A 135,226-nucleotide genomic window follows, 5' to 3' on the forward strand; every position below is an offset into this window, starting at 1 on the left:
AATATCAGCAAGAGAAGAAAACTTTATGGAGAAAAAGAAAACAACACAGAGAAGACTGTAAGTCCACAAAGATAACTGGCGCGTGAAGAAAGGTCCATGGGAAGCCACCAGAAAGCGTTCAAGAAGTCATTTTATATATTCAATATTTATTTACTTGAATTAGCTCAGTAAGCTATCTCCATCTATTCACATTGGAAAAATCAGCTATCCACACAAATGCCATCGTTAGTCAATTTGTTTGCATGGGCATCAAGGAAAGATGGAGTTGGTACATATCTGGGGCAATATGATGCAGAATTGGGGCAGTGAAATTAAGAAATCAGAAAACATTTGTTGAATGGCTGAAATTATTCAGGAATTTTGTTTGTTAGGAGTTGCAGAAGCAAGCAAAGATGAATAGGACACCGTCCTATCTTAAAATCATATACAATTGTCAAACCATAAAAATTAAATGGGTTATTTATTCAAAAAAAAAAACAAAACAAACTTCTTCCTCTAAAACAAAACAAAGCAAACTCTCTTCTTTTACCAAGAGAAGAAATACTCAGAAATGTTACCTGAAACAGGAAAAAACGTCTGACTTCCACATTCATAGAAACCTTTTGAGTAAATCTTGGAGCTTCAAAAATGTTAGCAAAAAGATCAAGATAATCAATGTGAAGACTGGTAAGCATCGACGAGACTGATTTCTTTTCTACTTTTGACTTGTACGTGACTCCAGCCAGAGATCAGGAAAAGCATCGTGAGCTCTCTGCTTGTCACTCAGTTTCCCCAATGCGAAGCTCTTTGCTAGCTATTGTATAATGCCTGGCACACTGTGACAGGCCATGTTTTACAGGGCTTATCCAGGTCTCATAGTTGTATATGTGCTCGTGTGTGTGTAGAACCATGCAATTTCATCACAAGGGAGGATTCTTGTCACCACCACCACCACCATCAAAATATAGTGCAAAGTTCACCTCTGCTATCCTCTTAGACCATGCACAGTCAGCCCGACCCTCTCTACATATACATCTGGCAGCCAGTAATCGGTTTTCCAGCTCAATAATTTTATCTCAAGAATGTTATTATCATTTCAATCATATTTTAAGATTGGCTTATTTTCACGCTATAGTTAGCTTGATACCCACCCAAATAGTGTGTACACAACGGCTGGAGCCAAAGTGTGTGAACAAGTAAATGTGGTGAAGAAAGCTGATGGTGCCCGGCTATCAAAAGAGATAGTGACTGGGGTCTTAAAGGCTTGAAGATAAACAAGCGGCCATCTAGCTCAGAAGCAACAAAGTCCACATGGAAGAACACACCAGCCTGAGTGAGCGAGTGGTCCCAAAGGGATCAGTTACCAGGCATCAAAGAACAAAAAATCATATCATTGACTGCACACCTCCATGATAGGATCGCTGAAGACAAATGGGTGCATAAGCAAATGTGGTGAAGAAAGCTGATGGTGCCCGGCTATCAAAAGAGATAGTGTCTGGGGTCTTAAAGGCTTGAAGGTGAACAAGCGGCCATCTAGCTCAGAAGCAAATAAGCCCACATGGAAGAAGCACACCGGCCAGTGCGATCACGAGGTGCCCAAGGGACCAGGTATAAGGCATCATGCAAAAAAAAAAAAAGATATAAGTGTGTGTATGTATGTGTATATGCGTGTATATGTATATATGTATGTATATATATGTGTATATATATCATATTAAATGAAGGGGGAAGTGCAGAGTGGAGACCCAAGGCCCAAGTGTCGACCAATGGAGATCCCCTCATAGAGGGGTTTAGGAGAGGAGATGGGTTAATTAGGGTGTGAGGTAGTATCGATGAAGAACACAGCTTTCCCCCGGATCCTGGATGCTTCCTCCCCCCAACTACCATGATCCGAATTCTACCTTGCAGGGCTGGATAGGACAGAGGCTGTACACTGGTGCATATGAGGGTTGGAGGTACAGGGAATCCAGGGTGGATGATACCTTCAGGACCAAGGGTGTGAGGGACGATGCTGGGAGAGTGGAGGGTGAGTGGGTTGGAAAGGGGGAACTGATTACAAGGATCCACATGTGACCTCTTCCCTGGGAGAGGGACAGCAGAGAAGGGGTGAAGGGAGACTTCGGATAGGGCAAGATATGACAAAACAACGATGTATAAATTACCAAGGGCATATGAGGGAGGGGGGAATGGGGAGGGAGGAGGGGGGAAAAAAAGAGGACCTGATGCAAGGGGCTTAAAGTGGAGAGCAAATGCCTTGAGAATGATTGGGGCAGGGAATGTATGGATGTGCTTTATACAATTGATGTATGTATATGTATGGATTGTGGTAAGAGTTGTATGAGTCCCTAATAAAATGTAAAAGAAGAAAAGAGAAAAAATGATTAGGACAAAGACTGTACAGATGTGCTTTATACAATTGATGTATGTATATATATGAACTGTGAAAAGAATTGTATGAGCCCCAATAAATTGTTAAAATTAAAAAAAAACAAATAGTGTGTACAATCATTTGTGTTTATTACTCAAAAGCATTCTACTGCATGGATGCTCAGCAGTTTAGCCATTTTCCTGCTGAAGGATGGGGTTATCTTCAGTTTGAGACGATTAGAAATTAAGGTGCTGTGAAATCCTCGTGGACCAATGATAATATCACGATAAAGGGAGAATTGATTGAAATTGGCAGGCATTTTATCTTGCTTCGATCCACAGGCAATGCTGATGGAAGCAGCAGTCAAAAAGCAAACTGAAATACATGAATTTCAAAGACATCCTTCCTAAACTAGGTCACGTTCATAAGTGTAATGCAGAAGGTTATGACTTGAATGTATCTTTTCAGGTATACATTTCAGCCCATAACAAAACAACCTTCAATAAAATGAATTATTGGAATATGATTTGATCCTTACTGCCACAGAGTCAATGCCGACTCATAATGACCTATAAGACAGGGTAGAACTGCCCCTGTGAGATTCTGAGGCTGTGTCTATTTATGGGAGGAGATAACCAGAAACCAAACTCACTGCCATCTAGTCAGTGCTGACTCATACATAGACTGAGGATCCTTGTGGGTTTGCAAGATAGTTACCAGGGTGGAAAGCCCAGTCTTTCTCCCGCTGATCTGCTGGTGATTTAAAACCACTGACTATGGCAGAGTGCAGCCCAACTCAGAACCACTGTACCATCAGGGCTCCTTTAACATAAAACAGCAGATTCAGTGGCGTCTTTTGAAACAAATTCTTCTGGGGGGAGGGGCAGGTGTCCATGTAGTAGTTGGGATTGGGTCCGGCCCCTCAGGCCACTCCACTGGTTCCCTACTCCACACCAGTATGGTGCATTCACATCTTGGAGCACTGGGTTGAAGTCTCGTGCCTCTTTCCCTGTGGAGATATAAACGATACCCTCCCCTTGGGTGGGTTAGTGCCCTGTCACCATGCTATTCATTTATTTTTATTATTATATATTTTTTCTTTCCCCACCTCCTTTTTAGTTGTCTACCAAGTGTATCCCTGTATTTGGTCTGGTCTCTGCCATATTACCTGGTCCTCACTCCAGGAATGTTTGTATACAGTAGCTTTTTCCCTATGCCCCATTTGCTTTTTTTTTTTTTTAAAGCTTATCTCAGCAGACTCATGTTGTATTTGTCCTTTTGTGCTTGACTTACTTCACTTAGCATGATTTCCTCCAGTTCTTTCCATGCAGCGATGTGCTTCATATATTCACCACTGCTTTTTTAGTGATGCATAGTACTGCATTGTATGTATATACCCCAGCTTTTTAATCCAATCATCGGTTGATGGAAATTTGGGTTGTTTCCAACTCCTTGCAATTGTGAACTTTCCGCAATGAACATTGGAGCACAGATGTCTGGCCTTGGTTTGTTTCTTGCCTCTTCTGGGTATATGCCCAGTAGGGGGATTACTGGGTCGTATGGTAACTCGATTTCTATGTTTTAGATATCGCCAGATCGATTTCCATAGTGGCTGTACATACTCACAGGTCTGTCAGCAGTGGATTAGAGTTCCTGTCTCCCCACAGCCCCTCCTATATTTGTTGCCTTCTGATTTTTTGAATTGGGCTACCTTTGAGGGTGTTGGGTGGTACCTCATTGTTGTTTCAATTTGCATTTCTCTTATGGCTAACGATCGGGAACATTTTCTCATATGTTTGTTAGCCATTCGGATTTCTGAGCTTGAAACTTCTGTTCAGGTCCTTTGCCCACCTGTCAAGTGGGCAATTAGTTAGTTTGTTTTTTTTCTTTTTGGAAGCTAGCAGAGTATTGTAGATTTTAGCAATAATGCCTTTGTCTGATGTGTCATTGCTAAAGATGTTTTCCCAATCCATGGACTCTCATTACTCTCTTGGTGCATTCTTTCGATGTACACAGGTGTTTTATCTTCAGTATATCCCATTTGTCAATTTGTGCCTCCTCTGTGTGTGTGTGTGTCCTTCCCTATCTTTGATAGCTTATGTATTCCCTGCACCAAAATTCTCAAGTTGGTCCCAATTCCCTCATTGATGGCCTTAATAATTTGGGGTTTAACTTCAAGGTCTGTGATCCACCTTGAGTTTATTCTTGTGCATGGAGTGAGATAAGGATCTTGCTTCATTTTTCTGCAGGTAAATATCCATTTTTCCAGCACCACTCGTGAAAGAGTGCATCTGCTCTTCATTGGATATTATTGGGGCCCTTATCAAAGATCAGTTGTCTGTATGCTGATGATTTGTTTCTGGGTTTTCAGTTTCTTTCCATTGGTCTGAGTGTCTGTCATTGTACCAATACCATGCGGTAAAGCAAGCCCTCCCACGGTGTCCTTCTTCTTGAGTTCTCTGCTAATTCTGGGCTTCTTCCCTCTCCATATGAAGTTGGGAATCAGATTTCCCATTTCTTTGAAGAAAGATGAGGGTAATTGTATTGGGATAGCATTAAACTTAGGACGGCACTGAATCTACAGCTCCGGGAGAGGGACATATCTGACCGGAGCACACGGGAGCAGACGAAGGAGGAGGAGGAGAGAGTGGAGCACATCCTGGCCCACCAGGCCTTGAGGACAATGTTCCCAATTAGAGAAGCCAGTCAACAGAGAGGACCACATGGCCGACCCCACTATGAGACACGATGTTTCTCACTGACCCATATCCCTACTGGGGACAACACTGGAGTCACGGTGTGGGAATTGCACCTGATCTGATCCCGCCACACCGAGGCAAAGCACTGGGGGAGTGCAACAGAACAGCAAGGGAATGGAGTGGTGAGGTCCCCAGAGAATGCTGAAGGTGGACTTTGGGGCCAGGGTGTGGTGCCCCAACAGACTGGACTGGAAAACACTCCTAACTACAAGTCCTTAAACTAACTACAAGCTTTTCTTTCTTGTGTTTTGTTTTGTCATTGGTTTATTGTTGCTTTGTTGTATGTTGTTGCTTGGTTTTGCTCTGTCTTGTTTTTGTGCATATTATTATCTCCACAGGTCTGTCTAAATAAGATAGGCTGGATGAACAATCTGGAGGAGAAAACAATGGAACCGACAGTTCCGGGGGGACATAGGAGAGAGGGAGGTGGAGGGGGGGAGGGGAAAGGTAGTGGTGTTAACAAACCCAGGGACAAGAGCACAACAAGTGATCCAAATTGGTGGTGAGGAGGGTGTGCGAGGCCTGGTAGAGCATGATCAAGGGTAATGTAGCCAACAGGAATTGCTGAAATCCTGGTGGGGACTAAGCATGATAGTGGGACAGGAGGAAAGTCAAGGGAAATAGAGCTGGGAGGCAAAGGGCATTTATAGAGGTCTAGATAAAGACATGTACATATGCAAATATATTTATATGGGAGGATGGGAAAATAGATCTATGTGCGTATATTTATAGGTTTAGTATTAAGGTAGCAGAAGGACATTGGGCCTCCACTCAAATACTCCCTAAATCCAAGAATACTTTCTTCTATTAAATTGGCATTCTGTGATGCTCACCTTCTTGACACAACCACTGAAGACAAAGCAGGTGAATAAGCAAATGTGGTCAAGAAAGTTGATGGTGCCCAGCTCTCAAAAGATATAGTATCTGGGGTCTTAAAGGCTTAAAGATAAACAAGCAGCCATCTAGCTGAGAAGCAACAAAGCCCACATGGAAGAAGCACACGAGCCTGTGCGATCATGAGGTGTCAAAGGAATCAGGTTCCAGGCAGCGTCAGATCAAAAAATTCTTATCATAGTGAATGAGGTAGGGAATGCAGGGTAGAGACCCAAAGCCCATTTGTAGACAACTGGACATCCCCTAACAGAAGGGTCTTGGGGAGCAGATGAGCCAGTCAGGGTGCAATGTAGCAACGATGAAAAATACAACTTTCCTCTAGTTCCTAAATGCTTCCTACTGCCCCCCGCCCCAGTAACTATCATGATCCCAAGTCTACTTTGCAAGTCTGGCTAGAACAAAGGATGTACACAGCGGATGATCCCTTCAGGACCAGTGGTGTGAGTGGCGATACTGGGAGCGTAAACGGAGGGTGGGTTGGAAGGGGGGAAATGTCTATAAGGATCTACATATGACCTCCTCCCTGGGGAACAGACAACAGAAGGGTGGGTGAAGGGAGACGTCGGACAGGGCAAGATATGACAAAATAATAATTTATGGATTATCAAGAGTTCATGAGGGAGTGGGGAGCGGGAAGGGAGGGGAAATAATGAGGAGCTGACACCAGGGGCTTAAGTGGAGAGCGGATGTGTTGGGAATGAAGAAGACAATTAACGTATAGGTGTGCCTTACACAATTGATATATGTATGGATTGTGATAAGAGTTGTGTGAACCCCTAATAAAACAATTAAATATTTTTAATTTAAAAATAAAGAAAGAAAAAGAAAAAAAATAAAACAACAGTCCTTTATCCTGCCCTAGTGGGTCACAAGTTTGGACTACTGCAAAGTCAGCAGTTCGAACTCACTAGCTGCTTGGTGAGAGAAAGATGAGGCTTTCTGCTAGTGTAAAGATTTGCAGCCTCAGGATATAGTTCAACTCTGTCCTACAGACCTACTAAGAGTTAGAATCAATTCGAGGTGTGGATTTTTTGTTGTTGAATTCCTTATCTAGTAGATAACCCCAGCCTTCAAAGACAACTATGTTCAAAGTTCTTAGTGATGTATTCTGAGCATTTTACACTATGTTTTCAAATTGGCAGATGCATAAATTCCTACAAATACATATTTCATGGCTATTGAGTCATCAACAATATTCTACTGCAGTTAAAGACACACACCTTCAATCGGACTCACAGAGGTGACACTGTGCTTGTTGGAGGTATATTGTTTCATTTTATTTTGTTTTGACTCTGGGGAATGCTCATTGGAGGCAAGGACAGTGAAACTTCCACCCATGTACTTAAGACACATTATCAGGAAAGCCTGGTCTGTGGAGAAAGACATTGTGCTCCGTGGAGTCATTGAAAACGAGACAGCCCTTAGATGAAATGGATTGACACAGTGACTGCAACAAGGGATGTAGATGTAACAACTGTGGGGAGAGCGCAAGCCTAGGAAGTGTTTTCTTCTGCTGTCCACAGGATCGTATTGCTTCAGAACCAACAAGATGGTACTTAATGGTACCATAATGCAAAGCTTTGTGGATGTGGAAACACTCTCACGTCTTTCTCCCTGGGGCAGCTGGTGGAGCTACACCACTGACCTTTTCGTTAACAGGAGAACACTTTAACCACTGAGCAACTAGGACTCTTCTTATGCCCTGGCGCCAAGGATATGGGTGTCTTGGGGCTTGTTTGATAGTACCAAGTTATCTTCCAAAATGGCATTATGAAATTGGTAGAGTTCAAAACTCCTGTTAATGAACAGTTATTATACTCTTGGTAACTCCAAGTATACTGCCATCAACTCAATTCCAATTCATAATGACCCTATAGAACAATGTAGAAGGCCCTTGTGTGTGTGGGGGGGGGTGGGGGGGTTGTGGGGGTTCTGAGACTAAATCTCTCAGAGGGGTTGTGGGGGTTCTGAGAACAACTCACTGTTGTTGGTCACTAGTAATGACCACTAGAGGTCAGAGTAGAGCTGTCCCTGTGGGATTCCCAGACTTTTTAAAAATTGTGATTTAATACATATATCATTCCATAGTGCAGCACATCAAGTAGAATTGTACAATTGCAACTACAATCAGTTTCCAGACATTTCTTTTCTAAGTGGACTCCTTTTTACCACCACACCACCACCACGTAGACCCCGCCAACCCCACCCCTGCCACCGCAACCAAAACCCTTATTCGACTTGCTGTCCCTTTTGACAGGAGTTGAAAGCCTCATCTTTCCTCCACAGCGCTACAAGTGGTTCAAACTGCTGACCGTGCGGTTTGCAGACCAACTTGTAACACAATTTTCCACCAGAGCGCCTCATACGTTGGTCAGCCGGGGTAATTCTTTAGAAAACAGGGGGACTGAAACACTCCCTAAAGAAAATGTTGCCATGCTACCATGAGTGTTGTGTGTTCAAGACAAAGTAACAGCTGATACTGATTCTGGGAAAGGATTCCTTGACGGCATTTTCTTTCTCGGGAATCGGTTTCACCACATTATTGAAATGAACTTACACTCCAGCAATTCCCCTAAATCAGCTTTTTTTTTTTTTTTTGAGAAATCCCAACCAATAGTTTCAACTCTTGCCCTTTGAATTTTTGTCTTGTTTTTCAACTGTCATCAGAGTGGTCCTTTGAAGATTCTAAATATCTTTGGGTCAGCAGTTCGAACCCAACGGCCACTCCTCAAGGAACAAGACAGAGCCTTGCTCAGTCGTTATCGCCTCAGAAACCCGCAGGGGCAGCTCTACCCGGTCCCACAGGGCCGCTACAGCCGCGCTCCGCCTCCGCCCGGAGGTGCTGCAGACCTCAGCCCCTTCTTGCTCGCTCCGTGCACGTGCCCGCGCCCGCGCCCGCGCTGCTGCAGACCTCAGCCCCGTCTTGCTCGCTCCGTGCACGTGCACGAGCCCGCGCCCGCGCTGCTGCAGACCTCAGCCCCGTCTTGCTCGCTCCGTGCACGTGCACGAGCCCGCGCCCGCGCTGCTGCAGACCTCAGCCCCCTCTTGCTTGCTTCGTGCACGCGCCCGGGCGAGCGCCCCGCCGGCCGGCGCCCAGTGGAACCGTCCGTGACGTCACCCCTCGCGGCCCAATCCGACGCGGCGCCGGGGAAATTTTAAACTAAAGGCGGGGCGGCTCTGCGCCCAGCACCGAGGGGAGGCTGCGGGCGTGGCGGTCTGTCGCGATGGCGGAGGAAGGCGCCGTGGCCGTCTGCGTGCGGGTCCGGCCGCTCAACAGCAGGTAGGTGCACGGCCAGGTCCGTTGCCCCCCTGGGCGTCGGGCGCCTGCGGGACGCGACCGGGGAGTGGGTCCTCGGACTGCCGCTTCCCAGCTCAGCTGCCGGGGCTTCCGGCTCCGTGCCTCCTCCGCGCCTCGGTCTTGTCCCGTGGGGACACCTGGAAGCGCCAGGTTCCTTCTGGACTCGGGCTCGCAGCTGACGTTAAACAGCGCCGCTCGGAGGCGCGCCCATCTTCCTGCGCACGCGCCGGGCGCGCCTCTCCGCTCCCGGGGAGCCCGGGGCGCGCAGGGAGTCGGTGGACGCGCCCGCCTCCTGGTGCCCTGTCGCGGTCAGCCCCTCGGGGCGAGGACCAGAGCGCACTGGGAGCTTGCAAGCGTTTATCCATGTAGCCAGCGTTTGAAGATACACTTACTGTCCTGAACAGAAATGACCGTCGCTGTGGGGCTTACCTTCTGGTGGGGGAGCTGGTCCCCGAATGAAGAAGACAGCCACAACCAAGAGATCACTGCAGTACATTGTGACGGGTGCTGGCCCATCTGGGAGATGGCAGTTTCGGCTGGAATAAAGTGATGCCCCCAAAGGCCTTTGTCAATGAAGGCATTGGTGACTTCGTGGGACGGGAAGCCCCAGTAGTGAATCTGACACTGTTCGGGCGCCTTCAAGTGGATTTGGAGGGACCTTACAGTATCTATAGGGATCTGCGTCTGAGGATGAAGACAGTTGCACATGAACCAGGTCTTAAAATGCCTTGTTAAAGTGTTCAAGAGTTTCCTGAAGATTTTAAGGTGGAGTAGGGAGGCATAATCCAAATCAAGTAGCAACCATGGGAGGAAGTAAAGCGCTTCACAGTGGGAATACATGAGAAGGCAGGGAAGGAGGTCAGGGGAGCCCCAATTAAAGAGAGTTGAACCCTCAAAAATAGATTATCTTATATGTGCTTAAAAATCATAACTTATATGTGCTTATAAATCATAACTTCTTTAAGAGATATATACTTTTCTATTGTGGTTTCCACAGCATGATGTTTTATAACCAGCTATACCAAAGTACAATGTTTCTATTTCAGAGAAGAAGCTCTTGGAGAAGATACCCAAGTTTACTGGAAAACTGAGAAGAATACTATTTATCAAGTCGATGGGAGTAAATCCTTTAATTTTGGTAAGCATTCAAGGTTAACTTGCCTTCACTTTCCTTTGAAGAGCAGAAAAATTTACCAATAAAATTGGCTTTGTCGTTAAGGATCAGATTGAGTCTTCTGTAAACTACTGAAAACTTTTTTTAAATTGTCATATATAAGTTGACATCAGTTTGATGACAGATGTTTGTTTTTTGGTTGGATTTTTGACAGGATGAATAGATATGTTGATATTTGTAACAGTTGAAATTTCCCTTTGCCTGAAATTAGCATTTGCATCTGTTATTCAGTAGTCTGTTTGTAGTCTCCCCTCTATATCCAAAATATATTGCATGACATTAAGTCATTGTTAGGACCTTTTTCTTTCCACAATTTTCAGTAAAGCTCTCTAAAGAATAAGTGGTAAAGATGATGCTTCCACTTCTGTTAACCTTAAAATTCACAGTATCCATTCTTGGAGAGAATGAGTCCTGGTAGCTTAGTGGTTAGACACTGAATTGCTAACCGCAAGGCCAGTGGTTCAAAGCCATCAACCGCTCCGTGGAAGAAAGATAAGACTTTCTACTCCCATAAAGAGTTACAATCTTGAAATTCAGAGATGTAGTTCTACCCTGTCCTTTAGGGTCACTATGAGTTGGGGCCTCTATTCAATGGCAGGGAATTTTGTGTGTGAGAATGAGCCTTACATTCATGGTGAGACCATCCTGGGAAAGGATATCATACTTTGTAAAATGGAGGGTGTAGTATTAGCCCCCCACCCCTACCCAAGGGTCCAGCCGCCATGAGGTCTGCCCTGTATTCCTCTGTCTCTACATCCCTGCATATCCTAAGATAATCTAGCAGGGTGCCCTGTTCCCTGTAGGGACACAAGGCATTTTTACAGTGCTTAATAGAGAAATCATAAGATAGCTTATGCAGTAGCTTATGCAGCTTATCCAGGTCTCTTACTGCCTGGACATTTTTCACACATTTGGAAATAGCATCTTCCCATCGGGACACAAAGTCAGCACAGGATTCATCATTCCGCTGTCTTATAGCCTGTAACTCAGCTTTCTCTTCTAATGGAATTATCTTTTCCCAGGCCCTTAGGCAAACTTCATGTATCTGTCCTATTGTTTGTTCAATAAACTGTAGCTGAGACACAACTGTAATATTATTCTCATGCTCTAGCAATCGATGTATTCCTGTATCTGTGCCATCCTCAGCATTCTTGCATGCTCATGCAAGGGCTGCTTCCTTCCACAGCAATTGATATTGTAGGCATTCTGAAGAGTAAAGACAAATTCTCGCTAAAGCTCTCCAGTAGGTAGGGGTCCAGCTCTCAGAATCTGCTAGCGCCCTAATGCTAATTACAAAATGTGAGTCTGGGCCATAATCATTGACTGCCTGCTTGAGATCTTTTAGCAACTTAAAGGGAAAGGCACTGGGAATTCCTTTTGGTTGTTCTCCGTAAGGCTGTCTGTTAACTCACAGGATAAGACATTCTGAATTCTAAATCTCCTTTTTCTGCAATTCCTTTTTCTACCCTTGAGAGTAAAGGTGCTTTCCCATACTCTGCTTCTTCGCTTCTATTCTCTGAGCTGCTCTCCTCAACCTGTATACCTGAAGCTGCACTTCCCCACCTTCATCTTCGGTGTTAGCTCTCCTACATTGCATTTCTTTTTTTTTTTTTTAAACGTTTTATTAGGGGCTCATACAACTCTTATCACAGTCCACACATATACATACATCAATTGTATAAAGCACATCTGTACATTCTTTGCCCTAATCATTTTCTTTTCTTTTTTTCTTTTTTTTCCCTTTTCTTTTTTTACATTTTATTAGGGACTCATACAACTCTTATCACAATCCATACATATACATACATCAATTGTGTAAAGCACATCCATACATTCCCTGCCCCAATCATTCTCAAAGCATTTGCTCTCCACTTAAGCCCTTTGCATCAGGTTCTCTTTTTTTTGCCCCTCCTTCCCCGCTTCCCCCTCCCTCATGTGCCCTTTGTAATTTATACTTCGTTATTTTGTCATGTCTTGCTCTATCCGTAGTCTCTTCTCCCCCTTCTCTGCAGTCCCTCTCCCAGGGAGGAGGTCACATGTGGATCCCTGTAATCAGTCCCCCCTTTCCAACCCACTCACCCTACACTCTCCCAGAATGGTCTCTCACACCCTTGGTCCTGAAGGTATCATCCACCCTGGATTCCCTGTGCCTCCAGCCCTCTTATGTACCAGTGTACAAACTCTGCCCTATCCAGCCCTGCAAGGTAGAATTCGGATCATGGTAGTTGGGGGGAGGAAGCATCCAGGATCTGGGGGAAAGCTGTGCTCTTTGTCGGTACTACCTTGCACCCTGACTGACCCATCTCCTCTCCTAAACCCCTCTATGAGGGGATCTCCAGTGGCCGACACTTGGGCCTTGGGTCTCCACTCTGCACTTCCCCCTTCATTCAGTGTGATATATATATATATATATATATATATATATATATATATATATATATATATATATATATATACACACACACACATATTCTTTTTTTTTGCATGATGCCTTATACCTAGTCCCTTTGGCACCTCGTGATCGCACTGGCTGGTGTGCTTCTTCCATGTGGGCTTTTTTGCTTCTGAGCTAGATGGCTGCTTGTTCACCTTCAAGCCTTTAGGACCCCAGACACTGTCTCTTTTGATAGCCAGGTACCATCAGCTTTCTTTGCCACATTTGTTTATGCACCCATTTGTCTTCAGCGATCCTATCTTGGAGGTGTGCAGCCAATGATATGATGATTTTTTGTTCTTTGATGCCTGGTAACTGATCCCTTTGGGATCACTCGCTCACTCAGGCTGGTGTGTTCTTCCATGTGGGCTTTGTTGCTTCTGAGCTAGATGGCCGCTTGTTTATTTTCAAGCCTTTAAGACCCCAGTCACTATCTCTTTTGATAGCCGGGCACCATCAGCTTTCTTCACCACATTTACTTGTTCACCCACTTTGGCTTCAGCAGTTGTGTCGGGAGAGTGAGCATCATAGAGTGCCAATTTAATAAAAGAAAGTATTCATGCATTGAGGGAGTGATTGAGTAGAGGCCCAAGGTCCTTCTGCCACCTTAATATTAAACCTATAAATGTAGACAATTAGATCTATTTCCCCATCCTCATATATATGTTACATTGCATTTCTTTGGAGCTAATCTCTCTCACTCCAGCACTGGTTTGCTTGCTTGCTTGTTTGACAATCTCTGGTCTTTCTGACACTAAATTCCAGCAGGGAAGCAGATGCTTTTACTATGTCCCCTTCTGACTCAGGCTTAGTTTTTTCAGCTCTGTCTAAAATCTTCTCATCTGCCTGAAACCCATTCTGACTGCTTCTCACCTGATTTCAGTTTGGTTATCTTAGCGGCTTCCCACTACTCTGCTGGTCTTGTCTCTCATTTTCCCTGCCTTTGAAAGCAAGGGGGCTTCTAGGGATTGTTTAATAGGCTCGCTTTGGATCTTGGAATTCCCTTCCTCTAAGCTTTATACCTTCTGAGGCTGCAGTCCCCGAGGGCTATATGCCTATATGGCTTTGGGCGTGAGGTTTCATTTAGAATCCTAGGCCTTGCTTAACAAATCAATCCCTGCTTTTTCAGTTTTTCCTAACGTTTCATCGCCTAATTCATACTCATTCTCAGACACTTAGCTTCTTTTCTAAATTTGAATACCTCACACAAGACTTCTCACTAGACTAGACTGATAATCCTCATTCTCTTCCCCCTGCAGAAGTTTTGAAACCATCTTAACTTGAACCCACTGAGACCATGTCTCCACCGGGATACTCTCCCCATCTCTGTGCACTTCCTTTAAGTTGACAATGACCTCCTCCAGGTCTCTAGACCAAAAATTCCTTCCTCTGGGGACCATGGATTATAACTTTTTACTTTTAGAAAACATTGTATCTTTTTCTTTGTTACTTTTACACCCTGCCTTTTCAGTAAGTAGATAAGCATAGTACGGTAAGGTTCAGGTTTACTTTTACCTTGCCCCATTGTTCTCTTTGAAGTACTCATTCAATCATTCACTATTTCTACTACTTATCTTCCAGTCCCCACACTGGATCCTCACTTCACACAATTTTCCGATTCACTTTACATTCCGGTGGGGCTGTACAATTGTTACATAGGATATAACTCATATTGCCCGAGATGGACGCCATTTGTGGTATGAGTTGAGGGGGGGGGCAGACCCCCACCACTACCCATGGCTTCAGTAAGCACAATTGTACAGTTGAGTTATATAAATATTATATTAAAGTCATCAAGAGCATGAGAGATAGAAGAGAAATATTGAAATAAATGGAGTCAGACACATTTCATGGTAGCATGCTCACCTCAGCCCCTCTTGGTGGTCCACGTGGAGAGAGCGAGAGAATCTTTCATGCTAACCAAGCCTTTTGTATTCTTTGGGGACATGCAAGCCCCCTAATTACAGGGGAAGACATACGTCATAGGAAGGGGTTGTGCTATTGGTAATACAGTAATGGGAGGGGGTGATCTAGGGGTATCCACACAATAGGAAAAGGAGGGATTGAGGGTATACATGTGGCAAGCTGGGAAGATCCTAGATACAGGATGGCAGCCTGACTTTGGATGTCACAGAGCCCCTTTGGCTCAACTGATAGAGACCATTATCAACTGAGAGAGACCATTATCAGTAGGGTATGAACTTCACCTACAGGAGCCAAGGTAATGGTCGAAAGAGGCAGTCATCCATAGTCCCTAGCAGCAGGGAGCTGGCCCACCTTGTGGCAGCGATGGCCTTCAGGGAGGATGTCTGTAAGCATCTGACCTCCCCCAACAGAGGGTCAGTGAAAAAGATGGAGACCATCAAGGATATGGATTGACACAGTGGCTGCAAAAATGAGTTCACGCTTAATAGTGCAGGACCTGGCACTGTTTCGTTCTGTGGAACATAAGGTCACAGTGAGTTGGAACCAACTTGACGGCACCTAAAAACAAGCTCGGAAGCTGCTTGACAGTCAGAAGTGAGATGTAAGCGCGATGTACTAGTCTGCTTGTGTCAGGCTCACAGACCGGGAAACTCCATAGGACAGTTGTACTGTGGACAGTTCCATAGCAGTGAGTTTGTTTCTGTAAGCAGCTTCCGAGAACACTTTGGTTCCCCACACGGCTCTGTTCACTAGCCAGTGTTTGGTCCTCATGCGTATACTCCATTCTGCGATCACAGAATTTTTCACTGCAAGTCTATTACCTTCCTGAAACAAATGTGCATATTTTGCACGCTATTCTACGTGAAGCCACCACTGAAAGAGTGCGCAATCAATGGCAGAGAACCAGATCCCACCCAGACTGTCATTCATCAGTGCAAGTGCAACCTTAACCTTAGCTTGCCATTTTATTGGAGGCTCTTATAACTCTTCTAACAATCCATACATGAAATGAATCAAGCATATTTGTGTATATATATATATATATATATATGCTGTCATCATTCTTTTCTAGACATTTACTTTGGGTTTTTTTTAACATTTTATTGGGGGCTTGTACAACTCTTATCACAGTCCATACATCCATCCATTGTGTCAAGCACATTTGTATTTTTGTTGCTGTCAATATTCTCAGAACATTTTCTTTCTAATTGAGCCCTTGGTATCATCAGCTCCTCATCCCCCCACTCCTTCCCCCTCATGAACCCTTGATAATTTATAAATTATTATTATTTTTTCATGTCTTACACTGTCCAATGTCTCAGTTCACTTACTTTTCTGTCCGTCTCTCAGGGAGGGACCCACCTTCCCCTTCCCTTCCTGGCATTACTACTCTCATTATTGGTCCTGAGGGGTTTATCTGTCCTGGATTCCCTGCGTTTCCGGCTCTGATCTGTACCGGTGTACATGCTCTGGTCTAGCCTGATTTGTAAGGTAGAATTGGGATCATGATGGTGTGAGGGAGGAAGCATTAGAAAACTAGAAGAAAGTTGTATGTTTCATCGGTACTATGCTGCACCCTGACTGGCTTGTCTACTCCCTGCGACCCTTCCATAAGGGGATGTCCAGTTGCCTACAGCTGGGCTTTGGGTCTCCACTCCCAATTTCCCCTCATTGACAATGATATGATTTTTAGTTCTGGGTCTTTAGTGCCTGATACCTGATCCTATTAACACCTGATGACCACACAGGCTGGTGTGCTTCTTCCATGTGGGCTTTGTTGCTTCTGAGCTAGATGACCGCTAGTTTATCTTCAAGCCTTTAAGACCCCAGATACTATATCTTTTGATAGCCGGGCACCATCAGCTTTCTTCACTACATTTGCTTATGCACCCTTTCAGTTAGCAACCAACACCACCCACTGTGTTACTGGGAGCCCTTTGTTATCATACCATATTCTCACAGTTTTCTTGAAGTAACTACTAGTTGAAAATTAAAATGCAATTTATTGGTTTGGTTTAAGCTCTATTTTATTTTCATTTTGTTTCTTAGATCGGGTATTTCATAGCAAGGAAACTACAAAAAATGTGTATGAAGAAATAGCAGTTCCAATCATAGAATCTGCCATACAAGGCTACAATGGTTTGTATTTACTGCATGCTACAAAAACATTTAGTTTTATGGGCCTGCTCAACAAATAGTGACCATTTTACATGCTGTTCCTGTCTAATCTGTGTGTGTTTGTATTTTTTTGCAGGTACGGTATTTGCCTATGGGCAGACAGCTTCAGGAAAGACATACACTATGATGGGTTCACCAGATTACCTGGGAGTAATACCCAGAGCAATTCATGACATTTTCAAAAAAATTAAGGAGGTAAATCACTAAGTCAGATTTCTACTTCATTATCAGTAAAGATTGAAATTGCATAGTAATCCTAGTATTTTTCTCTTATAATGATAAACGGTTTATCCATGGGAAGAAATGACAGGCGTAGATGGCATGGATTCTTTTTCTCACAAACTTACTGGACAGAGCTTTAAGTAGTTTTGTTCCCTCCTGCCAAAGAAGCATGCACATTAGGGAACAAGAACGTCTTGCCAGAATGACGTGTCTAGCTACCAGAGATTGTGAAGGAGCAGTAACATGACCATGAAGTGGTGCAGATAAAGGGAAGGCAGAAGGGCAGAACCGGCAACTTAATTAGTTAAAGGGTTGATTTCAAATTCGCTTCTTCGGTAAAGGAGCATCTGTTATTTTGAGCTTACGGAGTTAGACTGGATTCTTTCCTAATTCTCTATTTTCGCATACTATAGTATGGTTTTCATTATTTCTGAAACAATGCTCTTATTTTGTTGTGCTTCATGTTTTGAACTTTGTGGTTTTCTCTTTGCCTAACAAAGATAAGATCCTTCTGTACTTTTTAAAACCAGCACCTGAGCCATTTGGTATTATAACGTTTTAATAAATGAATAGAACATTTTATTTTTACATACTTCTTTTTCTTCTAGTTCCCCGATAGAGAATTTCTCTTACGTGTTTCATACATGGAAATATACAATGAAACCATTACAGATTTACTCTGTGACACTCGAAAAATGAAACCTTTAGTAATTCGAGAAGACTTCAATGTGAGTAATAGAGTTAATATAGCTGATTTTTTAAGATTATTAACATGTCTCCTGATTGTGTAGTTTTGCAGTTTGCTTTTTTTTTTAATCATTATTAGGGGCTCATACAACTCTTATCACGATTCATACATACATCCATTGTGTAAAGCACATTTGTACATTCCTTGCCCTCATTCTCAAAACATCCGCTCTCCACTTAAGCCCCTGGCGTCAGCTCCTCATTATTTCCCCTCCCTCCCCGCTCCCCCCTCCCTGATGAAACCTTGATAATCCATAAATTATTATTTTGTCATATCTTGCCCTGTCCAACATCTCCCTTCACCTACCCTTCTGTTGTCTGTTCCCCAGGGAGGAGGTCATATGTAGATCCTTGTAGTCATTTCCCCCCTTCCAACCCACCCTCCGTTTACCCTCTCCAAGTATCGCCACTCACACCACTGGTCCTGAAGGGAGCGTCCGCAGTGTACATGCTCTGGTCTAGTTAGACTTCAAGGTAGAATTGGGATCATGATAGTTACTGGGGCGGGAGGGCAGGAGGAAGCATTTAGGAACTAGAGGAAAGTTGTATTTTTCATCGTTGCTACATTGCACCCTGACTGGCTCATCTGCTCCCCAAGACCCTTCTGTTAGCGGATGTCCAGTCGCCTACAAATGGGCTTTGGGTCTCTACCCTGCATTCCCTACCTCATTCACTATGATAAGATTTTTTGATCTGATGGTGCCTGAACCTGATCCCTTCGACACCTGGTGATCGCACAGGCTGGTTTGCTTCTTCCATGTGGACTTTGTTGCTTCTGAGCTAGATGGCCGCTTGTTTACCTGCAAGACTTTAAGATCCCAGATGCTATATCTTTCAATAACCGGGCACCATCAGCTTTCTTGATCACATTTGCTTATGCACCCACTTTGTCTTCAGTGATTATGTTGGGAAGGTGAGCATCATGGAATGCCAGTTTAATAGAACAAAGTATTCTTGCATTGAGTGGAGGCCCAATGTCCATCTGCTACCTTAACACTAAACCTATAATATATGCACATAGATCCACTCCACATGCTCATATATAAATATATTTACATATGTGCACGCCTCTCTTTAGACCTCTATAAATGCCCTTTGTCTTTCAGATCTTTCCTCTATTTCCTTTTACTTTCCTCTTGTCTCACCATCATGTTCAGCCTTCATTAGGGTTTCAGTAATTCCTCTCAGTTACATTACCCTTGATCATGTTGTATCAGGCCTCCTCACCACCGATTTAGATCACTTGTTGTTCCTTTGTCCCTGGGTTTGTTAGCACCACTTCCTTTTCTCCCACCTCCCCCTCTCCCATGTCCCCCCAGAATTGTCAGTCCCATTATTTTCTCCTCCAGATTATTCATCCAGCCTGTCTTATTTAGACAGACCTGCGGCGATAGTAACATGCACAAAAACAAGACAGAGCAAAATCAAGCATCAAAATAAAACAAAACAACAACAAGCCAATGACCAAAAAAGCACAAAATGAAACACAACAACAAGAAAGAAAAGCTTATAGTTAGTTCAGTGACTGTTTGTTGGCCTTTAGGAGTGTTTTCCAGTCGAGTCTGTTGAGGTGCCAAGCACTTGCCCCAAAGTCTATTTTTGATATTCCCTGGGGACTTGTTGCTCTGTTCCCTGCTGTTCTGTTCCACGCCCAAAGTGTTTTGCCTCAGTGTGGTGGGATCAGATCAGGTGCATTTCCCACATTGTGTCTCCAGTGCTGTCCCCCACAGGGCCATGGGTCAGTGAGGGATGTCGTGTCTCACAGTGGGGCCGACCACGTGGTCTTCTCTGTGGATTGGCTGCTCTGTGCGGGAATATTGTCCTCAAGGCTTGGTGAGCCAGGATGTGCTCCACTCTCTTTCTCCCCTGTCATTTGCTCCTGTGTGTTCTGACCAGCCATGTCCCATTTCCCGGAGCTGCAGATTCAGTGCTGTCCTCTGAAATAAATTCTTTTGGGGGGAGGGGCAGGTGTCCACGTAATTGGGATTGGGGCCAGCCCCTCAGACCTCTTCACTGGTTCCCTACTCCACGCCAGCTTGTTACATTCACATCTTGGAGCCCTGGGTTGAAGTCTGGTCCCTCTTTCCCTGTGGAGATATAAACACTACCCTCCCTTGGGTGGGTTAGTGCTTTGTGCCTTCACTACCCATTTCATTTTTATTTTTTTTCCTTTTCCCCCCTCCTTTTTAGTTGGGTACCATATATGTCCCGGGATTTGGTCTGGCCCCCTTTGCAGGTTTTTTTAAAGGTGTTTGTAGAAATGCACCTTAAAAGCAATATGTATATATTTTTAAATACAGATATAATATTTTGACTTAACTGCTACAAAACAGGAAGATTAAAGTGTCAGGTATGGAGGAACCTGGTATGCTTTAGGATATTTTAAAAAGGAAGTTTGATTGATGGTTGGTTTTCCTACAGATAGATAGTATCCATGTTTTACTCAGGAGTCCTGGTGGTGCTGTGGTGTAAGCATTTGGCTGCTAACCAAAAGGTCAGCAGTTTAAGTCTACCAGCTGAACCTGTCGAGACAGATGAGGCTGTCCGGGCCTGTACAGATGTCCAGTCTTCAAAATCCTGTGTAGTGTTTGAGTCAATGTTGACTCAGCGGCAGTGGGTCTGGGTTTGTTTAGTGCATTTTCCACTGATAACTTCCATAAGTACGTTCTATGTCGGATGTGCCTTTCTTCTGAAAGTCTGTTTCTCATCGTCCTGTAATTCAATCTGTTCAGAGGAATGTCTACGTGTCTGATCTCACAGAAGAAGTCGTTTACACATCAGAAATGGCATTGAAGTGGATCACCAAGGGGGAAAGTAAGTCACCCTGCTGTATTCTTTAACATATGAGCTAAAAAAACCCAGCTCATTCATAGTTTAAGCTTCAAATCTTACCTTTCCTTTTAAGCTAAAATAAGTTGATGTTTTTTTATTGGATTTTAATATGTAAAGCTGATGTGTGACTAATTTTTGCAGAGAACAGACATTATGGAATAACAAAGATGAATCAAAGAAGCAGCCGTTCTCATACTATCTTTAGAATGGTTGGTAATTTTCTCTGTCCCTCTATTCGGTCTCTTCCAATGAAGAATGTGCTAATTTTTCTACAAGTTGTGTTTTCTGTTTAGATTTTAGAGAGTAGAGAGAAGGGTGAGCCTGCTAATTGTGAAGGATCTGTCAAGGTGTCCCATTTGGTGAGTACTGATGTAACATGATAAGGAGCCGTATGGGCCAAAACACAGTTGAATTCCACTGTTAGATAACCAGTTTAATAAAAACTGTGGGCCGAGCTGGGTCGGGGGTGGGTGAGCGTGCGGGGGCCGTTGATAAACCCATAGCTTGAGAAGGCTTGTCGGGGTATCATGTTGAGAGTGTGGGGAGAAGTCAGCAGATCCTTCTCCCTGATTTTGCTATAGCAACTGCCTGTTAAAACTCAGGCATACGGACTTTATAACTGATGCTTTTAAAACTGGTAATGAAGTTGTATGCTTCATTTCGTTTTGTTTTCCTGTACATGCATTGAAGAAGTGAGTTAGGGGATTGTGCAGTCAACAAAAATATAGATGGGGGAGGGAAAATTAAATAAGGTTATTAGAATTCTCATATACAAATAAAATACGCTTTATACCATAAATACAATATTTTAGACTATACATATCCTGTAAGGAAAGAGTAATATTTGTCTTTGTAGCCCAAACACATTGTATATAATTTGTATTTAATAGTTGTAGAATGTAAGCATTATGCAAGCATCTCTATTTTCCGTGTATATAAACCTTCCCCATTTCCTTTATTTTTTCATTCCCCCCTGCCCCCATCACACACTCTTCCCTTCTGCTGCCCTGCTGTCCTTGCTCTAACTCCATGCTTACTTCCTACCCTTTACCATTCCTGCTCTCCAGTTTGGGGGCCTGAGTTCTTCATGAGTATCAATGTGATTTGGAAGCTTTCGAAATTTGAGGTATGGTAATATCCAGGTTCTCTCAGCTCTGCTCCTTCCCTGTCCCTCTCTGTGGCTTCTACTCTCTCACCCGCCAAGGGAAAGCATTGGGTGTCCTCTGTCCCTTCTTACTTCAAGTTCCTGCTGTCACACATTCTACCATCATTTTTATGTTGGTGAATACCAGATATTTATTTTCTCTAGACTCCCTAATTCCTTTCTGCCTAATGGTTATCATACTTACATTCTCCACTGTTAACCCAAAACTGCGTGGCATCTAAAATCAAGCTCATTTGTTTCTACCCTGATGAGTCACTCTGAGATAATACCAGCGTTATTCTGGTCCCCCAGGCTGCTAATCTAAGTCAGTTTTTGCTCATCTGCTTTCTTTGTCTAGTCAGTTTCCATTTCTTATTTATTCTATTATGTCCTTCTCATTTACATTCTCAATTCAATTACTATATCAGTTTTTTGGAAACTGGTTCCTGTGACCCTGGTCTGCCCTCTCCAGCCTAAAACCCTGGCTGCTTATATACCCAAGCACTGTTTCCGTCATCTTAACTTTCCTACACAGCATCTGGCTACTGTTAACCAATCGATTCTTCTTAGGTCGACTGGGTCTCTAGTTTCTTTGAACACAAATTCTTGATCTCATTCATCACCACTTGCCCTTTTATTGTGTGTCTAGGTGGTCCACTGTGGCTACGACACAGAAAGATTAGTATCCATTGCGTGTTTCCAAGAAAGAATATCTGGGATAGGCCTATAAAACAGTAATACCTAGTTTCCTGCCTATATTTGAAATTCTCCATAAAGCTCTGAGTTTATTTCAATGCATTCTGAGTATTTGCTGAGTGTTTACCATCCTTTGGGCACAATGCTGTTCTCTGGGATTAAAGATGACATTTTCGACTACCACTGCAGCCCACGCTACCACCATCTCTTTTACGTGGTTTCTTACACCAGGCCCTGACTGGGCTCCATACTGTCACATTGACCTTGTCACCCCTTTCTCCATTCAGGGCTGACAGTTGGTCCTTAGGAACTGAAGTCAGGTTATGCCTTTGCTTAAAACTTTCCAGTGCATTTCTGTTGCATTTAGAGAAGGAAAAAAAAAATCCAGAATTCTTGCTCTGCATAATTCAACTGCTCCTTATTTCTCTCATTTATCTCACTATCCACTCTACCTCCCCTGCCCCACTGCCTCTTCTCTGATCTGAGCACACCACCCTCATTTTAACTTTGTTACTGACTCTTCTTTATCCAGCACTCACCTTTCCTTGATCTTTATGTCACTGCCCCCCCCATTTCTGTGGCCTTTTCAAATGCATAGACAAAGAATTATTGAAAAAAGTCGCTGCCTGACATGAACCAGACACTGTGTTAGGTGCTTGGGTTACAGTACTGAACCAGATATTGAGGCCTCTGAGAAAAATGTAGAACAATACCCCAAATCTTAACAGCTACAAGACTTACTGGCCAGTTTCAGACTGTGGGACCCCCAGGACTATGACTCTAGGTCACCCATCTGGTTTGGAAGTGAAATCACTCCCACGATAGAATCATAGCCATTTAAAATCAAAGGATGAGCACTTAAGCTGTAAGTTCAGAGGATTGGGGGAGGAGAAATAGAAACAAAACAGGGAAGACATGGCTTCAGTGATAGTACATACATTAAAGGGTTGCGATGAGTTGGGGGGAAATGTGTGTGTGTGTGTGTGTGTGTGTGTGTGTGTGTATTATTGAATACAAAACTGATAATCTACCCTGAAAACCTGTACTTTGTTCACAATAAAAGTTTGAAAAAGAGAGAGATAAATTCAGTGTTCTCACCTCTGTGTGAGGTGAGTTTAGGGAAATTAAGAGATAATTTGAAGAGGGGGGAAAAAGACAAATGAATACATTGTGCTAACTTTAATACAGATTGTTTAACTAGCGAGCTGGAAGGGGGCTGGTGGGGTGTGGGATTGGGTGCTAAGGGGACCCTCAGTAAGCTAAGGCCTGGGCTGCACTGTATGTAGGGAAGCAGAGTGTAATTTGTGGGCTTTGTGTAGGATAGCTACACAGCAAAGAAGAAACTCTCTTTTGAGCCTCAGAATAAAGCAAGAGGCTGAACTGTGAGATGAGCAACAAGGACACAGATCATATATTCAAATATCCCATGTATCAAAATGTTGTAGAAGTTCACATTTTATCATTTAAGGTTCCTTTCATCATCTGTCTTACAGAATTTGGTTGATCTTGCTGGGAGTGAAAGAGCTGCTCAAACTGGAGCTGAAGGTAATGACAACTTGTGAAATGTGTTGGTCTTACTGTCAACATGCTCTTTTACAGGATAAAAAGGGCTGCATTTTACAAACTGAAAATAATAATGATTTTTTTGGTGAAAATTCTTCACGAAAACCAAGGTCTCTGGCTAATTATTTACTTTTAGCTATTATAGAAACAATTTAGGAAACTGAAAGTATGGAATTACTGTGGTCGTACAAGTATGTTTTTGATAAGGGAAATTTTCCCAGGCAAATTACCAGAGAGGTGTGTATAGAATGTTACTATTTGTATCAAAAAGGAAAACCTAAAACTCACTGCCATTGATTGATTCCGACTCAAAGTGGCCAAATATGACAGGAGGGACCTGCCTCGTGGGATTTCCAAGGCTGTCCTCTTCCTGGGAGCAGCTTATTCCAGCAGTGGCTGGAGGGTTCCAATCACCAACCTTTCGGTGAACACCCACACGCCAAATACTGTGCCATCGGAACGCCATAAGAACCGGAAGGGGCAGTGTGCATACCCGTTGCTCTGTGTTGTGGAAATCCATATAAGAATCAGCACACTGGTGATTGGGATTTCCTGGTGGTGGAAGGAGAGCTGGGTAAATGGGGAGAAAAGTCAGGGAGCTTTTCTAGACTTTCTTTTTTTAAATTCTGATTTTGACCCCTGGGAGACCATTGTGATTATAAAATAGATACTAATTTGGTTAATAGGACATGGTTGCCTATATCTTAAAGTTTTGGGGAAATGATTTGAATTTATGGACTAGGCTATTTTAGTAACCAGATTTTCTTCCTCCTTGTCAGTCTTTTTATAGTTATTTTTGCCATTTCTGTTGAGTGATAGTCATCTGATCCACTTAATAAATGAAAGGAGTAGGGAGGGAGTGCCTCCTGCAAGTGGCATTGATGGTAGGCCCAGGCCATAGCCAAAACAGATTTTAGCATCTTTCAGTGTCTGATTTTTCTCATAAATATGATAAACATGTTCATCATCTAGCACAGAAGTCCATTTTAGTTTTATTATTTAATTTAGGTGTGCGACTCAAGGAAGGCTGTAACATAAATCGAAGCTTATTTATTTTGGGACAAGTGATCAAGAAACTTAGTGATGGACAAGTTGGGTAAGTTTATCCCATTCAACACTTATCTGGTAATGCTTAAGTTTTTTTAATTTAATTTTCTCATTATGAACATTTTTTCCAAAATTTTGTTATGTGATTTTCAGTGGCACTCCACCTACTGATTTCTTCCATAACATCGTTACATTGATCCTAAATTGTTTGTGACTCTGTGACCGTGCATAGCTTCTTATACCGCTTACTGTGGCCTACTGAATTTACTCTCTATTTTAAACATTTTTGGTCTGTTGATTTGTTCTGCCTCAGGTAACTTGTAGAGCATTAATTGTCTTAAACTGTGATTAACTTTAATGATGTGAATTAAAAATCAACCACTTTTATGTTCTTTTCTTAACCCCTTCTCAATCCAATTTTTCATAAAGTGGCTTCATAAATTATCGAGATAGCAAATTAACACGAATTCTCCAGAATTCCTTGGGAGGAAATGCGAAAACCCGTATTATCTGCACCATTACTCCAGTGTCCTTTGACGAGACTCTCAGCACTCTGCAGGTGAGGAGATCTGTATCTCGTCTTTATGAGGATGATCAGCTTTAGGAAGGAGAAAATACTTAGTAAAATTAGGCTTAGTTTTGCTATGTTGTTTCTTGAAATTGGCAGCAGGCCTATTATAATAAAATTGATATATTACCGCTGAACAGCATTTTTTCAATCTCCAGTCATTCATATTTCACTGTCACAGTGTACGCTTGTTTGTTTATAACAAGCCGTGGTGGGTTTGTGGTTTTGAGTTGGGCTGCTAACGATCCATCTGCACTTTCAAACCCAGAGGCGCTGCTGCTCGGGAGAAAGACGGGCTCTGCTCCCGGGAAGAGTCGCAGTCTTGGAAACACAGGGAGGGTCTGCCCTCTCCTTGAGGGCCCCTAGGAGGCAGTGTGACTTGATTAATGGCCGTGGGTTTGGCTTGTTTTTTTTTGGTTTTTATCACATGCAGGTGTTGGCTTGCTTGAGTTGAAAAGAATGCACATCATTTTTTTCCCCCCAAAAAATTCCCTTTTTAAACTTAGTTTATTTTAAAAGGTTACTTTATATCACTACCGTAACTTAAATATTAGATTACTTGCCACAAATAAATGACTGAAAATACATGTCTGTGTACAACAAAATAATCCTTATGTTCTTGTTAACTGTTCCCTGCCAGAGGTTCTGAGCCTAAGACTTGCATTTTCTGTTTATTTTTTAATGCCAGTAAAGTGGCCTCTCACCCATGACCTCAGTGGTGTTTAATGATCACCTCTGTGTACCCTGAGTACTCAAGTCACTACTGGTACTCCTACTCTTGGGGACATTCCGCCTCGTCAGCCTTGACTCTGGTCCTGTGCGAGATGCACAGACAGAAAATGAGTCCCTGGCTTCACCGAGTCTTCAAAGGAAGATAAGGCCTGTCCTTCAGTCTGATTGCCTTGGACTAATCAACTGTTTAATGGCTGACTTAAAAGTTGAATACAAAAGTAGAATATAGTTCAGTGGAAGACAAAAGTATTTTGGGCAAGAAGTAACGTTCTGGAATGTATTTGGTTTTGTGTTATTTTGAACACTTAATACTCTTGTTTATTTTCCCAGTTTGCCAGCACAGCTAAGTACATGAAGAATACTCCTTTTGTTAATGAGGTATCAAGCGATGAAGCTCTCTTGAAAAGATACAGAAAAGAAATAATGGATCTTAAAAAGCAATTAGAGGAGGTATGCATGAACTGTGTATTTCAGTGAGATAAGGACAGGTTTAGAAATGAGGTCTGCAAGATGGTCAGACTTTTGATTTATAGATATCTGAATTATTGTTTTCATCAAAGAATAAATTAATTCTGATTAAAGGATGCATTTACATTGGAATTTGGATGTGGTTAATTTACATTGAACCAAATGTGTGTGCTCTTTTTTTTTTTCTTTTGTGTGTGCTCTTAAAGTTATTTTACTCTTTGATTTTCATTTCAAGAGACAAATGCAGATATTTTCAGAAAATATTTCTAATAGAAATAACTTCTAACTAAAATGACTGTGTAATACAGCATAATCGCCTGTCATTGTAATTGCACCAATGTGGACCTATATTTTGTTTAAAAAAAGAAACCTTTTAGAGCTATCTTTAAAAATCACTTATCAAAAGGTAATCTTAAAAGAGCATTTCTACTTGTGTAGGTATTCAATGTCTGCTTTCAAGACTTGTCTGCAACTTGCATGTTCTTAGTCTCAAGAGCATCCACAGGGTGGTGTATTGGGTGCTCTGGCTGCTAACCACAAGGTCAGCAGTTTGAAACCACCATCGACTCCACAGAAGCAAGATGGTGCTTTCTCCGTCTGTGAAGAGTTGCGGTCCCAGAAACCCATCGGGGCACTTCTGCCACATCCTAATGCAGGTTTGCTGTGAGTCGGAGTGGACGCAGTGGCGGCCAGAGAGTCGATCGCCGTTAGAATCGCTTCCGCAATTCTGACAGTCTTCCACGTGGACATAGAATAGTGACATAGAGGAATATCTATTTTACTTTAGTATATGTCTGAGAAATTATTACTGTCGCTGCACCTTGGTACTTTGGAGGCAGGTTTATTTTATTTCAATAAAATTATCATTCTCAACCCCAATATCATTAACATCATTAAAAAATTATAATCCACAGGTTTCTTTAGAGACCAGAGCCCAGGCAATGGAAAAAGACCAACTGGCACAACTTTTGGAAGAAAAAGACTTACTTCAAAAAGTACAGATTGAGAAAATTCAAAATTTGACTCAAATGCTAGTGACCTCTTCCTCCCTCAGCTCCCAACAGGAATTAAAGGTAACATTTTAAAGGTAGCAATTTAAGCTTGGCATTCAGAGAATGGGTATTGCAATAAATATTGCAATTATGTTTCTAATCATTAGAGTCAAAAGTATATTTAGGAAGCCCAGAACATTTTACAAAAGCAACTTACGTTGAGGCCGGGGAGCAGGTTGAGAGCCGCAGGACAGAGGGCTGAGGGGGGGCAGTGGGGGGGGGAACATACTGAGCACATTGAGACAGGAAGAGAAACGCCTCTTTATCGGTAACAAAAACAGCAGAGGAAAGAAGAGGCCTCAGTGCGAGCACTGCCCTTTTACTCTGAGGCTCGTGCTTCTTTGTAATACGGGTGAGTTTTCCTGCTGAAGTAGCAGAGGGTGATAGAGGGAGAACTTTACAGAGCTATGGAGGGTTTAATTAAATCGTGTACTCTTCAGAGAATGCAAAAGAAAGCTGACAAGGGGGAGAAGAGTATTGCCAGGCAGCCTTGGGAACCAGATTAATGCTGGCAGCCAATCTTCATGGTTGTGTGGCTCTGGAAATTTCAGGGGCAGTATATAATGTGTGGGGTAAATGTGAGGGTCAGAATGAGTAGTCAAATAAGTTGATAATATTGACCCAAAAGGGTGAGTCAAGTGGTTATCTGTGCAATAGATGAGAACCAAGAAGGGACTGGAAGTCTCCACTGAGTTAAATATCTCTAGCAGCATTAACTGACTAAAGGTACTGGCAGGGTAGCAAATGAGTCGGAGGTCTGCTCATGACTTTCAGATAACAAGACGTTTCAAGTGTGGCTTTGGGAGTTGATGGCTAAGGTGGAGTTGAGCTAAGTGAAGTTTTCATATTAGACATGAGGATTTATATAACTGGACTCTGAGTCAGAATTGGTTTGATGTCGGTGAGTGGGCTTTTGCTGAACAGACTAAGGGAAGGGCTGGTCATTTCACCATTTCACACAGAACAGCACACAGATGTGGAATCATGAAATGTGTTCTGAGGACAGCTCATTTTGAGAGGAGGAAGAGTGTAGAATGGTCACCAGTTGGTTGTATGGTCTTGCACAGCTTCTCCAAAATTTTTGGACATCCAGCTCAACTCATCTGTGACAATGGCATCATAATACTGCGTGCCTTAGAGGACTGTTAACAAATATTGCACGTGATATTATTACCTGTACACAGTAAAGCAGCGGTTTTCAACCTGTGGAACGCGACCCCTTTGGGAGTCGAACGGCCCTTTCACAGGGATCACCCAATTCATAACAGTAGCCAAATTACAGTTATGAAGTAGCAACAAAAATAATTTTATGGTTGGGGCATTACCACAACTTGAGGAACTGTATTAAAGGGCCATGGCATTAGGAGGTTGAGAATCACTGCAGTAAAGGAACAAGAAAGAATGACGGTTGTAAAATCTGGAAAACCCCTAACTCTTAAGTAGACAGAGGAAAAAGAAATTAGGAAGTCAGAATGCTTAATGGGGCAGCTCGGTTCATAGTATGAGAAGAAAGGAGATGGAGGTGTTCTCTACAAGGTGAGAGAAGAGAGCCAGTGGAGATGACAGAGGAGACGCCAGGGAATCGCAGGAGAAAGCTCCCCAGAGAAAGGACGGAATAACATCCAGAGCACTGATGGAGGCCGGAGCTTTTCCATGAGCATAATTGCCAATGGGAGGGTCCCTGAGAAAGATTTAACTTGCTAAAGTAAATGCAGATGGGCCACCTATGCCGCTGTCTTCTTGATTCTTCTCTGTTAGGGCTGGGTACCCAAAGATCCTATTGTAGGTATGGTGGTAACAGCAGCAGCTTCCCCTTCAGTATAACACATGATAAGTCAATCTTTCACATTAAAAAAATAAAATTTAAATAGTAGTTTCATCAGACTTATCATGGGGTTAAGCATTAATTTTAAAGTTTAAGGATTGTACCCTTAGATTGTTATGGTGGTGATATTAGGTAACTCGGTTACTCTTCATGGCAACCCCATGTATGTAGAGTACAATATCTCCAAAACTGACCTTTTGGAAGTAGATAGTCATACATGTCTTCTGAGGTACTTCTCAGCATGTTTAAACTGCCAACCTATTAGCTAGTAGTTGAACACTTAGCCATTTGTGCTACCCAGGTGATGTAGTGGCTATGTGTTGCACTGCCAACCAGAAGGTCAGCTGTTTGAAACCACTCGGGTGCAAGGGAAAGCTCTCACCTCTTGTAGAAAAGGGGAACTATCGACCCTGTCCTATATGATTGCTATGAATCGGCACCGACTTTATGGCAGGGAGGGACTCCTAAGCTTAACAATATTACCAACTCACTGGTCTTTAATAATAGAGACTAGTTTCTTTGTTTTACTATGCTTAAGACCAAATTCTTTGAGATTTTTTTTTATTAAATACTTTTATTGGGGGCTCTGATAGCCCTTAGCCCAATCCATACACATTCATCCAATGTGTCAAGTACATTTACACATATGTTGCCATCCTCACTTTCAAAGCATTCTCTTCCTACTTGAGCCCCTGATATCAGCTCCCCATTTCTTCCCCTACCCTCCCTCATGAACCCTTGATAAGTTATAGATTATTATTTTCATATCTTCCCTCGTCCTCCGTTGCTCTCACGCACTGTTCTATTGTTTGTCCCCTTGAGGGGGTTATATGTTGATCCTTGTAATCGATTTCCCCTTACTACCCCCCACCCCTCCCCTAATCCTCCTGATATCGCTGCTCTCATTATTGGCCCTGGGGGATTTATCCTGGATTCCTTGTGTTGCGGGCTTTCATCTGTAGCAATGTGCATGTTCTGGTCTAAGCTGATTTGTAAGGTAGAATTGGGGTCATGATAGTGGGGGAAGGAAGCAGCAAAGAACTGGAGGAAAGTTGTGTGTTTCATCGGTGCTATACTACACCCTGACTGACTCATTTCTTCCCCGTGACTCCTCTGTAGGGGGATGGCCAATTGTCTACAGATAGGCATTAGGTCTCAGCTCCATGCCCCCTACCTCCCCGCCCCCATTCACCTTGGGCAGATGATCATTGGGCCATGACTCAAGTCAAATACTCCCTTGACACAAAAACACTTTGTTCTATTAATCCATCATTCTGTGATGCTCACCTTCCCAACATGATCGCCGAAGACAAAGTGGGTTCATAAGCAAATGTGACAAAGAAAGCTGATGGTGCCTGGATATGGAAAGATAAATATCTGGGCTCTTAAAGGCTTGAAGATAAACAAGCAGCCATCTACCTGAGAAGCAACAAAGCCCACACGGAAGAAGCACACCAGCCTGTGTGATCACGAGGTGTCAATGGGATCAGGTACCAAGCATCTTAAGACCCAGAACAAATTATGGGATACTTTTTATTTTTTCTGTAGGCTAAAAAAAGGCGAAGAGTTACGTGGTGCCTTGGCAAAATCAACAAAATGAAGGACTCAAACTACGTAAATGAATTTAATATAACGAATGTAACAACAAAAGCAAACAAAGCTGGGGTGACTCTACTAGGAGAAATAGACGAATGTGAGTGTTTTTTCAAGTGGAACTGCTGGGAACTATAAAGCATCCCAATAAGACCATTTATCACTCAATTAGTGATGGTTTAGAGATGATTACAATGGAGATAATGGTTAAAATATATAATTTTTTAAGTAAATACTCAGAAAATTCCCTATTATTTCTGAATCTTTTAAGAACATGTTGTAGTTGGAACATAATAAAACTTTTTGTTGTTTTAACCATTATCCAATTAAATTAGAATCCAAAAAGCATCCACCTTAAACTTTGCTGTTCTGAAGTGGTGGCATTTACACAGGAATCTTTTTCAAAATTTTGTCTTGTAATATTCTAATCTGTCAGCTAGGGGCAGCTTAGAATTTACTTATAGTGATCAGGTAAGTAAATGCTAAATTTTTTTTGTCCCTTTTACCTAAGCTATATTAAGAATCCTGTATTACTAATTTCAACCAGTGATAGTAGTTATTCACACTATAATATAATGATTATGTCTATTATTAATTTTGACATTCATATTCTGAGCACATATAAGCTAATTTGAACTTGTTATTTCCTCTGATCAGAAAATGTTTAGCAATTTAACTTTAGAAAACTATTTTGATTGCGTTTTTGTAGTTACATGTCTCTTTCTCCTAATTATAGCTCTCTGTTCAGAGGCTGATGTTTTCAGTAGCACCCTTGATACTGTCACTGAAATAGAGTGGAATCCAGCAACAAAGCTTCTAAGTCCGGTAACTTAAGTCTGGTTTATAGAACTTTATCCTTGTACTGTTTCAAATTCACTTGTTATTAGAGTTCACAGTTGTTTCAGAAGCCATTCTGGCTGTAGTTCCAGCGTCTCTAACCTGTACGCACGTAGCTGATCAGTGAGGCATCCAGAGGGAGGCGAGCCTCTCTGAGAGCCGGCGTACGTATGTCAGGAGGAAAAGCTGTGCTTAGCGTCCTTTCACAGCAGCTAGTAGTGTTCTGTTCTAGGATGTTCTTAAAATATGTGCGCACTGGGGCAGTCCCAGAGGACTGAAAAGCTACTTTAAAGCTTCGAAATTCTTGATCATACAGTGGAAGAATGATACATTAGGGAGAAATAACACTGGAAACTAAGGCAAAATATATGTGGTCTTATCCAAACTGTTGAGGAAATAAAGGCTACTTTGAGAAAGACTGCTTTAATATGTTTAGATTTATAATTCATGTATTAACATTTCATTGTCATTTTAGAAAAACATAGTACAATTCGGTTATTCTTCCTAACACTCTTGATAAAGTATTACAGACTAATAGCTTTTTGTCCCTGAGACCAATTCTAGATGCCTGATGTTAAGGCATGCCCTGTACAGTCTTTGTTGTTTTAAATCCCTCGTGTTAGTGTTTTCAGTCTTGTTTTAACCCAGGTTTGCCTTTCTCATAATATGGAAAGTAAAAACAGACTCTTTGACTGTGGCAAAACATAATAGCCATTTTCAGTTTTAGACATCAGTAAGGGGCACTTTTATTCCCGTTCCTTAATTCAGAAACATCTGAGAAATAAAACAAGGCGGGCTGGTGTGAAATTAAATTATTGGCTTTTTTACGGAATCCACTAACCTGCAGGTGGGACCTTGACGATTGGTACTCCATGGGGATATAATATTAGGCTGCCTGTCCAATTGAACTTTCCCAGGCATAGCATTTGTTTACATGATTTTTTTATTCTAATTTTGCTCATTACCAAAATGTTAGCTCTTCATTTACTGTTTTATTAAAATAGATCATTAGAAAGTTAGAGAAGAGACTGGCCTAAACCATCAAACGATTGAACATTAAATCACTTATATGATTATTCCCAGATTAAGGTTATTGGAATAAAAAATATATTATTTGAATTCCTTCTGATTTGAAAACCTGTTTTGTTTATAACAGGAAACCTTGGAAAGTGAGTTGAACTTACTTCGTGCTAACTATGATAGTCTGATATTAGACTATGAACAACTAAAAAGAGAAAATGAAGAAATAGAATTGAGATTAAAAGAAAAGAATGACTTGGATGAATTTGAAGCTCTTGAAAAGAAAACTAAAAACGATCAAGAGGTGAGAGGGGAATGTGAAGCTAGGCTAAAGCCGCACTCGGAGAAGAAAGTCATGTGCGCATTGTCAGCACCACACTCATCCTCTAGATTGTGGTGACCCTTTCTCATGTGTGTAAAATATAGGCTGTATTAAGTATTACATTAATTTTTAAAATAGTCTTATGATATTTGTTTCACATGTTATGCTAAATGAGAAGAAATCAAAAGCATCTTGGAAAACCTTAGTGAATCTGCCTATTAAATGGATTTGTGTTCAGGAAATGGTTTCCTTATATTTATATCTTATCAATATTTAATTGAGCATACCAGAAATGATGCCTACAACATAGTCATTTTCAACTAAGACCAATATGAATTTTAATATCTAGCTGGATATTTTATATAAGCGTGCTACACATTAATTGTGTTTTTTGGGAGTGTAGTCATAAATAAGACATTACTAGAATAGATGGAGAAACTGATTTTGCAGAATTTTTATTGCAGAATATTTTTCTAAAGAGGAGCTGAAAATAAGCACTCAACTAGAAAGATGATGTTTTGAAAATGATGGTAATATATATACAAGTTTGCTTGATTTAATTGATTTTTGGATTGTTGTACTATCTGTAAGAGCCCCCAATAAGATTATTTTTCTTAAAAAAGATTTACTTCTCTAATATATCGCTTTAAGAGACCTGTAAAGTGATCTATGAAATGCCCTACCTCATCCTCAAACGAGAACCAGTGTTTTGGTGTGATCAATTCGCTTAACTAGCAGCTACGTGGCAGATTTCTGTATGGATAACCCAATGGGACATGTTCCTTTTCTCAGTATCATTGTCTGTTGCCTCACCGTCACCCTTGCCTTTTAAAAGGGGTAAAGGACCTGTGCTGGGGCTGTTATTTCCATGCCGACCGATTAAAGTTACTTCATAGCATTGCAGGGCCTCATTTCACTCACTTTAAGATATACATATTAGCAAAATGCCCTGAGAAGAACAGTGCACTTACAATCAGTAAAGCTAAGCATTAATTCTGTATTATTTTTCTTTATATCATCAATTTATTCACTTATAAAAAATTAAGTTTACTGATTTGAGTTTGCAGGCAAAAAGATTGCAAACTACTGCCATGGAATATATTATTTGAATATCACAGCAGGTTTTCTGTTTGAAGACAGTTTGACAGGATCCATTTGGTAGTACTATAAGATCATCATAGAACCCTTATTAAGTGAAATAGCAAAATGGGGAGCCACTGTTTCTCAAAACCGCCTCCATCTGCATTTATATTCTGGAGGTGGTGTTTCCTTCTAACTTCCTGGGAAATTTCTGCCCCCTTTCATTAATTCCACATCAAAACGGCAGTTTTGTTGTCCTCAAGGAATTCAAACTGTATTCCTTTTAAGTGGTCTCTGAGTGTGGGAAACAAAAAGAAATCTGCATGGGCAAGAGCAGGCTGTGGAGTGGGAAAGATTATCCCGCAGAGTTCTTGTAGGGCCAGCTTGCTGTTCACCAAGAGAAAGTCCAAGAAAAGTCCCCTCCCCTGTCTCTCACCGATGCACCTTTTCATGTGCTGAACGCTTAAGTCAGCTCTGTGGTAGTTCTCGTGTCTTTCAAGAAAATCTGTCACGATTTCCTCTTCCGACTCACTGCCGTTGTGTCGATCCTGACTCAGTGGTGCATTTGCCATAGCCTGAGCTGCCCTCTGCCTTAAATATGAACTACATTCCAAATCCAACTCCCTGAAATGTCAGGCTAGAGCCAGGTGGGTGATGGATGAGATGAAAAAGGAAAAAGTTAGAGGAGGAATAAATCTCTACATTACACGTAACTAGAACAATTGTATTAAAACATCTTTAAAATTTTTATAGCCCTTTTAGTATCTCCATACACTGGTTTAAACTAATTTTGCTATTGCTGTTTTCGCAACTTTATTAACAGGTGGCATACTCTATTGGGATTGTGGTGAGATTTATTATTGTTTGCATGTTTTCTTTTTTACTTTGTATTGTAATACATATAGTACGGTGCTCTTTTGGTGATAACTTGGAGCAATTGATCTCTCAGCCCCTTCTAACTGGGTTGGGTGACTCTGAGGCAGTGAATGATTGCATTTTTTTTTTTGCTTTATTAACTATTGGTTTGCTCTGTTGCCTATTCACATGCTCTTACAGATGCAACTAATTCATGAAATTTCCAACTTAAAGAATTTAGTTAAGCATTCAGAAGTATATAATCAAGATCTTGAGGTGAGCATTTATTATTGGTGTCTCTATCAATGAGTAACTCTAGAGCTAAAAAATAACATTGATCCTATGTAATGGAACGTAACCTTAGAAAATTGTTTTTAAAATATTAATAGCTTTATATATCTTAATTAAATGTAAGCGCCTTTTTATTCCTTTAGAGTTCAAATTAGCAACCTAAATTATGTTTCTTTCCTTTGAATCTTTCAGCATGAGCTAAGTTCAAAAGTGGAGCTGCTTAGAGAAAAAGAAGACCAGATTCAAAAGCTACAGAAATATATAGACTCACAGAAGTCACAAAGCATAAAAACGGACTTGTCGTGCTCGGCGGTAAAGATCAGCTTTCTTTTGTTTGCAGTAGACAGCGTGTGGGTGGACCATCTGACCTCCTCTGACTGAGTTCCTTATGGCCACTCCACGAGGCAGGACTCAGGCCTGCCTCCATGGTCCTTCTTTCTTCACCTAGTCACAGCTACCCGAACTGCCCCTCGCACACACTCTACATCTGGGCTGGGTGTGCTGATCCATTGCAGTGACCACATAGGCAATGCCAACAACTAAGGGGGGTTATTCAGGAAGGTGAGGATGCAGTCAGTGGTCCATAGCCACACCTCTGCTCAGCCAACAGCCAAGTCTCTCTTTGAGCAGCTTCTCAGCCACAGGGTGCCATGGCTTCTCCGCCTTACATGGGCCAAGCAGCCAGTCCACCTGTTGCTCTGTCTCAAAGCCCCATAGTCTCGGGCCAGATGAGGAGAAGGTACCCCATACGTAGTCTTTGCGCTGTTCCTCTGAGTGCCCATGCCACAGTTTCTGGTCTTGGCAGCTTCTACCACTGCAGACAGACCTTGGGTGTGCTTTTCCAGTACACCCAGGTCTTGTTATGTCTCTCTGTGTCCCGGGTGGCTTTTATACTCCAAGGAATGGCTTTGATGGAGTTGTGATTTTTGTTGTCATTCTCACCATACCCTCAAGGAAAGGAAGGATGGTGTCTTGAGGCACAATCTGTAGTAATATAGTTTAATAGATGCCCCCCCCCCCCGGGAACAAAAGGTAGGGCTTGTTCACACTCTTCCACTAAAGTCAGAACTTGGCCCCACCTTAATCCTGTAACAAAGAAACGCATTCTGCCACCGAATGCCAGAGACCCTATAGGGCAGGCTAGAACTCCCCTGTAGGTTTCTGAGAGTTTCGTCGCTCCCTGCTAGAGTGGCAAATATGGGACTTAATGGTTTGTAGCCCAGCGCACAACTACTACACAACTGGGGCCCCGGTCCTATAACAAAACACCCTCTAAAATAGGGCCACAGCCGCAGGCATAAAACGTCAAGGATTGTAACAGCACATAAGGAATTATGTTACAAGGGTCATATGAATTGACTACATCTCATTGTTACAGCATGCCACATCATGATACCAAATGCTGATTCTTGGCCCACTGTGTTCCAGGCCACTTTAAAGTACTTTCCTCCAACCTGTCCACAGCCCTCTAAGAAAGGGCCTGTTAGGATCATCGCCATTTTACAGACGAGGCAACTGTCATCGAGCTCGTGTTACTGTTCTCTGAGAGCATATAGTGAAGTTAGGGACCAAGTCATATTAAAAATCAATTATGCAAAGAATTTTTGTCTTTTCAAATATTTTTTCAGTATGGCACAGATTCAAATGCATTCTCATTATGATTTAAATAACTGAATTTGCATTAAATCTAAGAAAGTATCAGTTTGATTATATGTTTACTCCATTGGAAAAGTGATAGTTTTGGGGATGAACAACAGAAAAGTGAGTGAAGGGAGACAGAGGATGATGTAAGATATAAAAATAATATATAATTTATCAAAGGTTCATAAGGGAGGGAGGGGGGAAATGAGCTGATATCAAGGGCTCAAGTAGAAAGAAAATGCTTTGAAAATGATGATGGCAGCATATGTACAGATGTGCCTGACGATGGATGGATGTGTAGATTATGATAAGAGCTGTAAGAGGCCCCAATAAAAGTATTTAATAAATAATAAAAAGAAAAAGCGACAGTTTCTAAATATGTAATATTTTAAATGTTTGTTACCATTCTTGCATTTTCATCTGAGTTTTTCCACTTGTGTATAAAATTATTGCCTTCTATTTATGACAAATGAGTGTCTTAAAACGGAGCCCTACTGCTTTACGTCACGCCATCTTAGCAATCGGGAAGAAAGAAACAAGACTTTCTTGCAAGCCTGCAGAGATGCTGGCAGCATCACTCACTTTTTAAAAATTGTTTCTTCTCCCTTATTCCTTTAACTCATGATTATCATTCACACACGCAAACGTACATACATATATGTACATAATTTTTTTTGACAAGAGCATATGTTTGAATTCATGTACCTAGACTGGTAATGGGAGAAAGACGAGATTTTCGAGTCGCGTGGGCAGTTACCATCTTGGAAACCCCCAGGGACAGTTCTGCCTTGTTCTCTAGAGTGGCTGTGACTCGGAATCTGCTTGACGGCCACGTGTAGTGGAAGTCCCAATATGCCACTTGGGTGTTTTTGTTTGTGTTTCTCTCATACATATATGTGCTGTCTGCATGAGGGGGCTTCAAAAGGTTCGTGGAAACATTCTATTATCTTTTAATTCCATTTTCCAACAAATGTATGAAGAAATATCTAACAACTCCTAAGAGGGAAAATATGAGGGGCCTTTGGAAAATTTGTGGTAAAAGAAAATTAAAATGATTTTTTTCATGAACGTTTAGAAGCCCCTCATAGTTTCTCTTCTGTGAGTTTCCTATTTACGTTTTCTCTACTTTTGATAATTTTCCTTTTTAATTTCCCACTTCTGGTGTAATATCGCTGATGTTGTTGTGTGCCGTCGAGTCGATTTGGGGTCCTAGCAGGCCCGTGTAACGAGTATAGCTGTCTGATAGGGTTTTCCATGCTATGAGCTTACAGCAGGAGACTGCCATGTCTTGCTCCCAAGGAGAGGCTAAGTGGGTTCAAACCACCAACCTTTGACTCGTAGTTGAGCACTCTCCATTGCAGCATTCCCCAAACCAGAACCAGACTCACCTGATACCGTGTCCGTGCTGCCGCACGGCAACCCTGCAGGACGAGGGGAGCACTGCACCTGTGTGTCTGAGACTGTAGCTCTTTATGGAAGTAGAAGGCCCGTCTTGCTCCCATTGCACCATGAGTAATCTTTAATACTTGAAGCATTGTTAAATAGTATATGAAAATTTATATCCATATATTAAAATTATATTGAGATATTGAAATGATTCACCTGCTGTGTTAAAGAGAAAAACTGGAAATAAAAACACATGGGAAGCTTATGCAGCCTAGCTGAACAAATGCATTAACCATTTCTTAAAGGTAACTAATTCCATACATTCTGGCACTTCCATACATTCATAATTTGGGAATTATGATCAGAATTTTTTTAATCTGTGAGAAGTCATTTTATTTCATTTGTTTTCATTCTAAAATAAATATAATGTAATTTTACACTGTTTTGAATTTTTTTAGAAATGTTCTCTAAAGTACTTTCTAACTTTAGGAAAATAAGACTTTATTGTAGCTCTTTGGTTATGCATAATCCTTATTTCTTTAGGAAATTACGGAAGATCTTAAACAAATGAAACAGACTCTGTTTGATGCTGAAACTGTGACCCTCGATGCCAAGAGAGAATCAGCCTTTCTTAGAAGTGAAAATCTGGAACTGAAAGAGAAAATGGTGAATAATTTTTACACTGTTTATAGTAAATCAATTATCATGATGAGTCTTTTTTATGAATATGTGATGTTTCTTTTATTAGAAATACCTGGAAGAGGCATACAAACAAATGGAAAATGATATTCAGGTATCTCAACGCCAAATGGAAACAAAGAAGAAAATGCAAGTCGATCTCGAGAAAGAGTTGCAATTTGCTTTTAATGAAATAGCAAAACTAACCTCTCTCGTAGATGGCAAAGTTCCAAAAGGTATTTTACAATTTCCAATTTATCTCTGCAAATCTGACTTGCTTTAGAAATGTACCTAAATTATTTGACAATTATATTTCAGTAGCCAAAAATCTTTTTATGATCTGACTTTTGTAATAGCGGTATCTTTTGGTATCGTTATTTTTAAAAGTCTACATCAGCTTCAAAAGTTACTTTTCAAATGAAGTAGATCCGACGTAAAAAAATATTACAGTTTGCCAACATTGGCTCTTTTTAAAAAAAATCTGATGCAATTGAATTGAAATCTAACTTTGTGTTTAATGTAGATTATCCCTATTATAATCAGCTGTTTACTATAATTTACAAAAACTCTTCCAGATTTGCTCTGCAACTTAGAATTGGAAAGAAGGACCACTGATCTTCAAAAAGAGCTGAACAAAAAAAATGAGGAAAATGCAGCTTTGTGTAAAGAAGTGAATTTTCTCTCTCAGTTGAAATCTTTGTCTCCTGAAGTAGAAATGCTGAGGAAAGAGGTAAGCACGCGTTTAAGCAAATGACCCTTCTAAAATACATACCTTGCGGTAGTACCATAAATAATTTTTTAACATGGTTCATCTTAAAACAGGCAAGAAATACTGTAAAAAGTTGAGTCTTACGATGTTGGCAATAATTTGCTGCTGGATAAGATAGTAAATACTTTCAAAGTATATTTATCATCACTCTTGGCGATATAATTCACAATAGTGGTCATTTACATGCTCTTCAAATGTTGCATTTATGCAGCGCTCGATTTGTCCGTTATTAGTCTTTATCTTGTTTTGCTTTTTCTTGTTGTTATTGATTCAGTACTAGTGCGTCCTCTCGTATGTTGATATGAGAGGAATAAGGTAAAGGAGGTGACATTGACAAAGTTTGAGAGGCTGGTGTGAATCTTGCAGGCTAGTAAAAATTCCGTGAACCATGACCTGGCATTGGCTCGATGGCAGTGAGTTTGGTTTTGGGTTGATCGGCGCTTTAAAGGAGTGCTGTTTGTTAGCTCCAGCAAATAGTTATAAAACTAATAAGCATCTGAGCCGAGGTTTGTCCATGTTTATAGAAACTCTGCTCTATTACCTTTCTTTCCTTATTTTTTTTTATCATTTTAATGGGGGCTCATACAACTCATCACAATCCATACATACAGTAATTGTGTAAAGCACATTTATACATTCGTTGCCCTCATCATTCTCAACAGGTCCTCATTTTTCCCCTCCCTCCCCGCTCCTTCCCCTCACGAGCCCTTGATAATTTGTAAATTATTATTTTGTCATATCTTACCCTTTCTTTTCTCTTCTTTATCACCCTTCTCTTTCATCCCACCACCTTTTGCCCTCATCTGTCTCAATAATTAAACTGTTTGTAAGAGAATATGTATTAAAGCCTTCATTTAACTGTTTAAATATTATTTCATTGTTGGACATATTTGTGGGTTGCTTTTTTTTCTGCAATCTGAGCTGTATTCAAACCTTGTAAGGGGAAAAAACAAAAATTCCTTAATATGTCATGTTGTGAGAAAAAACATACAAATGCTTGCCATACCATAAAGTTTGAAACTAGAGTATTGGATGAACACAGAGCGGAACTTCCTGATAAAGTGTTTCCACTGAGAATCCTCCGTTTGATCCTTGTTAGAGCCCAAAGAGTTTCGCAAACTGATTTGTTAAGGTAAACCACCGGGTAATATATTAAATATCTTCACTGCCATTGAGTCCGATCCAACCCATACCAACCCTGTAAGACTGGGTAGAAATGCCCCTATGGATTTTCTGAGATTCAAACTCTTTACAGGAGTAGAAAGGAGAATAGCTAGCTGGTGGTTTCAAACTGCTGGCCTTCTGATTAGCAGCCCAACTCATAACCACGATGCCCACAGGTCTCCAGGACTACATATGAGAAATGACCGTTCTGCAGTTAGATCTATGCCTCATATAAATGTCTTTATGTTTTTACAGATCAGCGTTTTCCCCCTACTGTGCTTCCTTGAATCATACATTGTTAATATCCCTAAACCATTTTCCCCACAGATACATGACAAATCTGAAGAGCTCGATCTAATAACAGCAGAAAAAGACAAACTCTCTTCTGAAGTCGCCAATAAAGAGAGTAGAATTCAAGGTTTACTTGAAGAAATTGGGAACGCTAAGGATGACCTAACTGCTGCCCAGCTGAATTACAAAAGCATGGATCAAGAATTTCAAGTTTTAAAAGACAGTCATAAGGACATTGAGGAAAAGTATAAGATGGCCCTTGAGGAGAATGAGAGAATGAATCAGAAGTTAGAAACTCTGTCTCATGAAACTCAGAAACTTGGTGTAAGTCTAGATGGTGTGAAGACTAAAGATTGGTATAAATAGTGTTTAAGGAAATGATCTTTAATTTCTGGGGTTTCACCATAGAATGCTCTGCTTCTGTTATATTGCTTTTCTTTTTCTTCCTGTTTTATAGCTTTCTCCCCAAACCCAAGAACTTCAGCAGAAAACAAATGAGAGTCAAGAAACATTAACTGAAATGGATGAGCTCAAGGGAGAACTAGAAAATAGAGAGTCCAGGCTGCAGACGATAGAAAAAGAGAAAGCATTGCTTGCTGAGAAATTTCAACAGACCTTAGAAGAAGTAAGAATATTAACCCAAGAAAAAGCTGACTTAAAACAACTCCAAGAGAGCCTACAAATAGAGAGAGACCAACTGAAGAGTGATATTCAGGACACAGTAAACATGGTACGACAATTGGGATTGACAAAACTTGAAAATGTGGAGAGTGTCTTAAAAATTAAATGATGCCCAAGTATTAGCTATAAAATTATTTTTCTTGTTCTACACTCTGATAATTTTAAAAAAATATTTCTTTGTCCAAGAACATCGATACTCAAGAACAGTTACGAAATGCTCTTGAATCTTTGAAACAAAACCAAGAAACAATTAACACCCTAAAAACCAAAATTTCTGAAGGAACGTCTAAGAATTTGAATATAGAGGAAAACGGAGGAGAAACTGTGAATGAAATTCCAGAGCAGGTAAAAGATGTCTCTTTTTTTGGAGTTTTCTTTAGGTTGTATATAAGCATTCTTTTTCTTTAACCCTCAAACACTTTAGTACATATATAATGATTATGTCAGTCTTTAAATAGTCACAGTGTTATAACTAGAAATGATTCGATATTGTTGAAATAATTGAATGATAGTTTATAATCAATTTTAAAAATAAAAAAAGTATTAGTTTAAACTTTGAAGAGCTAATGTTTTCTGAGGCTTCGTATCTTTAAAAGCCACACAAAATTTTAAGACAGTAAGAAAGACTGAGTATTATTAATTATGGCTAACATTTGTTTTATGTATGATTTTCATATAGTATAATTATTTAGTGTTGTAAAATCAAGTGTATAACATGTCAGTTTTTAGGACATTTTACTAGTAGGTAATGCGATATTACTTGAATAGCAGAATCTAGGTAGTACAGTTAATTTCTTTATGAGACCTTAGGTGAATAGTTTCTGGTTATTTATTGTCTACAGAAACACTAGGGTGACAGCGATGATTTTTTTTAAGTGAGAGAAAGATCCCATGCCATTTTTACGATGAATTTTTGTATTATACCTTTCATTTCTAAAATACCTTTAAAACACGTACCTCTAAAATGTTGAACTTTTGATTTGCAAGCTTATTCTCATATGAAGAGCACATTTTTCCTTGTACAATTAGATATTTCCATTTTCACTCACCGTTCATAATCAAGGTAGCTGAAATACTTCCTCGTCCTAGTTCTGATCTGAATGGACCGTCAGTGTGAGTAGAGAGGACATTGCCTTAGTCTGCCTGGTCTGAGTGTAATATTTAAAAGACTGGTCCCAAGACGCTGTTTCCCCCGACTTTCTCAGACTAATTAGCACTGTGCTCGCTGCTGTGCAACACGCATGCCTGCCTGTTACCAACACGTGGGTGCCTCAGGAGGGTGTGTTCACTGTTCGTCGCCAGTGTAGGGAGTTGTAGCTACTCAGAATTTTGATTTAAAAGTCACAGAAGAACTGGGGAAACTAGCTGTAAAATCATTTAAATTTAATTGTATTAATGTTGCATTTTTTGATGAAAACTCTGAAATTTTAAAAGTGTTTGGTGGTGTTGCTGACATCAGATGATTTTTGTCCCTATTTTCCAAAGTATTTTCTAATGTAATCATTCTTGTTGTATGTCATTGATTGTAGCTCATATTGACTCTATGTGACAAAGTAGAACTGCCTCATAGGGTTTTCTCACTGTGAACAGATGGCAATTCTCTCTCCTCTAGAGGGACTAGATGGATGCAAACCAACCTTCCCGTTTTTCTAGCACAGCCCTCAGGCGTGACTGATGTGAAGCTAAATGTGTTTATTGGGTTCATGTACAGTTTATAGTGACACCTTATGGTACTAACTTGGTGCTATCAGTACAAAGGATTAACTTTGTCTCCCTTTACCACCACTAACTTCTTATATTAGGTTACTTCTGGGTAAGATATTTATGGATAAATGAAATCGTAGTAATATGCTTTTCCTCAGTTATTCATTATGAAAATGAATATTTCTTAAAATATTAATTATTATAGCATATGAGAGGCTTTTCCAAAATTATCCTACCTTCTGCATAAATAAAAACTTACAGCCTCTTATGATTGTGCATACCTCTGAAAATACAGATTCACTGAGAATGGGGACTCGCTGCCAGTTTTCCAAGGACAGAAACCAAGTAGGAGAGTTCAAAGTTGTTGCCGCCATTGTAACAATAATTAACATGAAGTCTAGAGAATATTGACAGATGTTATGTGGAAAGAGAAGTTCAGTCCATTTTTTGCTTATTATGTATTTGGATTATAATAAGTGAACGTACAGTCAAGGTAACCCAGAGGACATTAAGACAAGTGTTAGTTATCCGCAGCTCTCCAAGGGTTCTGATTGGTGAAGAGGCACTAAGCACCAACAGTGGAGTCAGACAGTTTGGGGTTCAAAATCTGGCTGTCCGTCTATCCGTGTTCCCGTGACAAAGGGACTTAACTTGCTGGGACTGTTTCCTCCTCCATCAAATGACAATAACAGCAGGAACTACCACATAAAGTCCTGATCTGGTATATTTTCCCCTGGGTACGAGGTAAACATTAAATATATGTGAATAGTACATAATAAGCAATATAATCATTGGTGATTTGTATTTATTATTGAAATTATTAATTTCCATTCTTTAATATATTTCCATTATAGATGATTAACATAGACAAATCTCAGACATTGATTGGAGATAATAAGCTAATTGAACAAGAGAAGATCATTTCTCTAATACAGGAGAAAAATGAACTCCAACAAAGGTTAGAGAGCATTACAGCAGAAAATGAACAATTGAAGACTGACCTGAAGGAAAATATTGAAATGGTAGGATTTAATTAGCATTGTATACTTGGCATTGTGTTTTTGTCCATGTGTTTTACCGATTTTTACATTCCCCCAACCAACACCCCTCCAAAAATAACCCACTGTCATCAAGTTTACTTCTACTCATTTACCGGGGTATCGTTAGCGTGCATTAAGTGTATCTGTTGTAAAGCCCGCATGGAAGAAGCACACCAGCCTGTGTGAGCCTGAGGTGTCGGTGGGATCAGGTATCGGGCATCTAAGACCCAGAACAAAATCATACCCAATGGGCGGGGGGGATGGAGTGGAGACCCAAAGCCCATCTTAGACAATTGGACATCCCTCACAGAAGGATCACAAGGAAGAGATGAGGCAGTCAGGGTGCAGTATAGCACCGATGAAACACACAACTTTCCTCTAGTTCTTTATGCCTCCTCCCCACCCCCACTATCATGACCTTTACTACTTTACTAATCTGACTAGACCAGAACACACACACTGCTACAGATAAGAGGGAATCCAGGATAGATAAACCCGTCAGGGCCAACAATGAGAATAAAGATACCAAGAGGATAGGGGGAAGGTGCGGGGGAGAAAGGGGGAATCGATCACAAGGATCAATATATAACCCCTCCCAGGGGGATGAACAACAGAAAAGTAGGTAAAGGGCGATCGAGGATGATGTAAGATATGAAAATAATCTATAACTTATCAAGGGTTCATGAGGGAGGATGGGCAGGGGAGGGAGAGAGATTAAAATGAGCTGATACCAAGGGCTCAAGTAGAAGGAAAATGCTTTGAAAATGATGATGGCGACGTATGTACAAATGTGCTACACAATAGATTGTGATAAGAGCTGTAAGAGCCCCCAACAAAACTATTTAATAATTTTTCAAATGTGCCTGTTGTAGGCTAGTTATGCAGTATAACGACTTTTGACAAATGTCTCTACTTGTTTATCCTCCACTTCAGCCAAGTTGGAAAAAGCCCCCTCAGACCTTTCCCGGTCAGGCCTTCATCACCACACACCCCACATATTCACTGCCCTGGTGGTTTTCAACCTTGAATTACTTTTTTCTTCTAGAACTTCATGCAAGTAGAATTACTCTTGTAGGTCTGACTTTCCTACATCCCTATTCACTATTGGGCAGTGTTTTGTTGCATTCCCAGCACTTGGCTATTTGTTCACAGCTGCTGTAAACCTTCTGTATAAATCTGCGTGCGCTGGGGTTTGCTTGCTTTAATATTTCTTGGGTGAACACTTAAACTGAGTAACTGGGCCGTTAGGTATGTCTAATTTGATAAGAAATGTATCGACTGATTTCCAAAGTGGTTGTACTGTTTTATATTCCCACCAACAAATTAAGAAATTTCTACACCTTCTCACCATTACTTTATAAGCTGGGTTTTTGTTAGCCATTCTATTGGGTGTAAACCACATTATTGTTGTAATCTGCCTTCTCCAGATATAGCTGTTGCTAAGCTTAATGGGGTTATTAGCCGTTGCATGGGTGATAAAGGCCACTCACAGCTAGTAGACTAACTCATAGCAACCCTGTAGAACAGAGCAGACCTCCTGGCGAGCTGATGCTGTAACTCTTTAGGGAAACCGATGGTCTCGTCTTTCGCCCTCAGAGTAGCTGGTAAGTTTGCTTAGCCCACTGTGCACAAGGACTCCATTGTATGTACATCCTATCTTCATTCTACCCGTGATGTGTTGTGGTTTCCATGATACTGGTCTTGTACACATTTTGATAAATTTGTACCTAAGTGTTTCTTTTATTTTTATGATGTTTTAATTTTATTCCCCTATATTTAAATTGCTTGGTCTTAGTGTTTATTAATGTTTTCAAATCTACTTTAGGTTTTTTTGTTGTTTGTTTCTCAGTTTAGGAGCCAAATAGTGTGTTTAGGTTAAAATGAATGTCTTTGAAAAGTTTACTGTGGGCTACATTGGGGCTCCACAATTTTTGTTGTTTTAAAATCCATGTTTCTAGAACTTGTCTGGTCAAAAGATCTGTATGTAAATAAGCAGGCAAATGAAGGTCATGTGCTCACTCTTCTTAATCTGCTATATTTTCTTGTGATCTTGGTCATTGAAAAATGTCCTGTGTACACATATTGACTGGGGTAAATCCAAGTCATGCTGACAAACAGTAGGCTGCTATTTTTATTTTTCCTGGTGATCAGTGCCAAAAACCAAGACAATGCCAGTTTATGAATAGCCTGTTACTGTCGTCTCATTACTAGGCAAAAGCTTAGAAAAAATCACTTTTGACTTAGGGACAGAAGTGAGCTAAACTCTGATTTCTGTTACTAAATCCAATTCTAATTCTCTTGATAATAAGAGACAAATAAGGCAATAGTAATGTGAGCTTCTATGTGATTGAGTGATCTTACTTTTTTTTAGTTAATCTTTTCTTACACTTCTCTGGTTTCTACATTTGCAGTATAAGGTAAAGCTGATTTTTACATCACTTTGTATAGGGAGCTAGAATTAAGTATTGTTATCTCAACTTTTTAATTCTCAATTCTAGACTATTGAAAACCAAGAAGAATTAAGAATTCTTGGTCATGAACTCAAAAAGCAACAGGAGACAGTGGCTCAAGAAAAGAGCCAAGTTAGTATGAAAGAAGATGAGCTCTTAAGGACCTGTGAGAGGTTGGCAGACGTTGAAGAAACTCTACAGGAAAAAGTAAATTAAAATTTTTTTTCTTCTCGGCTACTTTTTTTCTTACGAAATATTGTTCTAAGTAAGTTTTATTGCTCATAGACCTGACTTCCCTAAATAGGTTTGCTTTCCAAATGATTAGAACTTAGTTTTGAACACTTTCAACTCTTAAGAAATCTTAATTTACATCCCTTGTGAGAATAAGATTACATAGAGTTCAAGGAAACCTTGAATCACCTAAACTAATCTCTTTTGTAAATCATGTGAAATATTCATGCCTTGAGTATTTCTTGGGCTTCACCACAAGCAGCATGCTTGAGGTACATAGTCAGCAGAACAAACGTCCTGCCCTTATGGGAATGGGAAGGCAAATTTCAGAAATACAGACTATATCACTAAGGCTTTTTCTGAGATATATTATGCAGGAAGTAAAGTTCCAAAAGTTGATTGAGTTGGTGTTTGCACAACTAGCTCAATAAAATTTTTTTAATACTGTTTCATATAATAATGCTTCATCTGGCCAACAGGTAATTAATTGGTCATCTGGTCATCTACATAAATAATTGATGCATTCTACTTTTTGAAAGGAATGTTTCTAAAATATATCTCAACATGCCTGGGACATAGTATAATTAAATAAACGTATCTTGTTGATGAATGTAATTCATTTGGATAACTAGTCTCATCTTATGCTGCTATTGAAAAAATGGAAATGATCACTCCAAGTCAGTTCTGACTCAGCAACCCTCTAACGGGTTTCTGGCCTGGTTTAAAGGCCCAGCCTTGCAGTTAGGAGGCCAGTGCTTACGAGCAGTGCCCCAGGACGCCTGGAGGTCTAGTGGACGGGGAGTCCAGCCTGCCAGCAGCTCCTTCTTCATTGTGATGTCTTGTTGAGCAAATAGGCCACGGAAGGACGGGAAGCTCTTCCCATTCTGTGAAGTGAGTGTTTAGTCTGTACATTAGCCCTTCGTGATTTCGAGTTTTTTTTCCCATATATCCAGATTTGTTCTCTTAGATGGCTGCAACGTTCTGAAACATTTCTTTCATAGACATAAGACCCTATAATATCCGTATGAAAACGGAAGCTTTCCTAAGTTGTCTTGCCCAAGTAAATAAAAACTGACTCCATCGGGAGCTCTTTGTACTCTGGGGTCGGGGTGGGAGCACTACGGTCAGTAGAGGTTTTCATTTTCTCTTCCTTCTATGGAGTGTTTTTTCCTAATATTTTTCCTCTTTTAATTCTCATCCATTTTACTGTCACCTAATTGAGTTTACTGCACACTTATTTCTAGTTCTTATTCTTTTTAAAGAAGTGTCCTCCACGGCCTGTCGAAGTCAGTCCCACGGGGTTTATTTAGGTACTCCTAATGAACCTTTTTTGAAGTGAAATAAATCATTCCAAAAAAATTTAATGAGAAATTAGAGTTATTTGATAGCTCTACTTAAATATTTAGCTAGTTTATTTACTCCTTACCTCCTTAAAAATTATATAATAACTAATGATGCGCTGTTTGAAATATTTTTTAATGTTACTTGTATGCTAACATTGGGGAAGTGGACAAGGCTGGCAAAATGATTATTTCAATCTTACTAAGGAATTCTAAAGCAAAAAATTAATTCTTATAACCACATTTTAAGAGCCAACAACTTGAAGAAATGCAGCAACAACTTCTTAGTGCAAGAGAAAAGATGAGTGAGATGCAGACAGAAATAAATGAACTGGAGAATTTAAAGACTGAACTAAAGAGCAAAGGAATCGCATTGGAGCATGTAGACTTGGAGAGACTTGAGCTCACTAAGAAACTTACTGAAAGCAACGAAGAAGTGAAATCGCTAAGGAAAGAAAGGAACGACATAAAGGAATTGCAGGAGTCCCTCGAAGAAGAGAGAGACCAGCTAAAAGGATGCCTGAGAGCAATGGAAGTCACAGTGAGTTCCCGATCCTCCTTCTCCAAGTTTCTCTGAAAACGTAGCCAATTGGCAGCCAGTCCGCGTGATTGCTGACAATAAGTCGTGCACGTTGAAGAATTAAGTTGGAACAAAAATGTATGGTATATTTACAACCACAAAGAATGGTTGTTGAGTCTGTAACTGTACAACCAGATACCTCAGGGGGAGGTTGGTTCCTTGATTTGGAGGTGTAGGTTCATGGTTTGATCGTTAATTGGCCAAATGATGTGTTTGTGTTTGATCTCTATAAGGCCTAGAGTTTTGAACCCTAGTACCTAGGGTCTTGCCGGTAGCCATCCAAACCACGGTTGGTCTCTATTCTGCTGCCTAGCAACAGAAGGCAAGCAGAGTCAAGAACGGGAGGCTTCGGAATGTGTGGCTAAAAGGCTCTGTGAGCAGCTGCATACTTCCTATAAGACCATAAGGATCAGCTACCCCCGTAGAGCAGCGGCTCTCGACCTGTGGGTCGCAACCCCTTTGTTGGTCGAGCGACCCTTTCACAGGGTCGCACTACGAACTGCATTACTTTACACTTAATCTTGATCAGGTGTTCTTATGAGCTCAGTATTTAGAGTGTTAAACTAAAGGGTCTTTTAAAGAATTATATGAAATTGCAAAGGACCGGAGGTACTTTGGGCAGCAAAATTGAGCCTCAGATTAAAACAGCAGTGTTCAACCTTTTGGGTTGTGATCCCTTTGGGGGTCAAACGACCCTGCCACGGGGGTTGCCCGATTCATAACAGTAGGAAAATTACAGTTATGAAGTGGAAACAAAAATAATTTTATAGTTGGGGGTCACCACAGCATGAGGAACTGTATTAAAGGGTCGCAACATTAGGAAGGTGGAGAACCACTGCCACAGAAGAATCTTGATCAAAAGGAGGGAAATACAGAAATTATCTTAAATTATAATTCTTGGGCCATAGACGGTGGATGAACCTCTAAAACTATTGCCCTGTGACACCCTTTAAACCTTAAACCAAAAATATCCCCTAAAGTTTTCCTCAAGTCAAATGAAAGCATAACTCGCAAAGCATGTCTGAAGCATTGTACTCTTTTAAGATCGTTCTAAATGAAATCCAACTGGCATTAATTCGGAAATTAGACAGGAACCTGACTGGGGCAGTGAGCTTGTGCTAATGAGGGAGGAGCCACGTAATCAGTTTAATGAATTCTTAATGAAGGACCTGTTGAATTATATGCCTTGCTGTGTATTTTTTCAATACCAAGGACAAACATTAATATCTGAGCCAATTGGAAGGGATAAGTAGGACAGTATTGGGATGATGCTGTGATAAACTCTAAATTTTATTTGTTAATAAAGGCCCTGGAAACAAAAGAAGAATTGAAATCTGCTCACATGAATCTGAAAGGATATCAAGGAACTATTGATGAACTAAGAAGAAATGTTGCTGAAAAGACATCTCAAATAATAAATCTTCAGAAGGACTTGGGGGAAAAATATACTGAATTACAAGGAAAGGTATATTGATTCATTTGTTTATTTTTTTTCCCTCCTTGACCCCTTCTTCCTTTCTCCCTGTTGGAAAGGCAAGTAGCTACAGTTTGTTAATTTATTGGACCTGTATTTGTTGAAGGCTTACTGTACTAGGCACAGCCCTAGCTGATGGAAATTTGGTGGGACTAAATCCCTGCGTTCTTAGAGCTTACTTTGTAAATGGAAGAAGGTGACTGCTAAGCAAGCAAGTGTGAAAGAGTAACTTCAGGTAAAGGGAAATCCTGTGGCGTTCATGAAACATTGTGATGACGAGACCCCTCTATTTTAAAAGCCTCATGTGTGGTGGACATTGAGACCATGAATATTAATGAAATATTATCATGTACCTCCAGCATTAGCATGTAAAAACTCCCTAAATTTGCCAATATGGTACATGTAGAATATGGTGTACCAAATTGCATGCTATCACTGATGATTTTGGAAAAGGTGAATCCATCTACATAGGAAGAAAAATTGAAAATTGTCATGGAGGCCCATCTGAGAGTGTTTTACTATGCTTCTCCAGCAGTCGTGAGTGATAGCTCGTGTAGAAATGAAAAACTGTGTGTGCCCTTGATTAAATTATCAGCTGGGTAAAGGTAGGGACAGGGAGTGCTGGTAGAGAATGGTTCCCTTTTGAATGTAAGCTAGAAAGAAAGTCATGACAGACTATGGTTGGCACAAACATATTGCGTTTTAGGGGAAATAAGGGAGAAAGACTACATTAGGAAATGGTGACTTGAAGTGAGCCTGTAGGTTTGTTTACAGTTAATTCAGTGGTTGTATGATGTATCCTGAACTTCTCCATTTTAAAAAGTTGTAACCTATGGATTCTAACTGTGCTGATGTATGATATCCCAAGAGCCCAGTACTTCATGTGGAACGGGAGCCACTTCCTAATGTGAACGGCGTCAGTGAGATTCAGGAACCAGGTCAACTAGAGCTACCGGAAGGGCAACTCAAAGGCAAAGATTCGGCACCTGCAATCATAGACCTGGACAGGCTCGGGTTGATTACAAAACTTCAAGAAAGTCACGAAGAAATAAAATCTAAAACTAAAGAGAGAGATGATCTTAAAGTGGTAAGAGAAACCCCTCAGGTTGAATGTGACCAGTTGAAAGAGGACATAAGAGTTACTTTGGCTAAAGTAAGCTTTTTCTTCCCTCCATTTAGTACATGTTTTCTAAGAATGAAGTCATAGGAAAAAGGCATTTGTACTATGGTTATAATGCCACTATCTTTTTTTTAATGACTGTGTAGAAGTACTTAGCAGCAATGAAAAATTGCTCATGTGCAACTATATGAATACAAAGAAACTTAAAACCAAGGGAAGCTATTTCATGGAAGTTAGCCAGCTTCTCATATTCAAAATGGTATAGGGAAAAACAATGCTAAGTTAAATGAAAGGGTAAAGCAAAAAGACCCTCCCTATTTTCTTTTCTCTGAGCTCACTCCTCTAGCTCACATCTCAGAAGGGACCGCCATGGTCTTCGTTGTTTCAGCTAGAAATCTTCTTTGTCGCCCACTCCAGAATCCAGTCACTAGACCTTGATTCTACTGTGTGTGTCTACATAACTGTGCTCCTGCTGTACTGTACCACGCTTGGCTATACCAGGCCACCATCATTTCTTCCCCGGGGTCTTTGCACTAGCCTCATCATCGCCACCGCCCCCCCCCCCCTTCGTGTCCTTCTGTAATCCGGTTCCCATCTCAGCCATAGTGACCTTTTCTATAACACATAACTGATTGTGCCAGTGTTCTTCAAACCAATTCATAGCATATTTTCCCCTTTGGAATCGAGATCTGACTCCTTCACATGGCTGTGATGCCCTGAGTCCTTTGGTCTTTGTTTGTTCAACTAGACTTCTGTCAACTTATTTTTCCTTGTGCTTATCAGGCTCCCGCAGCATTAGTCTTTTATGATGCTGATGATGAATTTCAGATGTTCTGCTTTTTCCTACTGAGAGTACTTCCATACCTCTACTGGTTGCAGCTCACTCCTCTTCCATCTCTCAGCTTCTCTCCCCCAGGAAGCCCTTCCAAACTACCCACAATAGGCTTAGTTTGCCACTGATAGTCTTGGAGAGCCCAGCACATCTGTTAACACTGGCAGAATGTCTCTTTTCCCACTGACCTATAAGTCTTAAAGAGACAAGCCGCGGATTTCCTACATACCATTTTGTGTGAGCAACAGTAAACAGGTGTTTACTGTCTAAGTAATGCACGAGTGGGATGATGGCGAGACTACTGTGTGAATGATCCATTGAAAGCCGCCTTGCTTGTTATGGAAGCATCCTGACTCTAACCCCTAAAGTAAAAATATCTCCGGCTTACTGACCATAGTTTTCTTAACGATTCCTCTAAGATCCAAGAGGCGCAAGACAAGCAGGGGCAATCCTTCTATGTGAGTGACAAAGACAATGAAACTAACAGTATGTTGAGTGAGATGGAACAATTGAAGGAGCAATTCAAAGCCAAAGATTCCACCGTGCAAAGAATAGAAATGGAAAAACTCAAGTTAGCTGAGCAACTTCAAGCAAGTGAAGATGAAATGAAGTCTGTCACTAAAGAGAGAGATGACCTGAAAAGGCTCCAAGAAGTTCTTCAGTCTGAAAGCGACCAACTGAAAGAAAACATAGGTGAACTCATCTGTAAAGTAGGTTTCAATTCTTTTCCCTGTATATTTTAAAAAGTAATTCGTAAGCAAATATTTTAGTAAGAAACTCGTGGAAAAGGAGCTAATTATAGTGTAATGGCTACTATGTTTCTATAATATTTTTTAAATTTTTCTCTTATTATTGCTGAAGCACTTGGAAACTGAAAAGGAGCTTAAACTTGCTCATTTGCACCTGAGAGAGCGTAAGGAGACCATTGATGAGCTGAGAGTGAACGTTTCAGAAAGAGAAACGGAAATAGCAAGCGTTCAGCAGGAATTGGAAGCAGCCAACGCCGCCTTACAGGAAAAGGTGAATTGACAGGGAGGAAGTAGTGGAGGTAGATCTGGTGGGATCACTGGAAAGAATGTCGGTCTCTGTACACTTCTTTCCTTTTAAAAGGTGTGTATGTTTAATATGTTTCTGGCTATTGTTATTTGAAGATTCGAGAGCTTCAGGACAAACAGGAGCAACTTCTTAGTGTAAAAGGAGCCTGTGAGACGCAGGAAGCAGTAAGGGAACGAGAGCAACTGGTAGAGCAACTCAGCATCAAAGATTCACGGCTGCACAGAGTCGAAAACGAGAAGCTCAGGTTGGCCGAGCAACTTCAGGAAAGCCAAGCGGCAATCAAGAGTGTGACGCTGGAAAGACATGAACTGGAAGGGGTGCAAGAGGCCCTGCAAAGGGAGAGAGACCAACTCAAAGAAAACGTCAGTGAAATCGCAGCTAAAGTAAGTTCACTTAGGTTTCTGGATAAACAACAACAAAAGATAGTGATGGTGATTTTTTTTAAGTTTAATTATGATTAATTTCCCTCTAATCCTAAAGGGACGGGAAACGAGAGGGGAAGTAGACACTGTTTATAAGCTCCTCAATGAGCACAAGGAAACAATTGCCATGCCAACGAGAGGCATTTCCGAGAAGACAGATCAAGTGACAAATGTGCAGCGGGACCTCGGAAAGTCCAAGGCTGAATTACAGGCAAAGGTGGGTTGCCTTCCCTGGGAAGATGATCTCTGATCATTGTGTTCCTCATATCCTTTATGAAAGAAGACACTGTATACATTTTCAATTAAAATGTGGAGATGATCACGAATGGGCAGTGGAGTTGATGGGGATGTCAATTGAGCTAACCCTTAGAGAAGACAGGAGAAAGGATATTTAGTAAGTCTTTCAAATCTTCCATTATGCTTCTTCATTGACCCTATGGCAGCCCCATTGTAGCGATCCTGTACACATTCATTTACACAATTGTGCAAGGATATTTGTTGAACGATGGTCATTACAGTGATAAAGTATAAAATGAAATTGAGGGACTTCTGTCCCTTAATGAGGGTTTGGCTAAAGAAGGTCTTCTGCTGCTACACTGGCTAAAGCACCTGCCTGCTAACTAAAGAGATCAGCAGGTCTATTCCGTAGCTACTTCACATGAGAAAGATGTGGCAGTCTGAGTACCTAAAGTTTTACAGTCTTGGGAATCCCGTGGGGGCAGTTATACTCTGCTGTACAAGGTTGCTATGAGTCAGTAGTAGTGAGTTTTTTAGTTTTAAAAAAAAATGTTGCTAATTCACACTATGGGCTGCTATATTGCACCTTAAAAAAATAGAATTTTAAATGAGGTTTTGTTAGAGAACTTGTTTAAAAGTGATTTAGAAAGCAGGGAGTGCAAGGCCTGCTAATGGAGGAACTATTTTATTTTTAACCCTATATCTTTGTATACAGCTAGAATTATATTACTCTGAATATATTTTTAGTTTGTTATTCTTTATAATACCAACATAACATTAAGATACTCAAGGATATCCTTTCATGATTTGATTTGCCAAATTTTTCTAACCCTAAAGGAACTAGAAAGACAAGAGGAACTAAAAATTGCTCATCTGCATCTGAAAGAGCACCAAGAAACTATTGATAAACTCAGAGAGATTGTTTCAGAGAAGACAGAGAAAATATCAAACATGCAGATGGATTTGAAGAATTCAAACGCTTCCTTAAAAGCACAGGTAACTTATATTTAGTGACTAAGAGTTTGAACTAAGTTTTATGTAATGAAGTGGGATATGAATTAACTCAAAATTGAGGCCCAGAGGAGATTTGCTCATGCAATTTAGAAACCATTATTTAAGGGTTTGTCTACATCTGCCTATATCTGAAATTGTTGTCTGATTATCTCAAGTTCCAAGAACTTCAGGAGAAAGAACATCAACTTCTTAAGGTGAAAAAAGATCTCAAGGAAAATATATACCAAATGGAGCAATTGAAGAAGCAGTCAGAGACCCAGAACTTGATTCTGGAAAGTATAGAAATGGAGAAGGCAAAGCTATCCCAGAGACTTCATGAAACGCTGGAAGAATTGAGCTCGACCACGAAGGAGAAAGACGGCCTGCGGCGAGGGCAGGAGGCCCTCCGGAAGGAGCGGGACCAGCTCAGAGAAAGCCTGCAGGACACGGAGACCAAAGTGAGTAGCGTCTGCCCCTCTTCCTAGCTCGAGAAGGTGGCTTTTCGTACAAGAATGAACACTTCTCTGAAAATGTGTAATGCTCTTGGCAAGACTGGAATCACTTAGGACAAGAAATCAGTATTCTTGAAAAATTTTGAAATTGAAGCTAACATTTTCTCCGTGGAGTTTAGGTGACATATATAATGACTCAGTTGTTAAAATATAGAAGGGAAAAAACAAAACACAGCGCACAAGGTCGTTTATTGCGGTGGCTCTCAATATGAAACTGGAAACAGCCTTCATGTCCATCCCAAGAACACTGGGTAAACACGCATTGTAGATCACCTACTGTGCAACATGTAAAAACAATGAATAGATTTGAATGACCCCAAAGCCCAAGATTACTCTGGGAGAAAAAAGCAAGCTGCAGAATAGTCTGTGTGTAGTGTGTGTAACACTGGACAGTAGGGTTTAGGGCACAGGGAGGGGAGGGCAGGGAATGGAAAACCCTAGAACTTTCCAGCAGCAAAAAAGCTGTAGAGTAGAAATTAAGTTTATCTTCACAAAGAGAATGTATCTCTTTTATTAAAATTTCTTGTTAATTAGCATTAAGATTAAAAAAGAGATGGCTAATAGTCTTATATGTTTCTATTCATAAGATTTCTCTGACAATAAAAGATCTAGAAAAGCAAGAGGCGCTAAAAATTGCTCACATGCGTCTGAAAGAGAACCAGAGAAATATCGATAGACTCAGATGGATTGTTTCTGAGAAGGCAGGTGAAATGCTAACTATGCAAAAGGACCTCGAAATGTCAAATGCTAGATTACAGGAAAAGGTATGCTGGATCACAGGAAAAGGTATGCTGGATCACAGGAAAAGGTGTGCTGGATCACAGGAAAAGGTATGCTGGATCACAGGAAAAGGTATGCTGGATTACAGGAAAAGGTATGCTGGATTACTGGAAAAGGTATGCTAGATCACAGGAAAAGGTATGCTGGATCACAGGAAAAGGTATGCTAGATCACAGGAAATGGTATGCTAGATCACAGGAAAAGTATGCTGGATTACAGGAAAAGGTGTGCTAGATTACAGGAAAAGGTATGCTGGATTACTGGAAAAGGTATGCTGGATCACAGGAAAAGGTATGCTTGATTTCGGGAAAAAGTATGCTAGATCACAGGAAAAGGTATGCTTGATTTCAGGAAAAGGTATGCTGGATCACAGGAAAAGGTATGCTAGATCACAGGAAAAGGTATGCTGGATTACAGGAAAAGGTATGCTAGATCACAGGAAAAGGTATGCTAGATCACAGGAAAAGGTATGCTGGATCACAGGAAAAGGTATGCTAGATCACAGGAAATGGTATGCTGGATCACAGGAAAGGTATGCTAGATCACAGGAAATGGTATGCTGGATCACAGGAAAAGGTATGCTGGATTACAGGAAAGGTATGCTGGGAGGAGTAAGCTTTCATTGGAGTGTACTGTGACTGACTTGAACCTCACAGCCCTTGAGGATCTCACACGGTTTCACTGTCTTGAAAAACTACCTCTCAAAGTTCAGTAGTTCCTCTGGTTGAGTGTGTACTTCAGAAAAAGGAATGTATATTTCCACAAAAGAAATGTACAAAACTGTTCACAATAGGTTTATTCATAATAGCAAAAACTTAAAAAGCCAACTACCTGTCTACTGAATATTGAAATGCTTTCTGACGAATTTCTACCAACAAATACTACCTAGTGATTTTTATGTGTATGTGTTTTTAAGAACAAACTACTGGGATTTATAACAGCGTAGGTGAATCATAGAGGTATTATTTTGGGTCAAGGCCAGACCCAGCACTGCACACGCTAGCATTCCACTTAAGTTCAGTAGCCGTGACAGTGATCTAGGATGAGAAAGGCCAGAACCTCTTGCAGAGCGTGCTAGAAATGTTCTATTTAATAATGTGGATTACAGTTGCCTAGAGATATTCATTCGAGATGAGTTGAGCTATAAATACATAAGTTTAGGAAAAAAATCCTCTGGAATTATGTAAGCTATTAAGAACGACATAGAAAGGTTACTGTCAGTCATTTAGGAACTGTTTTTTTAACCTTTGCTTAAAAACGCTCTCTTCCCTGATATTTCCTTGTGGTTGTCTTAAGCTCCAAGAACAGAAGGCAAACGAGCACCAGCTTCAGAAGTTAAAAGCAGATGTCAGTGAGGCCCAGAAAAAGGTATCTGAAGTAGAACGATTGAAGAAACAACTAAAGGCCCAAAGCTTGACTCTGGATAAAATAGAAATGGAGAATTTAAATTTGGCTCAGAAACTCCACGAAAATCTGGAAGAAAAGAAGAGTGTGATGAAGGAAAGAGACGATCTAAAGAGAGCGGAGGAAGTGCTCACACTGGAGCTCCAGTGCCTCCAGGCGAGCCTGCGAGGAGGCGCAGCCAGGGTGAGTGGGCGCTCCTCCTCCCCGGTGACCAGGCTGCTTTTCACACTCTCCGTGAGGCTGTGCATTTTATAACCTTTGAAGGAGTTTCACAATCTCTTATTGCAATCTTTCAGCACATGCAATTGCTACAGCATACAGCTGCTAGTAATTTATTCTAGCAAGATATGTTCACACCTTTGGATAAAATTAAATGGTCACGGCAGCATTTTTTGTGGTGCCCAAAAAGCTAAAGGGAATTCCCATTAAGACATTGGCTAAGTTGGATTTCCCTGTCTATTTGAATACTGAGCATAAGAATGGGGTGCTCTTGCTGTGAGGTTGACTCAGAAAGACGTCCAAACCAGATGAAGGGAGCAGAGCGAGGGGCAGATTCAAGCGGGAGCAGAACTGAGGGGCAACCACTCGGGATAGAAGCTGTCGCTGTACATCCCACTCAGCTGTTTGAATTGAAGTTGGTTTTTGCTTTGGCTTTTTGTGGTGATGATTTTTAACTGATGTTTTTAAATTGGTGTTTATATTATTCCATTTCTCCTAATAATAAAGGATCTGGAAACACAGCAGGAACTGAAAACGGCTCGCAAGTATTTAAAAGAACAGCAGGACACTCTCGATAAGTACAAAGGAAAAGTTTCAGAAAAGACTGCCCAGGTTTCAACTGTTCAAAAGGAATTAGAAAAATCAAAAGATGAATTACAGAAAAGGGTATGTACTGATCTGGCTTTCTTCAGTGTCACTGTCCAGAATGATTTGCAGAATGAGAAGTACAGATATCACAAAACCAGTATTTTCCTCCTTTGAAGGAACTCTGTGTGACTTCTAACTTGTCTATAATTATCTCAAGATCCAAGAACTTCAGAAAAAAGAACTTCAACTTCTTAAACTGAAAGAAGATATCAGTAAAATTAAGAAAAAAGTGAATGAAATGGAACAGTTGAAGAATCAATTTGAGTCCCAGTATTTATCTATGCAAAATTTGGAAATGGAAAACTTGTATTTGACTAAGAAACTTCATGAAAACTGTGAAGAAATCAAAATTATAGCTAAGGAAAGAGATGAGCTAAAGAGAGTAAAAGCATCTCTCAAAATGGAGAGAAACCAATTCAGAGAAGCCTTAAAAGAAATTATAGCTAGAGTGAGTTCAGAATTTTCCCCTGACTAGTAGCTATTCATAAGAATTACTCTTTTTTTAAAGATTCACAGCGTTTTTTCCCCTCTAAAAATACTTACAAACAGTAAATGATAATAAAAGAAAATAGTGGGAAATCTGTTGCTATAATGCTCATACAAGTAAGAAATAGTTTTAAAAGAAGCCATAGTGTTTTTCAAAGATGGCCTCGTAAGTTCAAAAGACTTGTTAAGTAAATCTGTTTTTTAAAGCTTAATTAAACCAAGAGAGAGCATGATTTTCTTTTTAACTCCTAAAAACTTTATTTCATTAATATATCTCTTTGTCTTAGTACATATTAGAAAAAGGGGAATGAGTAAATTAATACTCTAGTCCTTTGATTCACCTTGAGATATTTTTGAACTGTTTTATTACCTTATAACTCACATATGATATCAAGAATCATTATTCCAATCAGTTTGAGAACATGTCTTCTTTTTTTTACCTTTTCATTTCTTCTTTCTTGTCCTCAATGAGGTAGCATTATTTTCCCTGGGTAAATATTTGAAGAGTTAAGGTCTTAAAGAGCATAGCCCTAAGTAGTCCCCTTTCCCTGCTGCATGATAGAGCCCAAGAGGTCTAGTGCTTATTATGAAGTTAGAATGACAAGAGGCAAAATGAGTTTGCAAAGAAGTTCCAGTATCGTTGTTTATTAATATCTAGATTCATAGAGCTTTAAAATTTTAATTATCTAAAGAAAATTCAGAAAGTTATATGAGATCTGTATATAAAACAGCTTTCCATTCTCATAGTTCATTTGCCATCCCACAAAAACTTCAGGCATTTGAGACTCATCTTTATGTTGGTTCTAAGTAAAATTTGTAAGTGATTTAATTTATTCAACAAATACTTATTGGCCAATCAAGCATTCCTTTAGCAACTAGTGAGCAAGATAAGAGGGGGAAAAATACTTTTATTAAACATGCAGAGTACAGAGTGAACTCTGTATACCGGGGTGCTCACAGTGGTTTAGAGCATCCTACACGGTGTTGATGGTTTTGCAAGGGCGTTTGTTGTTGTCATTGCTGTCTACTGTCGAGCCAGTTGGGTATGTAAGACAGAATGAAATGCTGCTTGGTCCTGTGCCCCCCTTCCATTCCTCCCTATGTTTGAGCTCATTGTTGCAGCCACTGTGTCTGTTCGGCTGGCCGTGATCTTGACAGTGCAGAGACTTGGAAGATTAGGAGCTAGAAATAAATCTGAAACCTAATTAACAATTAAGATGGTTAGGCAAATCCTCTCTCTGAAAAATATGTGGTTCTCCCACTACTTTTCCCAGTGAGTTTCAGGTGACTCGCTGATAGGCTAAGTGGTTCTGTCTATCAATTTGCTTGCTGTTTTTAACATGAGCTTTAGTAACAAGAATAGAACTTAATTCTATTATAGAAACAGTGTCAAAATACAGTAAAGGTCTATGACCAAACATTTGTGAATGTAATTGTAGCTGAAACCTTATTTATTTCTTTACACTGAAGCAGGACCCACAGACCCACAGAGAAGTAACAAGATATGAACAGAGTTTACCATGTGATGGAAAAGAGCACCTTATGGAAAGCCTCAGAGAAAAGTGCTTTAGGATCAAAGTGAGTATTTAAATGAATCCTAGTTCGTTTAAAAGAATATAAGTACCCTTCCAATTGCTTTCTAAAGCTTAAAAGAATCAATGCAACTCCCGTGGATTAATAGATAATTCTTAATGTTTTTTAAACATTAATAGTCTGTGTGTATGCATTTACAAACAGCAGGCAGGGTATTGCAGTTTGAGGCCTGGTGGAAGACCGTTCTAGGTGGCGAGAACAGCAAGTCCAAATCCCTGGAGGCAGGAGCTTGACTAGGGTGGGACAGGGAGCGGGGTAGTGCTACTTGGGGTCGGAGTTGACAGGCAGGGGCAGGCTGTGGCACTGGCTTTGACACTGAGGTAGAGAGATGCTGGAGGGTTCTCACTGCAGGAGACACGACAGCATGTTAAAGGGATACTTTGGTTGTTGGGTTGAGTAGACACAGTGGAAGCAGGAAGAACGTAATTGCAATAATACAAGCAGAGGTGCTGGTGCTTGCTTCGGAAAGGCAGCAGTGGGAATAGTGAATAGTGCTTGAATTCCTAATACTTATTGGGGGTAAAGCCAACAGGGCTTGCTGTCGCCCCGCTGCTAGAATATAAGATGCTCAAAGAGTGGGATATGTTTCCGCTGTGTGTGGCTGTATTACTGAGCGCATTTCTGACGGCAGTCAAGCATCCAGTGCGCATGTTCTAAGAGTACAAAGGACTGCTTCTGCAGGACTGCTCCAAACGGAAACGGGATGCCTCCTAAGATGCGAGGCAGGGAGCAGCAACTAGCTTTGCTTTAAATGATCTAAAGTCACAAAAGTCATCGGTGTCAGAAGCCCCTTGTTCAATTGCTTAGGACCCTGAACAAAGAATGCTGCTATTACATCATTGTAGCACCTTGCAGGATCCCTGGGGGGCGTAGTAGGTTAGGTGGTGGGCTGCTGACCAGAAGGTATGTGGTTCTAAGTCACCAGCTAAGTCACCAGCAGAGAAGCCGGTCTGCTACCTTACAGATGTACAGCCTCAGAAACCCCGTGGAACAGTTTGATTCTCTCCTATAGGATTACAAGCAGTCAGAATAGACCCACCAGCAAGGAAGGGGGAGTGTGTGCGTTACAACTTGAACTTCACGCGTTTGTCCCTTGTGTTATCATAAACCTGCCACCTTCCTGCCCATTTGAGCTTTGAGCTAAGGGTCAATAAGTGCCTGCCACATCCCAGGAAGTTCCTGGGGGTGAAAAGAGCACATCTGGCAACTCATTAAAAAGTCCAAGTCCACAGAAAAGTGGGTGACGGAGACATCAGACAGTGTAAGACATGACAAAATAATAATTTATAAATTATCAAGGGCTTGTGAGGGAGGGGATTTGGGGAGGGAGTGGAAAAAATGAGCTGATACCAAGGGTTCTGCTCTGGAACACGTGGGGTCACGAAGAGTCTGAATGAGTTATCGTGGGATAACCGGGTGCTGTGTCTCATGAGAGCTCCTATTCCTCCATTTAGAAAGAAGGAAACTAGACCTTGGAGAGGAATTTAACCCAACGTCACACAGGTAGTAGGTGGGAAAATCAGGATTTGGGCCCATATCAGACTTGCTTTAAAACTTGGCTATAGACACATTTTATAAGTATAATTTTGTTTCCTTCAAATAATAGCAAATGATCAAGTTTATATTAGAAACTATTATGTGACATGTCTGTCTATGTAGGAATCAACTTTATAAATTTCCTATTAACTTTTTGGACCCCCTTATCTATGTAATGTGTATGATGGTCAGATATAAGTAAGACCCTATAAACGGAGAAGCTAATGATGTGCTAACTATTATGCTCTGTACTTGAGCAGTTGCCTTCAATGACTTGCAGTCAGTAAGTGGCAGAGGCAGAAGCTGGACTCTGGCTTGTGGTTAGAAAACTCGATTCTAAGAGGATAATGGAAATGTGTGAAGTGGCTGTACACACTGACCAATAGGCAGTTTGGTTTGTAGACACTTGTTATATCCATTAACTCACATTACCTACTTTAGACATAAGCTAATACTCTGCTGTAAGCCACAGTATATGCTAGATTGAGTTTACTCATTTCTCTTCAGACTTTTCAGTGTCCACTCAAGTCACAGATGTTCTTGGTTGACGAGGTTAGAGAGTTTTATAGAGCCGCTGGGGCATCAGGAGCTGCTGATCTCCAGGTCCTGGGGAGAAAGACAAGGCTGCCCACTCCCGTAAAGAGTGAAAGCCTCAAAAACTCAAAGAGGCAGTGTGTTGTGCCCTGTAGGGTGGCTGCTGTGAGTTGAAATCACCTCAGTGATGGTGAGTTTGGACTTTAAGTCTAGCTATAGTAATTAAAATTGTGTGGTCCTTGTACTAGAGTAAGTGCACATTAGTTGAATCAAACACAACTTCTTAGTGCGATTGAGTCAGTTCCGACTTGTAGCAACCCTATAGGACAGAGTAGAACTGCCCCTGTGGGTTTCCTAAGCTAAATCTTTACAGGAGCAGGATGCCTCATCTTTCTCCCACAGAACAGCTGGTGGCTTTGAACCACTGACCTTGCCCACTATGCCACAAGAGCTCTCTTTGGTTAAATCAGATAAGGTAATTCAAAGTAGGTGTGTGTGTGTGTTTGTGTGTACAGAGAATGTAAGAAGGAAAGCATCACAAAGCTATTGGAAGGATTAAATTAGACTAATCAGGTAACAGTGTTGGGAAAAACTAGTTCTTAGGGGTTCAATAAGAACAGTGTAATGTCATGGAGGCACCGAGCTTCAGAGTTTGATACAGGAGGAATGAAGTAATGATAGAGAGTACGAAGATACAAGTTAAAATAGCCGTGAGGTGCTTGGTTTCAAGCCAGGTGTTCTTAAGTTGTTATTGGTGGAGGTGGTGGTGTACATATGTTTGGGGATGTATTTAATATTTCATTTTGTCAAGTTACTCCCTTGTAAGAATAATTTAGCCTATTTTTCCTTAGTCAAATTGCTAGTGTCTTTGATCTAATAAATTTATTTTAAAGAATATTTCCTTTAAAAGTTATTGGAAATAAAAGATTTGTGACTAAACATCCCTGTGTGATAATATTTAGTAGCAAAATCTAGATGTATGTACCAATGATGTAGAAAACAAGTAGAAGTATTTATCCATTTTGCATATTATTAAGCAAAAACCGATTTCAAACGTAGATTTTGTAGTCCTTTAAAATATCATAAAAAGTAATCAATAAAAGTTGTTTATAAAATGATATAAGCTATAATCTCAATTATATTTGTATGTCTGCATATATGCCTAAGCAAAAGATTAAAAAAGGAAATACATGAAAACAATGGTGGTTTCTTGTTATTGTTATATTTATTAAATTTTAAAGTATAAATTTCACTATAATTCTAAGACTGAGATAATTTATTGAACATTTAATTCTTATTTTCCTTAGGGACTTCTGAAGAAATACTCAGAGATAGATACTCGATATGAGTGCTTGAATATGTTGTCTCTTGATTTGGAAAAGGAAATTGAAATCCAAAAAGAGCTTTCGGTTAAAGTAAAAGCAAAGCTTTCACTTCCGTATTCACAAACCAAACAGATTCAAAAACTTCTCACTGTAAACCAGCGATGTTCCACAGAATTCCATAGAATCATGGAGAAACTTAAGGTACCACCATTTTGAGTAATAGCCTTATAAATGTCTAAGTGTAAGTAATAAATTCAAATATATTTCGGTTCTGCTTTGGGAATTGCATATTGATAGTAATGTATTTACCTCTGAGTTATGCCCTGTGCAGGGATTCCGTGCACCTAGTACCTGTTCATTTATCGTGCAAACCTGAGCTCCGTACATGAGCCTAGCCATTGCTCGGGACATAGAAATAAGTGCTGTCTCTTAGTTCAGTGGGTGAGGCTGACATGCCCATGTAATAAGTGCAGTGATAGAAATACACTCCTGTGAAATATCACATAAAAAGTTACACAAGCTGTGACTGTAGTGAAAGCCAGAAGCTGCCCCTGAAGTTCACTGGTAGATGATGGGGGGGGGGGGGATTGGATAGATAAGAGTAGTGGGAGGAATACAACCAATTGCTACTGGAGGTGACTTGGTGCTCTGGGGTGGGCGCTGACCTAACCACAATGCCGGAGACTCAAATTCACCAGCTACTCCCAAGGAGAAAAACGAAGCTGTCTGCCCCTATACAGATTATCAGTCTCAGAACCCCTTTGTAGGCTGGCGGTGAGTCTGCATCATCTTGATCCCAGTGGACTTGGGTTAGTACTATAAAAGGAACAAACGAGTAGATGCTAAGATACCAAAAGGCTGGGGGTTTCAGCCCACGCAGAGGGCCTCAGAAGAAAGACCAGGTGATCTGTTCCATAAAGCCACAGCTATCCAGAAGCCTGTGGAGCACAGTTCAACTCGACACACAGGGCTGCCGTGAGTCAGAATCAACTCAACAACTGGTTTGATTGACTGACTGACTGTTTCATCTTTGAGTTATTCTGTCAGAAATACTGGGGAAGTGCAGTAGAAAAGGGAGGAAGAAATGGATTAAAGAGACATTTAACGACCTAAACTGGTAGTTAAGGTCCACATCACTGGTAGTAGATGTCAGGGCCAGTCCCAGATTGGAAACGGTATAGAGTTTCCATTAACATAGATAAAGAAAAAACCAAGAGGAGCAAAACTGATGAGGCAGGGGAGATCAGGTGTTTAGTTTGGTATGTTTTGAAATTGACTTGCCTATGTTAAAATATTCAAGAAGAGAACCTGGCAGGCATGTCATTGTGGATCTGATGTCTGGGACTCAGCAGCATATCCAAGAATCGCAAAGTCACTGCCATGGAGTTGGTTCTGACTCATGACGACCCTGCAGGACAGTAGAGCTGCCATTGTGTGTGTCTGAGACGGTAGCTCCCACAGGGAACAGAAAGCCTGCTCTCTCCAGAGGCGGAGCTGGTTGGTTGGGAGTGGTGACCCTGCGTTGGGCTGCCCCACACACAGCCCACTACAGTGCTAGTGCTCCCTCAGCAGCGGGCGCTGGATACTGTAGCATGGGGAGAGGCTCGCCCAGAAAATATAATAGAGACACAAAAGAAAACTCTGGAGAAAATAAATGTTCGAGAGTCACTAGATACCAGAAAGGAGTGGGGGAGGGGAGGGGAGGCAATGCATTGTTTTGAGATTGGAAAACTTAAGAAGAAAGCACTGAAAGTGGCATCGCTCATCAGTGGAAGGAAATACATACCATATATACCCGTATGTAAACCAAGTTTTGCAGCACATTTTTAATGCAGTTTTTGTGGTAAAATTAGGTGCCTCAGCTGATATTCGGGTCGGCTTATACTTGAGTATATACGGTATGTCAGAAAGGAATCTTCCGTGGCAACAAATGTTGCAGACATTCAGGATATGGACCGAAAATGTGTCCTCAAAATGTTAATTATAAAAGTCATTGGTGACCTCTGTCAGAACAGTTTAATAGTGAGCAAGAGACCAGATTTATTTTTTTTTAATTGAGGAAGGATGGAAACAAGTAGGGATAGTATGTACTCTCTAGATAAAGTGCCCCTCTGGCCTGAGGTCCTTCCACAGATCCTGCCTCTCTGAGATCTAGGACTTGTTCCTTAGATCCATGGGCTTAGGGCAGGGAGTTCAAAAGATTGTCACCTTGAAGCCACGCAAGACTTGAAGCATGTTATACCCTCTAGTTTGCCTGTGAAAGTGGAAAGGAGGAGGGTGTATTGAGAATAAATCTCAAGTATCTAGCTGAGAAATCCTGGTGGTGATAGATGTTGGCATTAACTAAAAAAAGGAGCAAAAGAAATCAGTAGTGGGAAAATGGATCGTGTTGCATTTTAACTATAATGAAGTTGAAGGACGTGTAGAGCATCTAGGAGATGCAGATCGGGGTTGTGAAAGTAGAGGTAGGGGGTTGTTTTCCCCAGACGCCAAGAGAAGGAAGTTGGGCATAGATTAGAAGTCATTTCTTTCTCTATTAAGGGTACATGGGTAGTCAAAAGAACCATCCCACCTCACATCCTGAGAGTTCAAAACATCCTCTAAAGTTGATAAAAATTTCCTTTCCCAATTTGTTGGTTGCTTTTTTTTTCTGTAAGTATGTGTTAAGCCTTATTGTGAAGATAAAGGAGGAACACCATGAAGCCATCAATAAGCTTGAAGTAGATTTCATTGATGAAGTGGAAAAGCAAAATGAACTGCTAATTAAAATGCAGCACCTTCAACAAGATTGTGACTTGCCATCCAGCGAATACATGGATCTCAAATTAAGCCAGAAAATGGATCTACATATTGAGGTATAATTTATTTAAAATACAAACTCACATAGATTTTAAGCTTTTTTTCCAAGTAGGAAAGTACCTTTCATGTAGCTCAAGCCACTTCCATTTATTAGAAACTGAAAGTAGGTTGCAGCATAAGGTATCCGCCAGACAGAAAGAGTGTCAAGTACTGGATTTCCTCCCTTCACACCTCCACAGATGCAGAGAAACTGGTCAACATTATCAGCGGGAATTTATGGAACTTGAGAGTCATTTCCAAACGTCACAGACTTTCTTGTTGTAACATCTCCTCATGGAGTGTTTCACTGTTTTCAGCCGTGAGGTTGACTGCCAAGTTCCATCCTGCCTGTAAGCTCTCCTCTGTGCACCGAACCAGAACCAACCTCACTGCCCTTGACTCAGTGCTGACCCCTTGCAACCCCTTGTGGGTTTCCGAGACTGTAACTGTTTATGTGCAGCTCCCTGCGAGAAAGACTAACTATTTAAGGGAGTAGAAAGCCCAGTCTTTCTCCCACGGAGCTGCTGGTAGTTTTGAACTGCTGTCCATGTGGATCACAACCCAACACATAACCACTACACTACCAGGACTTCTGTTTTAATGTACCTACCAGAAAATCCAAATCTAGAAACACTTCAATATTGTAATTTTTGTTTTATCATTCTGATAAATCTTAATTCTAACTGAAAATTTAGAAAAACCTCTTCCACTTAGTCTATATTGCCAATTTTTTATACAAGTAACTAGAATACAGTTTCAAATTAGAATTATTTCTAGTTTTAGTTTATTTCAAAATGTTAAGGAAGAATTTTCAGCGAAGAATTTTCTCCTTTTTAATGACATGTGTAGGTAGTATTTCAATAAAAACTGTCTTAATGCTCAGGGGATTTGATGTTCATTTTCACACAGGAAATTCTCAAAGACGTTTCAGAAGATGGTTTCCTCAGCATAAAGACTGAATTTCAACAAGTACTAGAAAAGAGGAAAGAAATGACCCGGTTTTTGGAAGAATGGTTAACTGCTGGTTTTGATATAGAAATACTACAAAATGACCTCCAAAAAGAAAACGATAGGATTTGTCAAGTGAATAACTTCTATAATAACAGAATAATTGTAAGTAGCCATTTTTATAGTGCGGCTTCTTCTGTTTGTTTGCTATAACTTCTCTGATTCTTAAATGGACTTAGAGCAACTTAAACTTAAACGTTTCTTTAACATATTCCTATATGCTCTATGTAGAAGATTCGCGTGTTCTTCCTCTCAGACATCATACTTCAAGATGATTAGATGCTCCTCAGTTTGTATTTTTAAAGAAGGTAACACAGTGATTGCTAATCAGTTTGTTTGTTACGCTTGTGCTCGTTTGGGCAACGTGCCCTTCTCTCCTCACTGATTGGGTAGGAATCCAGCCTGTTCCCCTGGCTGCCTCAGGCGTTTCTGGAGTGGATGGTGCTGCCCCCCCGGAATGGTCCCGGGGCTGCAAACGCAGACCCTGCACTTACCTTAGATTAAGGACTGTGTACAAAAGGCTTTCATTGCCAAGGGACGCTGAGGAATTTTTGTTCTTAATGAAAAAGAAGCAGTAGGCACCAAATGAGTTTGGAAACGGGAATGGTAGTAGATGGGATGTCACCTTAGACAAAAGGAGAAGGGCCTATTTCAGGAATACAGGTATTAGCAGCTGTTTGTGAAGAACTGACAACTGACTAGTTACTATTGTTTCTGGGCTTCTTGCTAATAATATGAGGGGGCGTCTAAAAATTTTTAGGGAAATTCCATGACTTTTTCATTCCTTTTTCTAAGTGAATTTTCTGAAGCCCCTTATAATGTCTTTCTTCTTTGGGGTACAAAACTGATTTTTAATCATTGTTCCTGAGGACAGTTGGTTGAGATAAATTTGTTCATATGTTTTACTTTTCAGTTGTCAGAATGTTCGTTTCTGCTTTCTGAAGCAGCCTTTTCTATATACCTTGTTGTATATGAAATTAGCCAATAGGATGCTAGATTGACATTCCTCCTTCCGAGGTTTATTTTTGCATTTTGTTTTCAAATTAAACTTTCTGACACTTTACTTTCCTCTGGGGACATTAATTAAATCACATTGATATACGATGCAGTGCTTTAAACAAGTGTCCTCATGGATAGTTCATTTCATTTTATGAATAGCCAGAGATAGCAAATATTAAATGGGTGATTAGTTTTTTTTTTTACTGTCAACAGAGGAAGACATAAGAAAAGCAGTATTAGAATACAATAATTTCGAGTTCTTTAAAAATAATATTGAAGGCCCAGCTATGATCAAGAAGTATAGGAGCTATCACTGTTGTGGATCAGGAAAGGTAGATAACTTTTTCCAGCACCTGGAGAAAGGGGTAATTCAGTCTTGTGTGAAGTGAGTAGCCAAGGAGAATCCAGGGTGCCGGCAAGAACACACTACTTCAGGATCCAAACCAAGCAGACCTGCCATTAAAAAAACAGTAAGGCATTCAGGATATTGTCAGGTGTAAACGAGAATGAACTGATTGATGCTCCCTCTACAGAAAAAAACAAGATTTTTAGATTAATCACAAAAAGCCAATGAGTTCTTTTTCCCATAAACTTTAAGGCTTGGCAGGACACGGGAAAATAGGTCACTGTTAAGTCTACTAGCTGTACACTGCTATTAGATGTCAGCTGATATTTGGTCATTAGCCATCACTTATTATGGCTTAACTGCACAGATCTTCAGCCCCCACTTCACATGTAAGTACTAATCGAATAAAGTGCGATTTCATCTTCAAGATAAATATGAATCCTCTCCAGTTCTTATCTTTTATTCCCTTCTTTAACATCCAATATCCTGAAATTTCAGGAACTGATACAAGCCACACAAAAAGTTGTTTACATTAATTTCGTGTCCTTTTGTAGAATTTTCAAAATCATGAATTTCTGGTTGATCTTGTTCAAGAGTTTGAATATACTGAACAGTGTTTCTGAATGTCACTCACTTCAGAGTGTCAGTAATGTGTTGCCGTTCACTAGGCCATCATGAGTGAATCCACGGAGTCAGAGGAAAGTAGTGCTGCCAGAGCCAAGGAATGGGAGCGTGACTTGCGAGCGATGCGAGAGAGGAGTGAAAGGATGCTCAAGAGCTACCAAAGCAGGAAGGCCTCTCTGACGTCCCGTGCTGCTGTTAATTCCACTACCAAAAACGATGGGGGCTCGCACGTGACTTCAAGACCGACACAACTAACCACAGAGGTATATGACTGGTGTCAGATGTTCGTACACGAAGGTGTGCACAGATTTCAAGGTGCATCCTTACAATGCAGTATTGAACATGGGCATAATTTTTGGTTCCAAGATGGGCTTATTTTTAAAATATAGTTCTATTGTGACTGTCACCTTTGAATTATGAGTCTGAATTCCCTCATAGATAATTCCGTTACGTACCATAATTTATATAACATAATTTAATGTTGATTAGTTATTGTAAAAGTATAAGAGACTGAAAGTGAAACCGGATTCTTACCTAGATTAACCTGCTCTGGAACCACAAGTGTCCAGGAATCGGTACACTAATCGACTCTTACAGGTACTTTATTAGTCGCCCTAACTTTAGAGTCTAAACATGAGCAAACATATCGCTTTCTTTGATTATAACATAATCACTCGGTGGAGAACCTCAGAGTAAATTACAATTGATCATTTTTACCAAACTAAATTTTCTTATTAAAAGCATTATCTTATCAAATTATAGCTCACTCAAATCATTATCTTACTCAAACACTGGTTTAATAATTAATGACTGATAAATGGAATATAGAAGAGCACTAGCATGCGTTTCTCTGATGTAATCATGACTACAGACTTAAGTTAGCTGGTGGGAATAAAAAGGAGGCAAATTGTAAGATAAACAGTAAGACAGAGGAAATTCTTCTGAAGCCCTAGGACATATCCTATACCATAATAAAATATACACTAATATAATTAATTCATACAAACAGTAACTGTGATAATTCACCGTATGGTGATGGAAACGCTCAACCCGAGAAAAAACATGGTTTGTTTGTAGCATGACTTGCTATCTTTAAAAACTGGCTAGCCAGATTCTTATTATTTAGCAAAAATAAATACCAAGTGGGTTGGAGGGGGAAAAAAGACTTTTCAAAGGACAAAGTAAAAAGTACCTTAAAGATATGAACAAATTTAAGCTCTTCCATTTGTCCTACATTCATCTGTACTTTCAGCAATCTTTAAGGAAACTTCATGTGTATTAGTAGGTAACTGTTAGTCCAGGTTGACTATAGAAACAAATTAATTAACACGCATAAATGTGTAAGACCTTTATAGCAAAGAGTAATTGTATATTGAGAAAACATCCCCACTCGGTCCAGATCCAGTCCCTAAGTCTGATATTACCCCCTATGTCCAATGCTAACACCGTACATAAATTCCTCTTTAGACTCGCACAGACTTGCAATGGTGCCGAATGCAGGAAGATCAGTTGGGTGGAAGCTCTTGTGGAGCTAGAGGCACTGGAAGCATCTCAACACTGGCAGGGATCTCTACGTGGCTTCTCCTGCGCGCTCAGTGTTTCCGCGGCAGGAAAGGGAAGGCAGAGAGAGTGGGGCTGGCCTCCTGTGAGCTATTTATCTTCATTTCTCCTCCAAATGAGATCATCAAGCTGCAACTTGATGGCAGGCTAGACTACACCTTTGCCTAAGTCAGTGGTTCTCCACCTTCCTGATGCCACGCCCTGTCATACAGTCAGTGCCTCATGTTGTGGTGACCCCAACCATAAAATTATTTTTGTTGGTACTTCATACCTGTAATTTTGCTACTGTTGTGAATCATAATGTAAATATCTGATATGCAGCATGTATTTTCATTGTTAAAAATTCAACATAATAAAACATAATTAAATCATAGTGATTAGTCACAAAATAATATGTAATTATATATTATAAAAAATATTTATGTGCTTTCCAATGGCCTAGCGACCCCCCAAAAGGGGTTGTGACCCCCAGGTTGAGAATCGCTGGCTTAAGTTGACAGATTATGTAACTGCCACAGTAACTAAGTAAACAATTGTACCTCTGTGAAGTGGGATGCTATGTAGCCATGAAAACAGGAAAGAGAGATCTGAATATTATTATCGAAAGAGCTGGGAAATATATTGTCAAGTTAAAAAGGTAAATAAACAGAGCTGTATGTAAGGAGCTTTGAAACATACATTGAAAATTTTCACTATAATTCCATTTTCCCACGGACTTCTTGAAACCTCAGATGCAGTGTGTGCATTTTCTGTGTATAAGTGAGTGTAAACCTCACACAAACTTGGATGCACATAGAAAAATTTTCAGACTCTTTCACTCACTCACTCTCTCACTCATTCACTCTCACTCACTTTCTTACTCACTCACTCTCTCATTCTCTCTCACTCATTCACTCTCATTCACTGATTCACTGACTTACTCTCACTGACTCACTCACTCTCTCACTCATTCTCATTCACTGACTCATTCTCTCACTAAAAAAGAAAACTAAATAAAGAAAGAAAAATTTTCGAAGGATAAGCAAAGGAGCTATGATATATAATGCACACATAAGCAGAGTGATTATAGGAAATAGACATGATGCTCGACAAAGTTGTATACTTGGCAAAAATATGCAGCAATTATGTTTAAAAAAATACTGTAGTATGGCCTCTGGGTCACTTGGGTGTCAGAGGTGAGGAGACTTATTTTTCACTTTATGCCTTTGGATTTTCTTACCTATACATGAACTGAACTGCTCAATATTAAAACTGATAAAAATAAAGGGAAAGATAATGTATAGCTGTTACTTTGGACAGTAGGTTAACAAGATGTCTTTTAAGTGGTGGTAGTTTCTAATGTGAACACCTATTTAATATGCTCATATTCGAAGTAAACACTAATTAAACAAATAGTAAACCTTACCTTGTAAATTAACAACAGCCCGTTATAATACTTCAACTTAGACATATCTGCTATGACTCTGTATTCATGCCAGTCTTTATGTACATGTACTTTTTTCATAGAAAATTCAAGAGCTAGAAGCTTCACTACATGAAGCTAAGGAAAGTGCTAAGTATAAGGAAAGCAAGATTATCAAGATGCAGAAAGAACTTGAGATGACTAATGACATGATAGCAAAACTCCAAGAGAAAGTTAATGAATCAAATAAAAGCCTTCAAAAAACAAAAGAAATTATCGAAGACCTCCAGGTAACATAACAAGTTCATTTTATAAGTGAATAAAGAGTTATTCTTTACCTTTTATTTTACTACTGAGTATATATTCACTGCATTTGTCTCTTACCACACTTCCTATTATCTGCATATGCCTGAATTCACTACTCAAGTAAACAAGTTAATTTTGAAATGGAAGGAATCGGTTTTCATTGCAAATTAATGCTTAATTTTTCTCCTTTAGATTTTTTTCCCTTTTTCAAGGTATGTTTAGATATCTGAATAAGTAGTACTCTTTCTTAGATAGATTTAAAATTCTTTTTCTGGTAATGCCCCTGTTACTAATTCCAATATGATAAACAGTGAACTGAGTATGACCAATTTCCTTTGGAAAGTATAGTAGTTTGAATGTTTGGGGTTTGTGTTTGTTAGTTTTACTTGAATGCTGTTAAACAAGCCACAGCCTTACATGTCACGTCCCCAACATTCTCTTTTGTTTTAACCTCACACATTTCTCGCATTTTTCCTACCGAGGCGTCTGGCCTGAATTGACACTTAAGTTTGTCATCCCTGCTCGTGTTGCTTCATTCCACTTAAAAGTAGTTTAAAAAGTCAAGAATACTTGCTCTTTTTATTATTTAACATTGTTCTAAAATTTTGAACAGTTTATTGAGACACAAAACAGAGAGACCTCGAGAAAAATTAGTTTTATTTTTAGGCAATTGTTGGTAAAGATAAGAACTAAAAAACAAGCAGCTGAAAAGCTATAGCGTTTTTTAATGTAATTTTTTTATGTTGCATGTAGTTTAACGAGCATTGAATTACTTGCAACATTGTTCATCCAACAAATGTTTGTTGAGCAGCTGCTATGTGCTGTAGGTGCCCGGTATCAGCGATGAGCTGGTAAACGCGCAAAGCCATTCCTTGCTTCGTGGAGCTTGCATTTGATATAGGGAGACAGGAAATAAGGAAATGCATATGTCACGTGACAGCACATTGGGAAAAATTAAACAAGAAAGGGGATATTCAAGATAAGTGAAGGTGGGATGTGGGGAAAGAGATGCACTTTTATATAGGGGGGATAAAGGAATGATCGAGGGATCTATGTGGTGGGATAGAAAGAGCAGATGTGAAGGCCCCAGCGCAGAAATGTTTTAGAAATATTTTTGGAGAAACAATAAGAAATCCAGCGTATTCTCTGCAGAGCAAAGGATGCCCACTAAGATCGTAATCGTAAAATGAACACACTCCCTGCCATTCACTAGATGCCGACTCACAGCTCCCTGCAGGACAGGGGAGAACTGCCCCGGTGGGTTTCCATGACTGCGACTCTTTACGGGAGTAGAGCGGCTAGTGATTTCCAATTGCCCGGCGCTTAACCACTGGACGCCGACATAGAGGTTCGAAATGATAGAGGAGAGGTTACAGAGGGCCGGGTCATGAAGGTTCTCCTTGGCTGTTTCGAGGACTTTAGTATTTATTCTGAATGAGATTTTGCAAATGGGTATTATGGTATGACAGTTGTTTAAATACTGCTCTTTGAAAATGGATTCTAGGAGAGGATATATTTTAGAATGACGCGCCCGTTGCTATAGTTGTTAGGAGCCGGGGAACCCGTTCCCACCCATAGCAACCCTCTCTACAACAGAACAAAGCACTGCCCCGTCGCATGCCATCCTCCTAATTGTTCTTCAAGTTTGAGCGCATAGTTAACAGCCACTGTGTCAGTACATCTTGTTTAGGACCATCCTCTACTTCACCAAACATGATGTCACTCTCCAGGGGTTAGTCCCTGCCGTACCAGAGAGATCAAAAGTGCAAGGACTCCAAGAGGGCGGAAGCATATTTCTCTGCCTCCCAGAAACCCAGGGTTACAAGCTAGTGGGGGGCTATGCTTCCCATGACCATCCACTGGTCAGCGTTGCTTCTCTCTTGTTCTGGCTCCGTCCTCTGAAGAGCTGCCTTTGTTTCTGAGTGCAACGTCAAGTGATGAGTTGCCCAGGCTCAGGCTCACGGGACACGGGCAGGATGAAAATGGTGCACTCGCCACTCTTAGAAGCTCTCGCCCAAGAATGGGACACATCTCGTCCCATGTTTCTGCCCAAGATCTTATTCCCAGGACCAACATGCATGAAGTCCAGTTATAAATATTATTGTGGAAGAAAGGGGGAAAGGGCTTTGGCAAGCCGTGGGCTGGCTTTTCCACAGGAGGATTAGAGCAAAAGCAAGACGACTATTTAGAAATATAGGAATCCAGCTAGAAATGCATGGTGTCTTTTGGACATATGATCCCTTTGAGACTGAATGGACTTACTGGCAATGAGTTTGGGTTTGGGGTTGCCCACAGGAGCCTTGGGAGCGTGGTAAGTTACACTTTGAACCCACCAGCTGCTCCTCAGGAGAGAGATGAGGCTTTCTGCTCCCGTAGGAGTGACAGGAAACCCACGGGGCACTTCCACTTCGCCTTACAGGGTTGCCCTAGGTCCGAATCCGTGCCCTGGCGCTGAGTTGGGTTTTGACTCTGGTTGTAGAGACCCAAAGTGAGATGTCAGTTAGGGGGAAGAGTATGTGTGAGAGGTCCAAACTGGAGAGATGATTTGGGGCAAATCGTCAGCATATAGAAATCATGAGACAAGATGAAGTTACCTTAGAAAAACAAAAAAACTGCCGTCTGGTCCGCTCCTGCTCCTGGTAAACCTGTTAGGAGCAGACAGCCTCATCCTTCTCCCAGGCAGCAGCGGAGCACTGTGAGCCTCGGACCTTGCTGCTGGAAGCCAGACCCCAAGCCCACAGTATAGCCAGGGCGCCAGCAAAATAAAGCACGACAGGAGTCACCCTTAGCCTGACTTCTACGGAGTGAGAGCAGTGGGTGACGTAAGAGGAGAACCAAAAGAGAGATAGCGTCCTTGACCTTAGGGTGTTGAAGAAGGAGAGTAAACCGCATATTTCTTCAACGTTTAGTGTGGTTAGCCATAGATCTCTGCAGAGAGAAATGTCTTTCCTACGTGCCAGAAGCCACTATTTAGAGCAGTGTGATTGGTATGCCTTTGGGCGGCACCAGGGGGAAGTAGGCGCGAGGATTATTACCTTTCAACTTATTCACCACCATTTGAGTACGTCTGGCTGTAACTACGAAAATGTAGGGTTTATTAAGAAATTGGACAAAAGAATCATAAGTAATTTTGTTCTGAATAGCCTGTTGTATCTTTATATATTGTTTATATCAAACAGCAGTGAATATGTTAAAATTTTCCATTGCTTTAGAACTTCATGGGATTGTATTCTCAGAAACCCCCAGGGCCCGTTCTCCCTATCCACAGGGCTGCTGTGAGTGGGACTCAACTTGGTGGCGGTGAGCTTGGCGTGGTTTATGTGTAGCTAGATTCTTTCTTAAATAGTAGTCCAAAACAATGCCTCCAGATTGAACTGTCAGTACAAAATATTCCGAGTAATGCTCTGTCCCTTGGAGTCATTTTTCGTTTGATAATTACGTTCTTGTTCTGGCATTTCCATGTCTCATCTCCTAGCTTATCTTGACCACGCGTTTCTTACTTTCAACCTCTCTGCATCATTTTATCTTTTAAATGGAGAAAGTATTACGGATTGTAAGACATAAAAACAATGTTTCTTTTCTCTAAAAAATTAGAACAAAGTTGCTTTAGGAGCTGAGCCCTACAAAGAAGAAATTGAAGATCTGAAAACAAAGCTGGTGAAAATAGACCTAGAGAAGATGAAAAATACCAAGGAGTTTGAAAAAGAGTATGTCTTTTTAACTTTACAGCTTAAAATTTCCTTTCTACATTTCTTCCCTTTAGTTAACTTTATAAAAACATCTCGCAGAGATATTATAGCTGCTTTTAAAAATATACACAGTGGTAGTACATATAAACTGTCACATGTAAGCAAGGTTTCAATATAAAATTTCTGATCTGTTAACAATAGAAATCATGATTAATTAATGTATTTGATTGTTAATCACCTATCATATATAAGTAAAAGTACCCTTAAATATGCTTGCAAGTAAATCTTAAAAACTGTGTGTGTGTGTGTGTGTGTGTGTGTCAAAGACTTTGTGGGAAAATTACATTATCTTTTAATTCTATGTTTCCGTTAACTTTTGAAGCCCCCTTTTATTTTATACTGTTTTTCCCAATTTCATTTATCTTTTCTCATGTTTTTGTGTCAAGGTTTTATTTTCTTTTAGCTTATAGGTAACAATGCCTAAAACTATTTTCCCCCTTTTTTATTTATTTACACTCCTATACATATTACCAAAAGCCAAGCTCACTGCCATCTAGTCCAATCCAACTTAATAGGGGCTCTGTAGGGTATCTAAGACTGTAAGTCTTCACAGGAGCAGGCAGCCTCATCTTTCTCCTATGGAGCAGTGAGTGGGTTTGAACTTCCAGCCTCCCAGTTAGGAGTTCAGTGCTCAGCCACAGAGCCAGTAGGGCTCCTTATTGTACATAATAGCTGCCTGATATTTTGTGTGCTGTACATTATTGCGTTATAATGAAAAGGATGCTAAATGAGAGTCAGAAAACAAATTAGCAATATAAGGTTGCCACTTACTAGTGTAAAGTTAATCACTTCAGCAAGCTCTGGTGCTCATTAAAAAGGCAGGTTTGTATTGGACTTCTTAAGATCCCTTCTCACTGCCATCAAGTCGAGGTCACAGCCTCTCTGTGGGAGAAAGACAGGGCAGTCTGCTTCCATACAGATTACCGACTCGGCAGGCCTGTGAGACAGCTCTGCTCTTTCCCAGAGCATCTGCATGAGTCAGGATTGACTAGTGCGTTTGCTTTAAGATTCCTTTGACTCCTATGTCCTCCTTACTAATCTTTAAGGAATATTTGACCCTGAGAACTAATCTGCCAGAATTGGGAGTCATTTGTCATATATGTAGTACTTTATGAATCATATATATATATAAAATCCCCCTGAAACCCAAATTTTAGCTAATGCCACAGAGTTGTAAGGAGTAGCATTCCGTGAATCTTTGAAAGGAGTCCCGTTGGTGTAGTGTGCTATGAATTGCACTCCTAACCACAAGCTCAATGGTTTGAAACTCCACAGAAAAAAGGTGAGGCCGTCTACTCTGGTAAAGAGCTAAAGTCTCCAATCTAGATAGGCGGTTCTGCCCGTCTCTACATGGCTGCTGTCAGTTTATAGAAGCAGTGAGTTTGCGTGGTGATGAACATTCACGTTGTCTGGCCATTCTTTGGATACCACTGAACGGCCCTGGTGGCATGTTAGGTTGCTAACTTCAAGGTGAGCAGTTCGAAACCGGGAGACACTGAGAGAGAAAGATGAGGCTTCCTTCTCCTGTAAATATTTACAGCCCTAGAAATGCACTGTCTTCTAGGGTCTCTATGAATCAGAAGCAACTAGACAGCAGTGAGTTTGGTTTTATACCTATAAAACACTTAATCATAAAAAGCCATTTTATTTGTAGAATAAACTTGGCAGATATTTTTATAGTCTCTGAGAAAGACAGAAAGTCTTATAAAGTATCGGTGCTGACCAAGGTCTAACCTTGACCAGAAGTTGACCTCTGCTTCCCTATCACTTGGAACCAGAGCTGCCGTCGGGCTTACTTCCCTGACAGTCTGGAACGAGGCGGCTTTCCTCTTTGGGGCTCTGCTCAATGCCCCGAGCACCCCGTGGCAGCAGCTCTGCTTTCCACATTCTGCCACCAAATGGAATGTTGCTCAGTTTCCAATTCTGAGCTGTTGTGCCTTCAGAAATGCCTAACAAACTGGTTTCTCACTGATAGGACAAGTGAGCTGTTGCTTAGACCATACAGAATCCTTCTGATTTGATACTGTTAGTACCCAAAGGGGCTCATAGATTACTTACTTTGCCCTGAGGCCTCTCCATCACTGCTCATGGCCATTACAGTGCCAGTCTGATGTCTCATTAGAGAAGTCTTGACAGCGGGTCTGCTTAGCCTTCCTAAAAAATGAGTTGCTGGGCTCTTATGTATTTCTTGTTGTTGTTCTTATTAGAATTACTGTTACAAAAGCCACTGTTGAATACCAGAAAGATGTTATAAGGCTGCTAAAAGAAAACCTGAGAAGAAGCCAACAGATCCAAGATACCTCAAGTAAGTGTTAAATAAAAACATTTTTAGATCCTTACCTCTTTATATCTCAATATACTATACATTGTGAAAATTAGTACTATTATCAAGGGACTTCAAAGAGCTGGTGTAAAAATTCCATCATTTTTCAATTCTGTCTTTCCATGACCTTTTTGAAGCCCCTCAGTATATGTGACAGTCTAGGGCAGTGGTTCTCAACCTTCCTAATGCCGCGACCCTTTAATACACGTCCTCGTGTTGTGGTGACCCCCCCCCCAACCTTGGAATTATTTTCATTGCTACTTCATAACTATAATTTTGCTACTGTTATGAACTGGGCGACCCCTGTGAAAGGTTGAGAACAGCTGGTCTAGGGTGAACTAATTGTAGGTAAAATTGCATAACAGTGTAAGGTGCTGCTAGAAGGCTATGGCTGAAATGAAAGCCCAAAAGCCATTTGCAGAATCCCCATGTGGACTAAGCCTCCATTGAATTTCCTCTGACTATTGACCAGGAATGCAAATAGTCTTGCCCTCAAACCAGTGCATTGAGAAGTGAATTACTTCTACAGCCTCACTATCGCCAGCAACCCAGGGGGTGCAATGTCACCTAGGGCCTTACTTGAGTATGTCCCTTACTTGATGGAGATCAGAGTTACAGGGGGTCAAATAGGCATGAGTTGTGTCTTGGCTACTTCAAGAAAGCCCCACCAACCAGCAATGTAAGCTCATCTGTCAAACCAAATATATGTGTCCCAATCATGGCCCCCAGCCCGGCTTCAAGTGCTCCACCACTAACTAGGATGTATTTATCTGCACCAACTGTGTTTTTGTGACAGTTTTCTTTAACCTTCCATGTCCTTTATAAAACTCCCTCAGCAAACCCTTGGACACCATTTTGACCTTGGGCCAATAGTCTCTCTCATCCGTATGACCTGTCTCTGTAGTTTATCATGCCCTTGTCCCATTTAACACTTAATGTTAATTTAAAATTTTTTTTAAAAAGCATTATCTCCATCTAAATACTAGATTGTAGGAATTCAGAAAGTATAGATGGTTCAGGGGTACAAGAAGCCAACAAATAAAGCCAACTATGAAAAGAAAGGGGGTGGGGGATGAAGCTTTTGTAAAGTAAAATAATTCACTAATTTGGAAAGAACAGTTTACAGGTTTAGTCTAAGCAAAATATGTTTAGATAAATCTCTGCAATCATTGGATGACTGCAAACGGGTACCATATATACTCGAGTTTAAGCTGACCCAAATATCAGCCGAGGCACCTAATTGTCCCACAAAAGCTGCATTAAAATGCTGAAAAAGTCGGCTTGTTCACGAGTATATACAGTAAGTTCTCTTGGTAAAACCATTGTCATAGTCTCCAAAGTTAGAATACTTTCAAACAAAAGAGCCGATCAAAGCTGTGTCTTTTAAGATCTCCTAAGCCAGTCAAATTCAAGGCCGAGGGGTCAGCTCGAACGGTTTTGGTGACTGATTTGGGCATTCCAAAGGGGTGATCTTAATAGATTTCCTCAACCTAGGGTAATCACAAAGGTTTATCAGTCATAAAGAAGTTTTAAGAAAATTGAAACTGCATCATTAAGAAAACAACCAGGAAAGTTGCACCGAGCAGTTTTTTCCCATCACAACCTTGTGCCCACTCGTTTTCGGGGTCGCAAGGACTGTCCTGTGAGAATCCTTTTGGAAACCTGGCCCCACCTAACGCCCGCATCTTGCCTCTCGTGACATCATTTATGTTCCAAGCACTCAAAGAACATTTCAAAGGAACACAACTTGATTCCAAGGACGCCAGAACTGTAGTTTGATGTGACCTACATTGAGAAGTACAAGAGTGTTTGGAGATGAGTTGAGGTACGGAGACACTGCTTTCGGCAGTGTACAGACCTAGATGGAAGTCTATTGAAAACAGTAGCTTCACATTGTGATATTCTTTAGTAAACGCTTCTGTGATTTTATAGCAATGCATTGTTACCTGCCCTCATCTTATGCAGAATGCTTTTTTGTTTTTAATCATTTTATTGGGGGCTCTTACAGCTCTTCTCACACCCCATGCGTCCATGGTGTCAAGCACATTTGTACATCTGCTGCCATCCCCATGTCCAAAACATTTTCTATTTGAGCCCGTGGTATAAGCTCCTCTTTTTCCCCACCTTCCCACCCTCGTGAATCCTCCATCAATGATATATTGTTATTATTTCATATCTTACACTGTCCATTGGCTCCCTTCACCCACATTTCTGTTATCCATCCTCTTCGTGGGGAGGGGGGACTATATATCCAACTTTGTGATGGGTTCCCCCTTTCTCGCCTTTCCCCTCCCCCTCCCCAACCAGGATGCTTTTTTAAAGATGGGTCTTCATGAAAAAGACCAATAATTATTTTTAAGAGAAACAGTGCTACTTTGTTAAAATAGTGAGTTTTATTTCACATGTATATGTTTGTCTCCCCTCCATTTCCATTGGTCTGACCACTGCTCCTATCCTGTCGTGTCAGAACATTCCACACATACTTAGGACCAAGCAAAGGGTGAAGTTACATCTTTACAAACTACACCGCCATTTCAACAACACATTCCTGGCGAAGGGACTGGACAACATGTATCAGACAGGGCAGGGAAAGTTCTCGCTCTGCATTGTGGAAAAGGAGGGCCAGATAGCAACTGTTACAGAAATTAAATAAGATGGAAAATTTTAACAACTGTAGACTACGTTCTTAAAGAGACACCTTCCACTGCCAGCGATCTTGAACAGCCTCCTGGTCAGCCATCCGGAAAGAGTTCTTCACATAATCGATGAATCTGGCTTCCACCTCAGGAGGAGACCCATTCTTCTGTACTTGCTTGCATTTCTGCTTTAATGTCTTCTACAGAACTAGGTCCTTTCATGTTTGGGGAATTCTTTCCTGTTTTATGAAACATCTTGACCTTTGGGGTCTTGGTGTTGGTGGTTTTGAGTCTTCCATTCTGGTTTGATTTGTGTGTTTGGGGCTAAACTGTCACGTATAGATTTCTTCAGTACAGCTTTTCCTTCAGTTTCATCATTGTCGTCATCATTTTCTTCGGCAGCAGCAAGCTTTGCTTTTTTCTGTGGACACTGGTTACTGCTGCTGCGGGCAGACCGCTTGCCCAATAGACTTAAAATTTCACCTCCTCCTCTTATCATCTGACTCTACATCTTCCTCCACCGCCCCTACTAGATGCTGTCCGCTGATAAGGACAGGCCCCGAGCCACCCTTCACCTGGGAGACCACTGGTGGCCATGCAGGTGGCCATGCAGACCTTGTCAAAGTGCCAGTGTTCCTCTAATTGGGCTGCCTTCGTAATCCATTGCCTCAGTTTCACCCGCTGCACCGGCACCTACGCTCTTTGGAAAGACACCTGGGGCTCGTTTTCATCAGTGTCCACGTTACAGTGATCCTCTTTGTTGACCTTAGTTCAAAGCGAAATGATCGTTTGGCAGGCTCAGGGCCCGTGTCCACAGCCCTCAAACCTCCCATGGGTGGTGCCATGCACTTCAGTGACAGAAACGGAGCCAGAGGGAAATCACTGCCGTCGCTGTGTACAGCAGCATAGAATGGAATCACCAGGGAGCCCAATAATTCTCAAATGCATTACGGAGGTACACTAATATAGTAGGTGTTGCCATTGGTGAAAATCATATATAATAAACAATTGCCAATTACATAAATGTGTGTTGCATGCTGGAGCCCTGGTGGCTTATTGGTTGCGTGTTGGGCTGTGGCCCTCAAGGCCCGCAGTTCAAAACCACCAGCAGCTCCTCAGGAAGAAGGTGAACAGTTAAGAGTCTCCTATGTAGTTGCTGTTAGTCCACACTGACTCTGTGGCAGCGGGTTGGGTTTTGGTTTGGTTTGTGTTGCGTACTTCTTTCTGAGAAACCAACCAACTTGCCGAGAGAATCCTCCTACCCTCACTCCAGGGTGTAGAAGTGTTTCCTGGGGGAATGATTCAGGGAGGCTGAATAAGCAGATACTTATATTTTTCCTGGATGAAGAACTATAATGCAAACATTTTTAAGTATCAGGGGGATGCTGAAAAAAAATTTTTTTCCTTAAAAAGGGGGCAGTATGCCAAATAAATTTGGAAACCTATGGTAGAGGTAGAGGGTCAGTTCTGGAAGGACTGCCCGGCTTCAAGGGCTGCTTCTCCCACGGTCCCGGTGAGAGTCCTCAGGCCTGGAATCGCATTACTGCAGGTCGTACGAGGAGCGTGAGTGGTGGAGGGAGCCAGGGGGGTTCTCGAGATTCCAAACTGAGCATTAGGCCTAGAAGGTGGCGGAAAGGCAGGTGGTGAGTGCGATGGTTCGGATTCTACAGTAACAACTGCATTTAAAAACACTTTACTCTGAAACTTGAGAGTCACTTATGTGCGCATTTGCCTCTCACAGTGCTGTCAGAAAACGTGGAGCCTCGGCCTTTAAATAAAGCCATCACCTGCGGGGGCGGCAGTGGCATTGTACAGAGCACGCAAGTTCTCATCTGGAAAAGCGAACACGCGAAACTGGAAACTGAGGTCTCCGAGTTAAAGCAGCGAAACGAGCAGCTGCTGAAGCAGCAGCAGGAGCTGCTGAGGTGAGCCCTTCCCTGCGCCGCGAGCTGGTGGCTGTTCCCTGGGGTCGGCTGACCAGCAGATGTCTGTTCACCAGCAAGCAGATGGCCTATTTTGACGTAGTTTAAACTCGACTATGAGTCAGAACCTACACAAAGACGTTGGAGGGCCAGCTTAAATAAGCCCAAGTCAGTGAGACTTTCCGACACAAAAGAGAGTCCCTAAGTCCTTTGACAGAGCCTAATTACCTAATAATCAGATCTAACCAACTTCATTATTTGGCTTCTACAGCCTGGGGAAGATTAGAATCGGTTCAGAGATCTCTACTTGTGATAGAATGGAAGAAAAGTTGACATTAAACAGCTTCCTCCCCCCAACTACCATGATCCGAATTCTACCTTGCAGGCCTGGATAGGACAGAGGCTGTACACTGGTACATATGAGGGCTGGAGGTACAGGGAATCCAGGGTGGATGATACCTTCAGGACCACGGGTGTGAGGGACGATGCTGAGAGAGTGGAGGGTGAGTGGGTTGGAAAGGGGGAACTGATTATAAGGATCCACATGTGACCTCTTCCCTGGGAGAGGGACAGCAGAGAAGGGGGGAAGGGAGACTCCGGATAGAGCAAGATATGACAAAATAACGAGGTATAAATTACCAAGGGCACATGAGGGAGGGGGAAAGGGGAGGGAGGGGAAAAAAAAAAGAGGACCTGATGCAAGGGGCTTAAGTGGAGAGCAAATGCCTTGAGAATGATTGGGGCAGGGAATGTATGGATGTGCTTTATACAACTGGTGTATGTATATGTATGGATGGTGATAAGAGTTGTATGAGTCCCTAATAAAATGTAAAAAAAGAAAAGAGGAGAAAAAAGTGATTGGGGCAAAGACTGTACAGATGTGCTTTATACAATTGATGTATGTATATGTATGAACTGTGATAAGAATTGTATGAGCCCCTAATAAATTGTTAAAATTTAAAAAAAAAGAAAGATTTGGCAAAAAAAGAAAAGTACAGATCCATGGATAAAAAAAATAACTACTACAATAAACCCTATTTTAAAGACAAATAGGATCTGATGAGAGCATTTAAGAGCTGAAACCTTATGGAGATTTGTGTGTTGGAGAATAAGAGGTGACTAAGGAACTAATGGAGCAAATCTGAAAAGTCAGGAGAAATCAGGCTCATTGAAAGGAGAGAAGGCTAAGCTTTCTAAGCTAAGGTCTAGGCGCTTAATCAGGAAGAATCACCAGTTGGTGGAACTAAAAGATGCCGTGGACGTGGCCCGGGGTAGAATTTGAGGTGGAGATGCCGAGGGAACTGGGTCCAGAGTGCACCAGGCCTTCTAGATCATCACTAAGCTTTATGGCGCCCTAAATGCACTGGGAGCCAGTGGGGGGGTGGGGGGGGTTGGAGGAGGCCAGATAGCCTTGACCCCATGCGTGTGATGAGGCAGCCCAACCCAGAGGCTCTTTGTAATGTTCCGGAGGAAAGTTTGGCATGGACCAGAGTAGTGCTGATGCAGGTCGCAATACGGAGGTGAATGTGGTGCACATCTCTGATGCTCTATCAACAACGTGGTTACTTGTTGAAAGTAAGAAGAGAGGAAACCTGGGGTTGCTTCCCAGGTTCCTGTCAGGAGGCACTGAAGGAACGGTGGTAGCCTTTCCTGTCTGAAACAAGAGTCTAGTCTAGAAAAATGCATCAAAGATTCTTCTACTGAGGAGGTTGATGTAGTCAAATACCATAGCAAAGTTCCATGAGTAAACCACTCTGGACATCAGTCCTTTGTACTCGACTGTTCAGGTGGCGGAGTCGGGGGATTTATTGCGGCACCCTCATTGGTGCAGAACTGTTCCATTTTCGGGACTCTGGAAATCGTGCCAACGGGAAGCAGTAGCTTGCCGTTTTAACTGTGATGTGTGTCCACTGCAGAACTAGGCAATCTGACGGTTTACTTTTCTCCCCTAAATTCAAGCAACAATCGTCGTCTTTCTAAAGAGATCAAAACGTGGAAAGAAAGAACCATTGTAAGAGAAGCTCATAAAGAAGTTACTTACGAAAACTCCCCAAAGTCTCCAAAGGTGCCCAGAACGCCTACTAAAAACAGACCGAATCCGCCTTCACAATGTAAGGAGCGGAATTTACCGGAATCGCCGAAATCTTGGTTTTTTGATAGCCGATCAAAGTCTTTTCCAACAGCTCATCCCGTCCGCTATTTTGATAACTCAAGTCTCGGCCTTTGCCCAGGTAGGTAGCGCATCGGCTCCCTGGCTGAAGATGTTGCCTCGTGTAGAGTACATGGCCAAGGGCAAGTTTAAGGGAGGGCGGTGCTTGAGCAAGTGCCAGCCTCATATGCTGTCGCCCAGTGAGGTCAGCTTCACCAGAGAGCTAAGTGAAACCTTTTCTTTGTGCTGAAACAACAGTTTTCCCCCATAAAGAGACAACCCTCTTTCATAGACAAGGTATTGCCCTGCACACTATTTTACTAAACATGCCTGTCTTACCCACGCTGTCACCAGCTTGTGGTATTTACGCAATAGTTTATTCAGTCAATACATGTGTTTGAGCTCCTGCTCTGGGTCCCATCCAGACAGCGAGAGCATTGCTATGCCCTCACAGGACTGGCAGGCTAGGGAGAGAGCAAACTCTAGTCAGGCGGTCAGGAAAGAAGAATTGTGGCAGTGTACTGGGCTGTGAGGGCGCACAGTGGGTGTGTGAGCAGACGGAGTGCGTCTCCTTGGGGTAGGACCTGAAAACCTCTCACTGCCCTCAAGTCGATTCCAACTCACCGTGACTCAGGAGGGCAGAGCAGAACTGCCTCCTAGGTTTTCCAAGGCTCTACGTCTTCATGGTCTTTCTCCCCTAGAGCGGGTGGTGCAATCGAGCCACCAGCTTCTCAGGTGCCCAGTGTTTACCCTACAGTGTCACCAGGGCTCCAGCTCACCAAAGAAGGCAGGGGCAGCATTGTAAGCAGCTGAAACAGCCGTGTTCCTGGGAAGGAGGGAGAGTGATGGGGATGGAGGATGTCAGCAAGACCAGAGAGGGAGATAGGATCCAGACCAGCTTGCCTGAGACTAGACCGTCCACTGTGTCTTGGGAGCAAAGACAGATTTTAAACAGCTGGTGAGCAGGGGAGTCTGATGAGTTAGAAATTCGGAAAATCACCTCAATCAATACATGGTGGGCGAAAGTTGGTAGCAGTTGTTTAAGCAAGATGTGATAGTAGCTTGGACTCGGCAGTGCGGTAGAGAAATCAAGACAGCAGTGCTGAGCGCCTGGCCTGTGGGGAGGAAGGAGTGGGAGGTGCCAGGATCACCCTGCGCTCTGCAGGGTGCTGTCTGTCCAGAGATGCCAGGAGGACTACAGGGAAAGAAAGCCACTCTTTCTCTCCATAAAGCATTTATTGTGTGCCCTGGTGTGCACTGTCCCAGGCTGAGGCTGTTAAAAAGAATTATTTATGCACCTTGAACTCTTTGTGGCCGTGTTTGTACCTGTCAGAATCACCGTACGGTGCACCCGCAGGGTTCTGGAGCAGCAAAGGCTGCCAAGCTTTGTGAGCACCGCACCTTGTGACGAAAATGAAGTCAATCCGCTCTCCACAGAAACCAGATCCCTGTGGCAAGCTGCCCGTGCTCTTAGGGACGTTGGAGGGCGCCAAGCCATTTAGAAAAATTGGTTTGCCCTACTGTTTTCCTTAGTGCTCTGCACTGTGCAGGTCCTGACGCAGAACTTTTGATGCAAAACAATTGTTTTAGAAGAGTTTTGAAAAAGTGAGAAACGTACAGTCCCCTCTGATTTGGTCTGACGGTGGCAGAGGCCTGCGCTCATCTGAACTGCAAACAAGCATGCCTCCTGCTTTTTGCTACTGCGTAGCTCTGTCTGCCACTGTTTGGGGCAAAATAAATGAAAGGGGGTAGGCTAGAGCAGTGGTCTCAGCTTACCTAACGCCGCGACCCTTTAAGACAGGTCTTCCTCATGTTCTGGTGACCCCCTTCATAACTGTAATTTTGCTACTGTTAGGAATCGTAAACTAATCGTAAACTAGTTTCAGATAAATTTTAATACTACATCTACACTTAAATGTTTTAACAGAAACAGTTGTTTATTTTTGCAACCATATTATAATGGATTTTTGTCCTAATTTTTTCATCTTCTGAGACAATAGAAAATGAACCTTTCAAACTCTGATGAACTGAAATACACAATCCCAGTGCTCTGGTTCAATCCCACCTCTCTCCTGTCCTGACATCTTTTTCCCCTCCAGTTGTACTTGGGGAGGGGTGGTGGTGTGTGTACTGTTAGCAAAAATACTTCCGGCTTTTTCCCCTGGGTGTGTGTGTGTGTGTGTGTGTGTAAATAATACAGGCTCTGTTTTCTCTCCTTCGCAGAGGAACACACCATCGGCGCAGAGAACGTGGCCCCTCGGCCAGAGCCCTGGCGCACCTCTTCCGGAAAAGAAAAACCCGAGTGCACAACGCAGTAACCCCGCTGCTGCCCCGCGGGCTGGTGGGCGTCCTTAGAAACAGCCGTGTCTGCCTGCCCGGCCGCCGTGCGACAGACAGTCCGACTTCACTCACCCTGATTTCCCGCACCACCAGAACAGGAAGATCAAGGATTTGAAAATTAGCTTCCCAGAAATTAAGAGCAGTGATGGTAGTGCCCTCGTACGTGTAGTAATATTTTAGAAGTGGAAAGAGTTTATTATTTATATATTTTATAAAGAATAAAGGTCTTGAAGGAATCCTCCAGCCTTTCCATGGATGCATGCATGTGGACATTTTGTATTCAGGTAACGTTATGCACTTACGACTCGGGCAAGTCCAAAGCATAAGGCATTAATAGAAAATATCACTTTACTAATGAGCTTATAAATGCCTTTAGTGCCATGTACGTTCAAGTGTGAATCACAACCCTGTGTGATATTAATGATGACTCAGTAGAGGGGTCAGGGGTGTTTTGCTCTCGTTGAGTTTGGGGATTTTTCTCTGAAACTACGTGGACTTGACAGGTCACAGCCAGTTCTCGATTGGTGTGCGTTCTGTCTCACCCGGCTCGCTCTGCTTTACAGCTGGGTTCTGTGATTCCTGACAGGGCCGCCCTAGTCCGCGCTCTGGCGCATGGGCTCTCATGGAAGTTAACAGCTTCCACGTGAAACGAGAAGTGCTTGGATACAGGTGTTCAGTCAGGACACGCTGCTTCCTCCACAGTGGGGAGCCGAGTCCTTAGTTGCCTGTTGGTAGCCTGGAAGCTCTGCTGAAACATGTTCACCTGTGAGACCCTCCTGGCATTTGAAATCCTGGCGACACGGCTGCCAGCATCACAGCACCACCACTCCGCCACAGGACCACAAACTGACCGACGAGTGGTGGGCTTGTTTCCTGAGAGTCATTAGCTGTGCCAGACCGCGTAACCAGGGTGGCTATGGAGGTGTCCGCTGCAGCAGTAGCTAGGGCAGTGGCTGAAGTCTGATGACCAGAAAACAAATCGTTGGTCTGCTGCCACTGCCCTAGCCACTGCTGTCCAAACCTCCATCGCCACCCTGGTTATGTGGACTGGCAAAGTATGGACCTCCACCACCATTAGGGCCAGAGCTGCTGCCCCCAAAGTTCCCACCCTTCACTGGTCAGAAATGTGAAGGTTGTGGCTACTGCTAAAATTCATTGTAGCTCCCACTACCTCCAACTTGCTTCCGTCATTCCCAAATCCATTATAGCCATCTCCACAACCTTCCTATCTACCACCACCCAGGCTTTCACCAAAGTTCACCTGAGATTTCCTCCAGGACCAAAGTTTACATTCCCACCAAAACCACCTCCCCAGCCACCATCAAAGTTTCCAGGACCTCGGTGGCTAGAAGAGGCCCTGTCTTGCTTTGGCAGGGCTTTCCCACTGCAGTTGTGGCCATTCACAGAATAATATGTCAGAATGGCAATCTCATCCATGGAGTTGTGGTCATCCGGATTCTTCTCTCAATACCAAAGCATAGAACCAGGCATCAAATCCACCCAAAACCTGTTATCAAGACAAATTCTGACTCATCGACCCAACGAAGCTTTGCCGTTCCACTCAGGAAGAAAATGTCCCTCAGAAATTACAATGTACAATCCACTGGCCAGAACTGCATTGCACAGCCAGTGCTTGGCAACCAGGGAAGGACCCTGGTGGAGCTGGCGGGAACTTTTGGACGGCGATCTACAAGGTTGGCAGTTCAAACCCACCAGTCTCTCCAAGGGAGAAAAATGAGACGATCTGCTCCTACAATGATTGGCAGCCTCAGAAACCCAAAGGGGCAAGCCTATTCCATCCTACAGGGTCACTGTGCCTTAGAAGCAACCCAGTGGCAGTGGGTGGTGCAGGATTTGGGCACTTTTGCTTTCCAGCTGTCTGATAAACAGCCAGAGGCCAGTGAATTGAAGAGGGTGAGAGTATGCACACAACCCACGCAGTCTGCTCAATCACCTGTCCGTCAAAGTACAGGTTACTAGCCGAACACAGAAAACTCAAAAGCTATTTTTCATCCCATATCTTCTTTTAAGCAAAACTTAGGGGTTTTCTTTCTTCTCTAGCTTATTTCTATTCTCATCAACCAAAGGATCCAAAAAGAGTACCTTCTCCCAAGCCACTCTTTCCTTCTGAAACTTCACACCGGGGCAGGTTGCACTGTCCACAGCCCACTCCCCAGGAGAGTTGGGACGCCTACATTCTGCCATGAAAGGTGTATTAGGGTTCAATTGGGCCGTTGGTGACAAAATGCAAGAGGGCTTCCAAAAGTTCATGGAAAATGGAAACAAAGGAGGTTTGTTCCACAAACTTTTGAAGCCCCTTTGCAACAACAATAATTGTACTTTTTTTTAAATAATTGTACTTTAAACGAAATTTTCTTCGCAACAAAATCCAAGCCTAGGGCCAGGAAGGTTCAGAACCTTCAGTGACCTGGGATCCTTCCCACCTACCATGTCTCCAAACCTAAAAGTCAACTCACTCCCTTCGAGTTGACTCCCACTGAGAGCCTTGGCTAGGACTATGCCCATGGGTGGCCGAGCCTGTCCTTCAAAGGAGTAGACAGCCTTGTCTTTGTCCCACTGAACTGGTCTGGTGGCTGAGCTGCTGGCCTTGAGCTTAGCTGCTCAACTGGTAACCACCATACCACCAGTGTAACCCTTGGGCCTTACGGGGCCAACAGGGAGGTAAGTGCCTGGCTGCCAGCCAAAAAGGGTGGTTGAAACCCACCCACAGGCTCCAGGGGAGAAAGGCCTGGTAAATTGTTTCCTTACAGATCAATCCATAAAGCCCATATAGGACTGAGTAGAACTGCCCCATAGGGTTTTGAGGCCGTCAATCTTTAGGTTGCCTCATCTCTCTCCGGTGGAGTGGGGCTACTGGTTCAAACCACTTGACCCTCAGTTAACAGCCCAGCAGTTCACCAACCGCGCCATCAGGGATCCTTCCATGAAGGTTCCCAAGACAACCAACCCACTGCCATCGAATGAGTCCCAGTTCATAGTGTCTGATAAGAGGAGATAGCCCCACCTTTCTCTTATGGAGAGGCTGGTAGGTTCGAACCCCAGTCCTTGTAGTTGGCAGTCCAACACTTACTTGAGAGTGCCGCCAGGCCTTTCTACAAAGGTTGCACCTTTGGAAGCCCCATAGTGCAATTCTCTTTTCCACAAGGTGTCGAAATCCATAGCACCCGACAACCCTGAAACAGGATATGGTAGCATTTTAGGGGGGAACAAGATCCCAAATTCAAATATAATCTATAGACACCCATTTATTAACCCTTAAGCATGAGTCTTGGTGGCATAGTGGTTTCACATTGGACAGCAAACCACAAGATCAAGCAACAGTTCGAAACCAACAGATGCTCTGCCGGAGAAAGATGAGGCTTTCTACTCCTGGCAAGAGGGACAATCTCAGAAACCCACAGAGGCAGTTCTTTAATATGGGGTCTCCCATGAATCAGAGTCGACTTGAGGTGGGGAGAAGTAGGAAGTAAACAGGACAAAGACAAAAACAAATCATCTGGGTGAGGGATGGTCCGCATGAGGTCATGATGGTGAAGGAAAGATTCCGGGCTGCGTGCTGCTTAAACCAGGACAGATAAACAGAGAAACTGCCACAAAACCGTGGGCGGTGGAAGAGCAAGTCATCACAGTAGCAGACGGGACCCTGTGGCCGCGATACACACGCTATTGCTGATACACATGCTATTGCACGCGAGAAACGTTTACAGGGTTGGTTCTGAGGCCCTCTTGGTGCCTGGATTTCCATCAAAGACGCGCGCAGGCGGGAAACAGCCCCTCCCTGGCTGGTCTAGGGAGCTGAAGCAAACGTTCTGCCTCAGAGCAAACGTTTCCACAGTGGTGGCTGAATCTATGCAGAGACTCAAAAACATCTAGGGCGCCAACTGTAGAGTCGTCTTCTGATAGGGAGGCGCAGACTAGAGAGGGAGGGGAGCGAAATGAAGGAAATCTGTCCACCTCCCAAGTACTCTGAATTTCCCCGACGGTGCGAACAGGCTTGGGTGCCCACAGAGGGGCCTCCGAAATCAAAGCTCGGCAGCCCACGGACACCGCAGCCCCGGACAACCCGGGGGAGCACAATTCTACTCTCGGGGTCGCTGGGAGGATAGAAGCCCACCTGCCCTCAAGACCAGAGGGCCAAACCCACCGGCCACTCCGCAGGGGGAAGATGAGCTGTCCGCTTCTGTAGGCTCAGACACCCTACGCAGGGGTCGCTTGGGGGTTTGGGGAGCCTGTGGCCATAAAGCGGTTGGGATTTTGAAGCGTCCGAGTCAACTCGGTGGCAGTGGGTTTAGTTTGGTCCGGTTCCGCGTCTGCGCTACTTTGCGCGAGCAGTTCTGCCTCAATCCGCTAGATGGCAGTGCGCACACGCGCAACCCGGCGCGTCCTCCGCTCGGCGAACGTCCGCGGGAAACGAGCGCCCTGAGAGGCACCGGGAACTGCACGTCCCGCGTGCCTCGGGAAGCACCTGACTCCCTGTCGGGCAAAGGTCTCCCACCGCGCCACTGCTCACCGGCTCTGCGCGAAAGTAAGAGCTTATGCTACTTTGTAACTGAAGTTTTAAGTGGGGAGAGAGAAGGTTTCGAATTTTAGAAGTAGATCTGCGGATGTCAGCATTAATCTGACCAGCTGGAGCGGGACGAACTTGGATTTTGAACGAGTTTGAAGCGCTGGCGTCTGCACGGGTTTTTCAAAGTAGCCCAAGGAAAGAGGGATTTGGTGTTGTCGGTGAGTGCTTTTTCTTCTTGGTGCGTGAAACTTTAGATTTTCTGAACATGCTCCGGTGTGTGTGCTGATCAAATGTTTGCATGTTGGTGACAGAACATGCAGTAAGAAAGCCAACGTGGGCCGTGTTCGCATTGGCGTTGGCACTCACTTTCCCAAAGAGATCTCTCTCTCTCTTTTTTTTGAATTTGCACGAGAAATTACGTAACGTGAAGCCTTTGCCCCCAAACCCGACCGCGGGGGTGCAGTCCGGCCGCGGGGAGGTCTTCCGAGGGAGCGGCGGGCTGCGCGGCGGTTCGAGGGGGCTGCTCGGAAAGCCACTAGCAGAATAGGTCACGAAGGGCCTTTGAGTTAAAGTCAATAAAAAGAAAACAAAACCCATTGCCGCCTGGTCCCCGAGTCCGTTCTGGCTCGCAGCCGCGTTACATAGGGTTCCCAGGCTTTGTGGGTCTTTACGAGTCTTTTTTCCGCAGAGCGGCTGGGGAGTTTGAGCTGCAGACTTTGCGCTTAGCTTCCACTATCCAGTACTTACTGACAGCGCCACTGGGGTGCCAAAGAATGGCTTTTTATAAATTACCCTCAACAGGGCTCCCAGATGGTAGACGTTATGCGAGTCTGACTGGTGGTAAGAATCAACTCGATGCCAGTGCGGGTTTTTGTTTTGTTTTGATGGACTCTCCTGTATATAGTGCATCTCTTAGCTGTTTCCGTATTAACGTGAAAGAAAACATTTAAAAAGTGGTACAGGTCCATTGAATGCGAGCAGGCTTGACCGCTGCCCGCAACGCAGACCACACTGTAGAATGTCTGGGAGTCGAAGACTGATCCTGAAACAGTTCTTCTGTAGTGGGTGTCTTACACAGATCCTCCGAGGCAGAACTAAGCATGCCTATTATTTTTACTAGGTGAGTGTGGGAGAGAAAATGGTAGGGGATGGCTGGGAGAGTCCCAGGGAGGGAGCCAGGGAAGCCAGCAGGTGGATAATGTGTCCTCTGAGGAAGGTTCCGCAAGAAGAGTCTAGCCATCAGAGACGCTCCTGGGAAAGGCGTTGCGGTGGGTAGTAGCCCGCAGTAGGCATTCACGGGACCGCCCAGGGCTGGACCCTGGGCTCCTTGTTGTTGTGAGGTGTCATTGGGTCATTTCCGACCAATAGGGACCCTCTGCACAACAGAACGGAATGCTGCCTGCCCCTGCTCCAGCCTCGCTCTGGGCCCTTGGCTTGAGCCCATCCTTGCAGCCATTGGGCCCATCCATCACGTTGAGGGCCTTCCTCTTCTTCATGGCCCCTCCACTCTACCAAGCTGGATGTCCTTCTGCTGAGACTGAACCCCCTCCTAACAACATGCCCAAAGTATGTAAGATGAAATGTTGCCATCCTTGCCCCTAAGGAGCACTCTGGCCATGCTTCTTCCGAGAACAGTTTGCTGTTGGGCACTGTGAGGCCATTCGAACTTACCGCCCCCTGTGTAATGACAGAGCATTGCCCGGTGGTCTCTCCCATGGCCCTGGGTAGGCCCACGGGCTCATTCGCCCTCCCGGAGTGGAAGTCCTTGAGGCACGGGCTCTTGGTGGTTTTGGAGAGGTGGGCTGCGACTGTCCCACCAGAGCAAGAAAGTTAAGAGCACTTGGCCTTCTCCCAGGCCTGGACTCAGGAGGCCAAGTTTTGAATTCACATCTATTGTCTCAAAATCTCTTGGCACTGGGCGGCACTCGTATCCCAGGCCCTGTCTCTTCGCTCATCCATACCCCTCTCCTTCCCTCTTTCTGTCCAGCCCCTGTCGGGACCTCCCAACTGTGCTCCAGCACCTGCCTGTGACTCTGCACAGAGCTGTTCAGACATCCTGACATGGGCACGTCGCTGTGCCTCCTTGAACCCTTCAATGCCCACGGCTCACAGGAGGAAGGCTACAGCCCCTTAGCATGTACCATTTGAACCATACTGTGAAGGTTAGATCAGAAAGAGCATGTTGGGAAGCAGCACCAACGGGGAAAAAGCTATAACAGACACACAAATTAAGTTTTGCTGAAAGCAACAAAGATAAGGCTCATGGGTTATATGAGTCTAGGCTCTGGAGACCTGGTGGTGTAGTGCAGTGGTTAAGCACTGGGCTGTGATCCCCACAGTTGGCAGTTGGCAATCAGTGGCAGCTCTGCAGGAGAGACTGGGCGCTCGACTCCGGACACAGTCTCAGAAGCCCCCAGGGCTGACTGAGTTCTGCATGGACCCAGGGCAGTGAGAGCTTGAGGCTGGCCCCTCCTCCGGGGAGTCCTCCAGCAGAGCGATTGTATGGGTCGTTTCGGGGCATACTCGGAGGGTTGCATCCTGCATCCTTCCCACTCCCTCTCCCCTGGTGTTTCCCTTCAGAAAGGCTGGAAACAGGAAACGCTTACCTTCCCAGCTTCCGTGATTGCAAGGGATGGCCAAGTGACACAGATCTGGCCGATGGAATGTAGGTTGGATGTTCTGAGAGGGATACCCTTCTAGAGCTGACTTTTCTAACAGGTTTTTCCTCCTCCCCTTCTTTTAGCCTGGGGTGTAGATATGCTGCCCGGTGACTTAGTGGCCATTTTGTGCCTTGGCATGAGGTCAGAGGGCATGCCACATTTAAGGCAGAGAAGGACAGTAGAAAGAGCCAGATTCCATGAAAACACAAGTCATCCATCACGTGACCTGTGACCACCGCAGCCACGCTGCCAGGAGTTCCTACAACCAAACAAGGCATTGGCCAAACATCAGAACCTCCCCTGGGTCACAGCGCCTCAATCCCCCCTACAAATTACTGACTGTGGTGTTAGGACGTGACTACTGACTGGCTTCCCTTAAAAGGGGGACCAGCAACATTGCAAGGTGGAATGCTTACCTAACAGTCACGAAGGTTGTTTCTTTCTGGCTCTGTTATGAGGTTTCCAAGGAGCCCCGGTGGTGTAGCGGGTTGCATGTTGGGCTCCTAACCACAAGGTCAGCAGTTCTAAACCACCAAGCCTTCCCCGGGAGAAAGATGAGGCTTTCTGCTCCCATAAAGAGTTGGTGTCTGAGAAACCCACAGAGCAGTTCTACCCTATCATGCAGTCCCAGTCTTTAGGAGTTAGACTCGGCTTGATGGCTGCAGGGGAGTGAGCAGTGAGATAGCCCAGGAGATCCATTTCCCCGTCTGTACAGTGGGAATCCTGAGCACAACTGGATTTGTGCATTGACGCTTTGAGGCCACCCTGCAATCATTTTTAAAGGCCAAAGGGGGACCTTAGACTTTTGATAGTGCCAACCTTACCAAAGGCGTGCAGAGAGACAGAGGCAGGCCTGAGTTTCAAGGACACAATCAATGCTGGTGGCAGTGAGGGACAAGATGTCACCTCTACCCCCCTCTGCATCAGAGGCTGTGGTCAATCGAGATTGAAGGAACCAAAGAGTGTGGTAAACATCTGTTTAAGAGGAAAGGAGACCCCAAATTCAAATACAATGTGTAGCGGCCCATTTATTAAATCTTAAGCAGGAGAAAGACAAATCACCCTGTTGAGAAAGACCATCAGCAGGAGCCCAGAATGGTGTCCAAGGACTCAGAGACTCAGCTGCTTAAATAGGACATGGAGGAAAAAAAAGACTATCACAAAATTCAGAATCATCGTGGGGTTTTGAACACGGCTGCAGATTCGAAGGCTTAGAAGGTGGCCCAGGGACCCCTTGCCCAAGGGATGCCTCCTGACCATGTGGTCCAACCGAGTCCCACCACGGACCTGCCCAGGCCAGTGGCTGAGGACCAGACTCCCACTCCCTGGGGGCAGACAATCGGTGGAGATTCAGAATTGATGGGGTACTCCCACCCCAGCCTCCTAGAGACCCTGTGTTGAGCATTGACGTTCTGATTCAAGTCCAGAGTCTGTCTGCTGCCAGTTACTGCCGCAGATCGTGCTGGCCGTGTCTGCAGTGTGAGCCTAGGTGTCCAGAGGGAGCTTTCTTGACGCAGTCCGATGGCGGGACTGTTTGTACGAAGGTGCTGGGTGGTGCACAACTACTCGCGTTCACCTGTTCTTTCTAGATGTGAGGGCCTGCGCAGGGCCACGTGCTGGCATGCCCGCCCTTGGGCGGCAGGATTTGGGAAGAGATAGGAAGCACAGTCGCCCGGCTTGAAGAACATCATCCAGGCCACTCAATTGTCCGTGCGAAACTGTTGGGTTGGCGTGCTGTGCGATGCACGTATTCACCAGAGTTGTTCTGTTCTGTTGTGTTTTTAAAGCACCCGTGCCTTTAGATTAAGCTCCAGGCGTCAGTATGGGTCGACTCAATGGCAAGGTCATCGTCCTGACGGCTGCTGCTCAGGGCATCGGCCGCGCAGCCGCCTTGGTAAGTGATCTTGTTGTTTTGCTTGCTACCTTTTGAGGTATTGAATGCTGCGGAGTGACTCCACTGTCATTTCATCCCTCTCCACTCTCTCTACTGATATTGTGCTACTGTTGTTTTAAATGATCACCACTAAATAATAAATAAATGCCGTGGGCCCCCAGGCTGATGAAGGGGTGACTACCGCACACATTCCATATTTCCTCTGTGATGTCACTGAAGACCTTTGGTTCCGAAAAAATGTACTCTGCCTTGGTTTCCCTGCACCATCATAAACCCACTGGGAGGATCCCACAGGACTGCTGTTGCCGTGGACGCTGGAGTCCATTCCGCTCCCAGGGACCCGCAGCGAAATGCCTCCTTGGGCCTTCTGGTCACTATGGCAGAGGCAGGCAGCCAGAGCCTTTCTTCCCCAGAGCCACTGGGTGGGTTCACACTGCCACGTGTGCAACCACGGTACCACCGGGCAGCCGGACGTACTGGAATGACCTCCCTTCATACACAGGACTAGAGCCCGGGTGGCCTAGTGGCTACTTGTTGGGCTGCGAACCATAAGGTCAGCAGTTTGAAAGCACCAGCCACATTGTGGGAGACAGATGGGGCTTTCTACTCCCATAATGAGGGAATAGTCTCAGAAACTCACAGAGGCAGTTCTACTCTGCCCCATAGGGTGACCATGAGTTGGCTTTGACTTGCTAGTGTCGAGTTTTCAGTTATATATGACTATAGGGGTAGAAGTTTATCATTTCCATTGCCTTCGAATTTGCATCATCTTCTCCCGTTTTCTACTCCCAAACTCACCCGCAGCTCATTAAGCACCCTGTATGCTGTGAAGGGGGGAGAGGGGTGATGTTTATGAAAACACTAGGCTACTCTTGGGAGGGACAGTGTGGAATAACCCACTGTTCTCAGAAGTAGAAAACAGGCTATCAAATCACAGAACAGCACTGTCTGGGGAGGTGTCAGTAACAGTAACAGCAGAGCCCTACCTTTTAGAACCCGATCTTATTTGAGACGACTTAGCTGGGCGCATTCAGGAGTCAAGCACAGCATATGTCACGGTGTTCCAATTAATGATAAAAGTCAATAACATTGATCACAATGAGGGTGTTGGGTGAGACTGGAGAGTGCGAGATCCAATCTGTTTTATAGGGAAAATAAATGGAAACATAATCAAGAGGAAGAGGGCCAACTGACTTTCCGTTGGCGATGGCCGCTTAACCACGAGCCAGAGGCTTGATTTGTGCTTTGTGTCCATCAGGTCTTTGCAAGAGAAGGTGCCAAAGTCATAGCCACAGATATCAACGCGGCCAAACTTCAGGAACTGGAGGGTCACCCAGGTAAGCAGCTCAGCAGTTTGGATTGGGGATTCGGAATCTGCCATTCACAGGTTGAGAAAGATTTCCTGTTGTTCACCTCCGCTGGTCTTTTTCCAGTCGGACTCTGCTATCAGATCTCTGTGAGGGATTCAGCATTTAGTTGCAAAGGTCTGTGTGAATACTTAGCAGCCGCTGCAGGTGCTTTGTCCACCCATCTGTGTTATCGCGGGAGGTCGGTCCAGCGGGTGGTGTCCTTCCCATGCAAGGATTGCACACAAGTGGTTCACTAATGTCCATTGCATTCTTCACGTTTGTTCTCCCCCCATTCCTAGTGCTTCCCCGCCCCTCGACAGTCTCAACTGCGTTTCCAAGGAAGGGTTCATTCTTGCATTCCCCCTCCATTCATTCGGTTCTCCTGCCCCTTGTTTCAAAGTAATTGTTAACTTTGTGTGTGTGTGTCAGATAGGCTCACAGTACTTACTGGTGATGTTATGTTTTTTCAGCCAATCTGTTATTTATCTACAAGGTCACCTTGGGCCAGTTTCTGCTAAAGATTTGAAGAGTATCTCGGGGCAAGAGTCCCAGAGAGTCTGCCGGTGTCACTCAAGCTAGTGGCTGTTTTGTTGTTGTTTTAATTTTATTTATTTTGTTATTTTAAAGAAATTTGGAGTTATGATCCACATTTTCACCCATTCTATTATTATGACCCTGATTTGATTACCTCGAGAGGGATTAAAAGGTTCATAATACCATTACCATTAGAATAGTAAAATAGTTCATAGTAGATGAACCCTGGAAGAATGGAGAAGACATGGGCCAAAACTTCAAATTGCTATAAAATCAAAACAAAAAGTTGTCAAGGCACTCATCGCACCTGGATTCACAGTCAGTGTTGATAGAAGCAGTCCAGAGATCAAGTGACGCCTGGAATGAGGTGCACCTGCAGCAAAGATCTCTTTGAATTGTTGAAAAACTAAGATGTTCCTTTGCAGACTAAAGTGCACCTGACCCACAGTATTTTCAGTCACCTCCTATGCAGGTGAAAGTTGGACATTGAATCAGGAAGACCGAAGAAGAATCGATGTGTTTGAATGGTGGCGCTGGTGAAGAACATGGAAATGATTGTGCTGTGTTCACATTTGCAATATTTAGCGTGGTTCTAGACTGAGGGAAGGAATCTTTGGACAGTATATTTTATATTTTTGTTCAGTTTGTTCAGTCAATAGTTGTTGAGTGTCTACCATGTTTATGTTTGAGAGACAAAATCTAACAGAATCACCGCCGTGTTCCGCTGTTATGAAGAAATAGATTTCTGGTGGAGGCGGGAAGTTGGGAATCACCCATCACCTCGGCAGGTGTGGATTGGAACGCTCCGCCATGGTCAGTGGTGGTTTGGTTAAAAATAAGGCAGTGGCCTTGAAATCAAAAGAGTGGATTTAAGATGGCAGCCACATAAAGAAGTCCACCACAGGGATGAGGGCCCCAGGGCAAAGATGACTTGCACGTAAATAAAAATCCATTCTGAACCAGTGAGCCTGTGGAACAGCAGAATGCCCACCCCTCCATGCCCCAATGTTTCCAAAGCTTGACAGAAACCAGCCATCTCATCTTTCTCCAGCAGAATGGCTGATGGGTACAAACTGCTGCTGATTGGATGGCGCCAAAGCCCCTTGGCTTGCATATACCTCTCACTGCTGAGTTGGTTTCCACGCAAAGCAACCTCATAGGACAGAGAAGACCTCCTATGGGGTTTCCGAGGCTTTGCTCTCTAAGAAGCATCTTTCTCTTGCAGAGCTGCTGGGGAGTCCAAATTGCTAACTATCCTGTTAGTGGCCAAACGCACCCCCACGGGATCACCAGGTCTCTTTGGCTCGCACAAGACCACTCCCACTGAGTAGATTCCATCTCACAGCTACCAATAGAATAGAGTCAAACTACCTTTTAGGGTTTCCTTACAAGAGCAGACAGCCTCATCTGTCCCCCGAGAAGCTGTTGAGTTTCACCTGCTGACCTTGTGCTTAGCAGCCCAATTCATAACTCACTACCCCACTGGGACTTCTTTGGGTTGCACCTGAATTTTAACTAAATCTCTGTGGATTAGAAAAAAGTAAGTAGGAAAGTAAATAAATAAATAAGTGGATGGGATCTGCAAGTGAGAGGTCTTTAAAGGCTTGAAATATTTTTTGATTAGTTGAGATTTAATACATATAATATATCACTTGATACATATAATATTTCAATCATGTTGAGGAGGTTGTACAATTGCCGCCACAATCAGTTTCCAATCATTCTTTTTCTACATGGACTCCTTGACTTTTTAAATGTCTGTTTGCATCTTTGGATTTCTTCTGCTTTGCATAATCTGGAATTTGCTCTTGGGAAAGCAAGTCATAGAAAGTCTTAAACAGCCATCGAGAAGAGAGGGGTTCCTAGGTAACCTTTCAAGTGACAATCCTCGTGCACACACCCCATACACACCCTTTCCTATACAACCTACCCACTCCAACATCAAAGAGCTTCACCGTGCATGGCCAGGGAAGGAGGCAGAACAAGAAAGCGCACGTGAAAGGAGACAATCCCATAAAAATAGAACAGGCTATGATCAAAATCAAACAGGTTCATTGAGCTCGTTCAGGGACTTAGACCATGTTGAATTATAATCCCAGGTCAGAAGGAAGCGATTCCATAGGAGCAGCACAAAGGGAAAGGAGCCTTTCGGAAAAGCTCAACCCCGCCTTCCCTTTCTGTGCTTAGTCGTCGTCTTTCCTTACATTAGAAGAGGAAGCAAGGGCGTGCTTTTTTAAATACACAAATAACAATTTTAGTAATAGGACACAGGTGGAACTTGAATAGAAAGTCGGTGTGAAAAATAGTAAATTACTTCATAAAGGAAACAGAAGAGACAGAAGAAAGTATCGGCGGCACCCTCTTGGATCTACTTGGGGCTATACTTGCCCTCCTCCACCTTTATTCTCTCTTTGACCAACGTGTCCTAGCAGGTGACCCAACCTACGTCAAGAACCATTGATTCCTAAATGTAGATAGAAGAGTAGGGACTCAGGAGCAATAACAGGGTCATAAGCTCTGGAGGTCACTATGAGTCAGAATAGACTCAATAGCAATAAATTCAAGTCGGAGTTTGGGTAAATAAAATCGTTTCCCCCATGAGCCCGTACAAAATGCAATTTAATTGTTTAAAGGATTTAAACTGTAAACTGTACTTTTCTTTCTCTTTCATCTCTCTTGTACTCTCTCTCTCCCTCCATCTTTTCTTCTTTAGATCTTTTATATCCCTTTTGCCACCTTTATTTTTATTTTATTTTTAAATCATTTTATTAGGGGCTTATACAACTCTTATCACCATCCATACATACATCAATTGTGTAAAGCAAATCTGTACATTCATTGGCCTCATCATTCTCAAAACATTTGCTATCCGCCTAAGCCCCTGGCATCAGGTCCTCATTTTTCCCCTCCCTCCCCAAACCCCACTCCCTCATGGACCCTTGATAATTTATAAAATATTATTCATGCACTTTTCTGTTGTCTGTCCCCCAGGGAGGAGGTCACATGTAGATTCTTGTAATCGGTTCCTTCTTTCCAACCCACTCTCCCTCTACCTTCCCAGTATCACCACTCATACCGCTGGTCCTGAAGGTATCATCCGCCCTGGATTCCCTGTGTTTCCAGTTCCTATCTGTACCAGTGTATATCCTCTGGTCTAGCCAGATTTACAAGGTAGAATACGGATCTTGATAGTGGGCGTGGGGGGTGGGGGCAGGGCAGGAAAGAAGCATATAGGAACTAGAGGAAAATAGTATTTTTCATCAGTGCTACATCGCACCCTGATTGGCTTGTCTCCTCCCCTAGACCTCTCTGCAAGGGGATCTCCAGTGGCCTATAAATGGGCTTTGGGTCTCCACTCTGCACTCCCCTCCCCCCATTTATTAGGGAAAGATTTTTTTGTTCTGATGATGCCTTATACCTGCTCCCTTCAACACCTCATGATCACACAGGCTGGTGTGCTTTTTCCATGTGGGCTTTGTTGCTTCTGAGCTAGATGGCTGCTTGTTTACCTTCAAGCCTTTAAGACCCCAGATGCTATGCCTTTTGATAGCCGGGCACCATCAGCTTCCTTCGCCACATTTGCTTATGTACTCATTTGTCCTCAGCGATCGTATCATGGAAGTTTGCACCCAATGATATGATTTTTTGTTCTTTGATGCCTGATAACTGATCCCTTCGGTACCGCGTGATCGCACAGGCTGGTGTGTTCTTCCATGTGGACTTTGTTGCTTCTGAGCTAGATGGCTGCTTGCTTACCCTCAAGCTTTTAAGACCCCAGACGCTATATCTTTTGATAGCCGGGCACCATCAGCGTTCTTCACCACATTTGCTTATTCACCCACTTTGTCTTCAGCAGTTGTGTCGGGAAGGTGAGCATCATAGAATGCCAATTTAATAGAAGAAAATATTCTTGCATTGAGGGAATACTTGAGTGGAGGCCCAATGTGCTACTGCTACCTTAATACTAAACCTGTAAATATGGGCACATAGATCTATTTCCCCATCCTCATATATAAATATATCTGCATATGTACATGTATTTATCTAGACCTCTAGAAATGCCCTTTGCCTCCCAGCTCTTTCCTCTATTTCCCTTGATGTTCTCATGTCCTACTATAATGCTCAGTCCCCACCTGGGTTTCAGCAATTCCTCTTGGTTACATTACCCTTGATCATGTCCTACCAGGCCTCCCACACCTACCTCACCACCAATTTGGATCACTTGTTGCTCCCTTGTCCCTGGGTTTGTTTCCCCCCACCTCTCCCTATCCCATATCTCCCTGGAACTGTCAGTCCTGTTGTTTTCTCATCCAGATTGTTCATCCAGCCTATCTTATTTAGACAGACTTGCGGAGATAATAACATGCACAAAAACAAGACAGAACAAAACCAAGCAACAATATACAACAAACAACAACAAACCACTGACAGAGAACAAAACAAAACACAACAAGAAATAAAAGCTTGTAGTTAGTTCAAGGACTGTTTGTTGGCCTTTAGGAGTGTTTTCCAGTCTAGTCTGTTGGGGTACCACGCCCTGGCCCCAAAGTCCACCTTCAGCATTCCCTGGGGACCTTGCCACTCCATTCCCTTGCTGTTCCGCTGTACTCCCCCAGTGCTTTGCCTCCGTGTGGTGGGATCAGGTCGGGCGTAGTTCCCACACTGTGTCTCCGGTGCTGTCCCCTGCAGGGCCTTTTGCCAACTTTAATAAACATTTTCTCTTGTGGGGCGGGGGGGAGAACAATTACTGCTCTCCTTACAGAATATTGGGTTTCCTTTAGTAGTTTGTATAAGATGTATGTGTGGGTTTTTTTCCCCTGGAATAATACTTTTATTGACATTACTTACCCATTTCAATATATTCATTCCCTCCCCATGTAGTTCTATTGTTCAATCCCAGCGGGAAAGGGGTGCATACAACCATCAATGCTTTCAGTTCCCCTCTCCCCCCTTCCTCCCCACCCCTCTCCTCACTTCCCCTTCAGTAACCATTGCTCCTGTCAGTGTCTCTGAGGGGTCATCTCTCTGGACTACCATGTGCCAAGCGATCTTAAATGAACGCACACAAGTCTAACATGACCGATGAAGTAGATCACGCCTGGGGCAAGGTAGTAAGGGGAGGAGATGGTGCAGAAGTAGAGGACAGTTAGTGGTCCATCAGTGCCATACTGCACCCTGGATTTACCTGCCGTGCAGCGAGGCCCGACCGAGAGGGCTGACACCGTGTCACCGTGTATCTTTTAGAGGAGACCTTCCAGACCCCATCTTTCGGCCTTAAAATGGTTTCATCCCTTCTTTGGGGATTCCCTTATTTTGGTTCTCCTAGCAATTTAGTCCAGCAAAAAGTGAGGACACCCTTTCCCGACAGAGCCATCTCTCATCGTCGCGCATCGTGAAAACGACGTCCCCACCTGGACCTCGCACACAGAATTCATGCCTCTCTCCGCCCCGTGCTCTGAGGGAAGCATGTGCTCAGGGAGGGAGCGCACGCCCTACAAATCCTGCGCGATACTGAGAACCAGCTACTCAGCCTCCTTTCTTCGCTGTAAACTCATTCCTCCTCGGAGTAGAGAGGGGATTAAACGGAGAGGTGCTGAGTGTTAAATTGGGGAGGACTTTAAGATTTTTACCCCTTTCACTTGTATTCTTTAAAGATTCTTATGACAGCCACATTAAAAAAAGAGAGCGCAAAGCTGCCACGCAGTCAGTTCCACCCCATGGTGCCCCCATATGTCTCAGAGCAGAACTGCACTCCGTGGGGTTGTCTTCTCAGCCCGCAGTCCATCTCCTGGATTCTCCTCCAGGCCTCTGGGTAGATTGGAACCTCCAAGCTTGCGATTGTGTCTGAGTTCTAGCTGTTTGCGCCACCCAGTGACTCCCAAGGTGCATGGAAGCAGCCTAGTAAGGGCCAGTGATCCTGCATGGATAGAAAACAGCTGGCCATTCTGGGTCTGGGTAAGTCATGTGTTTGGTTTTTATTTTTCAGGTATTCAGACCCGGGTACTTGATGTTACAAAGAAGAATCAAATCAATCAGTTCGCCAATGAAGTTGAGAGACTCGACGTTCTCTTTAACGTTGCTGGGTAATGCATAGCCGTTATTGTCACTCTCTTGCAAAGGTGTTTTTTTCCCCCTACATCATTTATTAAAGGAATCTTGAGAATGGGACAAAGTTAGCCATTTGTGAACCCTCATCAATTTCTTTGGGAAATATGACTAGATTTCTGGAAGCATTTTCGTTACACCTAAGATTCTGCCAGTAAGCGAGCCACAGAAACAGACACGGCCTTAGAGCATTCGTGCAGAGCTACCGGTCTTCTTAAGGCAGGTGATGCGACAGCAGGCAGCAGACTTACTGCCGGCAATGTCAGTCTGACTTACAGCAGCCTCGTGGGGCAGACGGAGACTGCTCGCTCCACGGGGCTTGTAATGTGTGACCTTTGCAGGAGCAGACATTGGTTCCTTTCCTCCCACGGGGCTGATGAGGGCTCTGAACCACCAACCATTTCGTTAGCAGCTGAAAACTTAACCATTGGGCCAAGGATCCCCTGGCAGTGCCCTGGGCTTTATAAAATGAAATGAAATGAAATGAAATGAAACACTGTTTCTGGTGTTTTGCAAGAAGCCAAGTACTTGGTATACTCAGTAAGCCAATGAGACTGTCCCCAAGGTGGGGCACAGACCTGTTCCCTGCCATCAAGCCATTTCCAACCCATGGCAACAAAACTGGACAGGGTAGCATATGCCGCCAATGGTTTCCTGAGCCTGTGACTCTTTACTGGACCAGAAAGCCTCATCTTCCTCCCTCAGTGCAGCTGGTGATTTCGAACTGCTAACCTTGATAACCCAACATGTAACCCACTACACCACAGCAATACTAGCAAGTCCTTTATATGTCCCTAGTGTTCCTTACTAGGGCAGTAAATGCCAGTAAGTGAAGGTTCCGCATTTCACCTTTCTTTACGCCCAAAGAGAACCATTTAACTGAACTTATTAGGGTGACGTCAAACTAGGCTGAATCCTACAGGAATGAGCAGTGATGGTGAGATTAGTGTAGTTACGGACAGACACTGACTGCTAGTAGTACTCTCTCTCCCTCTCAGCTGTGACAATAGCACTGAGCAGAGCTGAGGCTGATAAGACAGCAAACTCACCGCCATCAAGTTGATGTCGCTCTATAGGACAGGGTCTAACTGTCCCTGTGGGTTTCCAAGTCTTGCTCCTGAAGAGCAGCTGGTAGTTCCAAACTGCTGACATTTCTGGTCGCAGCCCACCTATTAACTCCTTCACCACCACCAAGGCTCTTAGGAGGCTTACAACGGAACTAACAATGCACGGTCCCTGTCCCACTTTGCCGTGCGGGGTAACATCTGTACTGCTACGGAGGTTTAAGCAGTCACACGCACAAAATCCAGAGCCTTCTCATATATTTTGGTGGTTCTTCCTAACCATGTTAAAGTCAGAAAAACAGCTCAGTCTATCCCTAGTTTATCGTATGCTACAATGTACAGGAATTGTAATGGAAGCTGTCATGTGATGATATAATATTTTATAAACAGCCTGCTGAGTCTTCATAGGAGGGAAAAAGTCCTCGGCCGGCACAGCAGGAGAAAGATGAGGCTTTCTACTCTATGTATAGATTCTACTCTATCTCGTGGATCAGAGTCCTAGTCTTGGAAACCCAAAGGGGACAGTTCTACCTTGTCCCGTGGAGTTCCTGAGTCACAATTGACGTTGTGCCTATGAGTTTGGATTTCAGTCTTGGGTGGTCCCAATAGTTAACATGCTCCACACCTAAGTGAGAGGCTGGAGGTTTCTCAGCAGAAACGCATCGCTCTCTCCTTCCCACGAGGCAGGCGCTGAAAACTCTTCAGAGGATAGCTTCACTCTTGAGTCCGGATCGACTTCCTAGCAACGACGTGCGTTTACCCCCTCATGTGAGAATACACCCAGAGCCAGGGGAAATCTGTTTGAGCATTTGTTTAATTGTAAGCATTGGAGGGGGTAAAAAACGACTGTAGGTCACTCTTCTTGTAGGGAAATTGGCCTTCTCATCCCCTTGGAAGCACAGCTGAATATAGGAATCACAACTCACAATAATTGACAATTCATTACATAAGTGTGGTCCAGAAGACCACAATAGGACTCAAGTATTTCGAAATCTTTCTTGTGGGGTACGGTGTGAAAAAGAGCCAAGATGATTATTTTAAATACTTTTATTGGGGGCTCTTATATCTCTTATCACAATCCATACATTCCTCCAGTGTGTCAAGCACATTTGCACATATGCCACTATCACCATTTTCAAACTATTCTCTTCCCACTTGAACCCCTGATATCAGCTACCCATTTCCTACCACGCCCTCCCTCCCTCAGGAACCCTTGATAAGTTATAGATTATTATTTCCATATTACATCATCCTCTGTCTTCCCTCACCCACTTTCCCATTATTTGTCCCTCTGGGAGAGGGTTCTAAATTGATCCTTGTGATTGATTTCCCCTTTCTCCCCCCACCTTCCCCTAATTTTCCTGGTATCTCTACTCTCATTGTTGGTTCTGAGGGGTTTAACTATCCTGGATTCCCTGTGTTGTGGGCTCTTATCTGTAGCAGTGCGCATGCTCAGGGCTAATCCAATTTGTAAGGTAGAATTGAGGTCATGATAGTGGGGTGAAGGAAGCACCAAAGAGCTAGAGAAAAGTTATGTGTTTCATCAGTGCTATACTGCACCCTGACTGGCTCATCACTTCCCTGTGATGACGTCCAATTTTCTACAGATGGGCATTGAGTCTCCACTCTATGACCTACCCCCCCATTCACCTTGAGTATGGTTTTGTTCTGGGTCTTAGATGCCTGATATCTGATCCCATCGACACCTCGTGATCGCACAGGTTGGTGTGCTTCTTCCATGTGGGCTTTGTTGCTTCTCAGCTAGATGCCCGCTTGTTTATCTTTAAGCCTTTAAGACCCCAGATGCTATATCTTTTGATAGCCAGAGCCAAGATGATTTTAAGGGCGTTTTGTTCTGTTTAGTTCTATTTTACTTACTCATACTGTAAAGCAGCAGAATGTGTGTAGTATATCTCGTGAGATACGGGGGCTGCTGGCGTAGTGGGTTAGGTCTCAGGCTCCTACCCAGTCGGCAGCTCCCTCTACCAGGTGTTCTATGGGAGAGAGATGAGGCTTCCTGCTTCTGTGAAGATTCACAGCATTGGAAACCCCAAGGGACAGTTCCACTGCCTCCCACAGGGCCACTGTGGGTTGGACACCCTGAGATACTGAGACACTTGGTCTCCTTCCCTTGAGAGTTTCCCATCTTTGCCTCCCGAGGGCACTGTTGCTCGTGAAATGGGAGCCACGTGGGCTGTGCTGCCTTCCCTTGGTTCCTAGTTTGTTCCTAAGGACGCTAACATTTCTGTGAGTCCCAATCGACCGATAGCAGTGGGTATGGAGTTTCTTATGTACGGTTGCCCCAAATCCCTGCCTCCTTCTTTTAAAAGAGAGCCGTTGTTTTCAAATCAATATTTCTAGTTCAAGTGTTTACCTTTTAAAACCCTAGGCGGTAACAACATTTGGACTGCTAACAGTCTTGGTAAGACAAAGGAATGGTTGTCAAAGGGAAATGTCATGGGGAATTTTTAAGTGAGCCTTTTCCTAATCCCTTCCAGCTTTGTCCACCATGGGACCATCCTAGACTGCGAGGACCAAGACTGGGACTTCTCCATGAATCTGAATGTCCGCAGCATGTACCTGATGATCAAGGCGTTCCTTCCGAAAGTAAGACAGCCTTAAGACTGGGAGAAGTACCGCAGTAGGTCCCATCTTGGGTACCTGGAAAGGTCCCCACATGTGCTGTCACTGGACTGAACATTTATGTCCATTGACAATAGCGCCCATAACTACTAATGTGGGTTGAACATTCGTGCCTTGGCATTTTACAAAAATGAACGCTATGGGTCAGTGTTCAGCTGTTAACAGAAGGGTGCGCGATCCGACTACTCACGGGTGCTTTGTGGGAGAAAAGCCCTACTCACCTGTCCCCGTAAAGGTCATTGCCTATAAACCCCTGTAGGGCGCTTCTGCTCGTCCTCTGGGGTCACACCGCGTCAGACCGAGCGCTGCAGCACAATGCCATTCTTCAGCTGAGGAAAGCTCAGCATGTACTTTCTGTGTGCCAGGCTCTGTTCTCGGCGCAGGAAGCAGCAGCAAGGTCAAGAAAGTCATGCTACGAGGGAGATTGCATTGTTGGGGGGTGAGACAAGATACAGACTACTCAAAACTATGATGTGTGGCCTGGTTATGAGTTCTATGAAGAGAAATAAGCTCAGCTCTCAGTGAGGTTCTGCCAACAGAGTGGAAGAAGTACAGCCAGAGTGTTCCTTAGTGAAATCAAATGATTGGATTAACGTGAGTACTACATGTTCATTTTCTGGACTGTACCTGACAAAAATCCCCTTCTGCAACTCATACTCCACTGGAAAGAATGAACAAGGTTGGGTTGGGGGAAGTTATGTTTCTGTACAGAGGCCCCGAGTTAAAAAGGAATGATACCTTGGCTAAATTTATAAATTCTCAACAGAATAACCTCATGCCTCAGGGAGATGATTAATAATGTTCTCTAACACAAAATGATAATTATTTCTCTAAGGTGAACCACAGACATATATGAAGCACAGAGATGTGAATAGATTTGAGGCTCAGACTCAATTGTGTTCCAATCTGAGAACAACTCGTTCTTATGTATGGCCCTGTTTGGTACTCACCTTCGAGACGAGATCACAGAAGATGGTTCGATTTCATCTCCTGTACTTTGGACATGCTGTCCAGAGAGACCAGTCCCTAGAAAAGAACATCGTGCTTGGTAAAGTGAGTCTGTGTGTGTGTGTGTGTGTGTGTGTGTGTGTGTGTGTGTGTGTGTGTGTATTGTGGCGGGATTGTAAGAGAGAAAAGCCCTCGACAAGATGGGTTGACCCAATTGCTGGAACAATGGGCTCAAACACAGGAACGATTGTGAGCATGATAGGGGACCAGACAGGGTTTCCCTCTGTTGTGCTGAGGGTCGCGATGAATCAGAATGGATTTGTTGACACCTGACAATTGCAGCAGCAGCAGTGAGGTTCAGAGGAACCTTTGTGAGATTTTCAGACATCTGTGAACTAGCCATTAATGTATCTGAGGAGAAACCTCCAGGCATAGGGACCAGCTCAGTAAGGCCAGTGCTATTTTGTTGGTTCCACCCTACCTCTACACCTCACCCCTGCCTACCTCCCCCAACCCCCACCCCTCACACGCACCATAGAGGATGAAACTGAAAGGTTAGATCTCTTTCGAGGTCCCAAGTGCAGCACCTGCTCCAGTGTCCGTATGGAGTCACAGACCCAGAGGAGTGGACTGAATCCACTGCTGCTCTCTCCCAACCATTCTCTTCTCCATCCTGTGTTGCGCTGAACCATGGTGGCTCTGGAAACGTCTGTGTTAGAGAGGGCATTCTTTCCCAGCCTGCTGATCTTGTTCTGGCTAGCTACTTACTAGCTGAGCCACCACTCAAAGCAGCCCCATGTGCCACAGAAGAAAGAAACACTGCCCTGCCTGGTGCCGTTGAGGAGAGGCTGCTGAACAGACCAGGTGTTTCCCGGGGCTTCCATCGACTGATTTTTCTGGAGAAAATCACTGGACTTTTCTTCCTATTTCTTCTTCTTGTGGAGGGTCCACTGACACCTGTACAAGCTTCCGCTGACAGGTTGGATGCACAGGAGCAGAACTGAGGATCCAACACAGAAGGAGAGAATTCCATCACTGTCCCCCTTGGATTTTCACACTTCACCCAGCAACTCATTGGTTATTTTATTTTACAGACAAGCATTAAGCATCCTTAGGTTTATAAGTAATCACTATAGGTAGACCCCCTGGCTTTGTGGATTATATGTTGGGCTGTTAACCACAAGGTCAGCAGTTCAAAACCACCAGCTTCTCAGAGGGAGAAAAATGAAGCGTTATGGTGTTGGAAACCCATAGGGCTGATTCTACTTTGTCCTGTAGGGTGGCTGAGTCAGAATCGACTTGATGGCAGCAAGTTTGAGGTGGTGGGTGCTGTAAGTAAGGCAACCCTGGCCGTGCAGTGGTTAAGCACTCAACTGATAACCAGAAGGCCCATGGTTCAAATTCCCACCAGCTACTCTGAGAGAGAAAATGGGGGAGTAAATTTTCATAATTGTTTCCAGCTTGGAAACCCCATGGGGCAGTTCTTTGCCCTAGAGGGTCACTATGCCTTGGACTTGACTCAACACTTGGTTTGGATTTTTTGGTGATGTTCTGTTTTTAGGTACTCTGGAAGATGTAAGTCTGAGTAACCCACAGCCCTGATTTCAAATGCATTTCAATGAGTTTATAACACATGGAAGGGAACCGACTAAAGCCAGCTCTAAGCCTGTACATGGGAATCCTCATGAAATACACTCTTACTTCTTGCCAAGTGTCCCGTTCTCGTTCATTGTGCCCCCATAGGACAGGGCAGAACCGTCTCCGGGGTGTTCGGGGACTATCTCTATATGGAATAGAAAGCCCTGTCATTCTCCCATGGAGCAGCTGGTGGTTTCAAACAGCTGACCTGACAGTTAGCAGCCCAACGTGTAACCACTGTGCAGGCGAGCCACTTCCCTTTCCGCCAGGCTGGATTAGAAGACTGGTCCGTTGAATGCCGCCCACCCAGGGCAGGAGGACAGCTTCGTGTACGGTGTGACCAGACTTGACATTTTCCCAAAGTCTCCACATGGTGTTTATAACATTAGGAAGAAAACTAGAGATATTGGCTTTGTTAGCTATTAGATTTTTAAAAATACCCTTTTCAACCTTTTTAGTGCCTAAAAGGAATCTCTTTGTGCACCGCTAGGTGTCATCTGCTAAGAGTCAGAACTGACTCAGTGGCTGTGGCTGCAGTGATGAGATTTGTCTGTTTGAGTTGGTGAGAATCTCTACTACCTGGAACTTGAATATGTGCACATTTTGGTTTTGCCATTTTTCAGCTGCATAGATACTTTTGAAAACATTTTATTAGGGGCTCATAAAACTCTTATCACAATCCATACATATACCTACATCAATTGTATAAAGCACATCTGTACATTCTTTGCCCTAATCATTTTCAAAGCATTTGCTCTCCACTTAAGCCCTTTGCATCAGGTCCTCTTTTTTCCCCTCCCTCCCCGCTCCCCGTCCCTCATGATCCCTTGATAATTTATAAATTATTATTTTGTCATATCTTGCCCTATCTGGCATCTCCCTTCACCCCCTTTTCTGTTGTCCACCCCCAAGGGAGGAGGTCACATGTAGATCCTTATAATCAGTTCCCCCTTTCCAACCCACTCTCCCTCTACCCTCCTAGTATTACCCGTCACACCCCTGGTCCTAAAGGTATCATCCACCCTGGATTCCTTTAAAAAGCATATTGGTACATAATTGACATACCATACAATTCAATGATTTAATTATATTAAAAATAATTGTATACTTTTGATCATGTTTTTGTGGGAGAAGTGGAAGGCAGCTCTGGTCACCCCAGGTATGATTACTGCTTATCTGTGAAGCTCCTTTCCAAAAACCACCCTGTTTCATTTCAGCAGTGTTTTGAGCAGCCCTGGTGGCACTGTGGGTTAAGCGCTGCCTGCTAACCACCAAGTCAATAGTCTAAACCCACCAGCCACTTTCAGGGAAGTAAGAGGAGGCAGTCTCAGAACTCCCAGGTAAGGTCACTCTGAGCCAGACTCATCTCAATGGCAGTGAATTGGCTTTGGGTTTTGTTTTTTTTACCCAGAGATCAGGTAAGCAGGTATGGGGGGCAGGAGAGCTGATGTTTATTTAGACTTGTAAGTAAGTGTTAATTTGTAAAAATCAGACCCTGATTTACAAACTAATGGATTTGGCTGTGATTTTTCAAGCATGTAAACAATAATCTGTGTGAGCCAGTAGCATTTATTGATAAACTATACCCATCAGTGTTAATGGCAGGGATGGGGGAATCACAAGAGCCAGTGTCACTTGTGTAACGTGACTGACCAGCCTGACTGCAGATCCTGGTCTCTGGCGCCCTAGGAGATGCCCCTTCTGCTCTCTGACCATCTCTTCCTCTCAAACTGGTGACAAGTTATACAACCCTGTGAGCAGCAATTGTCTAGGACCCTCTGAGTCATCAGTCATGATGCACATAGGCCAGGTTAGAACTTTCCAGGGGAAGTCAGGATTTGGTATCTGGGCGGCTCTGACAGGTCAGGTGGTTAAAAACATAGGACCACTTCTAGGAAACTTTTGTTCATAGAGAGAAAGACAGAAACCAGCCCCAAACTGCAAGACCAGGCGAAAAAGCAGAGAACAAGTCGAAAACACACTAAGTTAAAGATGTCAATGCAGACTCTCAGGTCCGCTGAAAAGAAGATCCATTCTGACCAGGATCCGGGATTCTCTTTGTTTATTATTCTTTCCTTTTCTTTTTCCTTTTCCTTCTGGCTGTATCCCCAGGACTTAGAAGCGTCCTTAGCACATAAATATTGGTTGAGTAAATAAGCCAGTGTGGAGTGTTGGTCAAGACAGAGAGCAGGCATGGACCCCGGGAGATCCAAGTCAGTGGGAGCAGAAGAGCAGCTCGTACCAGGAAGAACTGGATACAGCTAGGGGGACTCCACGGAGCGCTCTGTACACTGCTGCCCACTTAATGTCAGAATGGAGCCCTGGGGTTCTGAGGAATCAGTCTCATAGACTGTGAGAAAGAATACATTTAAAGCCTAATTTTAACATTGTTCTGTTTCCCTCATCTGTAATATGTACCACGACACAGTTGAGGTCAATATTGGCTTCTCCCTTGCTGGACGTGGTTTTTACCTCAGCCTCTCTTTGTATCCTGTTAATTCAGCTACCATAATGCCTTACACGTATTTTAGACTCTCTGCTTCTCGGTGCAATTAGTAGGTTTGTATCGAGATGGAAAACAAGACACCCAGCCCTGGACTCATAACTCGTTGACTCTCTCCCTTGATCAGCTTCTGTTTCTGAAAGCTGACAAAGAGTCTCAGCCCCAGAGTGGGGTTTTCTCATTTGGACACTTTCCTGTAAAAGTCATCATGGAGGCCGCATCTAACCTGCTCGGGGTGAAGGCGAGGGAGAACCCAGCTCCACGCCAGGCAAAGCCACAAGGCAGAGTTCAGACATGTCTCCGCCCTCCATCCTTTATTCTGACACCAACTGTTACCTCCCAGGACTCTGCTTCTCTGCTGGGTTCAGTAATGTGTTACACTGGCCACACAGAATTCACAGGTAATATTCAAGGTCATGGGGGTTTATGAGGGAAGCCAACAGGTTCCAAAGCAGGAAGGATACAGTTCTATTGTCCTCAGTGCCTCTTCTCAACTGTGCTGGCAGTCACGTCTCTCGGGTCCTCTGCATTTCAGCACACAGTCCCTTGGTCTCTGCCCACCCGCCTCAGGGTTGTGGAATTGCCCCTCTGCTCTCTGTCATCGTCTCAGTGTTTGGGCCCGGAGTGCCTCTGCTGCCTCTACCCCTTTGGGTAGGGATCTCGTGTGGCTCTTCTTTCTTCATGGCTGAGAGGGACTCTCCCCCTTCTTGCTTGTTGAATGACTCATTTCACACCTGGTGCAGTGGCAGAACTGGCCAATCCCTCTACGAGGTTTCCATACACTCTTTGCATGGTTTCACCCAATCATTTGACTATGGATACAAGAGCCATACCCCGTCATCTCACTTCACCCCAACTACCCATAAAGATGTCTTTCTTTTACAAATACTTTCTTTACTCCATTTTTGTGAGCTAACCGTCATTGGCTTTCCTGTTTTGGCACTTTGTTTCATCATCTTCTATTTTCGACAGCAGTAATTTGAACACTTCTTCCCCCTCTTCTACTCTACTGCCTTCTCTCTTTGCTTTGGGGACATATCCATGCTAGCACCTTAAAAAAAGTCTTACTGGCATATAATCCACATATCATACAAGTCAGTAGTTTAATCGTACCACAATCCACATATCATACAAGTCAGTAGTTTAATCGTACTAAAAATGGTTGTACAATCATTACCACAATTTTAGAACATTTTCCTCTTTCTTGAACTCATTGCTATTAGCTCCCCTTTTCTCCCTAACCTTTCCTTGCCATACCCCCAAGAAATGAGTAATCCAGTTACGGTTTCAATAGATTTACCTATCCTGAATCTGGATTTCCTATACAGTAAAACACACACACACACACACACACAAGCAAAACAAACAAACAGTAAAACAGAGAACAACCTCAATCGAAAAGAAAGTACAAAATATTAAGCACTAGAACAATTTTACCAGCTGGCATATTAAGTGGGAATTAAGAGCCATTAGGCAAGAATTCTCTCAGCTTCCTGCCCCTGCCCCCAAATAGTCATGTGTGTACACACCTTTGCATATACATATATTCTTATATAAACAGAGGAATCTATTCTACTTAAGAAAGGGAAGGTTAATTTTTAAACATCCTTAAGCCACAGTGCCTTTTTCCATTTATGTTTTTGAGTGGGACGAGGCCAATTATCTGCTTTTTAAACCACAATCTTAGGAGAGTCTCATTCATCAGTGTTCATACCACATACCCTGTCTTGGTGCTAGGGATCCAATGGTGGAAAACCAGCAAAAGGCCCCGATTTGAAGACGTTCACCTGCTAGTGAAAGGATTCGGGAGCAGATCTGCCTTAGGTCCGCCCTGGTCTCATGGAGCCTTTACCAAGTCCTGCTCGTCCTACCTGGGCTCTGCCTCCCACGGTCACGCACAGACAGTGCTGCTGCCTCAGCCCCTCGCCAGCCCGTCCTTAAGTCACTGCCCCGAGGCCGCTCTCCTCCTCGGCGTGCAAGGACCTCGGTCATCCTCAATCTCAGCACACCACTCCGCTGCTCTCAGCCCTTGGGGGTCATGCCCTTGTAGGGGGTACAGGTCACGGGAGGTAATGCGTCCAAGGAGGGACACCAAAATGATTTTGATAACATGTAGGTGCAGGGTTTCAGCATAAACTTGTGATGGATTGTGAAAAGGACAACAAAAACCCTTTCTGCAAGTCCGGCTTACAGGCGTCACCACACCAGCAAGGCTGAAGCTGTCCGATGATGCCATTGTGCCCCTTCTGATGCCTCCACTCAGAGCGTCCACAGCCCGATTCCAGGGCCGCGCCATCACAAGCTGTCAGCGTCGCCTCTCCAAGCAAGCCCTGTGGTTTCTGTGGCTACCAGTGGTTGTTTGTTTTTAAAGTCACTGATTTTGCCAAATTCCCGATGTTCTAGATACAATATTGTGGTAGTTAATATGTCTGAATCTATATCGATGGCCTTTACGAATGCTGTAGTAATGAAAGGTGGCGCAAACTCACAAAAGGCTCCCGCTCAGGTACTAATCATGTTGGAACAAAAAATGTTACTAATCAGGTTGGAACGAAAAATGTTACTAATCAGGTTGGAACGAAAAATGCCGTCATTGGCGTGGAACGATTTGACAAAGCAGTTTTGTTGTTGATATCCATGTAATTGAAGGCAGTATACACGTAAGCAACTTCCAACTACAAATCACAGTATTTTGTGAGTAAGAGTTAAAATAAACATGACTAAGGCGTTTGGACAATCTGATGGGGGAAGAGGGCCACGGAGAGAGGTGATGCCATAAGATATCACACCAGGTGACACCAACCTAATGATGCTCTCGTGAAACCCAACACTTCAGTTTAACCCTTGTTGGCCTGGAGCCCTTATGGTGTAATGTGTCAGCACGGGGCTGCTAATCCAAAGGTTACTGGTTCAAACCCGGTCAGTGGCTCCACAAGAGAAAGCCCTGGTTACATGGGTCCATAAGGGTCAAAGTTGAGAAAGCCTGGTGAGGCAGTTCTTCTCCAGCACACAATGTTACTGTGTGTCAGAATCACCTGACTCTACCCGGCAGCAGCAACTTTTTTTGTCCCGCTGAGTGAAATGGTTTCTTCCGTGTATTTGTTTTGGCAGATGCTTGCTCAGAAATCGGGCAACATCATCAACATGTCCTCTGTGGCTTCCAGCATTAAAGGTAGGTCTGGCTTCTTGATGGATGGGGATGCTGGTACTCGGACATCTTCATGTAAGCTGGGTTTTTAAACATGTGTGTAGAGTTCTGTATTTTGAACTACAATCTCAGGAAATTCTCATTCCTCAGATAGCCATACCATATGCCCTGTCAAGGTGCTGGGGATCCGATGGTGGGAATAAGCGGCCAAAGCTCCCAAACTGAAGACATTCACATCCTAGTTAAGGAATTCTGTAGATAGATCTTCCTAGGAAGCAATGCCCTAGGTACATGAGGTCCTTCGTTATTAGACCTCAGATGTGAGCCTTTCATAGGCATGTTATTCATAAAATTAAAATTTTCCCTGGATTCCTTTAGTGGATGTGAAAATGAAAACTGAATTCAGAGAAGTAAACATTTTCCTTGTTAATTCATCAGAAAAGTTCTCTTAAACGTCTAGTGTGTGTAACTGCCCCCAAAGAGTTTACAGGCCAAACGTTGAGAAAGCAGTAAACAAGCATGGGTGTTGTGAGAGAGAGTATGACGACAGCCCTTCCACAGGCGCTGCCAGCTGTCTGGCAAACCTAACACTGCCTGTGGGCTGGAAGAGCGCTTCCTTAAGACAACTGATTCCGAGGCCCTAGATGAGAAGTCGCAGGGCGAGGAGGAACGTGCCAAGGGGAGACAATGCATAGATCCCCCCGTGCCTGCCTTCCCAAAGTAGCTACCCCTGTGATTAGCATTCCTCCTCTGTGCCAGGACAGACTCCCAAACTGCACATCAGGAGCACAAAAACAAGAGCCTCGCTCTCTTGCCTTTTTGTGTTTCCTGCTTTTATTTCCCCTTGGTTTCTTTTGGAATCTGCCTAAAGGTGACACCTACTGAAGATGACAACCCATGACTCCCACTTTGCCTAAAGGGCAGCACCTCAGATGACGTAATTGTTAAGCACTTGGCTGCCTACACAAAGGTTGGCAGTTTGAATCCACACTGAGGCTCCAGGGGAGACAATCGGCTCTCGTAAACATCAGAGCCATGAGAAGCCTATGGGCCCGTTCACTCTAGGGGGTAGTTCCGCATTCAAAAGATCATCTTGTGCCCTCCTCCTAATGACCTTGTCCCCCACTCAGGCGTCGTGAACAGATGTGTGTACAGCTCATCCAAGGCTGCCGTGATCGGCCTCACAAAGTCCGTGGCTGCAGACTTCATCCAGCAGGGTATCAGGTGCAACTGTGTGTGTCCAGGTGAATGACGCTTTAAATTAGGGGCTGTGTACCATGTAGCATCCAAGTTTGTCACAGCAAAAGATAGTACGGAAGCTTCTGTGCCACCTCTTGTATTGTCTTCTGTGATTGTGAAAAGTTCAAAAGAAAAAAAATGTCTGGCTATATTGCAGTCACAGCCGAGTGCTAAGTGGGGGAAGAGAGCCTGAGTCCTGAGAAGGAGCTGGCGCTTCCCAGGGTTTCAATGCCACTGCAGTGAGTAGGCCAATTTAGAGTCACGTGACCATCGTCACCAGGGCTTGGTATTTCAGGCGCAAACCTGGAATCACTGTGGGGAGGTGAAAAGTAGATATTCCTTACAGCGTAGCAGGGAGAGAGTAATAAATTAAGGGAAGGATCCCGGGACACGTGGGTCATGTGACGCACCCAGAGTTGTTCAGGGAATTTGCCTGTGTATAGGCTATCAAGTGGGGGTCAGCCAACAGTGGCCTCTAGCAGGTCAAATCTGGCCCACTGCCTGTTTCGTCAGTGCAATTTAAGTGGAACACATCCACACCCCTTGGCTTGTGTTCTAGCCTGTGGCTGTTTTCATGCTACAGCGAAGGTGAGTAGTTGTAACAGAAACTGAATGGCACAGAGAGCTAAAAATGTTAACTCTCTGACTCTTTCCTGGAAACATCTGCCAAGCTCTGAGATGAAAGAAAGGAAAAGGGCAGGGTTTATTACTAAGAACAGACATTTCTATGTCTAAACCGAAGCATTCAGTGCTGAATTTTCTAAGGGACAACTTCTCATTGCCTTAGTAACTGTAGGTGTGTCTAGTAAATAGTTACACTTTTGTGCTGCCTTCTTCTCTAAATAAATAAATACACACATAGATATATAAACAAATAAATAGATAGTTAAAAATAAATCGTTTACACCCTTTTTCCTGGTTCCAAGTACCTAAGGTGAATACAGGCCACTTGAGAAGAATTTTTAACTTCCTTTCTGAAAAGAAATTAAAATAAAATCTATCCAGAACCATCAAAAAAACAACTCCTGTTAAGATTTATAGGTAAGCCAAGGAGCCCTGGTGGTATAGGGAGTTACGTGTCGGTTTGCTAACCACAAGGTCAGCAGTTCATGCCCACAAGCTGTTTTTCAGGAGAGGCACTTTCTATTCCTGGGAAATCTTACAGTCTCAGAAACCCACAGGGGCAGTTCTACCCAGTCCTATGAATTGGAATCAATTCAATGACAGTGAATTTTTTTAGATCCAGGACCAAAGTGTCTCTCATTAGCTCTCCTTTGTTTGGGGGGGGTGGCGCGGAGGAAGTAGCTGGTGGCCAGTGTGGTTTGTGTTGGATCGGTAACTTAACACCCATGCAGTGGCTGCACAGAAGAAACACCTGGCAAGTTGCTTCTGAAATGTCCTGGCGAAGAAACCCTCCGTCATACTGGGTACACGTGAGGGCAGCGTGAACCAGAACCATCTTGACAGCAGTAGGTCTGGGGCTTGTGGGGAGGGGGAGAGCTGGAAAGAGGAAGCATTTTGAAATCACCTGAGATATTTCAAAACGTGAAGGACATACCAGAGTCTGGAAAGAGAGTGGAAGGAGAGAATCATAGTTGGGAAGGTCTCAGAGGAGAGAGAAAGACAAACATATATAATGGTTATTTTGTAAAAGGACAAGATGGGAGTGACAGCTCACTGGGTCTGACCCTGTGCTGTTGGGGATACCTTAGTGTAGCTATGTTTGGTGTCACTTGCCCAGGGAAAACTGGCAAAACGTTTAGGGAAATGTGGCTATCTTAACAGCTGGACTCTTCAGAAGATTGGAAAATATGTTTGCAAATTCTCTGGAACAAGGAACTTGTGGGAGTGGTACTCTAGCTGTGAGTCACTGAGCCAGTCACAGAAGGCGGCCTGGAGAGGAGAGAGTGGCTACGATACTGCCCTTGGCTGTTGGAGTCACAATCCTCCAACACCAGCCCTGCACATGGCGAATTGGGGCAGTCTAGGCCATTGACACAGCAGCGTCCAATGACAGTGGAGTCATTTGAAGGTGTCAGCCTGCTCTATGGTTGTACTTAATAGTTGTTAAATACCATCCGCATGTATAAGATAATATGCATTTTCAGCATGATCTTGTAAATCATTGGTTATGGATAAAATTCATTTCCCACTATACGCTCTTACTCTGAAATTAAAAGTGCAGATTTTTCACAAATATATTAGCTCATTTAATCTGTACATTTATGTCATAGGTCTAATAAGATGATTAAGACAAGTAACATATAACGAATTCCGTTATCCAGTACATAATAAATATCATTTCTTTCCCCTTAAATCAAGTACAGAATTATGAGATGGGATGTCCTTCGTGCTTGTTTTTCTCTGCGGATACAACATTATAATGTAATCCCAGGTTTGCGTCACTGTATCTATCAGTCAGTTGTCAGGAACTGTGAACAGTTTGAGATCTTACGCTACTTTAGAACTAACAAGTCCTCCCAGTACTTGATAGAAACCATCAGCCAAGACAGAGTCTTTGTGGTGTGGGTAGTGGGTTACAAATTGGGCTGCTAACCACAAGGCCACCAGTTCAAACCCACCAGCTGTTCTTTGATTGTTCTCATTTAAGTGTTAATGGAATCATAAACCACCTTTCAGCATATATTTTTAATATTTACAATGGTTATAAGGGCAACAAACCAGTTGTTAAATTATTTTAATCCCATCATTGGTCAGGACCCGTTACAAAGTTCTTTCCAGTCTGCTAATAAATTGCCCAAGTGGCATGCTACTTGGCTGTAAACCTAAACCCAAAGGCCTTCGGCTCTGTGAGCCAGTGAACTTAGCTCCCCAAATTAAGTGCCCAGAGGCACCCCACTCCACAAGCACAGGGAGAAGCGGGAACTGCCTTCCCAAGCTGTGGAGGAAGGTGGCACTGGTTGTTACATGGAAAGGAAGTTTGAAGTTCAATGATCAATTTCTCGTTTCAGTATGTAACTACATTGCACGCCCTCTTTTGATATAGGAACGGTTGATACCCCATCTCTGCAAGAGAGAATACAAGCCCGACCAAACCCTGAAGAGGTAGCTCTTGATCTGCAATGTTCACTATGTTTCAACCTTTTGGTTAACGTGGGCCCCGCTGTATAACACGGACCTGTTCTGTCGCTCTGTGTGTGTGTGCATTTCAGTACAACACAGAGCCTTGGGGGGGGGGGCATAGCCTAGTTGATTCATCATTGATGGCATTCTTGTGTGCCACACATGAGGAATGGAGGTAGAAAGCCCGTGGCTCCTGGCAGATTCCTCTTGCCTTGGATCCCCTGACGGTGGTGTCTCAGCTGAGTCCGCACTTGAGCTCACCGCCTCATCTCTGGCCGCAGGCGCTGAGCGATTTCCTGAAGAGACAGAAGACGGGCAGATTCGCGACAGCGGAAGAAGTGGCCCAGCTCTGCGTGTATTTGGCTTCGGACGAAGTAAGCACTAGTCTTCTCAGGGAGTTCATTAGCCTAAATCACATTTGGCCACAATTTTCCAATGTAAACAGTGAGGTTTTTTAGAAAGTTGATGGTAGATTTATGCCCAAACACTGTATTTACAAATAGGGATTATTTTTTAATTTTATGTCCTCAGAGCAAAAGGCCACTTTGATCTGAGCCGCTGGTTCTTCGCTCATTCAAATGCATTGTCCTTGGGTGCTGTCAAGTCCGTTCTGACTCACGGTAACACGTGTGACAAAGGACGGTTGTCTGGGCTGTCCCCTTTACGGAAGCAGACTGCCAGCTCTTTCTCCCGTGGAGCGACTGAGCGACTGCAAAACCACCTGCTCTGTATTAACCATTTATGACCAAAGGGCCCCTTTGATTCAGATTTGCACCCGACTAAATCCTGCAGCAAGTGAAATAGACAATTGCTCACATTTCTAGTAATTGCTTTCAAACAGTACAGCCAGGAGAACCCTAATTACATGCAAGTCAAATGAACCCACAAAATTAGGAAAGCTCCCAGTGGAATGTAAGGGGAACACAATTGGCACATGGTGGATTGCGTTTTACTGGTGACTTGTTTAGGAAGATTCTACTGGCATTTCCATCTCTCAGCTCCTATTGGCCGCCATGTGTAGAAATGCTCAGTGCTATCCCTTCCCACTTTGCGTCTCTTTAGTAACCTGTTTAAAAGCAACCCTGGTGGCACAGTGGGTTATATGTTGGGCAGCTAGCCAGCAGTTCAAATCCACCAGCTGCTCAGTGGAGGAGAGATGAGACTTTCTGAGTCCATAAAGATTTACAGCCTCAAAAACCCAAGGAGGTGGTTCTACCCTGTCCTGTGGGGTTGAGTAGTGACCCCTTTACCCTGTGGCGCCACTAGGTGGATTCAAAACCACCAACCTGGTGTTTAGCAGCTTACCACTTAACCACGCATGCCCAAAGGGCCCCTTTCAGTTACTGTGTGTGTGGACGATAGCAAACAATTCAGAAAGCAGGAGCTAGACTTATAAAGCAGAGAGCAGATCATTTTCCTTGGTCTTATATGGTCTGAGCACTCTATGGCCAGCGTACTGTAACATACAAGGCAGCTTCAAAAATTGGTAGAGAAATGGAAGTGAGAAAGGGATGATAATCCTCTCCCCCCACCCCCAACTTTTTGGAAGCTCCCTGAGTGGAAAGAAAGGAGCACGGAGAGAGGCCTTGTGACAGTAACTTGGTACGCACCAGGTGGCTGGAGAGCATGACAAATAAAGGGGTTGAAATTCTTTGTAGCAAAGCAGTTGCCATTTCTCAGAGGCACCATTAACAATTGATCACAATTGGGGACATTTGAGACAAGCAAGGTGGTGGTAGCCTGTGTGATTTCTCGAATTCCTTTATCTTCAGAAGATCCCATTTAATCCTTGTGTGTGTTTTTTTCTTTAGCTAATCTGATCTTGGGTCTACTTATGATAAGTTCAATTCCCCTTATTAAGCCCCAGAAATTAAGTTGCCAGACACTGGAAGTGTTCAGCTCGAACTATACAAGAGGAAGACCTTTGGTCTTTTCAAAAGGACTAGGCAGATCTACCGTATATACTTGAATATAAGCCGACCCAAGTATAAGCCGAGGTGCCTAATTATTACCTGGGAAACCAGAAAATCTGATTGACTCGAGTATAAGCCTAGGGTGGAAAATGCAGAAGCTATTGGTGAGTTTCAATAATCAAAACAAATGAAAATAAAATTACTAAAAATGGAGACATCAGTGAGGTAATGTATTTAAATATTTATTTTAAATAAAAAACATAAATAAAAGGACAACAAGTCATTAACCATTAGTAAGTGGAAAATAGGTTCAACAAAAACAATAAGGTATCAACAATAATACCTTAAGAAGACTATTCCCTGAGTTCAATCAGCAACCAAGCTAAAATGTAAAGAGTTAAAATCCTTCAAAACTGGATTCCTCATCATCATCCATATCCCAATGCAGAGCTTCAGCTGGTGTGAGGTCATCATAGACGCTGTCCTCACTGAGATCGCCGTCATCACCATCACTGCCATCATTTTCATACAAAGTGCAGTCTTCACTGCCATCCATAGCATTACTAATACTACATTTCTGGAAGGCACGTCGCACCATGTCTTCCCATGCATCTCGAACCCACTTTGCTATGAACTCTCTGTCAGGCTTCATGAGATGTCCTCCTTTTGTTAGTCGGGCCTGACCAGATGGCATCCATTCATGCCAACTTCTTCGCACACGGTCTTTAAAAGGCTTATTCAAAGATACATCCAGAGGCTGCAGTACAGATGTAAGCCCACCTGCAATAAATTTCTTCCAGCCATTTTTTGTTCCATCTTCATCCATCCAGCCTTTACCATGTACACGCACAGTAATTCTTGGTGGGAAATTGATCTTTTTAGGCAAGGTCTTTCTTTTAAAAATAATGACAGGACACAGCTTAGTTCCATTAGCCAAACATGATAGAACAACTGTAAAGTGGTTGTTGTTTTTTTCATTTCCTGTGGTTTTGAGAAAAATGTTTTTTTCTCCTAAACTTGCCACAGTTCTGTTGCTTGGAAGATCAAAAGTCATGGCAGTTTCATCATTATTTCCAATATCTGCCTAGTCATAATTATAAATCCTTCTTTTATAATAAATGAGTGGAATGACATAATTTTTTTCTTCAAGGTCTTGTGGCAATTTCTGGGAAATCTTTGTTCTTTGTCTCAAACATAGTAGGCCAAACCTATTCATGAAGCAGGTACACCATCCTGCTGACAAAGCAAATTTTTCAATGCCTGGTGCTTTATATTTGTCATCCTTGGCCATTTTGTAGAGCACATATGTGGATTCCCATGCATGTTACGCAGTAACCATTTTGACAACACTCCATAACCCATTTATGCAATTCGCTCTCTAGAGCCCCATAAAAACACGTTAAACCACAACGAGCTTTTTCAGCTTTTGGAATCTGTTCCAAGTCAGCCTTCATTTTCTGCCACTCCCTCACTTGCTTTTCGTCAACACAGAATTCCCTACTTGCACTTCTGTTATTGCTCTCTTCTGCTCTTGACACAACCTTCATTTTGAAACCAGCCTCATATGACAGGCGTTTTTGTTTTGGTTGAAGAGTATCCATTTCTAATAGGATAAAAAACCAAGACTTTGAAAAAGAACTTTCATGGTAATTGCCCCCCCTCCCCCACGACATGTTAGCCAGGAGGGGGAGGGAGTCCATGCAGGCCCGGGGATGCAGGATGTGAATTAACACAGAGACCAGAGGGGAGAGAAAGGAGCACAGCCACAGACACATCCTTACCAGTTCAGCTGCCGGAGTAAGTGATTCTACAGGTGCTTCTGCGAATTGGAGCCATCCACGTCATAGGATGGCTCTGATTGGTTAGATGTGTGTAAACAAACACTCAAAGCCCTACAGTGTCAGTGGGGCTTTGAATGAACAGTGGAGAAACAGCAATCACCCATGAGATAACGGGTGCTCGGCGGGGGGTGGGGGTGGGGCAGCGAGATGTTACACCTCCCTGGGGTACCACTGACCCATGTATAAGCCAAACCCCAGCTTTTCAGCACTTTTTTTTTTTTGCTGAAAAACTCGGCTTATACACGAGTATATACGGTATGTTTATCACAGAGAACCTGCCATTTAAAAGAACTTGGAGAGATTGGGGACTTGTTTCTTCTTTCAGGGAAGTGACTGATAACTCCTTCATTTTTCTTCTACTTATGATCAGTTTTCCTATACTAAATTTGTAGATTTTTTTTTTCAGTTTCCAATGCCTTTCCTTACTGCCTCTCCAGTTGTTTCTGCTTTTTGGTTTAAAACTAAGAAGACAATTTTAGTCTTCAAATACCCTTGTTTAAGTTAGAAGATTTTTAAACCTCTGCCACTCAAAAATCATTACAGCTTTAATTCTTTGGAAATAAAAATTTCATGGGAAAATTATATTAATCATTCTTTGCAGTCATCTAGATTTATACAGTTCATATGTCTGGAACAAATATAGAATATTTTCTTAATAGTTAATAGATATAATTATTGTTACTCATGTAAAATTTAAAAAGCGTACCATATATACTCAATAGAAGCCAATCCAAATATCAGTCGAGGCACCTCATTTTACCACCAAAACTGCATAATAAAATGTGCTGAAAAATTCAGCTTTTACACAAGTATATACAGTATTTCAGCTCTTAGTATTCCCTATGTAGATTGACCAATTGAAATGATATAGTTTAAAATTCTATTTGATGCTGAGATGGCCACTTTATGACTGACATATTGGAATTTATTAGTTGGTAAAACACATCTAGTTCTGGTTTGTGCTGACTTTCAAATGAAAATGTGCTATTCTCTGCCTATGTTTTTCTGCCATTCTGAAAATGGCTATCTATCGTTACCTCTTAGTTTTCTGATTTGGAGATCAAATGCCAAGCAGATCCTGCACAGAATGTGATAATGTGCTGAGTCCATAGCCAGACATCTGGCTAGCTCCACATCACAAGGACATTGAGGAGCTCTAAGTCACCAGAATTTGATTCAGGTTTTCCTGCATTCTTTTTGTGAAGCGATGTTGCTTGTTAACAGAGAAGCAAATTGGTTAGCTATGCCCATCACAGAAACAAGAAACACAACCTGTATTAAGCCTGTTAATGGTTCCATCTTCTTGTGTGTATCACTGCAGTCTGCTTACGTCACCGGAAACCCTGTCATCATTGATGGAGGTTGGAGCTTGTGATTCCAGGATCTTCTTGCAGGGAAAGAAGGCAGGCCCTTCCTGTCCACAGCGAGTCTGGACACAAAGACAACAAGACAGTGATCACTTTTCTATTAATAGCATATTAATGAAAACAGCCCTTTGAATGCTATCATTGTTTACCAGACTTCAATAGTTTAAATATATTTTGTCTAATTGCTTGTAAAATCATTATAGGAATTTGAAATCAAAGATAACAAACTCGCTAAAACAGATTCATTTAAAAAATAAATCTCAATTTGTAAACATATAAAATTAACGGGTGAATTTATAGGACACTTTAAAAGGTATTAGTTTCTATTTTATTTGCTTTCTAATATTCAAGTTCTTTGTATAATTCTGTAGTCTGTCTATATATGGATCCTAATGTAAGGTTTCACATCAACATAAATAAATACCAAAGGGAGTGATTTGACTTCAATAGCTTACAGTAAGTAAAGTTTTCCTTTAGAAACACATTGCTGATCTGCTATGTAAAATAAAGGTAATCCATGAATCCTAATGTAAAACTTCACATTATGGCCTCAGGTCCCTCGTCGCCCTCATCTGGATGGTTTGTCTTTGTCTTGGATTTGTCCTGTTGAAGACTCAATAAAATAGTCCTTATGAAAAATTAGAAAGTATACTTACTGAGAAATGTCATCACTTATGGTTTAGTACTATTTCTTAATCTAATTAAGCAATCCTTGTGAAATAGCCAATGATATCTGACATGTATCTAAAAAGCAGGTAGTTAGCGAACTATGATCATGAAGGTCAGCAGTTCCAAACCACCAGCTGCCCCTCAAGAGGAAGAATAGGCTTTCTATTCTTTCTATTTCTAATGGGCAGTTCTGCCACCTGTGGGGTCCCTATGAGTCAGCATCGACTAGATGACAGCCAGTCTGGTTTCGGTAGCCAGCTGCGATGTTCTCAGTTTTAAAGATCTTTCATAGATTAAATTGAGATTTCTTAATCAAATCCAGGATAACAGACTAAAGGATGTGAAATTTGGAAATAGTTTCTGGATAAAAAAAAACAGAAGTCAGTCATATAACAGGAAGGAAGTACATGGAACCCATTCTTAGAATTATACAATCAATAAAAGTTTCAAGAAATTGTTTAAGGAAATTCATAAATGTTCAGAGGGAAAATTGTTTTTAGTTTTAGTCTGTGATGCTTGTGTTTGGTTTATTTGTCTCTGCCTGAAAAGGTCAGATAGTAAGGTACACATGAAGTATACATACTTAAGGAATGGACAGTTATTTTTAGCCTTTTCTTTTAGAACAGTAGTTAACATTAACAAAGAAATATTTGAAATGGAAAATGAAGCAACATTGGAGGTGAAAGACTATTATGCAATTGGTGAAATTGATTTATAATTCACAACAAAAGATGGTTTAACTGGAATTCCTGGAGACATCACTGATTACAATCCTTGCTTTGTGGTTCTGGACCCAGTATCCCACTACAAAATTATAGTAGCTTGTTTTGTGAAGTAGTTCTAGTTTGTGAAATTAGAGAGTTGAATTGCTTCCAATATATCATAATAAAAATGACAACTTCTGATCAAGTGAATGCATGGAGTCTGAAGCTTACCAAGTATGTGATGATGTAGTTTATGCTGGAAGCGGTTAACAATAGACGTGTATTTAGAGGCAAGAGCAAATTTTAAACCAAAATGCATCCTACAAAATGGATTCAAACATTATCCAATGATACCTCACAAATAATTATCTTAGATAAAATATAAAACATGAAAAATTATAAACCAAAGTAACATTCATCCAAAAAAAATCAATTTTCCCAATCATGTTCATCAAACTGTGAAACGTCTCCAAGAAGATCATATGACTGAAAGAAAAGGAAAAATCTTTTCCATTCCTGTGTTAAGAGGAAGCTGGTGTCACTAGGGATTTTTGCAAGTTTTAGGGCAGGAAGACTTCCGTTTAGGAAAATCCTGATTTCTTAGATGCTGTGAAGAAGGGTATGGAGGAAGGAGCCTACATACTATTGTTCTCCAAATGAGAGGAACTGTTACAGGAATGTGTGGCTTATACCTATCAAAGAATTTACTTGACGACAGATCCTCTACCTGGAAAATCGGTCATTAATGTGAGCCAGGACCAATTGCTCAAAAGAGTGAGAAACAGGTAAGAACATTTGTATTTTAGACCGTTTGCTCCAAGGATCGCGAACACACACTGAGCTGGAGGGAGGACAGACAGACACAAAAGAGAGGACAATAACAAATGAATGGGGGGATTGCTGATGGAAGGGTTAAACTCAAAAACCAGAGAGCAAAGGGTTCAAGTTAAAGAAAGGTTGAAGGGTGGCCAGAAGAAAGACTGCGGAGGCTCGCGGGCTCCAGAGAAGACACCGCTAAAGAAAGGCGTCAGAGACAAGATTCAGAATTTGGGTGGCGGCTGTTAGGGGGTGTGTGCTGGGTTCGGACTTGTGGTGAACCCTGTGATGGAGCAGACCTGCCCATAGTAGTGTCTGATGTAGTCCTCATGTGACCAGTCGCAGGCCTTCTGCCAGCAGCAAGTGTGTAGCCCGGGCCCCATCTGGGTCCTGAAAGTGGGTTGAGCGCGGAGCCGGGTGGTGGAGGCGGCGAGGATCCTCACGGAGCTCCCAACTGCAAGGTCAACATTTGGAGAGCGACGGGCGCTCTGCGGGGGGAAGATGAGGCTTTCTAGTCCCGTGCATAGAGTTCCAGTCTCCAAATCTCCGGAGGGCGTGCTAACCCCGCTCTAAGAGGGTCCCTGTGAGTCGGAATCCGCTCGATGGCGGTGAGAGAAACGGAGCAACTGGCCGCCCGCTAACTTCTGGCTCCCCGGGGCCAGCGCCGCGCGGTTCTCCCAGAGCTGCTTCACCCCTCGGCGCCGGGGCCCAATCCCTTCCTGGGAGCTGACCCCGGGGACGAATGCGCGGGGGCCAGGGGCCCACGGAGCCACCCAGCGAAAACACCCAGAGGACCATGGGCCCCGGGCGGTGGGCGCCGTGCTCGGGCCGCGAGGTGAGCGACAGGTCGGCCCGGCGCCCCGGGTTTGCTCGAGCCCCGGGGCCACCGACGCTCATCCGAGCCCGATCCTCTGGGGCAGCGCGGGGCAGCGGCTCCTGGCCCGTGGTTCCGGCTCGCTCCCGGTCCGCCCGGACGCCGCGGGGCTGTTCTCCCTGAATCTGGGCGTGGACGCCGCGGCTCGAGGCCCGTTATCTGCGAGCGCTGCCGCCACGGGCTCCGCCTGGGGCCATGCGCCGCCCGGGAACGCCGCGCGCAGGGGCTGGACCAGGCGCTGCAGGGGCTCCTTTCCTCTGTTTCCAAGTTGGCTGGCCCAATTGCGTCTCCAGGCAAGAGAGCTTGAGGTGAGTGGTCGCAGATGGTCCCTAAGGCTCGGGAAAGCCCGCAGCCGCAACCTCTTGGGTCTGGAGGGACCTGAGAGCAAGAGTTTGAGGGTCCATCTCCTCACTTTACACTTGGTGTCGTGTGTGTGTGTGTGTGTGTGTGTGTGTGTGTGTGTGTGTGTGAGAGAGAGAGAGAGAGAGAGAGAGAGAGAGAGAGAGAGAGAAGGACTTAGAACGCTGCTCCATAGTGAGTTTTGTTTTTGTTTTAAAATCAGCCACACCCATCAGGTCCTATGACTGGAGATGAAGAGTGGGAATTCATTAAGCTTGGCGGGGTGGTGGAGTGCAAAGATAATGGGGAAAGTTGAACCTGGTTTCAAAGGAAGACTTCAGGCATGCTGCCTTTACTTACCAGAATGGAGTGAATGAGAATGGTGACTCATTTGGGAATTGTTTTTTGAATTGGGGGTTCATACATGTATCTTATCATTCCGTAGTTCAATCACATCAAGCAGTATTATACATTTGCTACCACAGTCAGTTTCCAAACTTTCTTTTTCTTCCTGGACTCTTTGGCATGCCTCCTTTTTGACCTCTACCCACTATCCCCACCCCAAACCCTAATTCTACTTGCTGTCTCTATAGGTTCATCAATCCTGGGTTTCGTATACAGAACACATGTTACACAAATTCAGGAGGGAGACCCCCAATGACATAACACTTCTAAGAGAAACCCTAATATGAATAAACAGAAAATGTTGAAAACCAGATCAGGTCCAGCATGCATCAGAGTGGGGATCAACTGACAAGGTTTTAACCATTGAAGTCAGGTTTATCCCCTTGTTATATAGTCATCTCTCCAGTGCACTCTGTTTAGTTACCCCATTGTGGAGTTTTAACCAATATACTGAATAGCGGGTAGAAATCATTAAATAGGAATCTCATTTTCTATATAAACCTTCACTGTAAAAACAACTACAAACATATTTTTTTAAAAGAAAAGAAGACAGGGAAGTACATGTAAGCCTGATTCCTCACCGGAGCTTCTCCAGGTTGCCCTACATCCCATCTACTCTTCTAGTGGCGGGAGATTTAGAAGCATTTACTAGGTCCAATCTCTGGATATTGTGGTAGGTCTAGAAATAATGTTTTAAACTTATTTGAAGACATTGGAGCTCGGTTGCGAGGAAGACCAAGAGAGAACCATGTATCGAGTCCCTTTGTACTTATGGTCAATTTCCTTTTATTCATATCAAACATTATATAATGTTTTCCTTCATAGTGATTCAAGAGTATCACTATATCAAGGAACCAAGTAAAGTAGCAGTTGTTTTCCTTTGGGAACTTGGCCCCACAGGGTGGCACACCTATCACTTTCAGATAAGGTAGTTCTCGGGAAGGGAAATGTTCTTAGTCACCTGTAATTGATTGTCAAGGAACATTTGAAGGCCTGCCCTATACAGTCTGATCTACATCCTCACTGCTAGGGAAGGTACCTTTTGGAAATGTGCATTAGATCACAGTTAATAAGCAGAACTCCCAAACCAGGCTATTTCTATATATTCTGTATAGAAATGCCACAGAAGAGCGAGGGCCTACACTTTCAGCACACGAATGAATGACAAGTCAATTCCAACGCACAGCCCCTGGTTAGAACAGCCCCTATGGATTTCCGAGACTGTAACTCTTGATTTTCTCTCTGGTATCCATCCAATGAGAGGAAGCAATTCAGTTCATAAGCAGTAACACATATTTTTTTGGCTTGTAAACCTTTGTAGACTGATTGTTCATTTGTTTCCTCACCCATTTATAGAAATCACCATGAAACATTTAGTAAGGTTTTTGGGGAAAACGCATTGATTTGACAGATACTGCTCTGATTATGAGATCATTTGCAAAAGTGCGTTTCAAAGGGTGCTTCATTTGTCAGTGGAAGCGGGTGAGTGGACCAGGATCACAAAGCTCTGTGTATTTCTGTTTTATTTGTTGGAATTGGAGATTAGCTTCACTTGAAGGACTTGGGGTTCAAGAAAATATATGAAAATTAATGTTGTAGGATAGTCTGGCCAGTTCTTTTTTTAAATTATTATTATTTTTTATATTTTATTAGGGACTCACACAACTCTTATCACAATCCATACATATACATACATCAATTTTGTAAAGCACATCCGTACATTCTTTTCCCCAATCATTCTCAAAGCATTCACTCTCCACTTAAGCCCTTTGCATCAGGTCCTCTCTTTTTTTTTCCCCTCCCTCTCCTTTTCCCCCTCCCAATGTGCCCTTGGTAATTTATACATCGTTATTTTGTCATATCTTGCCCTATCCGGAGTCTCCCTCCCCCCCTTCTCTGCCGTACCTCTCACAGTGAGGAGGTCACACGTGGAGCCCTGTAATCAGTTACCCCTTTCCAACCCACTTGCCCTCCGCTCTCCCACCATCGCCCCTCACACCCCTTGTCTTGAAGGTGTCATCCACCCTGGATTCCCTGTGCCTCCAACCCCCATATGCACCAGTGTACACCCTCTGCCCTATCCAGCCCTGCAAGGTAGAATTTGGATCATGGTAGTTGAGGGGAGGAAGCATCCAGGACCCGGGGGAAAGCTGTGTTCTTCATCGGTACTACCTCGCACCCTCATTGACTCATCTCCTCTCCTGAACCCCTCTGTGAGGGGATCTCCATTGGCCGACACTTGGGCCTTGGGTCTCCACTCTGCACGTCCCCCTTCATTCAATATGGTATATATATATGTATACATATATAGACACACACATATATTATATACATACACACACATATATCTTTTTTTTTTTGCATGATGCCTTTATACCTGGTCCCTTTGGCACCACGTGATCACACTGGCCGGTGTGCTTCTTCCATGTGGGCTTTTTTGCTTCTGAGCTAGATGGCCGCTGGTTCACTTTCAAGCCTTTAAGACCCCAGACACTATCTCTTTTGATAGCCGGGCACCATCAGCTTTCTTCACCACATTTGCTTATGCACCCATTTGTCTTCAGTGATCCTATCATGGAGGTGTGCAGTCAATTATATGATTTTTTTGTTCTTTGATGCCTTATAACTGATCCCTTCGGGACCACTCAATCACACAGGCTGGTGTGTTCTTCCATGTGGACTTTGTTGCTTCTGAGCTAGATGGCCACTTGTTCACTTTCAAGCCTTTAAGACCCCAGTCACTATCTCTTTTGATAGCCGGGCACCATCAGCTTTCTTCACCACATTTACTTGTTCACCCACTTTGGCTCCAGCCATTGTGTCGGGAGAGTGAGCATCATAGAGTTCCAATTTAATAAAAGAAAGTATTCATGCATTGAAGGAGTGTTTGAGTAGAGGCCCAAGGTCCTTCCACCACCTTAACACTTAACCTATAAATATAGACACATCGATCTACTTCCCCATCCTCCTATATATATTTGCATGTACATGTCTTTGTCTAGACCTCCATAAATGCCCTTTGACTCCTAGCTCTTTCCTCCATCTCCCTTGACTTTCCTCCTGCCCTACTACCATGCTTCATCCCCACCTGGGCTAGAGTATACCTCTTCTCTAAGCAACCTTACCCTTAATCATTTCCCACCAGACCTGCCACTCCCCCCTCTCTACCATTTGGGGTCCCATGTTGTTCCCTTGTCCCTGTGTTTGTTAACACCACTTCCTTACCCCCCCTACCCCCCACCCCAAGTCCTCCCGGAACTCTCTGTCCTGTTCTTTTTCCTCCAGATAGTTCATCCAGCCTGTCCTATTCAGACAGACCTGTGGAGACACTAACATGCACGAAAACAAGACAGAGAAAAACAAAGCAACAGTATACAACCTGACAACAAAACAACAACAACAAACCACTGACAAAGAACAAAACAAAACACTTCCCATGAGAAAATCTTGTAGTTAGTTCAGGGATCGTTTGCTGGCCCTTAGGAGTGTTTTCCAGTCCAGACTGTTGGGGCACCACACCATGGCCCCAAAGTCCACTTTCAGCATTCCCTGGGGACCTTGCCACTCCATTCCCTTGCTGTTCCACTGCACTCCCCCAGTACTTTGCCTCGGAGTGGTGGGATCAGGTCAGGTGCAATTCCCACACTGTGTCTCCGGTGCTGTCCCCTGTATCACCCTTAGCCACTGAGGGGCATCATTTTTCATAGTAGGACCAGCCATGTTGTTCTC

The 135,226-nt window shown here is 43.0% G+C and overlaps 2 protein-coding genes across 4 annotated transcripts; both read left to right on the forward strand.

Annotated features, from left to right (window-relative positions):
- The first annotated feature begins 9,176 nt into the window (after window positions 1-9,176).
- Window positions 9,177-89,468, forward strand: CENPE (centromere protein E). 3 transcript variants are annotated; one of them, XM_075543973.1, is made up of 48 exons: window positions 9,177-9,280; window positions 10,345-10,436; window positions 16,882-16,971; window positions 17,087-17,205; window positions 17,841-17,960; window positions 20,712-20,793; window positions 20,953-21,020; window positions 21,105-21,170; window positions 24,145-24,196; window positions 25,223-25,310; window positions 25,691-25,820; window positions 26,892-27,011; window positions 27,944-28,102; window positions 31,455-31,599; window positions 32,236-32,324; window positions 33,493-33,660; window positions 35,815-35,889; window positions 36,097-36,216; window positions 39,475-39,597; window positions 39,680-39,845; window positions 40,185-40,339; window positions 41,870-42,157; window positions 42,291-42,563; window positions 42,701-42,859; window positions 45,073-45,240; window positions 47,757-47,915; window positions 49,530-49,820; window positions 51,166-51,324; window positions 52,202-52,420; window positions 53,705-53,995; window positions 54,147-54,305; window positions 54,437-54,724; window positions 54,822-54,980; window positions 55,838-55,996; window positions 56,170-56,451; window positions 58,582-58,872; window positions 59,416-59,574; window positions 61,513-61,620; window positions 65,013-65,231; window positions 67,688-67,885; window positions 68,778-68,981; window positions 70,890-71,108; window positions 73,912-74,097; window positions 77,708-77,820; window positions 80,070-80,167; window positions 84,563-84,746; window positions 86,703-86,974; window positions 89,116-89,468. In XM_075543973.1, the coding sequence occupies exons 1-48, from the start codon at window positions 9,225-9,227 to the stop codon at window positions 89,208-89,210; spliced, it is 7,683 nt and encodes a 2,560-aa protein (XP_075400088.1). In that variant the 5' UTR covers window positions 9,177-9,224; the 3' UTR covers window positions 89,211-89,468. The 3 variants fall into 3 exon arrangements, with proteins under 3 accessions (XP_075400088.1, XP_075400089.1, XP_075400090.1); XM_075543974.1 differs by having other exon boundaries at window positions 61,516-61,620; XM_075543975.1 differs by lacking the exon at window positions 35,815-35,889.
- An 8,750-nt stretch (window positions 89,469-98,218) lies between these two features.
- Window positions 98,219-127,839, forward strand: BDH2 (3-hydroxybutyrate dehydrogenase 2). Its single transcript, XM_075544860.1, has 9 exons — window positions 98,219-98,314; window positions 99,573-99,651; window positions 106,184-106,280; window positions 109,865-109,973; window positions 118,210-118,270; window positions 119,377-119,490; window positions 122,493-122,551; window positions 122,851-122,943; window positions 127,645-127,839. The coding sequence occupies exons 1-9, from the start codon at window positions 98,243-98,245 to the stop codon at window positions 127,696-127,698; spliced, it is 738 nt and encodes a 245-aa protein (XP_075400975.1). The 5' UTR covers window positions 98,219-98,242; the 3' UTR covers window positions 127,699-127,839.
- Window positions 127,840-135,226: the final 7,387 nt, after the last annotated feature.

The sequence above is a fragment of the Tenrec ecaudatus genome, chromosome 3 (genome assembly GCF_050624435.1).
Source record: "Tenrec ecaudatus isolate mTenEca1 chromosome 3, mTenEca1.hap1, whole genome shotgun sequence".
Taxonomy (NCBI): Eukaryota; Metazoa; Chordata; class Mammalia; order Afrosoricida; family Tenrecidae; genus Tenrec; species Tenrec ecaudatus.

What these genes read in the sequence shown, in the direction of transcription:
- BDH2 (XM_075544860.1), top strand. Translation starts at nt 98,243, where the DNA reads ATGGGTCGACTCAATGGCAAGGTCATCGTCCTGACGGCTGCTGCTCAG. An exon ending in GTTCTCTTTAACGTTGCTGG is followed by an intron (nt 106,281 to 109,864) that starts GTAATGCATAGC and finishes AATCCCTTCCAG; the next exon opens with CTTTGTCCACCATGGGACCA. An exon ending in TCAAGGCGTTCCTTCCGAAA is followed by an intron (nt 109,974 to 118,209) that starts GTAAGACAGCCT and finishes TTGTTTTGGCAG; the next exon opens with ATGCTTGCTCAGAAATCGGG.
- CENPE (XM_075543973.1), top strand. Translation starts at nt 9,225, where the DNA reads ATGGCGGAGGAAGGCGCCGTGGCCGTCTGCGTGCGGGTCCGGCCGCTC. An exon ending in TGGAACTGAAAGAGAAAATG is followed by an intron (nt 39,598 to 39,679) that starts GTGAATAATTTT and finishes TTCTTTTATTAG; the next exon opens with AAATACCTGGAAGAGGCATA. An exon ending in TGAAGGAAAATATTGAAATG is followed by an intron (nt 45,241 to 47,756) that starts GTAGGATTTAAT and finishes TCTCAATTCTAG; the next exon opens with ACTATTGAAAACCAAGAAGA.